Source organism: Gopherus flavomarginatus, chromosome 2 (genome assembly GCF_025201925.1).
Source record: "Gopherus flavomarginatus isolate rGopFla2 chromosome 2, rGopFla2.mat.asm, whole genome shotgun sequence".
Lineage (NCBI taxonomy): Eukaryota > Metazoa > Chordata > Testudines > Testudinidae > Gopherus > Gopherus flavomarginatus.
In genome coordinates, this window is record NC_066618.1 from 43,772,781 (window position 1) to 43,899,937 (window position 127,157).

The 127,157-nt window shown below is 43.1% G+C and overlaps 3 protein-coding genes across 10 annotated transcripts; 2 read left to right on the forward strand and 1 right to left on the reverse strand.

Moving 5' to 3' along the window:
- The first annotated feature begins 9,079 nt into the window (after positions 1–9,079).
- Positions 9,080–26,609, forward strand: ACBD7 (acyl-CoA binding domain containing 7). The gene is made up of 4 exons (XM_050939701.1): positions 9,080–9,226; positions 25,148–25,265; positions 25,420–25,482; positions 25,570–26,609. Exons 1-4 carry the CDS (start codon positions 9,215–9,217, stop codon positions 25,641–25,643), a joined length of 267 nt encoding a protein of 88 aa, XP_050795658.1. The 5' UTR covers positions 9,080–9,214; the 3' UTR covers positions 25,644–26,609.
- Positions 26,357–49,933, reverse strand: OLAH (oleoyl-ACP hydrolase). 2 transcript variants are annotated; one of them, XM_050939673.1, is made up of 7 exons: positions 49,357–49,933; positions 33,171–33,301; positions 31,262–31,400; positions 28,720–28,819; positions 27,444–27,613; positions 26,978–27,060; positions 26,357–26,736 (listed from the first exon to the last, which is right to left on the reverse strand). In XM_050939673.1, exons 2-7 carry the CDS (start codon positions 33,298–33,300, stop codon positions 26,603–26,605), a joined length of 756 nt encoding a protein of 251 aa, XP_050795630.1. In that variant the 5' UTR covers position 33,301; positions 49,357–49,933; the 3' UTR covers positions 26,357–26,602. The 2 variants fall into 2 exon arrangements, with proteins under 2 accessions (XP_050795630.1, XP_050795629.1); XM_050939672.1 differs by lacking the exon at positions 49,357–49,933 and adding an exon at positions 39,796–39,916.
- CROT (carnitine O-octanoyltransferase) lies at positions 48,579–89,952 on the forward strand. Of its 7 annotated transcripts, none has more exons than XM_050939568.1 (18): positions 48,579–48,672; positions 51,070–51,193; positions 57,060–57,146; positions 60,737–60,861; positions 69,521–69,702; positions 69,910–70,034; positions 72,453–72,561; positions 76,096–76,189; positions 76,281–76,406; positions 77,035–77,136; positions 77,807–77,890; positions 77,979–78,086; positions 78,359–78,489; positions 80,043–80,166; positions 85,449–85,527; positions 86,894–86,987; positions 87,155–87,274; positions 87,744–89,952. In XM_050939568.1, exons 2-18 carry the CDS (start codon positions 51,079–51,081, stop codon positions 87,862–87,864), a joined length of 1,926 nt encoding a protein of 641 aa, XP_050795525.1. In that variant the 5' UTR covers positions 48,579–48,672; positions 51,070–51,078; the 3' UTR covers positions 87,865–89,952. The 7 variants fall into 7 exon arrangements, 6 of the variants coding, with proteins under 6 accessions (XP_050795525.1, XP_050795522.1, XP_050795527.1 ...); XM_050939565.1 differs by lacking the exon at positions 48,579–48,672 and adding an exon at positions 48,927–49,116; XM_050939570.1 differs by lacking the exon at positions 48,579–48,672 and adding an exon at positions 48,927–49,116 and having other exon boundaries at positions 87,390–87,836.
- The last annotated feature ends 37,205 nt before the right edge of the window (positions 89,953–127,157 follow it).

Sequence of the window (127,157 nt, forward strand, 5' to 3'; positions counted from 1 at the left end):
TATTTTTACTTGCTCCGACAATTGCCTGGGCTTTCTGTATGTCCAGTAAGCCGGAAGAGCAGTTTGCTCACAGATTTCCAGTTTGCTTTCTGGAGCTGTTAACGCTCTGCTATAGTACACAACAGGTCTTTCCCTAGCACCAGTATCCTGAGTGACCACACTAACAATACAGAAATGTTTAACACCAGGATACAACATGAAGGGGAGCTCATTGTGAGGGACACCCAAAGTAGGTGCTTCCATTAACCCCCTTTTCAACTTTCCCATGCACTAGCTGTTTCTTCTGTCCAAGTCCACTGCGGTCTTTTAAGCGCAAGAGACCCGCTTGCTGCCCTGCTAGAAGAGCTTGGCTTTCCAAAGCCTGAATTACCTCTTTTTCTTCCCTGTTATCCTTGGGGAATGTTTTTGTACCATCCTTAATATCGGGATGTTCTGGTATCACTTGATATCAGGATGTGTTTGTGTGAGCACTCTGTGCTTAGCACATTTTACAAATGTGTATTTCTGCAATATCAGCCCTGTTCTTGCCAGATTCTGGGAGCAGATCCTGCCTCATACCAGACCTCTGATACAAGGGCTTATGTCTTAGACTCTCTTCCTACTATACCCAGTTCCAGCAGGCTGTGCATGACAAAAAGATCTTCAGGGCTCCTTGCCCAGTGTCTGTCTGCGAAGTTCAGCCCTTAGGCACAGTCCCCAATACCACAGAGAAATTATGGTCTTCTGGTTTAAGTAATTGGATGCTAACCTATGGGACTGGATTCTATCCCTGCCTCTGCCACAGAGTTCCAGAGTGATGCTGGACAAGTCACTTAAACCACATTTTTCATAGGTGGCTGCTAAGAGCATGTTCCTTATTTTCTGGGTGCCCAGTTTGAGACTCCTGGGGTCTGATGTGCTGAATATATAAAATGCCGTGTACTCTCTCTCAAAGTGGGCACCCAAAATGAGTTACAACTTTTAACAATCTCTCCTTAATCTCTCTGTGCTTCAGTAAAATTCCCAATGTAAATAGGGTTGCCAGGTATCCGGTTTTCAACCAGAATGCCTGGTCGAAAAGGGACCCTGGCGGTCTGGCCATTAAAAGTCTGGCTGGCACAGGGCTTCTGGAAGCGGCGACATGTCCTTGGCTCCTAGGCAGAGGACGGCCAACCCCTGCCGCAGCCTGGTGAAAATGAGCGAGTGAATGAGGATGGGGAAGAGCGTGCGACAGAGGGAGGGGGGATGGAGTGAGCAGGGCTGGAGCCCCTGCCCTGCCTCTTCCCCCCCTAGGCCTCACCCACCATTTGCTCTTCTTCCCTCCTCCCTTTGTTGCTCACTGCTTTTCCCCTCTCCTCTCCTCCCAGCCCAGAGCTGGAGCTGGGAGCTGCAGCAGCTCAGTGTAGGTCAGAGGTGGCCCTGGCTGCATAGAGGATGGCACAGGTGATGACCCAGTGCCTCCTCCATCACCTGCCTGCAGTAACTGGATTTTGGGTGTCCAGTCAATAGATCTGAGCGAACACTGTCAGGTCCCCTTTTCAACCAGACTTTCTGGTCGAAAGCTGGGCACCTGGCAACCCTATACCTCACACAGATGTAAGGTCTGAGGCCTTTTTCTGCAGCCACATTAGGACAGCAGCAGCTATAAGCCAAGAAGCAGAAAGTCAGATCTTCACATTCCTTCTAAATTATGTCAAAACAATGTACTATCAGGCTGTTAAGGCGATCTTGGCCTAATAGTACCCACCCAAGATATGCTCCACATCTTGCAGGCTTAGTCTCTTAAAAGCATCGTGGAGAATGACTATCTGGAAGTGTTGTAGTTAGCAAAACAGTGAAAATGATCCCTGGCTCTCTCAGTATATTGATTGTTGTATAACTTTTGTATTTATGATTTGTCTATGGTAGCACCCACAATGCCCTAGGTGCTTTCCAGACACTAAAGATGGGATCGTTGTGGCCCTGAGAATCCCACAGTCTGAGGACAGACAGGCAGGTGGACAGAGGTTAGGGGAAAGATGATGCTTCTCAGGAGTATCCAGGTTGTGAGACTCCTCGCCATCACCTACCCTTAGCATGAGGAAGTCCTGTCTGTTCCTGCTGTCAGTCAGCTCGCTGAAACCACCAGCCCCTGGCAGCACAAGCACTACCTTCTAGGTCTCTGCAGGCCTGGCTCTCTGTATAAGCAACAGGCACCACCCTCCACCCCAAGTCCTCTGAGTGTCTCTCTCTTGTGCTCAGACTCTGTTCCTCTGAACACTCACTGAACACTCTCAGATTTGCTAATCCCAAAGGAACAGTGCATGCCAGGATGCAAGATTCAACTCAGGCTCCCCACTGTGCTTAACACTCAGCATTTATATGTATAAGTGAAAAGAAAAATAATTTTTTTATCAAAGAACAGAGATTCAAGTAATAGTGAGAATATTGGTAACAAATGGTTAAATATAAAACAAAACACAGCACACTTTCTTGAGCCTAAACTTAACTAACAAGGAATTCCCTATGTCCTACGAGATAGCTTCCCCCTTTCCCAGCATTTTGAATCAGATTGGTTGAGATCCCTTTGGCTGTCAGCTTGTTCTCACAGACTGAAAAACTAACTGTGGGTTCATCTGCATCCCAGGCCTGGTCTACACTATGCATTTAAACCGATTTTAGTAGCTCTAAACCGATTTAACCCTGCACCCGTCCACACGAGGCGCTTTATATCGATATAAAGGGCTCTTTAAACCAGTTTCTGTACTCCTCCCCGACGAGAGGAGTAGCGCTGAAATTGGTATTGCCATGTCGGATTAGGGTTAGTGTGGCCGCAAATCGATGGTATTGGCCTCCGGGCAGTATCCCACAGTGCACCACTGTGACCGCTCTGGACAGCAATCTGAACTTGGATACTCTGGTCAGGTAGACAGGAAAAGCCCCACGAACTTTTGAATTTCATTTCCTGTATGCCCAACGTGAAGAGCTCACCAGCACAGGTGACCACGCAGAGCTCATCAACACAGGTAACAATGCAGTCTCCTGAGAATCGAAAAAGAGCACAAGCATGGACTGCACGGGAGGTACTGGATCTGATCGCTATATGGGGAGAAGATTCCGTGCTAACAGAACTCTGTTCTAAAAGACAAAATGAAAAAACATTTGAAAAAATTTCCAAGGCCATGATGGGGAAAGGCCACACCAGGGACTCAGTGCAGTGCTGTGTGAAAGTTAAGGAGCTCAGACAAGCCTACCAGAAAACCAAAGAAGCAAACAGAAGGTCCGAGGCAGGGCCGAAAACATACCGCTTCTACGCTGAGCTGCATGCCATTCTAGGGGGGTCCGCCACCAGTTCCCCACTCCTGTCTTTGGATTCTGAGGTGGGGGGGTGGTAATCTCAGCCATTGCTGAGGATTCTGCGGAGGGGGAAGATGAGGAGGAGGAAGAGGAGGATGAGCTTGCAGAGAGCACACAGCTCTCCATTCTCCCCAACAGCCAGAAGCTTTTTCTCACCCAGACGGAATTACCCTCCCAGCCCTCCCAAGCCACTATCCCAGACAATGAAGCCATGGAAGCGACCATTGGTGAGTGTACCTTTGTAAATATAAAACATGGTTTAAAAGCAAGCGTTTTTAATGATTAATTTGCCCTCAGGACTTGGGATGCATTCACGGCCAGTACAGTTATTGGAAAAGTATGTTAACATGTCTGGGGATGGAGCGGAAATCCTCCAGGGACATCTCCATGAAGTTCTCCTGGAGGTACTCCAAAAGCCTTTGCAGAAGGTTTCTGGGCAGGGCAGCCTTATTCCGTCCTCCATGGTAGGACACTTGGCCACGCCACGCATGTAGCAAGTAATCTGGTATCATTGCATGACAAAACCTAGCTGCGTATGGTCCCGGTGGTTGCTGGCATTCAAGCAACATCCTTTCTTTATCTCTCTGTGTTATCCTCAGGAGAATGATATCGTTCATGGTAACCTGGTTGGAAGACGGGAATTTAATTAAGGAGACAGAGATGGCCATTCCTACTGGGCTGTTTGCCTGTTGCTTAAAAGAAATCCTTCCTTGCAGGTAGGAGTGGAGAATGGCGCTGAGCTTTTTTGCGTTTGGCTAGCAGGGATCTTCCCTGCTACCAGCCATGTGGTGGTGGGGAAAGGGGGCTGTTTAGCATTGATCTTCCATGATACCAGTCATGCGGTGCGGGGAGGGGTAAAGCGATCATCCCAGAGAGTTGGATGCAGGGGGTGATTTCTGCTGCTGCATGTTAACAGGAAAGAAGCAGTACTGAATGGGATTTGCTTGGTATTTGGGAAAGGAGGGCACTGTGTATATGAAGGCTGGAGAAGCCGAAAGACAATGGCTTACCATGGCTGTATGCAAACTGAATTCTGCTGCCCAGAACTGCATCTGTGAGATCTCTAACACCAGCCGCAGGCACTCAATATTAAGATGCAAAATGCGACCTTGTAGTGAAATCACATGTGCTATGTAAGGTGAATAGTGTTGTTCACCGTGAAAGAGTATAAGCATTGTTCTGTAAAATATATCTTTTTAAATACTTCTCTCCCTTTTTCCCCTCCCTCATGCAGCTGCAAATTTTTCAAGCCTCCCTATTCCATCCCGAAGGCTATCTCAGATAAGGTGGCGGAAAAAAAAGACCGAGATGAAATGTTCTCGGAAATCATGGAAGTGACCCGCAATGAAAGCTCATCTGAATGAGTGGAAGGACATGGTATCCTTGTATTTACAGGAAATTACAGGAAAGATGCCAGTGAACGTGAGGACAGGAGGGATGAACGTGAGGATAGGAGGGATGAATGTGAGAAGAGGAGAGACGCTCGAGATGAGAGGTGGCAGCAGGAAGATCAGAGGTATAGGCAGAAAGATCAGCGGTGGCGGGATGCAACGCTGGGGCTGCTGCGTGATCAAACTGACATGCTCTGATGTCTGGTGGAGCTTCAGGAACAGCAGCAGGGTCACAGAGTGCTGCTGCAGCCCCTGTGTAACCACCTTCACCCCTCACCATGTTCCATACCCTCCTCACCCAGACGTGTAAGAATGCATGGGGGTAGGCTCCGTGCACCTGCCCACTCACCCCCGTGGACAGCCCAAGCAAAAGGCTGTCATTACTTTGAAATTTTTTTAGTAGCCTTTTCCTTCCCTCCGATCCTCCTCCCAAACCACACCCGGACTACCTCGTCAGTTCTCACCCTCTTTTTATAGTGACTTAATAAAGAATAGTATCAGAGGGGTAGCCGTGTTAGTCTGGATCTGTAAAAGCAGCAAGGAATCCTGTGGCGCCTTATAGACTAACAGACGTTTTGGAGCATGAGCTTTCGTGGGTGAATACCCACTTCGTCAGATGCATGTCATGCATGTCATCTGACGAAGTGGGTATTCACCCACGAAAGCTCATGCTCCAAAACGTCTGTTAGTCTATAAGGTGCCACAGGATTCTTTGCTGCTTTAATAAAGAATAGTGAATAGTTAACGATAGTGAATTTATTTGCATAAGCAAGCTGTAATCGAAGGGGGAGGGTGGGTTGCTTACAGGGAATGAGTCAATCAAGGGGGGGGGTTCATCAAGGGGAAACAAACACAGCAGTCACACCGTACCCTGGCCCATGATGAAACTGGTTTTCAAAGCTTCTCTGATGTGCACCGCTTCCTGGTGTGCTCTTCTAATCGCCCTGGTGTCTGGCGGCGTGTAATCAGTGGCCAGCTCATTTGCCTCAGCCTCCCACTCCGCCATAAAGGTTCCCCTTTACTCTCACAGAGATTGTGGAGCACACAGCAAGCAGCAATAACAATGGGGACATTGGTTTGGCTGAGATCTGAGCGAGTCAGTAGTGTGCACCAGTGTGCCATTAAACGGCCAAATGCACATTCTGCCACCATTCTGCGCTTGCTCAGCCTGTAATTGAACAACTCCTGACCACTGTCCAGGCTGCCTGTGTATGGCTTTATGAGCCATGGCATCAAGGGGTAGGCTGGGTCCCCAAGGATAACTACAGGCATTTGAACATGCCCAACTGTTATTTTCTGGTATGGGAAGTAATTCCCTTGCTGCAGCCGTTTAAACAGAGTAGTGTTCCTGCAGACATGAGCGTCATGAACCCTTCCCGGCCATCCCACGTGGATGTTGGTGAAACATCCCTTGTGATCCACCAGTGCTTGCAGCACCATGGAAAAGTACCCCTTGCGGTTTACATACTGGGTGCCCTGGTGCTCCGGTGCCAAGATAGGGGTATGGGTTCCATCTATCACCTCACTACAGTTAGGGAATCCCATTGCAGCAAAGCCATCCACTATGACCTGCACGTTTCACAGAGTCACAACCTTTTGTGGCAGCAGCTTAATGATTGCTTTGGCTACTTGCAGCACAGCAGCCCCCACAGTAGATTTGCCCACTCCAAATTGATTCCCGACTGACCGTAGCTGTCTGGCGTTGCAAGCTTCCAGCGGGCTATTGCCACTCGCTTCTCAACTATGAGGGCTGCTCTCATCTTGGTATTCTGGCGTTTCAGGGCAGGGGAAAGCAAGTCATAAAGTTCCATGAAAGTGTGCTTACGCATGCGAAAGTTTCGCAGCCACTGCGAATCTTCCCAAACCTGCAAAACTATGCAGTCCCACCAGTCTGTGCTTGTTTCCCGGGCCCAAAATCAGCGTTCAATGGCTAGAACCTGCCCCATTACCAGCAGGATCTCCAAAGCGCAGGGGGCCATGGTTTGAGAGAATTCTGTCTCCATGTTGTCATAATATAATTCCCAATTCTGAACCTTAGCGTTCAAAATATGGGTATTAGCATGAATTCCCCTAAGCTTAATTACCAGCTTAGATTCTGTAGTGCTTCCCCCAATCAGGACTTAGAGTAGAGTGCCTGATAAACTCTGGTCTCTCCCAAAACCTTCCCTGGGGACCCCCAAGACCCAAATTCCTTGAGTCTCACAACAAAGGGGAATAAACCATTTCCCTTCCCCCTCCTCCCCTCCAGGTGTTCCCTCCCTGGGGTCCTGGAGAGATATACAGATTCAAGCTCCGTGAATCTAAACAAAGGGATTTCCCCCTTCTCCTTTCTTCCTCCCAGATCTTTCCCGCCCTGAGTACACTAGGAGATCACTGTGATTCAGACTCCTTAAATCACAACATAGAGAAATCAGGTGGGTTTCCCCCCTTTCTCTCCCTCCCTGTTAAGTACAGACTCAATTCCCTTGAGCCTCAACAAGGGGAAAAATCAAACAGGTCTTAAAAGCAAAACTTTTAATAAAAGAAAAAAAGAATAAAGAAAATCACTGTAAATTCAAGATGGAATATTACAGGGTCTGTCAGCTTATAGAAACTAGAAAGAAGCCTCCCCCCCAGCAAAATACAATTTAAAATACTTCCAGCAAACTACACATTTGCAAATACAGAAACAATCAAAAGACTATAACCGCCTTTCTTACTAAATTACTCACTATTCTGAATATATAAGAGACTGTAGCAGGGAGATTGGCAAGAAACCTGGTTGCACGTCCAGTCCCTTCCAGGACCCAGAGAGAACAAAGCAAAACCCAAAAAACACAAACAAAGGCTTCCCTCCACCGAGATTTGAAAGTATCTTGTCTCCTGATTGGTCCCCTGGTCATGTGTTTAGTTCCCTGTTTGTTAACCCTTTACAGGAAAAAGAGACATTAACCCTTAACTATCTGTTTATGACACATGTCCTCATCACTCTCGTCACCGCGCTGCCGTAGCCGCCTCCTCCTCGCCTGGCTTTGCAGGTCCTGGTTCAGCATAGACTGCACGAGAATGCGCAAGGTGTTTACAATGTCTACGATTGCGGTCTTGATCTGAGCAGGGTCCATGCTTGCTGTGCTATGGCGTTTGCACAGTTCACCCAAGAAAAAAGGTGCAAAATGGTTGTCTGCTGCTTTCACGGAGGGAGGGGTGAGACTGTACCCAGAACCACCCGCGACAACGTTTTTTGCCCCATCAGGCACTGGGATCTTAACCCAGAATTCCAATGGGCGGGGGAGACTGCAGGAACTATGAGATAGCTACTGGATAGCGACCCACAGTGCAATGCTCCAGAAATTGACGCTAGCCTCGATACATGGACGCACACCGCTGAATTAATGTGCTTAGTGTGGCCGCGTGCACTCCACTTTATACAATCTGTTTTACAAAACCGGTTTATGTAAAATCGGAATAATCCCATAGTGTAGACATACCCCCAGATGTAGTTTCAAAAGTTTGTTGTCTTAGGTCTAAACCGAATAACCCTGTTGATTGTTTTTTCCTGCAACCTCTGCAATCTATTGATTAGCATTTTGCTCAGACTGTAACTGGGAGTGGGGGGCATTGTGAATCATATAGTACATAATTTGCATATGACCAGCCAGAGTGAGATAAACATCTCTTTCCCACTGCTTACCAGGACTATGTGGATCACCTTTTGGTAACTTGTCTTAACTCACAAACCTGAGCATCATTTTTAGTATATATGAATAACACTTCACATATTTTCTGTGAATACATCTCACAACGCTTTATGATGACTAGTGTGACATTTGAGACCTTACATTACATTCTTTGGCAGACTAGTATGCAGATATCAGACCCAGGGGATCGCTGTAACCCTTACATACCCCTGTTCTCTTTGCCAGTTGGCAACAAGAAGTCTTTGGGCCACAGCAAGGGTAACAGCAAACATGGAGGTTTTAATACATATCAGATTCACAGCAGACAGCAAGGCAGAAGTTTTGGTTTCACAAAATAACTTGTTAAATGCTGCAGTGTCCTTTTTCCCATTGCCAGTAGCCCATCACGCAGGAGTATAGAAAATGAGCCAGTGTGTATTTGTAGTTATCATTCTGATGAGGAATTTCAGAAAGGATACAGATTTGGGCTTTGTTGCCAATGGCGTCCTTGTTCCAGTGCAACCATTGAGAGGGACACAAAGGATAAACGAGTAGTTAACAGCTGTTCTCTGCATCCAGCTCCTCCTGTGACCAAGCTGCTTTAGCTTTGCTGTTCTGACAGTCTCAGCTCATACACAGAAGCCAGGCGCCTGCTGAGGGAGAAGTCCTTAGAGCTGATGTCATTTCAGTCCTGGTCCAATGAGGAAAGCGAAGTACTGCCTCTTTTGTGTGGCCTGGGACTATAAGTGGAGCTTCAGGGCAGCACTGGAGGGGCTGAGCCTACAAGCACTGCATCTCTGCCCTGGGAGAAGTTAATTCATTGCTGCTTCTGCTGCCACTGCTATCGTCATCATGACTCTCGAGGTAAGATGGGGGGTCTGCTGCAAGGTGAGGCAAAAAGAAGCTCAGTGCAGGATAGGGATGTATTGTAACATCACTGGGCAATGCCCACCCCTTACAACACCAGACAGAGCAAGGATTATTATTGTATAATCTGGGTTGTCTTGCAGCACAGCAAATCATTTTTATTTTTTATTTTTTTTTAGTGTATGATGCTTAATTGGTGCATGAATTTTTGCAGGGAGCAAAGGGTTGCCTCTTTGAAGTCTGTTATTTGGTTCATAAAATTTTCAGGGGATGGGTGGGCATCCGCCTTGAAGTCTGCATGCATTTTGATTGGGTATATGCAATATTTTTCTTATTGTTTGTGGTTGTAGCAGCACTATGATTGGGTATCTGCCTTTGGGAGGATGCATGCATTATTTTGTGAGGGTGGGGTTAATTAATGAATGAATTTAGATTGATACAGAAATAAAAAGGGGCACCTTTCCCAGGATCTAGATTATTGGTACATACATTTTTGGGGCCATGAGGGGTCAGTTAATTGTAGATGCTCTACTGGGGGTGCATGCATTATTTTCTAGTGGGGGCTGTGTTGAAGGCTGCATGCATTTTGCTGGCAAAGTTCAACTGCGTATGGACTGCTAGAGAAACTAGTTGCCTCCTTTCTGAGTTGGATTTGAAGCATTGCCCCTGCTGCTGGTTTTGAGCCCTCAATCGTTGCAGCAAGGGGGAAGCAGTGTGGTAGCGTGAGTGATGCTTCCAGGGGGAGGTGATGGCAGCTCTCTCCTACTTCCTGCGTGACTCAGATGTTGGGAGTATATTGCCAGTAACTGCAGCTTCACTCCAGAGAGATGGTTAATCTCTCAAGTAGCTTGATCTCCAACGAGGCATGAGCTTATGTGTGACTATAGTTTAACAGTGCAGAGATTTTTGTGTGTCACTTCATAGACAAAACTCAGACCCTTCTCAAAGAGGTTGGGAACAGAACAGTCAAATCCCAGCTCTTGCTCCAATTTTAGTTCAAACTAGGTTTTGTTAAATGTCCAATAGGATCTTAAATTTGTTTCTCTACTTTTCAATTCACCCTTGAATGTGCAAAGTTGGAGTTCCTTTTGTTGTAGATTTTTGTCAGCACTGAGATTTTAAAAACAAACACCAAACCTGAGTGAGATTAGCTGAGGTAAAACACTGCACATTTATTACATGACAAACCACCTCCACAAAAAACGCCCCTCATTCTATACAATGATCAAATGCTCTGGCCAGGAACCGTTTCAGTTCAGCATTTAAACAGCAATAATACAATGTGGAAAGAAACTTAATCATGTCCATAAAGAGTCTCAGAATCAACTTGGAGAGGAGTGGCAAGAGATTGAGGGAGCAACGTAGTAGCCAAGAATTCAGTTTTGCAAACCGCAGAAACACGGCATAAATGGAGGAGAGTAACTAAATCCTTTCAGGCATTTTGCTTTACATCAAAGAAGCCATTTAAGCTTATGTTTCTCTCCCATTTATTGACATAGTGGTGATGCAGTAGTAATTTGTTCATTCAAGTATAGCGAATGGGTTTGTGTATGTGTGGTTTTAAATGTGTATAAAGTTTACTTATGGTAGAAAATTCTACTACTTCTAATTTGAGGAGTCAGAAGGAATTTCAGTCAATATATGATTAAAATAAGCTGTATTTTTAAGGGACACTTAATATTTTTAGATTCAAAATTTACCTATTTTACAAGAAACTAGCTCCTATGCAACATTCCATGTACAGTGACTTATGTAGGGGGTGCTGAAGAGCTGAACAATGTGTGTTTATATTAAACTTAACTGTTTTACGCAGTTTAAGTCTTCCCTTCTGTTCAGTTTTTATTGCAGATGGGAATGCATTTTGCATATATCATGATATGCTATTCCTGTAATATCTTTACACTTGCGTATGCAGCCCAGTAAACTAGGATTATATGCAGTATAAAATCATTTAGAGGCATATTAACTTAATTTCACAAATTAATTTTGTTGTTCCCTCTCTGACAAGTCTGATCCCAGGCGCAATCTCACTGCACTGTGAGGCCTGATCCAAAGCCCATTCAAGTTAATGACACTGCTAGGTATGGTCTAAGAACCTAGCTAGAACATTTTCATTTGTTTGTCCTAGTAACTAAATATGACAATTCAGTTGATGTGTTATCATTGGTATGTGTCTTTGTCTGATTTGTAAAGGTCGGGTAAATGCTATTTTTATTTTAAGTGCTTGGATGGTGCTCAGAGATATCTGTGATGGGGTACATATAAATACAGTCTGAGAGTTTTGTTGGTGCTTTGAAGCCCATCCATATTTGTGTCTGTGGGGTCTTTTTTTTTTTGGTGCATATTTTTTTAAAAACAGATTTTTATCCTTAAAAGGAATACTCTTGATGTTTAGGCCCTCAGATTTACTTCCTTAAAGATAGGTAAATTCCCTTGTGAATGTCTTTTTTATATATTTAGGCCGAAATATTCTAACGTAGCTGCTTACAAGCAGGGTCCTTGATTTTTCAGAGGTGCTGAGCATGGACAGTTCCTATTTATTTCTGGCCTTATTTTAGATCCAGTTATTGGTGCAATTTTTTTACACTGGTCACATAATATATAAATGTTAATATTTCAAAAATATATTTAGTATTGGTGTCTATGCTTTGTAGGAATGATGTTTAGTTACATGTGTGCAAAACTCTTTTTATGATACCTGAAAAACTTTCCATTACATCAGTCTAATGCTGCACTGTGCAGAGAACCACCTGAGCACGTCCCACTTACTCTCAAACAGTAGGTGGTTGGCAGTGTGGCCTAACTGATAGCACAATGGAGTGGGATTCCAGCAATGTAGGTTCTGTTCTCAGCTCTGCTGCTGACCTTCTAGGTGACCTTGGGCATGTCAATTCACTCCTCTGTGTCTGCTTCCCCATCTGTGAAATGGGGGTAATTTATATTTACCTCCTTTGTAGAACGCTTTGAGAAGTGGAGATGCAGAGAACTAGATATTAGCTGACTAGATCTGTAATCTGTATTTGTTTGATCATTTAATGTGTGTTCGTGTTGCTCTGAGAGAAGAATGAAGAACAACATTAAAAAAAAAAAAGAAATAAAAGCCCCAAGCCTATCAAGAAAAAGATTAGCTGTCAAATACAGAAGTATTATGCAAAAATACTTTTTGCGGATACAGACTAACACGGCTGCTACTCTGAAAGAAGTATTATGAATTACTTTCTCACAATGACAATGAGTCTTTTCAGAACATTTTGCCAGTAAAGAGACTCTGACGCAATCTCCTCTTGATACTGATCATCTATGGTGGCCTTTAATCTTAGTCTCATCTCAAGCTCTTCACACCTATGGAATGCTCTCTGGTGATTTGCAGCCTTCTCATGACATGCCAGATTTCTAGCCAGATTTTTCCAGTCCTTTGTTCCTGTAGAACCCAATGTGGCTAGAACATTAGACTGGTAGAGTTTGCAACAAAAACAGTATGGAACATTCTGTGTCTTTGAGTACATAAGCAATGGCCTCTCCACTTTGTCACCATTGGGGATTTCATGCCAGTAATGTGTTGGATGGAAACTTCTATTTTCATTGTCTTGGAGGAACATGATGTTTTTCACTTGCTGTGGCCCATGCAGTACAAGGAAGTCCCTCAGGCTACTGCTCAAGTGGGTCCACAGTCCTGGATCATCAAGTCTTAAGGAACTAAACTCAGCAGCAGCTGTTCCTTGTGCCTCCACCACACTCTTCACTGATCTACACTTTTCTTCAGGAATGTGCATCGTTACATCCATTTGAGGTGGAGATATGGATGTGGCAGTAGCTGGCAGGTCACTTGCACTCTGACTAACTGGAAGATCAGGCATCTCCCCATCACTCACTGTGAACATTTGTGTCTATGTATCTCAGGAGAGCTCCTTCCTGCTTAGATAGAAAAGCTTCCTTTGCTTTCTTTCTTTTTCTGAATGCTGCCCCAGAGGGGAATTTTCTTCTTTCACTCATGACTGCTGTTCTGTGCCAGCTATAGTGGCTCTCAACGCTTGACAGAAGCGGACAAATAAGCAGGCTGGTAGCAGGGCCTGAGTGAGGGAAGATATCTGCATCTTAAGGGCCTAACTGGCTGCTACTACTTCAGTTGACTGCCTGTTCTCCTCAAGCGGGTTCAGGGAAGCAGCAGAAAACAGGTAGCTCCCTGAGAAGCTGGTGTTAATCAGTCCGGGATCCTGGAGGTGCTAGAGAGGTACATAAAAGGCTCTTCCTTCTCTCTCTCCTTGCAGCTCCTGCTGCTTTCTGTTACAGGGCCGCCCAGAGGATTCAGGGGGGCTGGGGTCTTCGGTGGCGGGGGGCCCCTGCTTTGGCGGTAATTTGGTGACAGGGGATTCTTCTGCTCCAGGACCCACCACTGAAGTGCCCCAAAGACCCGTGGCGGGGGTCCCCGATGCCGAATTACCGCCGAAGACCCGGCACTTCGGCGGCGGGTCCCGGAGCAGAAGGACCCACCCTGCCACCAAATTACTGCCGAAGCGGAGGCCCCGCTACCGAAGTGCCCCGAAGACCTGCCGTGGGGGCCCCCTCTGCCAAATTACCGCTGAAGACCCGGCACTTGGGCGGTGGGTCCCGCTTCGGTAGTTCGGCAGTGGGGGATCCTTCCACCCTGGGGCAGAAGGACCTCCCGCCACCGAAGACCTGGAGCGGAAGAAGCTCCGGGGGCCCCGGCCCCGCGAGAGTTTTCCAGGGCCCCTGGAGTGAGTGAAGGACCCCGCTCCAGGGGCCCCAAAAAACTCTCATGGGGGCCCGGGACCTGGGGCAAATTGGCCCACTTGCCCCCCCCGGGCGGCCCTGTTCTGTTATTCCCTCTCACCCTTTCTCCTGCCTGCCTGTTATGTCTCTTGTGTCCTCTTTCCTCCAGCACAGCACTCCACCATCTCTGTGCATCTAGAGCAGAGAGAATACATATGCACCAGCAGCAGACACAATTTTCTACACTCTAGGTCCGAGTGCCTCCCTTCACCAATCTGGCACCTGAGGCAGCCACCTCAGTTCACCTCATGGTAAGGCCAGCCCTGCTAATAATTAATACACTCTTTTCTACCATAGATTTTCCCATTGCTAACATTTAGGGAAGATGCAGGATGGGACAGGACCGTCAGTTCCATCAAAAGGGTTTATGTTATACTTGAGGGTTTTTCTCTACCTTTTTTTTAATGAAGGTAAACTATCGAACATGTTATGTCACTTCTGGATAAAGAAAAGATGACTCATTTATCTCATCAGTGTGCCAAAATTGAAATTACATGTTTGTTTTTATGGAACTAGGAACAAGCACTTGGGGTTTTCTGAGTAGCTTGCATATTAACCTAGCAACTGATTCCAAGGACGAGTATGCTCACAATCTGTGCTGCGAGCATTCTGAAGTTCTGCCAGCTAGTCTAAGAAATTGTGCTGCCTAAGCACTTAGAAAGAAAGAGCTAGTTCAATTGTGTTTTGTTGTACCATTTCTTGCCTCTACTTAATCTGCTGATCAGCAGCTTCAGTATTCAAATAAATACTAAATAACACAAAATCTCTGTCCTTTACCCACTGTAAATGCTGTGAAGCAGCTGAGCCATAGTCTTAATTTTTGTTTTTAACCATCTTCATCCCTGGCAAAACTTCAATGACTTCACAAAGGATGAATTTGTTCCATGTGGCCAATTGTTAAAATCTGGTCAGCAAGTAAGAGATTTTTAAAGTCTTAGCACTTGCTGACCAGTAGTAGAATCTACCGATTTCTTTTTCCCTTCTTTGCTTAAATTCACTATAATTATTCTTACCTGATTAAATCTCACTTCAACAATGGTTACTTGTTTCATTTTAACATGGACAAATAAGACAGATCTTGGAAAGGATATAGATTAAATAACTTTTGCATTATGTGGTAAATACAGTGGCCATTTGTCCTGATCTAACACGTTAAACTGCCTTAAAATACATTTAAGACTTGTATCAGTGATTAGTACATGTACCACAATGGCCTCGTGGGATTAAAGTTGGTACAGTGATTTGAATGAACAATGTGCTGTATAACATATTAGTTTAGTTTAAATAAGGCCAGGCATTAAATAACTAGAGGTGCTTCTAGCTGCACTTTAATGCTTGCGTTCTAAAGCATCTTATAAATGTAAATGTAAAAACATGTAAATGTTACTACTGTTAATGTTCCCCCCCCTTCATTTCAGATGACACTGCATAGAATCATAGAATATCAGGGTTGGAAGGGACCTCAGGAGGTCATCTAGTCCAACCCCCTACTCAAAGCAGGACCAATTCCCAACTAAATCATCCCAGCCAGGGCTTTGTCAAGCCTGTCCTTAAAAACCTCTAAGGAAAGAGAGTCCACCACCTCCCTAGGTAACACATTCCATGCTTCACCACTTTCTGAGTGAAAAAGTTTTTCCTAATATCCAACCTAAACCTCCCCCACTGCAGCTTGAGACCATTACTCCTTGTTCTGTCATCAGGTACCACTGAGAAAAGTCTAGATTCATTCTTTTTGGAACCTCCTGTCACGTAGTTGGAAGCAGCTATCAAATACCCCCTCATTCTTCTCTTCTGCAGACTAAACAATTCCAGTTCCCTCAGCTACTCCTCATAAGTCATGTACTCCAGCTCCCTAATCATTTTTGTTGCCCTCTGCTGGACTCTTTCCAATTTTTCCACATTCTTGTAGTGTGGGGCCCAAAACTGAACACAGTGCTCCAGATGAGGCCTCACCGATGTTGAGTAGAGGGGAATGATCACATCCCTCAATCTGCTGGCAATGCCCCTACTTATACAGCCCAAAATGCCATTAGCCTTCTTGGCAACAGGGGCACACTGTTGACTCATATCCAGCTTCTCATCCACTGTAACCCCTAGTCCTTTTCTGCAGAACTGCTTCCTAGCCATTCGATCCCTAGTCTGTAACAGTGAATGGGATTCTTCTGTCCTAAGTGCAGGACTCTGCACTTGTCCTTGTTGAACCTCGTCAGGTTTCTTTTGGCCTAGTCTTCTAATTTATCCAGGTCCCTCTGTATCCTATCCCTACCCTCCAGCGTATCTACCACTCCTCCAAGGTTAATGTCATCTGCAAACTTGCTGAGAGTGCAGTCCACGCCATCTTCCAGATCATTAATGAAGATAGATCCTCCAGATCATTAATGAAGAGTCATTGTTGTAGTACTTGACCCTCCCAGAGAAATTCAGCAAAAATCAGTTTACATACTGGCAGTACTGAATTAAAGAATTTTGGGTCCCTGTGCACTATGGAAATCAGGGGCCTCTTCCCCATCCTCCCTTTCACGACAGAGGGGCAGGCAAGCCAAACCTGAGCAGCACTGCAACTCCACACACCAGGTCGCAACACCAGTCACTCAAATGTGGGCCAGCCACCCTTCCATCATGAAAGAGGGGTGTGAGGGCCAAACCTGAGTGGTGCTGTGACCCCATGTGCCAGGTAGCAATGCCACCAACCCAAATCAATGGCTTAGGAGGCCCCCTTAAAATGCAAGTGCACCAAGTACACATTGGTTAATCTGGATCTGCATACTAGGACTTTCTGCATAATAAAGAATAGTCAAAGTAATAGAATCCCAGTTAAACTGATTTTTTTAAAAGAAAAGTTCCCAAAATCTAGGTGCTATCCAGACATATGGTGAGATGCAGGTCTTGCTCCAAAGAGTTTAGTGCTTTAAAATCTGTATATTTTCAGATTCCAGACAAATCTTCTCTTTCTGTTAGTAAGAATACTGGGCAATGGCTTTAAAACTGCAAACCCACCTGCCACATACAGAGCAGAGATTCTTCCTTACTTCACCCTTCAATCATAGACTGGAAGCCACCATTATGTAGGTAACCTCTACAGTCAAGGGAGATGCACTATGGTGCTACCATCCATTATCCAAATATCTGTGATGGAAACCTCCCTGTAACCTGTTCATCATTCTAATATGGGTCACATTTCCTCCCTCCAATTATAGATCAAATTTGTGTTAATCTACAGTATACATTGTGGCTCCATCCCTTCACAGTGTGCTTCATACACCTTCCTAATACAGCCCCAGTATAGGCGTCCAGGGTAGGTAGTGTTTGCTATATAACAACCCCATTCTTCTCATTTATTTATATATGTGCAACAGGGCAGATGTAGGTCTCTTTTATGAGGCAGCTGGTGGGAGGGGGGGTTTCTCCCCAGTTGGTCAGGAAAGGATGGGCAGATATAAGGTTAGTCATGGAAAGTTAATTGAGAATTTCTTGGTTTTTTTTAAATTTATGAAGTCTGGGTGTATTTTAATTAGGTTGGGCCTGAGATTTTTTTTGTAATTGATACTGAATCATTAAGATGCTAACGTAGCTTCTATTTTTAAACAGGTTTCAGAGTAGCAGCCGTGTTAGTCTGTATCCGCAAAAAGAACAGGAGTACTTGTGGCACCTTAGAGACTAACAAATTTATTTCAGCATGAGCTTTTGTGAGCTACAGCTCACTTCTTCGGATGCATAGAATGGAACACACAGACAGGAGATATTTGTACATACAGAGAGCTTGAAAAAGTGGAAGTATGCATACCAACAGGAAGAGTCTAATCAACTGAGATGAGCTATCATCAGCAGAAGAAAAAAAAACTTTTGAACTGATAATTAAGATGACCCATAGAAGATGTGAGGAGAACTTAACATAGGGAAATAGATTCAATTAGTGTAATGACCCAACTATTCCCAGTCTCTGTTTAAGCCTGAGTTAATTGTATCTAATTTGCATATTAATTAGAGTTCAGCAGTCTCTCTTTGGAGTCTGTTTATGAATTTTTTTTGTTGCAAAATTGCCACCTTCAAGTCTGTCACTGAATGGTTAGAGAGGTTGAAGTGTTCTCCCACTGGTTTTTGAATGTTATGATTCCTGATGTCAGATTTGTATCCATTTATTCTTTTGCGTAGAGACTGTCTGGTTTGGCCAGTGTACATGGCAGAGGGGCATTGCTGGCACATGATGGCATATATCACGTTGGTAGATGTGCAGGTGAACGAGCCCCTGTTAGCGTGGCTGATGTGATTAGGTCCTATGATGGTGTCACTTGAATAGATATGTGGACAGAGCTGGCATCGAGCTTTGTTGCAAGGATAGGTTCCTGGGTTAGTGTTTATGTTGTATGGTGTGCAGTTGCTGGTGAGTATTTGCTTCAGGTTGGGAGGCTGTCTATAAGCGAGGACTGGCCTGTCTCCCAAGATCTGTGAGAGTGAGGGATTATCTTTAAGGATAGGTTGTAGATCTTTGATGATGCACTTTCATGAGACCTCAGAGATGTGGGCCACAAGTTCCACCAGTATGACTGGGTGTAGAGTCCAGCAGAAATTGTACTTTGTCTTCAAAGGCAAGCACCAGGGAAATAAAAGCCTGCAACCCACATGAAAGCTACATTTGAGACCCTAGAGTGGGTACAAGTTCTGATAATGGAGCATGTAGCTAGTGTGATCCCACTTACTCCAAATTGTGCACTTAAATTGTAGGACCAATAGCAATGTAGATTATAACTTTCACCTGGTAGTCCTGGTGAAAATGTTGAGCTCATATTGGCTACAGTTCAGAATTGAGGCTTAAATATGGGGTTTTTTTGTTTGTTTTTTTAAAACAAACACCTGATAAAAACTTGGGAGAAAAATTCTTTATGAAATATTCAGCAACTCCACCCCTGAGAGCTGAGAAAGCTTGCACTTTATTTTTCTAGTCTTTTGGCAAAGCAAGTAATCATACCTGGTGTTTCTAAACACCACCTTCCTCCCCTCCTAACCTTTCCTCGTCACCGTTGCACAACAAAATGTTCATACTTGCGTTATACCTCATGTGATGGTATAGACTGTCACACCTCAGAAATAAATAAAAAAGCCATAAGTACATCTTTTCCTCTTTGCAAGTCACTTTTAACTCTTAATCAAGCCATAGTCAACTTAAAGCAGTTTTCATGGTCAATTTAACTCCCTCAAGAACACTGAATTTACAGTATTCAGTTAACAATCAGGATATACTGAAAGGCAACACATATTTAGCTTTGATAGTGAGAAAAGATCACATGATATAATTATTTTAACACTAGAAATGTGGTTTCCTATGTATTCTGGAGCCTTATGAGGCTGTATTTGGAGACATAATTTTGGCCCAAGTTAAGTATAGCTTTTTCTGCTGACTTATTATTCTTAAGAAAACCATGTGCGTTCCCTTCACCACACCTTATGCCACCAAAATAAAATCTGTTTACTTGGTGCACTTTCACATTAAATAAATCACTGAGTTAAAATATATAAATCATTTCACTCCCTACTGATACAGAATTTAATTCATTAACTCTACAAAAATCACATTCTATGTAACACAGTTTAGGGCAACTGCATCTGCATTCCCCCCATGTGGTCCACCAAGGGCACCCATTCTAGGCACCCAGCTCCCCTGATGTTACCTCTCTTGGGCAAAGTCCCATATCTCTCTCCCTCCTGAGTGGAATTTTTTGAGACTGCACAGTTTCCTATATTGTGAGTTCCTCAGCAAGCCACACTGCCTAAACAAGCCAACATCTGCACTTTACTTTCTCTCCAAAGACTATGAACAGTTGTAATTGCCCTCAGTTATAATTACCACTTAGCTCTTTATAAGCAAGTACATTCATTCTTAAGGTGAAAGCATTACATAGATAACATTTAAAACATTAAAAGAATGTACATGCATGCTAATAAACTTACCAGGGACTACATCCAGCTCCAACAAGAGCTCTGGTAGGAATCAGTACTTGGAATCCCACAAAATGTTGACTTTTTTGTTTGTTTGTTTAGTTGGCTGGTTGGTTGTTTTTTTGTGTTTACAAGTTCATAACAGCCTCAGTTCAGAAGTAGCACCTGCCTGAATAGATTAGTCTTTCCTTTACAGAGCTTGGGCCTTTGATCTTGAGACTCCAGGAACAGGAAACCAGCAAACTGTGGTCCTCTCCTACACCCCATTACACATTATTGTTGTTATATAGTTAAGAACATAAGAATGGCCATAGTGGGACAGCCCAATGGTCCATCTATCCCAATATCTGTCTACCATGGTTGGCCAGTGCCAGATGATTCAGAGGGAATGAACAGGGCAATTATCAAGAGAGCCATTCCTTGTCCTGCAGTCCCAGCTTCTGGCCATTACAAGTGAGGGACATCCAGAGCATGGATTGCATCCCTGGCCATCTTGGCTAATTGCCATAGATGGACCTACCCTCCATGAATTTATCTAATTCTTTTTTTAACCCAGTTATGGTTTTGGCCTTCACAACATTCCGTGATAATGAGTTCCACAGGTTGACTTTGCATTATGTACAGAAATACTTCCTTTTGTTTGTTTTAAACCTCCTGCCCATTAATCAGATCAAGTAACACCCTAGTTCTTGTGTTATGTGAAGGAGTAAATAACACTGCCTTATTTACTTTCTCCATACCATTCATGATTTTATAGACTTCTATCATATACCCTCCCACCCCCCTTCCCTGGCTCTCTTCTAAACTAAACAGTTCCAGTCTTTTTAGTTCTTCATTGTATAGAAGGTATTCAAGGTGTGGGCATATTATGGATGTATATATATCATATATTTATGATATTTTCTGCTTTACTATCTATCTCTTTCCTAATGGTTACTAATGTTAGCTTTTTTTGACTGCCACTGCACATTGAGTGGATGTTTTCAGAGAACTATCCAAGATGACTCTAAGATCTCTGTCTTGAGTGGTAACAGCTAAGTTAGACCCCTATCATTTTGTGTGTGTAGTTGGGATTGTGTTTTCCAATGTGCATTACTTTGCATTTATCAACATTGAATTTCAGCTGCCATTTTGTTCCCCAGTCACCCAGTTTTGTGAGAGCCCTTTCTAACTCTTTGCAGTCAACTTTGGATTTAACTATCTTGAGTAGTTTTATATTATCTGAAAATTTGGCCACCTCACTGTTTTGCCTAAGTGTGACTACTGTCAGATTTTAAAGAGAGCTAGAATAAGGAAGGTTGATGTCAACAGTACATATGGTAGTTCAGCAGAAGCTATCAGTGAGTCTATTGTGTCCACTTTCTTATCCTTTTAGGAGAGTTAGGGTAGAATGTTCAACCAATGCAAAGCACTTGAGGATTAGATGTCAAAAAAAAAATCCTTTTCATGGAGATTTGTGTCCAAGTGTCTAAATTTAGAAGTAAATTAAATGCACCGATCCAGCCTGATCCCTACTAGTTATGAAACCATAACTTCAAATCAGAAATTTGCACAGCTGCACACCACAAGGTTAAAACTGCATCTCTGACCACTCCTGCCCATGTGACCTAGTCAAAAATGAAGATTTTTTTCAGCGTCCTGGCCAGCTTCTTCCAAATTCAGTTGGCATGATCCTTCCCAATCATCTTCTTTTATTACCATTCACAGCTCTGGCTAGCAGAGTTCCTGGGCTTGGCCACTCAAATGCTGTTACTTCTAGTTAAAAAAGAGTAGAACCCCCCCCCCCCTAATAAAAAGTACCATGCTACTCGGTGTAAATTAGTGCTCAGGTGCAGCCCGAACTCTGGGACCCTCCCACCTCACAGTTGCTAGAGCACAGGCTCCAGCCTGTGCCTGAACTTCTACACTGTAATTGAACAGTCCCTTAGCCTGAGCCCCACGAGCCCGGGTCAACTGGCACAGGCCAGCCATGGATTTTTAATTGCAGTGAGGTTATACCCTAAGTTTGTCTCACCCAGTTTCCAGATTCCTCAAAAACAGTCTTCTAGGTACCAGCTAAGATGATCTCTGCCCTCTGGGAGTCCATCCAGAAATCCATTTCCAGAAAAAATCAAAAGTTCTTTCCACCTCAGGAAGCAGCGATTAACTATCTAGGTGGAGAGGGTCCAGGCCTCTGTGGACAAACACTGCAATGCAGCTACCTAACTGTCCTTGCATATTTCTACATGATGTTACTCCCTGAATGTGCTAGCATCAGCTGATGCATTGTTAAGTTGATGAGCGCTCAGTTTTGTGATCGCATGATGGGTCCTTTGAAAGGAAAGAATGGGACAAGAATGCAGCCTCTCATTAATTCTTTTCTATTTCCCTACCCTTCATTTTTAACCACAGTAATCTGTGTTTCTTTTAGTCCTTGTTCATGTGGGAACTGCAGTACAGAACACTCAAGTAGGTGACAGTAAAAGCACAAAACATCAGCTGTTGCTCCTTAGTTCTTTATTTTCTGGGGCCTATTCCAGCCAGTACAGTCACTCGCCCAGGACGGTTTCAGGGTTAAGACACAGATACATGCTAAGGTAGATTCTAAAATATGAGGGTGGAGCTGACTTCTCCCATTGCAAGAGAAGTTCTCACCTGTATAAAAAGAGTTGACAACCAGTATGGAGAGGATGGTTGCATCCTGCTTGGGTAGAATGATAAGGCAACTCTCCAATCCCTGCTAATGAGACCAAGCCACAGAAGTCAAATTGACAGCTTAAGGAATACTGTGACTTTATTGAATACATAGCATATTATAGCACAGACTTGTAGGGAATACATTTTAATTTACAAATACTACACATATGTATAACATATACCCTACAGTGTTTTACAATGTCATTCTTGCAAATATAGCAAACTTTGGATGAAACTTTCAAAAAAATGCATGTAGTAATTTTGCATCGTTATATAGTTATGTATTTGCTTTACAAATCATTGAAACTAACAGATTGTGAATTACATTATCTGCACTTTGGAGCTAACCCAGTGCAAACGACCAGAAGCTCTGTGGTCACAGAAAGATAGGTAGGTGGTTTTGGAAAAGGGTAGAGAACTCTGCACTAAGGACTTAACTGGGACCAGTAACATAGGGACAGAGAGCAGCTAGCTCAGTGTGATTAAGATGAAAAGAGACTTTCAAACCAAATCGCCCCCTTTGTGTTTATGTAATGGGTAGCTACAATGTATCCTTGCACTTCTGGCATATAAGGGTGATGCATCAGTTAGACTCACTGTTGCATTAGCCCCCCATATACAGTTTCGTCACCCCTGCCATGCATGCACACAAAGTTGCACTGGCAGCAGAGAATTGAAAACGAAGTTGGAGTGTACTGAGCATCTTTTCAAAGGGCTTTACAGCTCCAGGAATTGCTTCTTGGATGCAGTTTCCATAAGCTGGCGGTATAATAGGCCAGAGGAGGCTAAGCTTCCCCTAGTGCAGACGCTGCTGCCCTGCCACCGGACACCTGGGCCATGGTGGCCCCACCTGCGCTCCACCTCTCCCTGTCCCTGCTCAGCCCCTTCCCCGAGGACCCCACCGCCCACCACTGCCTGAGTCCCTCCTCTCCTGCACTGCACTCCCCACAAAGCCCCCACTGCTCACCACTTGTGAGCTTATAGGGGAAGAGGGTGGAGAAGGGGAGAAGGCAGCAATCAGTGGCAGAGAGAGTCGAGGAGGGAGGGAGGCCAAATGGAGGTGGAGCCTAGAGCAGAGTGGGAGTGGAGTGTTGGGTGGGGCTGCAGGCGGAAGTAGAAGCTAGCCTCCCCCAGGGGAAGCTTCAACCACAATGGTAGTTCCTCTGCATCCCTGACTTCAACTCAGGGCTTGTCTACATCACAAAGTTGCAGCGCTGGTGAGGGGGTTACAGCGCTGCAACTTAGGAGGTGTACACATCTGCAGGGCATCACCAGCGCTGCAACTCCCTGTTTGCAGCGCTGGCCGTACTCCCGTTTTGTCTCGGGTGTAGAGGATCCAGCGCTGGTAATCAAGTGTAGACACTTACCAGCGCTTTTCTTGACCTCCGTGGAATAAGCAGGTATCCCAGCATACCTGAGGAAGCCTCTCCTTCAAGCAGGTCTCTTTCCCTGCGGTTTGCAGGGGGGTCCGGGGAACGCGAGAGCAAACCGCGGGGAAGCTGGTCTCCTTCCCCGGTTTGCTCTCGCGTTCCCCGAACCCCCCGTGCAAGCAGGTCTCCTTCCCTGCGGTTTGCTCTCGCGTTCCCCGAACCCCCGAGCAAGCAGTTCTCCTTCCCTGCGGTTTGCTCTCGCGTTCCCCGAACCCCCGTGCAAGCAGGTCTCCTTCCCTGCGGTTTGCAGAGGGGTTCGGGGAACGCGAGAGCAAACCGCGGGGAAGCTGGTCTCCTTCCCTGGTTTGCTCTCGCGTTCCCCGAACCCCTGTGCAAGCAGGTCTCCTTCCCTGCGGTTTGCAGGGGGGTTCGGGGAACGCGAGAGCAAACCGCGGGGAAGCTGGTCTCCTTCCCCGGTTTGCTCTCGCATTCCCCGAACCCCCGTGCAAGCAGGTCTCCTTCCCTGCGGTTTGCAGGGGGGTTCGGGGAACGCGAGAGCAAACCACGGGGAAGCTGGTCTCCTTCCCCGGTTTGCTCTCGCGTCCCCGAACCCCCCTTGAAGCCGCCCAACAGCGCTGCAGTGTGGCCACATCTAACACCACTTGCAGCGCTGGTTGCTGTAAGTGTGGCCACTCTGCAGCGCTGGCCCTATACAGCTGTACTAATACAGCTGTAACAACCAGTGCTGCAAAATTGTAGATGTAGACATACCCTCAGACTCTGGATACAAAAGACCTATAGTTCATAGAGTTATAAGCAGCTTGCATGATCATACCTGTGACATTCCATTTCACCAATTATGCTGTATGTGGCTCCAATTATTTAGCTGTAAAAAATATGTATTCTCTTTTGGGAGGAGAGTGTTGGATATTTTTAAGTGTTGATTTATCAGCCAAGCTGGCCAAATTTCCCGCCAAGTATAATTTGATTAGGAAAGTATTGAGAGGCATTTACCTTTATGTATCACTGATGATGGGGAAGCAGTTAGTAAATTTATGAGGATGCTACAAAGCCTAAAACACGCAACATAGGGATTAAAATGTCTAATACTACATTGTTTGATTTCCCCCCCCCCCTCCATCTTCAGGCTGATTTCGACAGTGCTGCAGAAGATGTAAAAAAATTAAAAACGAGGCCAAGTGATGATGAGCTGAAGGAACTATATGGACTCTACAAACAGTCTACTGTTGGAGACATTGATACTGGTACTGTGTGTGTGTGTGTGTGTACGCATAACCCTGCCACCACCATGACACACATATTTAATTCTGTAAATTTACTAAAACTAAACAATCTTTAGGTATGGTATAACAACAATCAACAAATGTTTGTGGGATTTTTTTGTTTTTTTTTCAATAGAGTGTCCAGGAATGCTAGATTTGAAAGCCAAAGCCAAATGGGAAGCATGGAACGTTAAAAAAGGTGTTTTTACCATTAAGTCTACACTAAGTAATCAGTGTTATAGAATACCAGATAAGGAAAGGTAATGAGTACTATTTTCCTTTGCAGGTTTATCAAAGGAGGACGCCATGACTGCCTATATTTCTAAAGCAAGAGAGATGATAGAAAAATATGGGATCTAAAATACTCTACAATAATTGCCATAAATAATTAGTTAACTTTTCAGTAGCTAATGAACTAACTCTTTTGAGGAAAAAAATGCAATACTAACATTTTCGTGTTTAGTTTGACACTAAGATTTACCAACATGAGCTATTCACCTACAAGGTAGTATTTACACATGCACTGTACTTCTTAAGACACTAACTGTACTTATTTTAGAAACATTTTCACCTACAAGATTTATTTAAGGTTTTAAACAGTCTCTTTTTTCCCTTTTTTTTAAGAGGCAGAAAGATCAAATTCCTCCTGAAGACAAAACTACTTACCTGTCTTTTTTTCCAAAAGATGTAATGGGGTACAGGGAGAGGGATTGAAAAAGAAAGAAAAAGAAGAGTCGTTTTTACGATAGTTGAGTCAGGCTGATGAGGTCTCAAAGAGTGCCGATTTAAAGGAAATATTAGTTACTTCCTGGATCCAATAATGAATAAATGTACTTGCACAAATATATCTCCCTTCTGTTACAGTCAGAGAAATGCTGGTGTAGAAAAACTACATTTTAAAGGGAAATAACTTTGGGTCCCTCCCACCCCGACGGAACTTATTCTTGCATAGATGCTTTAAGCTATGGTAAAGGCAGAGGGAAGCCACTGAAGCCCAACATACTAGCTTTGCAATGCTTTTAGCCTACCATCCTCCCACCAGCCCCAAACTCTAACCACCACAGGAAAGCAAATTAATGTACTGGCTGTTTATTTTTAAGAATCAGAATTTTCCTAAGTATCGTCATAAATTATATCCTGGAAAAACCTTTGGCTGTAGGATGCACCTGTATTAATACATCAACTGTTAGCCCTGTTGCTACAGAAAGTTGCTTACTTTGTCACTGTGGTAGTTGTAAATTTGTATAAAAAATGTTTTGTATTATTTACTGTTTTGGACTAATCTTTGACCTCTCCCCCAGCAAAATAAAGACAAATACTCAGAGATCAGCAGTTTCTATACATTTTTTCATATAGTCTATCATGAAAATTTCATTAGCAGGGTCCAGCAGATAAAAGTGTCCTCCAGGAAGCTTGTGAATAGTGGTATCTCCACTTATTACATCTTTCCATGCTGAAAGAGAATTAAATATGTAAAGCATGAGAGAAATATCAGCTCTTGTAATTGTTTTACATAACTTATTTCAAGATTATTGAAATCTTTCTAATTCCTTACGAATCATTCTGGCTCGTATACTGCAAGAATCCTTCATATTTCCATATTGATTAAAATGAGATTATGGACAGAGCTGCTCATTAATCTGATTCAACAGAAGTACAGCTAAATATTAGAGGCAAAGCATGCTGCTATTTACCTTCTAAATCAAATGGCAAATCTTCAGACCCACCAAAGCATGTAAGGTCACAAGAGAGACCATCCATTACCTGTTCCTCAAAGCTGTGAATATAAAGGAGAGCTTAAATCTTTCCACTCTATGTTCCCCCTCCACACACAAAATACCTTTCTTTTCCCCCTCTAAAACATAATAAAACACTTTGCCAATGTACTCTTTAGTACAGAATGCAACCTGCTATTTACTTACTATAAAGGGATGGGGAAGAACTGAAGGAGAAGGAGTTGTTCTACCTTTAAGATTCTAGGCTGGATCTTTAATTATGCTGTTGTTTCTATTACACAAATGCTTTTATCATGGAAACAAAGATTCAGGGACAAAAATGGGAATCCTTGTGTGATAGGTCTCAGTATAGGTGAATGTTCTATTTTAGATTATGAATCAATAGTCTTAGTCTCAGAATATACTATAAAACTGTACTACTTACAGAAAGGACTGAATAACTGCGATATCTGCTCTTAATGCAGGAATGAAGTGTTTCATAATATTTTTGTTCTGCAGAAACTCAGGAGGAATACCTCCAAGAGACTGTATCAATTTGATAATTTCTTCTTCGTTTTGGTCTTTTACCGTGTAGAGAGGATAACAAAATGTTGTCTGAAAGCATCATATAAAATATATTAAGTGTTTCATAAAATACAATGTAAACAATTGTGTCTAAAAGATTTAAGTCTTAGGAAAGAACCTTAAAGAACATCTAACCTGTAGTGTTTTCCCCTGTCCCCAATATAATAGTTGCATTATGATTTAGTGGCTGATGGTTTCAGCAGTCACATAATCTTTATAGAGATGATAATCTTGGAGTGGAAAAGAGGCTGCCCTAACACTTCTGTAGAACACAGTGTACTGGTTATTCGGTGGATTATAACAAAAATCATTGCTAAAGCTTTGTGTCTGTCTCTTGCTGCTAGACAATAGTTTCTGAAAATATAGCTTGTGAGGGAGACAGAAATATAAAAGCTATTCAATTTTTGGTGTGAATTTTTTATTCTAAATGCTGAAACCAAACTACCAAAATAATGTCTTTATCAGAAAGTGAAGCGGAACTGTGGACATAAATTCAGCTGCAGTGGTGCTTGAGGGACTCCCAGGCCCAGAAACCTTGCAGGAAATCTTGTTTTCTTGGAGGGATGAGACGTCATCCAAAAACACTGTTTCTAAATGGCCTGGAGGGAGATGCAGTAGGTGGTGCATGAGAAGCAGCAGCATGGGGAAAATAGCCAAATCCTTGCTGGTCCCCTGAGAAGAGTGGCAGAACCACCAGGAACTCAGGAGTGGTGAGGAAAGAGGTAAAGCCACCAAAGAATGGGGTTGGGAATTAAGGAGAGGGCAAAGGTACCAAGGACTGAGCAGGAGGTCCAGGAGAGGGTGCTATGTGTTAGGAGGGTGATGTACCCTTCCATTTCTGGGAGGAAGGGTGTGCTGGGTTTTGCCTGGATGCCTGTCTGACTAGTAAGTACGTCACCGTAACGGGTAATGTGAGATGCTCTAACAACCTCAATTTAAGCTCCCCACAGATAATGGAATATATGTGCATGAATCCTCATGTGCAGTGGTTGTCTTTTCTCTATAGACTTTACTAAACTCTGCATGCTAGGGTAGAGTCAGCTGCACTTTGGAAGGCCAAAGCAAGTACTTTATACATGATGGTTGTATAGCTAAATACTATTTTATTTCATATTATCAAAGATTATATCACTTACATGTGGGGGACTTGCGCTTGATACAAAAAGATGCACTGGTTGTAATCCATATTTTTCTTTCAAGTGTACTGCAACCGCAAAACTAACATATGATCCAAAACTGCATTTCAAAGAGAATCCAAATTAATCTGACTAAAATCGTATCTTGCAGGACACATTTAAACACAGTTAGAATCCCAACTCTAGTAAGGTGCAGTTGCTGTGGTAAACATTCTTAGAAACCATAAAATGGTTGATGCAGTGTGTTATAGGTCTCTAATTACGAGAAGTAACTTTAATGAGTAATGATGTTAGTCAATTCCCATGTAAAAGAGAAATCAGATTGCAGATCAGACCTAGTACAGCACTTTTGCTTCTTTCACTGTTCCTCTTTGCTTACAATATGAATGAATGTTTTGAATATTCCTTGAAAACTAAGTAACCTTCAAAATCCATTTGGTCTTCCATTATTAGTGTAAGCAGCGACATTACTATTAAAAGTAAACAGTCATAATCTAAGTAATGATTATTACACTAATACACTTATTTAGAAGGTATCTGTACCTGAAAGGTTCTGACCCTGACTGATATACATAAACAACAAGAATTTCAAAAAAGCAACAGTGAAAGGATGGTCCAGTGGTTAGGGCATTAGCTTAGCCTGAGCACAAGTCCCTGCTCTGCCACAGACTTACATTGTGATCTTGACCTAGTCATTTAGTCTCCCCGTGTGTTCATTCCTCCTCTGTAAAATGGGGCAAGTAGCATGTCCGTGACTCACAGGGATATTGTGAGGTTGAGTAGAGTAAAGATTATGAAGTTCTACAATGTTGGGGGCCATATAAATACTAGAGAGAGATCATGGTCATAAGCAAACAGATCTCAGAACTTACCCCCCCCCCACACACACACATTAGTGCCACGGATGTACTTTGGCCTGTGTTGTGGCAGGCATTCTAAAGACAGGTTGTTGACTGAAAGTACTCTGCCACAATGGCACTGTGCCAGTGTACACCAGCAGAGGATCTGGCCTGCAAGGTGAGACAGTGGGCAGTTCCAATTCTGTTTGTTTCACATGTCACTCTCAGAGATAAGGCTGAACACTGTGCAGCCCAGAGAGTGGTCATTTATTAGTTAAGGCTTTATGTTATATGTGCTTTGACAGACATAAATTCTGTAATATATACTTGCTGACAGTTGGCTTTCAAGGATATCCCAAAGCAGTTCCTTGCAGTAAAACACAAAGGTGTGGATTACTAGGGAGAGATCTCCCCATTCAGAACAAGTAAACTTCCAATATTTTGAAAATGGAAAAAGGTACTTTTAATCTTCCCCCTCCAATATGGGCCTCCATATTCCTCTTATGGTCATAACTGACTGCTCAGTCATGAATCCAGTTCTGTAAATCCCATTAAGAGAGAGAGCTACTGAAGAAGAAATATACTCCAGAAGTTTTCCACTATATAGAAGCAATAGCTCAGTCTTATGTGCACTGAGCCTCATCCACTTGTCCCACATCCATCCTTGCAAACTCAGCTAGGCAGGAAAGGCACTACTCTGTTGCAGGGAAACAGTACTGTAGATCTGGGCATACTGCAGATATCTCAGGGTGGGTATCATATCAGTTCACTGAGTGGCTCCACTTGTACACTGAACAACAAAGATAATTGATGACCACTAGAATCCATATAGAAGTGATTTCAGGATAAGTGTGTAATCACCCAAGCTCCACATCTGCAAGTAGATCTGCTCTGGAACAATCCTAGTAGGACAAACAGCTCCTTGTGGTTGATGGTTTCAAAAGTACTGAGCAGATTTTTCTACTGGTAACATCAGACCGTTCACAGAAATGACAGACACTACATACCACTTGGCTATACCACAGCCCCAACTGGATTGGTATATATCAAATAGTCTCCTTCCATGCATATGCTCATGAAGTGCACCCAGTTTAGCCACCATTCCTTATAAAAAAGGGGAGGTCAGAGTCTAGGTAATAAATAAGCACAGTACTTAGTTTCAACAAGAGGATATTGAACAAATACATAATAAAGAATAACTGGCTAGATGGTAGTACTCCAGGAAAGGAGTGGATCACAAATTGAATATCAGTCACAAAGGAAAAAACTCTTTCATAGTTCTAGTGTCTACAAATGTGCTGCTCTAGCACTTGTAAGGGTAGATCTACCCTATGATTCTGTTTCAGCCAGTCCAGCACTCTGCCTTGGGGGAAAGAGCTAAGGAAGTGACTGTCTACACTGTGCACCTTACAAGGGCACAGCTGTGCCGCTGTAGCCACACCGTTGTAAAGTGCATTGTGTACCTGCTCTTTATCAAAATAAAATCACCTCCAACACGGGGCAATAGTTTCATAGCTGGGAGCGTGGCTCCCGCCAACAAAGCGCTTTCTACACTGGTGCTTTTTGTCGGTATAACTTTTGTTGTTTTTTCACACCCCAAATGACAAAAGTTTTAACAACAAAATTGCCAGTGTAGATAAAGCCTAAGTATCTAGTCACAGATTTTAGGCTCCTTTGCCACATATTTAAAAAGATTTTTTTACCTGTGACCAAATAATGCAAAAGGTTTCTCTTCCAAGTCTTGAAGCAAAACACTAGTAATGTCATTAACGATAGTTTTCATGTCTTTTGCAAAAGGTTCATTAACACGAGATCCTCTTCCAGGAAGCTTTATAGAATAAACTAGAGGGGAAAAGAAAATTATAGTCATTTCAGGTCACTCTAAAATTCATGCCTTTAGATTACTAAAACAGAAATTAAACCACACAGTTTTTATTTATTCTGCAGAAAGCAAATATTAACAGTCAGTTACATAAAGGAAGGTTTTTACATTAGTGACGATAAAGATTAGGTGAAATTTTAACCCTGTGGTCGAAATTTTAACCCTGTGGGCTTCACTCAAGAGCTTGGTATTAATTTTTTTATTCCCAACTATTATTTGCCCAGTTTATTTGGATTGTAAGATCTTTGGGGCAGGGACTGTTTCTTACTAGGGCTCTTGGCAGCACCCCAGCACATAAGCCCCTGACCTTAGGTGGGGCTTCTAGGTATTATTGTAATATAAATAATATATAATAATCAGCATTTTAGTTGAAGAATAACTGGAATGAATGTTCTCTATAAAATACCATCTTGTTAGAATCCTAAACTCTATTGGCAATTCTTTTGCACACCCTTTACTGCAATCTTTTTTTCTTTGCAGGCTTTTCATTTATTACTCATAGTAGAATTTGGAATTGTGGTATTTATTGACATGGTTGTATGTTCCTTTCAGAAGCTTGGTCATCAAAGGATCATCCCTGCATTTTTACCCCACTGTTGTATATGGCAACTGAACAATGGGATAGATTGTAAAAATGTTACTGTTTTTTCATTCTTCTGTTCATAGGACGTGTCCTTCAAAGGTCACATGGAAGCAGGGGGGTCACACACACCAAGAACTAAAAGTGTTGTACTTAAAATAAGCCACCACATAATACAATAGGTAGCAGGATAAAAATACAGGGTCAGGCCTTTTATAACTTTTCTGAGCACAGTTAAGACAGTTCTGAAAGTGCATGCTGCTCTCTGAATTTTACTCAACAGTAGCTGCAATTGTTCTGAGGGCCCCCTCTCCAAGTAGCTTTTCTGGAAGTATTTCCGTCTAAACAGAAGACTTTTTTTTACTTCAAGGAAAATTGGATGTGACTGGCACAGCAATTCACTGGAGGTATTCAGAGTTTAGGGGACTGGTTTTATTTTAATGCTAATGCTCTCATGTAATGCCAGATTATTCTCTTTTCTTTGTGAAAGGACTGGAAAATAGCCATGGCTTCTCCCCTTCAAACAGTGCAAGTATGAACCTTTTCCAGAGCTGATATAACATGATAGCCATGGGAATTACTTCACTCCGTAACAAAATGCCATTTTACTGTTACAAAGCCATTGTGTGACATTGGTTTTGGTATAGGGAATGTAGAATCATGCAGAGAAGTGTAGCTAACTGCAATTCATTCTGCACAGGAAAAGGGTCTGCAGCTTCCCAGCATACTGAAATCAATTTTTAAATGTTCCTTTTTGAGCAGTTTTGCTGCATGTACATTTTTTTAAATATAATCAAACATGTTCCTATATTGCTGATCCATTTAACAGATCTGTTTCTAAAACAGTCAAGCCTGTGTTAATTTTGAGAAAGAAATTTAATTGAAGGTAGATATATTCATGTTTTGAACCCAGGAACTTGGAACCTGCTTTGTGGTGGCATAGGAGTTGAGGGAACTCAACATCCCAATGGAGGTATTAAGCACTTTGCAGGAGGGAGCCATGGTAAGAACATTATTGGAAAGATAACTCAGCTCTCTTTACCAGGGCTGAGAATATTCTGTTTAAAATCTTTCTACTCTGCATGTTAGTATCCTATCTAGCTGGCCCATCTTTATTAAACTGTACTTGTCATACACAAAAATTACTGACCTTCTGTTGAGTTGTCAAAGTGTTTCCCCCATTGTGCAAAATGGGTAGCGCCACTTCCAGCCCAGGGGAAGCAAATCAGCCTACAAAGCGCATTAGGCCTTCTGTATGGACAAGCAACAACCTTCTCCATTCTTGAGGAAAACAAAAATAAATGTCATTCATTTGTTCTGTGGTTTTTGGGGTTTTTTTGAGTGTAGTTCTAGACTTCATTTAGTTTGAAACAGACATATTTTCTATTGTCAAAACTGCTAGCACTGTAAAAAAAAGTCCTTTTATTTTAAAAAAAAAATTCCAGCAGGCTGATCCTAAAGCACTTGTCAAGGTGCAAGAGAGAGGAGAAGACCATCTTAATTTCTCGATTGCCTATTTCTACAGGAAGTTGTGTCCTATTAAAATAACCTGTAGCATTGGTGAAAAAGAAAAATCACATCGATACAAATTGGAAATCCAAACTGGAATCTCTAAACGATTATTTGAAAGTCCAAATCAAAACAATACATTTGCAAGCTTTCATTTCTTAGGGATGGATACAGATTAGCCTCTACTAGAAGTGAAATCAACATCACCATATTTTTTCCTCTCAGTCTTCTGTTTTCTATTCCAAGTCTTGATAACAAGATGAAAGTAGAAAAAGTTTTTGTTAAATCATTTCTACTGGTTGGCCCACTGACATCTTTATAAGCTTTGTTCAGTGGTTGATGATTTCTCTAAAATAGTTGTCAATTGCAAGTCTCAGCTAATGAATGAATATGAAGATTAATTTAATAACTACGGCAAGTGACAACAATTGTTTGTTTACTTCCCTACCTTGCTGAAGGGGAAAACAAGCACATCCATCACCTTTCACAGTCCAAAGTCTACTGATCAGGCCTATGGTATATATGCTTAGCAAATACCAAAGGGTAGTAAAGATTAACTTACACTCAGACACATTGATCAACCTGGTTCCAAAAGTATTTATACTGGTCTGTTAGAGTGTTCATAGCTTAGGTAAGTAATGAGATGTTAAGCTGAAAAATCACCAAATGAAAAATAATTGGGGTCATGCTTTTTTATGTTGCTTTATGGTGAAAAAAAATTTTTTTTGTTTGATTTGTTTTCTGTGGTTTTGGTTGACTGAGATTTTGGGGGAAAGGATTTTAAAAATTTTATTTTCTGCTTGCCTTGTCTGCTCTGAATTTTTATGGAAGAATGAAGAACTGGTGCAATTATGACATTACAAGAGACAATTAACTGAAAGCCGAAAAATTGAGCTGGGAAGTGATTTTAGTCAGATTATTTAAAACTTTGCCTTTTGTTCCCTTTCTTAACACTTATTCATCTTCTGTGTCAAATAAGCACTTGGAAGAAAGTTAAAAATTCAGCACTGCCTGGCCTAATGATTTAAGAGGTGAAAGAGCTCCCAGTCCAGATTTGAAAACTCTTAATGAGCCTTCCACCAAAAATCAGGAAAGATCAGACTTAATTCTGATATTTCTAAGGTAAAAATTAAGCAGGGAATATACTGACAAAATGTTTTAGCCTTCTTTCTACACCCTTGAGAAATTTAAAAGGGCACAAGAGCAATTAAAAAACATTTTCAGGTCAACTTGAATCTCTGATTCTAATGATTTGGAAGGCATATCAGTTGCTATAATGTTAGAACTGAAGTGTGAGAGGGACACAGACAGCAATCAGATGACAAGATGTTAAAGGTCCCATATTCTGCAGCCTGCTGAAGCTGCTTTGGAAAGCAGAGAATTCATCAAACTCTGATATTTGGAACAGCCTCACTCCTCTACGCACACTTGAAAAACCTCACTCTCCACCTCCAACCCACACTTCTTTGTAATTCCACCACTAATCTCTGTTTGGGTGGCCTCTATTGTCACTCCTACACTTTTTAACTTTCACACTACAGTAGCTCCTAAAAGCCTCCACCAGGTTGGGTCCCATTGTGCTGGCCCTTGTCCACACAAATAATAAATTACAATCCATGCCCCCCCCCACAATTCCTGAATGGATTTAAAACAAAACAAAGCTATAACAAACAAGCATAAAAATCAATTTAAACACATTTTCCCCTCTTCCTGTTTTGTCATCTCACTGCCGACATAGTGGTTTAGAAAGTCTTTGCTTCTCTGTTTTGCTAGACTGTAAGATCCATGGGACTGGGACCTTTTTTTAGGTTTGTGAAGCATTATGGAAGCATATGGCTTCTAATCAGAAAACAACTAACACACCCACCCCTATCTACAGAGATTCCAATTTGGATGGGCAAACTCATTCAGTCGCAAGGGGAACTAGCCTGAACTGCTGTCATCTTTTAAACCAAACTATTATGCACAGCATTCCTTATTCTGGCATAAATGTTGTTTCAAAGACTCAGACTCTTCCAGTGATTAAAGGCTTCATATATGCTCAGGGTGCAGCAAGCAGGAATTCCTGAGAGCCCATCTCAGCGCTGCCACTGACTTGCTGTGTGGTTTTGGGGCAAGTCACTAGTCCTATCTGTACCTATTCCTCCAGCAGTGAAATAGGGCTATTACTAGTCTCCTCCTCACACTGGGTTTCTGAGGTTTTAAATAATAATCCAATAATAATCTTTCATCCAAAGATCTGTACGTTCTTTACAAAGGTGGGAACAAAGAGTGATGAGTAAGACCAAAGCCTCATGATCATGCCAAACTCATCTATCTCTTTATTGCTATTATTCTAAACTATGGGAGCTATTATATTCAATAACAGTACTTTCTGACTGTTTTCTTAAGCTCTCAGCATTTTGTCTTGAGCCATTCTGTTGTGCAGTAAACCCACCCCAACATGATTTGCTTCCATTCTGCACCGTATTGCCAGCATTTATGAACTAATGATCGGTGTCAGTTAAGTAAACAAAGGCATTCTAAGTTCCTTCTAGCCTTCTCCCATAAAGCAATTGGATCACAGTTTGAGATCTGCAATTTGGCAGGTCATTAGTGTAATTTTGACTCTGGAGTGACTGGCTGCATACTGTGATGGAATCCTAGTTGGCTGGTTTGTGCTGCTCTGCTGCTAGTTCTACTAAAGTTAGGGTGACCAGAAAAATCAGGACTGGGGTGGGGGATAATAGGAGTCTATATATGAAAAAGCCCCAAATATTGGGACTGTCCCTATAAAATCGGGACATCTGGTCACCCTAATTAAAGTACATAAGGCTTCACTTAGAGTAACCAGACACATAGGACACCGGGGAAATGCAAGGGTATTAGACTGTCTATCAAAATCATTTCCATACATTTCACCCTTGGGCTGTACTAACTGTAAATGTTCTTAATATATTTTAAACACCTTTTCTACTTGCTGTAGCAATCTTAACAATATGTTAACTCTGTATGTGAGTGTGTGTGAGAAAGAGAGTGCACGTCTCTCTTTCTAAGGAATATAAAAGAAATGTGCCTTACTGAATACACTCAGCAAGTGGCTGACGCTAACCCACACAGGGAATGTAGTGCACAACATATTCAAGTATAAAGCCCAGTAAATGAAGATAGCCCATGCACACTATCCATTAGGAAAGGAAAGAGATTTAATTTTTATAAGACAACCGAGAAAAGGGAGATTGAAGATCAATTTTTGAAATCAAATATATTTGATTTATATTCAAATATCAGTAAAAGGATGCTTAAAACATAAAAAGCCAATGTATTTGTTCTGAGCTGAGAGAACAAAATGCAAAAAAAACTTAATGCAAGCAATTATGTTACTACAATATCAAGGGCTAGATTCTGCTGACCTTAATAGTGGTGAGTAGTGCCTTACGCCACAACTAATCACAAGAATTTTTAGTTTTCTGATCTTCAGCATTGTACTCTGTAACTACACCTCTACCCCAATATAACACGACCCGATATAACACAAATTCGGATACAACACAGTAAAGCAGCGCTCCGGGGGATGGGAGGGGGAGGTAGGGCTGCACACTCCGGCGGATCAAAGCAAGTTCGATATATTGTGGTTTCACCTATAACACGGTAAGATTTTTTGGCTCCCATGGACAGCGTTATATTGGGGTAGAGGTGTATCACTGCTGAACATCAGTTCACACAGGATGAAAATTTAGCCCCTGCATAATAGGGCTTGCACAACTCTTAAATTCCATTTAAACTGTAAAATTAGAGCTTGAATGGGACCTAAGTGCTTCATAGGCCTTGTTTGCCCCCCTGAAATTCACCAACAAGAGACTGCAAGTGACTGGAGAGGGAGAAGGGGGTCCTCCTAAAAAGGCATGTTTTGCACCCTCCAGGGATACTGGTAGAGAGCAGTTCTTGTGAAGTCACAAGCATCAGAGCTTCATTTTCACAACCTGGCATGCAGGCCACAGCTGGCTGCTATAAAGAACTACCAGTTGATTTTGCACTAGTGCCTGGGACAAGCAGACAGTCTAGCACCTTTGTCATTTAAAATAAATACAAGGGATGTGACAGACTTTTGTCCATATAATGATAGTGTTCTTCAGCATCCACAGTTGATTACCTGACATGCACCCTGTATGTAGAAGGAGGCAGCCATTTGGGTTTGTGTGTAAAGATTTTATCATCCTTTGTCATCCTGTCACTGCCTTTTATGCAAAGCCCAGCTATCAGTCAACTATGTTTCTATAACACACTGTAGAAAAACACACACTGGCAGTGGGGAAAAATTACGGTGGTGGCCACGCTGCCTTAAAAAGGAAAATACAAGAAGACATTTTTGGGGGTGGAACATCCTCATAATCATCTCTTTTGAAGTTCCACTCAACAGGGGTCTGAAAGGAAGATTAGATGTCATAAATGATTTATAGACGAGCAACCTAACAAAAACACAGTGTGTTTCCTGCACACTTGGCTAGCATGCTCCGACTCCAAGGAGGAAGAGGCAGAAGAGGACGATTGTGACCTGGATCACCTCAGGGAAAGGAGGCTTCCAGGTGTGAGGCAACAGCATTCCCCACTAGGCAGGAAGGTATGTTGATGGAGGAGGAGGACTGTTTTCACCCTTGATGGCTGTCTCATCAAAGTAAAAAGGCTGTCTCCCACCGAAGGCGTTTCTTCCTCCAGGGTCCTCTACTCTTAGCAGCCCCAATTGAACTCTGAAAGAACAGCAGCCAGCTTTCCTCTGACAACACAGGATAAAGCGGGGCCTTGCCTGCAGTATGTTCTCCCTCCTCTGAGGATCTACACTGCTTCCCTCAGACCAGGTGCCATGCCTGCCGTTGCTGTTGAGGGGCAGCATCCTTCATCAGGGCCTGGAGCTAGACAAGTGCAATGGAGTGCACAGTGCCAAATACCCTTTTCCCTGAGGATATCAACTGCCTCTCACAGAAGTGGTTACCTGTGAGATCTTCTCCCTGGGGACTGAGTCTTCCCATTCTTGTTTCCATCATTCTCTTCCTTCTTTGTCTTTCCTTCATCTCCTCCCTGTTTCTTCCAGTTCCCATATTCCCCTTTCTCCATCTCTCCATGTCAGTCTTTCTTCTTTTATTCTCCCCTCAGTTCTGTCCTTCTTTCTTACCATGTTTCCTCTTCCACCCACAAACCATTCAGACAAAAAAACCTGTAAGATGGCTGCTACCTTACTTCCTCATTACCAGAGACAATAATTGTATAGCTATTAAAGGCCCAAAATTATTTCCCACAAACATTTGGACTTAAGCTTTGCTCATATTAATGTTTATGACAACTGAATAGTAAAGAGGTTATAACATGGCAAACCAAAATTCAATTTCTAATTTGTTGAAACTGTTAATACAATCTGATATACACAGATCTTGCTTGTCCATGGCATTGCACCATGTGCAACTCATGCAGACATTTACATTTTCACCAAGTGCACCCAAATCAAAATGGTGGCATTTTATATCCACCTTGAACACATGGCAATGGAAAAATCTGCCCAGAGTGTGACAGAAGGCCTCAGTTATCTTGACTTTCATGTATGTTTAAATTGACAAGAGTATTAATTCTTTTCCATTACTATTTCTGAGGATGGGCTACCTCAACAGGAACCAGAAAAAGGCAAAGCCAAGAGAAAGTTAACAGAAATAAAATATTAGCTGGGTGTCAGGGAGATACAAACTGCTGCTGTAGGCTACAGAATAGCTACTGCACAGCTAACTACTGGAAGATACATGCCGGGAAAGTCCCCTGGGATCTTTCTGCATTAAATGCACATACCTGCATATTTGGTATTATTTATTCTACTTTCATATAAAGAAACCAGAGTAGTTGCTACCTCCTTCAGCCTCCCAACTGATTGCCTCTCCCAATCATCACCTCCTGAAGGGGACACTACTTCAACCTCCCCCCAGACTGATCACATACCCCCACAACTGTGTCTCCTCCTTCAGGGAAACTCCTCACTCCAGCCCCAACGATCAGCCACTATCCTCTCCTGCAGACAAACGGGAACATGCCTCTTCTTCCAACTGATTGAAGTTGTGCTGCCCCTGGCACTCAGTTCACATGTGATTAAGACACCACATTAGTCAGAGTCCTTCCGCTGTCTTACCATTGCAATACTAGACACTTCAGATAAATCTTCCAGTCATGGGCTTTCACCCTGCTCTCTGCCTTCTGCTCAGTCATTTCACAGATTTGTCACCCTCTGGTTTCCCTTAACCCGATCCTACCTCAATTAGCAAGATGACTTGAATGCCTGTACACTGCAGCCTGGGGATTTCCTTTATTTTCAGTGTGCAGTATGAAGCAGCAACAAGCCCAGAGGTGCGCGGACAAGCAGTTGGAGCAAGATTAGCCTACCCAGGAAGAGAGGGAAATGGTGTTCAGGTGACACTGCACTTCTCTTTAAATATTGTCTAGGTAGTGCAGGGGAGGAGCAGAATGCTCACAGACGGCACCACAAATGGGAATGCAACAAGGGATGGAAAAGCAGAGCATCCTCAAATAGCAAACAAATGTGGAGTGACCCACATAACATGAAGCACATGACAGAGATATACGGGGGTCAGAATCATAATTTGGTCTTAATCCAAGGTATTTTAAAAGTACACATTACATACACAGAGATAATAATATAGAAGACTGTCACATGATTTAAGTAAAATAATATCTTTAGTTAACAAGTATCAGAGGGGTAGCCGTGTTAGTCTGGATCTGTAAAAGCAGCAAAGAATCCTGTGGCACCTTATAGACTAACAGACGTTTTGGAGCATGAGCTTTTGTGGGTGAATACCCACTTTGTCAGATGCGTGTATTCACCCACGAAAGCTCATGCTCCAAAACATCTGTTAGTCTATAAGGTGCCACAGGATTCTTTGCTGCTTTTAGTTAACAAGGAAATTACAACATATATCATCCAGGTGCTGAAACAGTGCAATAAAGAGAACTAGCAGTAATGCCCTAAATTTATATGTAATAATCTCATATTTTCCAGTATGTGATGTGGCTAATGGCCAAAAGCCAATAATCATCTCAGAAATACAAGTTGCTGTTAGAACTTCATTTCTGTTACTGATTTTATATTTTTTTCTTTTCACTGTAACTATGTAAGAAATAAATGAAGACAACAAAGAAGAAGAATTTTAGTGTAAGAACATTTAAAATTAATGGTCAAAATGGTCAAGCGGCTGTGGATTTTGATGCTTGACTTAAGGCAGCCAAGTTTAATTATTTTAACCAATATCTGTTTTGTTTGTTTTAAAATGTGTAAGAGTTTTTCCATTATTCTCCCTACATTTCTCTCCAGCACTTCTAGGAAATTCAATACTCTATGGAGTTTAGGAACTTGCACATTATGGAAAACCCCAGCCAACAAGCACAGCTGATATCCACAAGAGAGCCCCAGCCTTCTCCTGACCGCCACCTGCTATTCCTGTATCAGACTGACAGAAGCAAAATCAAGAAGGTTATTATATTAAAGCCTCTACCCCATTTCTACCAGCTATTTCAGTTTCCATGGAGACAGGAGCAGGAATGGATAAACTTTGGCAGTGGCTGCTAATACTGAGCAAATGTTGGTTTCAAACAGCTAATACACAGGAGGTAGGGAGTGAACCATTTCTATAGGGTATTATTTAGAGTGCTTTTATTCTGGGAACAGTAGGGAATTTATTAAACTACACCTACCTTTTGTAGGTGTCTGATCCAAGGGAGTATGAATTGACTGACTAGTCTCAACTGATAGTTTTGCCTGCAGTCTGCCCTGAGGTTGGTACTCATGTTCTACACAGCTTAACATGAGGCAAACACACACTCCTTTGCTTAGGATAGACCTGTTTACCAACTCTTGCCCAGGCAGGGCTGTGTGGTTTTCATCACGTACTAACATCATCATATAGGGGGATTTCATAACTTTACACATACTATTGCTACATACATTTCACCATGATATTATTGACCAATGAGATATTAGTTTTCAAATGATAGCTCACCTGGCATATTTTGTACAAAGATTATTACAAGAGTGTACAGGCTGTGAATATAGGAGTGCTTTTGGTCACACCCACATAACCTTAAACATGACAAATGCCAGCGATCACAATTAAGGCTGCAATTTAGTCACGCAAGTCACAGAATCTGTGACTTCCAAAGACCTCCGTGACTTCAGCCAGCGCCGGCTGGAAGCTACAGGGGCCCCTGCCTCTGCAGGCAGACTCCCACAGTTCCCATCTGCCATGGGCGGCAGGAGGACACCTGGAGTTCTCTGCCTCTGTGGGTGGCAGAGGGGACCCCCAGAAATCCTGGCTGCTATGAGCGGCAGGGGCAATACCTGCCACTCCCAGGCACTGCAGGCAGCAAGAAGGACCCCCACTGCTCCTGGCTGCTGCAGGAGGCAGGGGGACCCCCGGAGCTCCCGACTTTTACCAGATTTTCCCGTTACTTTGGGATGGGCTCATTTATTAGGATTACTCTTCTTGGGGAGGCGGTGTTCTTTAATTCAATCAATGTACTGCTTGTGTCACTTGCGTTTCCATACAGAGCTCTTCTTCTCCCTTCTGCAGGTTCCCTCCCAGTAGAGTTATCCTGCAGAACCTAGGGCTTCATTGTGTGGACAGGTGCAGGGTTAATTCGGTTTAAGGGTGCTAAATGCGGTATAAAGTCGTAGTGCAGACAAGGCCTAAGGGTCTCCTTGGGTTGGAGCTGCCCAGGGTTTTGGGAGGTAGGGGGATTATAATTGAGAGGGCTACTGGCAGGGTGAGGACCATTAGTTGCGAATGTGACAGCCTGTACTGGCTCTGAGGTAGTCTTTTTGCTGATTTATCCATTTAAGACACCAGTCTCTCTCAGCAAATCTCCCTGCCTGTTTGATTTTTGCCACTAGTTCATTACAGGTTAGGTGTTCTATATCCACAGCCCCCATGGTCATTTTTGTCTGAGAATTTAGTCCTGCATAAGTGTTCTGTACTAATTCAGGTCCCTGATAACGGGAAGTGATAATCCCATTCTCTTCTGTCTGGAGTAATGAATCAGAGAGAGCTGCCAGCATCTTTTTTCGAATTCGGTAAGCTTCAGAGGCCACTCCTGGTTTCTGCTTTTCCATTATATATAGTTTCTTGAGGAAAGAAGCAGGCAGTAATATTTTGAGAGCACTTATCATCCACTTCTGGGGTCCAGCAGCAGTCCGCTCCCAAGAACCTTTGCCTATGTCCAGACCATCTGCATCATAAGGAGAGGCAGATAACTGAGCCAACTGGGTTAAGACCATGCCATCAGCAGAGGAGTACATTTGCCAAATGCAAGTCAGCCATGCCATGGCAGTGACACGGTTCAGTGGCCCCAGTCTCTCGAAAATAACCTTGGCCTGACTAGGAGACCATCTTACTATGTCCGTGACCAGCTCCATCATGGGAAGATTGGCTCCTGCCACTATGGTTTAACCTCCCTTGTGGAAACAGGAGCGACGTTATGCATGTGTGGCCAATTGGGATTGAACAGGGTTTGGGGGTCAGCATCAGGGGGTCTCTTTATTTTCCCAGGGGATGCCAAATCACAATCTTCTCTCAACCTTACAGCCGCTACCACCCCCTTATGGGTGCTAAATTGGGCACGCAATTTACTAATCTCTGCCTCACATTTCTGATGGTTTGCTGCTGCCTTATTCTCATCTACTGGGAAGCGAGTTGCTGCTCTTGCTTCTTCTAACAAAATTTTTGTGTATGTTGATTCTTTCCTATATTGTTCTGCATCCCTGCTGGCCATGTCTCTCTCCTCTTGCATATTTCTAAGTACAGTCACCATTTTAAGTTTTTCTGCTGTAAATTCACACCCAAATATTTCATACTTGTTCAAACGCTGTTGTAACTGCTTTTTTCTCCAGCTCCGGTTCCTGCCTTCCCTTTACCATTTCAGCCATGTCCAAACATGCATACAGTAATGCCCATGAAGCAGCCGCATCCTTTGCGCTACCTCATGGCTTAAAGGTTGTGCAATATTGTTCAAAACTCAGACTTGCTTCAATCAGGGGATTCTCACCCCTAAAGCACCCCCTTTCCCAGGGGCATTTCCCCTTCTTCATTACCTATGTCTCTAACCTGTTGGTTTTCTCCTGTCTCAAGTGAGCAGCCAAGGGTTTTTTTTCCAGCCATCTCTACTTCCCTTATCTCACTAATGATCCCTGCCAAAAGCCCTTTCACACAATCACAGTGCTGCGCTCAAATCTTTACTTTTAAGGCACAACTCAAGTCCTTATTGCACGGTCCTACAGTTATTCTAAGCACGATTCTTAACTTAAAAGTTACAAGACATTACCAAATATTCTATGAGAGAGGGACTGTTAGAGAGAATATTCCTTCACCCTACCACTTCCCTGGTCCTTCTCGCGTGAACAGAGAGCAACAATACCCCAAGTCCAAAGGCACAAACAATTACATGTTTATTGGGGTGAACTTCCAGCAAGTTAAATCCAAGTTCCTTTTTCCTTATTTTTGAATCCCAACTTACTTCCTGTTTGCCCCTAATTTATATAGCAATATTCTCAGCTATACCTTAACCAATCATTTTACTGAAATTTACCTAACCAATCCTAACATATTGTAACATGATTAGCTAATCAATTATATCCCACCACCTTAATTAGTTTACACCCAGCAAAATCAATTATACAGCAGACAGAAACAATCACAGAACCAGACAGAGACCAGGCAAATAAACAATAGCAAAGTGGGAACTATAATGACAAAACAATACAGAAGTGAGGATTTCACAACTACATCTATACAGACATAAGGGTTTTCCAGCTGTGTCTATTGATCAGTGAGTTCTTATCAAACACAAAACTATCAAACTAAATTTTCTTTTACATCTTCTAGCTCGTCCCTTTAGCTGGCGATGACAGATCGGATCACCTTCCTAACAGCCCTAGATTGCCTTATTTCAATATGACTGGTTTGAAATATGTGATGATGTGACTATATGCTTTCCAGCTTATGGCTGCTCCCACTGCTTAGCCAAAGGCCTTAGCTTAAGAATGGGGCCTCAGATTGTCACCGCAAGAGAAGGCCCTCACACAGGTAGACAGTGATTTTGATTCTTTCTTTTATACCTCTATAACTAGCTAAATGATAAACACAGACCTTGCTAAAGGAGCTTAGTCTGAAAAAGGAAGAGAGAGTTTGCTCAGGTCTGTGCCTCAGTTTCCCCACTCCACAGCAACTACTCAACAAGTACCATGTGATTAGGGTCATGTGTTGTTCACATTCTCCACCAGTTTCTTACCAGATTTGCCTGTTACTTTGAGGTACACATTTATTAGGGTTACTCTTTGGGGGGGGGCGTGTGGCGGTTCTGTAATTCTATCAATGTACTATCAATGCTTGTGTCACTTAGATGTTCTCATGTGGAGCTCTACTTCTCCCTTCTGCAAGTTCCCTCCCAATGGAGCTATCCTGCAGGACCTATGTGCCCCAGGGCTGCGTTCTTCCAGCCCCAGAATCAGATGAACACACACCCTACGCCCAGGTTCCCCAAGAATATATAGCTGATAGCTAACAACAGAGACCCACCCACCCACACACATGCCCTGGCCTCGCTCACCCCATGGGGACCGCCCTCGCACACATGCCCTGGCCTCACTCACCCTATGGGGAACCCCTCGAACACACACTCCAGCCTCGCTCACCTCACAGGGACCCCGCCCCCCCCGGGCAAACGTCCTGGCTCCACTGACCCCACGGGAATCCCCCCTGCACACATGCCATGGTCTTGCTCACCCCATGGGGACCCCCAATACAGACACACTTCCAGGCCTCACTCACACCATGAGGACCTCACACACACACATGCGCGCCCAGGCCTTGCTCCCCCATGGGGACCCCCAGATACATGCCCAGGCCTCGCTCATCCCACAGGGACACCCCCCACACACATGCCCTGACCCTGCTCACCCCAAGGGGACCCCCCCCCCATACATGTCCAGGCCTCACTCATCCCACAGGGACCCGCCCCCCCCCGCATGTCCTGACCTCACTCACCCCACAGGGACCCCCTCGCATACATGCCCAGCCCTCGCTCACCCCACAGGGACCCCCCCTCACGCATGCCTTGACCCCATTCACCCCACGGGGACCCCCCCGCACACATGTCCAGGCCTCGTTCACCCCACAGGGACCCCACACACACACCCAGGCCTTGCTCACACCACAGGGACCACCCCCGCACAGACTCCTCAGCCCCGTTCACCATACGGGGACCCATCTTGTACACACACCCGGCCCCGCACACATGCCCTGGATCCCCTCACCCCACGGGGACCCGCCTGCACACACACCTGGCCACACCCACCCCATTCAGACACCCCCACTAGCCCCATGGGAACCCCTCTCCCCCACAGCCCTGCTCACCCCACAGGAACCACTCCCTCCCATACACCCCAAACCCCACTCAGCTCATGAGGACCCTTCACACACACCTAGCCCCATTCACCCAATTGGGCACCCCTGCTCACACATTCTGGCTCACTCACTCTGCTCATGGTGTGAGGATCTCGGCCTCCAGAAGGAGGCTGCAGTGGTTCCTTATACCCAGTTCCTTATTCAAAGGCCAAACTTATTTAAAAATACCTCAACGTAAGATTAGAGTTTTCATCAGATTAATGCAGTTGAACCTGATAAAAATTAATATGACTAATTAATTATTTGTATGCAGAGTACTTGAAGCCATGTCTGACCTGAAGAAGAGCTCTGTGTGGTTCAAAAGTTCTTCTCTTCAGCAACAGAAGTTGGGCCAATAAAAGATATTACCTCACCCACCTTGTCTCTCTAATTAATTACATTGCTCTACAGCCAAAATGCTTCTGAAATAAATGTAGTCCAGCTTTACTAATTCTGGGTCACTGAGAATGAAAATGATGCTTAGAATTGTTGATTGGCTCTAGTTTTCAAGATGTGCTATTGGGTCAGTATATACAACCCTTGACTTGGGAATGGCGGAGGATAAGCGAGTTATAAAGGGAAGGGATCTCAATTTAAACCAGAAATGACTAAAATACATCTTTGACTGGATCTATGAATAAATCTATGACTGGGTTTGGACAGTACTTGCTTTTTAGGCAAAACAATGAATGATGCAATCTGAAGCTGGTATTGCGTCATACATGATATGAATTGCATCATTGTTATTCCTAGAAGTCATGGATGATGCAATCATAACGAACTTTACATCACTCTGCTGAACAAATTGCCCTATATCAGCTCTAGAAATCATACAGTGTCGTGCTCTCTTATTTGTCAGTGTTTGATTTTGCAAAGGGACACATTTCTGTTTAGCCAAAGTGAGCAGAGATGCCTCGTACTTGTGTGAACAGTGCAGATAACTTCTGCTATGTTTGTGGCGAAGTGACTTTTGCATCACAAAAGCGCAGTATAACCACTATGGTTAAGAAAGCCTATCACCTTTATTTTGGCTGCAAAATTGGAGATCAGGACAAGAGGTGGGCCCCACACATTTGCTGCATCACTTGTGCAACAAATCTTCGCCAGTGGTTGAACAGGAAAGGGAAATCTATGCCTTTTGCAGTGCCAATGATTTGGAGAGATCCAACAGATCATACCAGCAACTGTTACTTCTGCATGGTGCCTCCAGTTGGGAAAGGTGTGTCAAAGAAGAAAAAGTGGACTGTGCATTATCCAAACATTCCATCAGCTATACCCCCAGTACCCCACTGAGAAGGACTGCCAGTTCCTGATGCACCAGAAACATTCTCACTTGAGTCAGACGAGGAAGAGGATGAAACTTCTGGTCCTGAACCATCAATGTCACAGGACCCACATTTTCTCCCATCCTCCTCCTCTGAACCACACTTCATAACACAAGGTGAACTGAATGACCTTGTCAGGGATTTGGAACTACCCAAGAGTAAGGCAGAGCTGTTGGGCTCCAGACTACAGCAGTGGAATCTCCTGGCAGGCTATCAGGGCAAATGGAGCCCATCAATGCTTGCAGACTATTGCTGGACAGTGACAAGAGATGCTCCATTTAATGAATACAAGAGACAAGCCAAGAAGCGCTGAGTAGACACTGAATAGGACTAAACTATGTACATAATAGTTTTTTGCCTTTTGTTTCATAATACATTTTATTTATATAACCCTTTTGCTGATTTTTAAAGTGTTACATAAACAGGACAGGTGAAATATTATCATGTAAAGCAACCATAAACACATGAAAAGACCTAGGTTTACAATTTATGATTAAAACTCTACTACACAATATACATAGACATAAAATGTAAAAACTTAAATATCTTAGAAACAGTAGCCAATCAATTGTTTTAATTGTCATATTTGAATTCAGCACATCAAAATACATAATAAATATCACATTTTATCTCTGAAGCAGACGACTTCTCAAAAATTGTAGACCAGTGTTATTTGTTAAATAATAGGAATTATACAATATTAGGGCTGGAAGAGACCTCAGGAGGTCTTGCTGGCAAGAATACTGTGGGAGGCCATATCAAAAGCTTTGCTAAAGTCAAGATATATCACATCAGTTGCTTGCCCCATATCCACAGAGCCAGTTATCTCATCATATAAGGCAATCAGATTGGTGATGCATGACCTGCCCTTGGTGAATCCATGTTGACTGTTCCTTATCACTTTCCTCTCCTCCATGTGCTTATATATATCTCAAGAGCTGGGTTTCACCTGACTCCGCAACAAAGTAAGTCTGGGATTTCCCTAAATAAGAACAGCCATATGGGGTCAGACCAAAGATCCATCCAGCCCAGTATCCTGTCTACCAACAGTGGCCGGTGCCAGGTGTCTCAGAGGGAGTGAACCTAACAGGTGATGATCAAGTGATCACTCTCCTGCAATCCATCTCCACCCTCTGAGGAATAGAGGCTAGGGACCTGCAATCATCCGCCTGTTTTTAAGGTGCTGGGACTCACTGACCTGACGCTGTGTTCTTAAGCAATATGCTGTCACATGTTCCAGCCCCACCCCACTTCCACATTGTACACAGGGCTTGAATAAAAAGCTGGGTTTTGACAGGCTATGTGACAGAACAGATACTGAGCAGAGGTGAAAGTAAACCAGTACAACATTCTGGTAAGAAAGTGGCTGCCGGTGAGGGCCAGTACACAGCCAACGTTAAAGCTCTCCCTCCCCAGTGCTTTAAACAGCCTAGCGTGGGGTGGGGGGGGGAGTTCCCGTGGGGTGAGTGGAGTCGGTGTGTGTGCGGGGGGTCCATGGGGTGGGTGCGGGGAGGGGTTCCCGTGGGGTGGGCGGGGTCGGTGTGTGTGCGGGGGGGACTGAGCGGGGCCAGGAGCCGACTGGGGCTGTGACACGTTCCCGCCGGTAGCCGAGGGCGGCGCTGTAGGGACGCGTGTCTCACTCACGTCCCTGCCCAGGCCGCGGGGCCCGGCCTCCCGCCCGCTTCGCCTGGTCTGAACAGGGCGAGGCCTCGGCGGTGCTTGCGGCTACTGCGCTCCGCGTTACTGCTGCTGCGGGCGGGCGGGCCGAGGCTGGCGGCGGTGGGCGTGCAGGGGCGAGGTGAGCTCCGTGGTGGGCCCGCTGGGGGGGACGGGGTGTCAGCCCCTTGCCCGGGGCGCTGCAGCCCCGTTCGCTGTTCCCGCCGGTAGGGCTGCCCGAGCTGGCGGCTGCTGCAGGGGGGCGAGGCCGGACGTCCCTCGGGCACGGCTGCCACTTGCAGCGCGGGATGGGCCCCGGGGAGGGGGCCTGGGTGCCCGAAAGGCCAGGCCGGGGCATAGCGAGCTGACTGCACGTACTCACCCGTCAGCACCGTGTGCCTAGGCCGGGGGCCGTGCCCCAAACAACGCCTGGGGCAGAGCTCGTAGAAACTCCCCCAACCTGCCCGGATCTCCCAGCACCTCGCCCACAGCTGCCCCCGCTAAACTACCCCAGGGCCGGGGGAGCTCGTCTGGCTGGCCTGAGCCCCAGGAGCACTCGGCCTAAACTGAGGGAGGCAGAAGTCACCTCCCCGCTGCCTGTCTGCACGCCCCTGTCCTGCACCCAGCCCAGGCTGAGGCCCCGTTGAGCATGAATCCTTGTTTGTTCCGTGCTTAAGTTTGCCTGGTGTTTACAGACTGATACAAGGAGCGGGCCACAGTCACAGTCTAAGCGTTTGTCTGCAGTGAAAAAGCTGCAACTATGCGGCTGTAGCTCTTCAGTGAAGTATCGGGGATAGCCTGATGCTAATGCCTGCATTTGTAATTTTCACACCATGCAGCTGAAGTGCTGGGTTTTTTACCCAGGAAAGCTTATGCCCAAATACATCTGTTAGTGTTTAAGGTGCCACAGGACTCCTCGTTGTTTTCATTTTCGTGAAGACACTACTTATGCCCATGGGAGGGTGTGTCCCATCCACATAGGTAATCCATCCGGTGTGGAAAATCCTGATAGTGTCAACCAAGCCTAAGTGTGATGTAACACTATAATAAAGGAATTATAGTAGTACAAAGGTTATAGAAAAGAGGTATTTGTTATGTGCACATTTTAAAAACAATACCTTGTTTTTAAAAATCAAACATAAAATGTTATGGATGGTGTTTAGTCTGTAAAATTGCAGAAATCAGTAATGAACAATTAATATCTGACTGTAAATGGACTAATATGAATTATGAACGCAAAGGGTAAGTACTAGATGCTTTCCATTTTTCCCAGAATATATTTCTAGCTCTAAAATTTTACTGCTTACATAATTCATTACAAAAGCACCCACTGGACTGGGGTGGCCATCCTGTGGCTCCGGAGATGCATGCGGCTTTTCATAGATTAATATGTGGCTTCTTGCATAGACACTGACTCCGGGGCTGGAGCTATAGATGCTAACTTTCCAATGTGCCAGGGAGTGTTCAATGCTCAACCCCCTGCTCTGCCCCAGGCCCTGCCCTCACTCCACCCCTTCCCCTGAGCGTGCCATGCCTTCACTTTTCTCTCTGCCCCTGCAGAACCTCCTGTGGACCGCGGAACAGCTGATCGCGGCAGGCAGGAGGCACTGATTGGTGGGGCTGCCGGTGGGTAAGGGGAGCTGCAGGTTGGAGTCGGGGGAGCTGATGGAGAGCTGCTGACATATTACTGTGACTCTGGCAATGTACATTGGTAAATTCTGGCTCCTTCCCAGGCTCAGGTTGGCCACCCCTGCGCTGGACAATTCAGAACCCCTGAGATGTTACCAGAGGAACTGTAAACAGCCTCCAAGTAATAGATTCCACATCTTGTTTTGGGCATCCATCACCCATTCTGAGTGTTGTGCCACCAAGAGACTTTTCTGGCCCTGGTACCATGGTGTTGTTTGATTTCTCTATTAGGTATGTCCTTAGTGCAGGTGGTTGGGCTTGATTACCTCTTCTAGCTCCCTACATTTCTGTAATTCTGTGTGTTACAATGTAAGAGGCAGAAATCCAAGCAAAGTAGATAGAAGTGGAGTGGGGATATGTAAGCATGCTATCTAATTCAGGCTTCATAATTACTATTTTGCTTCAGATCCACATCATGGAAAACCAAGTGTTTGAATCCTCTGAAGAGAGAACCTTCCAGTACCAGAATTCTCTTCCTTCACTGCCAGTGCCTACTCTTGATGAATCTTTAAAGAGATACCTTGATGCAGGTATAGCTGTTATAATCCCTTAATAAACTTTTGTCTTTTAGAGAGGTCTAAAAATTGTTGGAAATAGGTGTGTGTTTGCTCGTGGTTGCCTTTGTTTGTCCAGCATCCCCATATAAACAAAGATTTCAAAGCACTTCTCACATTTGTAAACACAATTTTTTGTTGTTGTTATTTATACACCTCCAAAAGTCTGCTTGAGTCTTTTGAGCAATCTCACTTGGCAAGGCTCCTGCCCTAAAGAATTTTACCATCTAGTAAACAAAATATCACAAAGGAAAAGGTGACAGGGAGAACACAAATATGAATGCGTTCTTCTGTTTTATGCCAGATGGAATTTGCTGTTTCGTAAATCATAGACCTCTATTATGTCAGACTCTTATACAGTAACTCCTCGCTTAATGTTGTTGTTATGTTCCTGAAAAATGCTACTTTAAGCGAAACGATGTTAAGCAAATCCAATTTCCCCACAAGAATTAATGTAAACAGATGGGTTAGGTTCCTCGGAAATTTTTTTCGCCAGACAAAAGTCTGTGTGCGTGTGTGTATATATATACACACACGGAGTATAAGTTTTAAACAATTTAATACTATACACAGCAATGATGATTGTGAAGCTTGGTTCAGGAGGTGAAGTTAGAGTATGAAAGAGGATGGGATATTTCCCAGGGAATGTCGTACTGCTAAATGTTGGATTAGCACTCAGCTGAGCCCTCAGAGTTAACACGTTGTGAATGTAGCCTCACACTCTACCAGGTAGCTTGAATGGAGGGAGGAGAGACAGCATGGCAGAGAGAGACAGAGACGTGTGTGTGTGTGTGTGTGTGTGTGTGTGTGAGAGAGAGAGAGAGAGAGAGAGAGGCAGAGAGAGAGAGAGGCAGACAGACACACACACACGTGTGTGAGAGAGAGATGTGCATTGCCTCTTTAAGTGCTGTGACCCCACTCTAAGTGCACTGCCTTTTTAAGTAGACCAGCAAGTTGAGACAGCAGCTGCTACCAGCAAGCTCCCTCTGTCCTGAGCCCTGTCATGTCTCTCCCTGCTCTCTGGAGATGAGGTACAGGAGAAGGGGATGAGGGACACTTTGACATTAGCACCCCTTTTTTCTCTCTGCACAGCAATCAGGGGGTTCCCAGGAGCAGCTCCAAGGCACTGGGCAGGAACAGCACACAGTAGTTGGGGGAGAGACACCTGAACTGCCTGGCAGTTGATAGCCTGCCAAGCAGCTGCCACACAGGGAACTTAGGGGAGCAGGGAGCTGATAGGGGGCTGCTGATCCATCCTGATTTGAAGCCCCCAGCAGCTACCTTCAACGGGCTGCTCTTTCTGCAAGTGGTGGACAAAGCAGGTGGCTGCCAAACAACCTTATAAGGGAGCATTGTGCAACTTTAAATGAGCACATTCTCTAAACAGCGACGAAACAACGTCACCTAGGTTGATGTTAAGTCAGGAGTTACTATATAGTAAACAAGTCACAGATATAGGAATGAGCTGTCTATATTTCTTCCTAAATAATTCTATCCTTCCTTACTCGCTTCCAGAATTCTGAGACTTCTTAATCTTTCTTTGCAGCTACTGCAATTTCTCCTGATAACCCACCTTTTAATGGAAAAACTTTACTTGAGCAACAGCCTTGGAGGTGGGGCTCTGACAGCCCTACCCAGCTAGAAACAAAAATTATGCCATAATTCCTAGATCCACAGAGGGATCAAGTGCTGTGGCACTGAGCATTGCAAAGCCTAACTTTTAGACACCTAAGTAAAATCACAGGAGCTACAGTGCAATCACAGAGCCTGAGTTAGGTGGCTAGGTTCCCTATAAAATGAATTGAGAGAGAGAGACACCTTGGAATGGGATCCACCAAAACTAGCTAAGAGGAGATGCCCCTCCCCTCTCAGGAAATAGGTGACTCTCTGCAGCTTGGACTTAGGCAACTATCTCTGCTTGCGATCCATGGCTGGGAACACTTCTCTTCAAGTCAGGTGACTTAAGAGTCTAAGCCATTTCTTGTGAGAATGAGTAGGATGTAGGAGAAACAGGTGATTCAGCTTCCCCTCTGCTTGATGGAGTGAGAGGATTTGAACAGGGATTTCCCACACTTAGCTATGATATATACGGGTATGGGTCTCCTTCAGGGTATGGCTACATTTGGAATTTCAAAGCGCTGCCGCGGCAGCGCTTTGAAGTGTGAGTATAGTCAGAGCGGCAGTGCTGGGAGAGAGCTCTCCCAGCGCTGCATGTAAACCACATCCCTTACGGGTGTAGCGTGCAGCGCTGGGAGCCACGCTCCCAGCGCTGCTGCCCTGATTACACTGACACTTTACAGCGCTGTATCTTGCAGCGCTCAGGGGGTGTTTTTTCACACCCTAGTTGCAGCGCTGTAAAGTGTGAGTGTAGCCAAGCCCTCAGTGTCTCCTGTATCCACTTCGGATAAATAATTAGAGTCATTGTGTGAGAGAAAGAGAATGACATTCTAGCCTGGAGGGTGGAGGGGGGGACAATCCAGAGTCCAATTCCCCTGCGCCATTCACTCTTTCATTATTTATATACAGTAGAACAGCTGCAAACTAATGAGAGAAGTTGGAGTGGACCTTGGGTCTCTCACCACCCAAGCAGCTGCCCTAACCACTAGGCTATAGAGTCATTCATTCTCTCTCTCTCCCCCCCTCATCTCCCTAACTCTAAGTATGTACCTGAAATGAAACAGCTTCAGCAGGAGACATTGAGAGAAACCTATATTAGAATATCCCATAGCCCAGTGGTTAGAAACTCTCCTGAGACGTTTGGGAGGTCTTTGTTCAAATCCTCTTTCTCTCTCCCTGTCTGAGATGGCTGTTGAACCTGAGACTCCCTCATTCCAGGTGAACACTGTATCCAGTGGGCTAAAAGTTGTGGTTGGTGATGGCACCACCTCCTCTGGTGGCTGGATTTGGAGTGGGACCTGATCTGGTAGGCATCTTCTGAGAACACCTACTGGATTGGGGCCTTTGGATGAGATAGGCTGAAGCCCCTCTGACCCCCAGTTCATAGATTGCACTGAGGCTTTGGGAGGCGATAAGCATCTACATGCCTAGAGTGAGGCAGCAGTGTATGTGCTCCCAGGCAGAAACTTAGGCACCTAGGGAACTTTTACTGCAAAAATATAGGCACCATGCAAGGTCAGATAGTAGCTAAACAAGAGTTTTGTGGATTGCAGTGGTGCCTACAACTCAGACTTAAGCCTCTATGTATCTTTGTGGATCTGTGCCCAAATCCCCAGACTCACTTTGCATCCAGTTCTGCTCCTACTGAAATCATTGGAAAAGTCCCAGTTGGCTTTGTGGTTGCAGGATCTTGCCCCTTATGAGTGAGTCTTTCCTGCATTGTTAGCTCAAGCTATGAATTTTGTCCCTAACCTGACGCCCATCCATATAAACACACAAGTTTCTAGCTCAACTTAAAGCATTGCTTTAAGCCTGCGCTTGCTAGCCTGTTGGGGTATGTTTACATTGCATTGGAAACCCAAGACTGTGGGACCCAGGCTTGTGGGCTTATTGTTTCCAAGCTTGTGCTTGAGTGTTCATGCTGCATTGTAACCCTGGTTTTACAATTGCTGGACCTGTGTCTTTTAGCCATGCTAATACATCCAGATTGCACTACATAGACTTTCTGACTCTGGTCTGCGGCTTAAGCTATAGCCACACTACAAAATGACAGGGCTTGGACCTGAGTCACAGCAGGACTCAGACTCTGATGTAGTTTTCTAGGAAGGGTCCTAGGACCCGAGCCAGATTGATTTGTATGTGGATAGAGGTGGGGCTTGGGATCAAACTTGAGTTAGTATGCAATGTAGAGGCACTCACAGGATATGTATACGCTGCAGTAGAACACCTGTGGCTAGCCTGTTAGCTGATTCAAGCTTACCCTCCCCCTTTGGAGTCCCAGAGCCTGGACTTCGAGCCTAAACCTCTACACTGCAATTTTATAGCCCTGCTAGCCTGAGTCAGCTGACTTGGGGCAGCCAGAAATGTTTTATTGCAATATAAAAATACTCTCAGAAGGTGGGCTGAAGTTCTAGTGCTACTGATGCTCTAGCTTGTAAAGCACTGGGAGTGCCGCTGCTCAAGTTACAACTCGTCAGCTGCTATTGCAATCATTCTACTAATCGGATCACTCTGTGTAGCTCAAATGTTGTTTTGCTGTGTGGTGACCTTCACTTGAACTAGGGTAGCTTGAGTGGAGTAACTTGAGAATACTAACTCAAGCTGATTGTTGCAAGGAAGACAAGCCCTCTGTTGTTATGGTTAATTGAGGGCATATCTGTACTACAAATGCTCCAGCTGCACCACTGTATTGGATGTAGACGCTACTGCAAAGCAAGGGTTTTGCCTGTCACTGTAGTAAATCTACCCTATCGAGAGGTGACATTATGTCGACAGAAGATGTCTTCCATCAACATAGCTTAGTCTACAGAGGGGGTTAGATCAGCTTATCTACGTCATGTAGGGCGTGACATTTTTCACAACACTGAGTGATGTAGCTGGGCCTGCGTAAGGTTTAAGTCTAAAGCTATTATGTAACTCTTTTTGATGCAGAGCGCTAAATTCATGGGTATATTGTTTTTTTGTTTTTAAAAGGGGGAAGTATCTCAAACGTTGGTGTCTCAAAAATAACCCCACTTCAATTCTAGTGAACTGCACTACAGGGAGAAAATAGAGATGTGCTGTGATTGTGGACAGATTGTAACATAGCGGAATTGCATATTAAAACTGAATTTTGGAAATCAAATCTGCCTCTCCAAATTAATAAATAAACCATACCTGTATGAATTAAAGCTCTCTCAGAGGGTTTGCACACTTTTGCTCTTGAACTGTATATGCAGCCCTGCATTTAACTTGACAGGTCTCAACATTATCAATAAGGTTAGTTCAACTGTTTACCCTCACATCCACTCACCCACATAAATCCCAAAAGGTCAAACAACGCAGGTATATTTATCAATCTAGTATGATAAGACTTTAAGAGAAAGATGCAGCTTAAGGTCCTGATCCTGCAAGGAACTCCATGCAGATATAGACTTTGGTTCCAGTCAATATGTGTAGCGTCTCTTCTATGCTTGAGCCGCACAAGATGTGTGTCTGTTACAGCTCTCAGCTTGCAATCCTGTCTCTTTAGCTCAACTGGAGAGCCTTGTCTTTCAGGTCTGGAGGCAGGATGGATTAAAAAAAAATTAAAAAAATACTTACATTTTATTGTTTTATTTAATTTTTTCTTTTTAACAATAAACCTATTTAAAATGAAATCTAAATTTAATACAAAATGTTAACGCCTGCGATACTTATCTCTTAATATTTTAAATAAAAAATATATGCTGAATCCATAATCCTCTATCAAAAACTTTTGTGTTAAAGGCTCAAGGTTAAAGGCTGTTTTTCTATATAAAGAAAGAATCGAGGAAAAATATCTAACTTTTGAGTTCAAGCTTTATGAATATGACACAACAGGTCATGTGCTGCATTATGAGCTTGTTTAATAAAAATAAATTTTATGCTGTGTTGCGTGTGTAATTAAATTCCAGTTGCCATCTTAATGCAGCTTGACACACATCATAAGCAAGAAGTTATCTAGTAAATAAGTAATGTTTTATTTTCCATTTTCTAACGTACTAAAAACGTACAATTTATCAGAATCTGAAAATATTAAGCTATAGCTTTACTTCAGTAAATGTATATAGTTATAGTGTACCCTCCTGGGTAGCAAAAGGATGTACCAAATCTAGTGTAAAGGCTCTATTTATGTGTAAAGCAACATGTTTAATGGTTAGATTAACCAATGAGAATGCATCTTTCTTTAAAAAGTAACTGACACCACACTGATGTTTTTATTAAGCAAAATTATGTTGGTGTAAAAAATGTGGTGTTGGACTATACAAGGAATCAAACTCAAATATGTTCATACATCGTCATAAAATAAAAAGTAAAAGTGATTTTTTATTTATTTATTTTTTATTTTATTTTTTTGCAAAAGTTCCATGTTTCTGGGTATGTTATGTATATATACTTATCACAAAACCAGAGAGGAAAATCTCAGGCTATGTCTGCACTAGCACTTTTGTTAGTAAAACTTTTGTTGGTCACGGATGTAAAAAAAATACCCCCCGCTGGACATATATTTCACCGACAGAGTGCTGGTGTGGACAGAGCTATGTGGGTAGGAGACCCTCTTCCGCTGACATAGCCACTGCCGCTCATTGGAGATGGTTTCTCCTGTTGGCATAGAGTGGCTACATGAGGTCTGTAGTGTAGACATAGCCTTTGTAAACAAGAAGTTACTTTGGCAACACCATAAGAAGTATATACATAACACACAATGGCACAGGCTCATGGTTAGCCAAATGAGATACCCAAGGCTTGTGTAGTGTAGAACATCTAGTTTCTCTGAAAGACTTTGTTCATGCTGCATTAATGAAAAATCACCTTCTTAGACGTAGAGATAATTACTAAGGAGAGATCAGTTGTTACATTGGAAATTGGTCAGATGCCATGCTACCCAGTGCAAATTCCAAGATACCCAAAATATGACGATTGAGAAATATAATTCAGCAACCCATATGGATAGATGTTTGGAGAAAGACTCCATTAGACCAAAATCCTGGCTTCTACTCTCACACAAGGATTGACCTTTTTTCCCTGCTACTAGGAACACAGTAGAAAATTCAGTCTAATCACACACATAGATAAGTGTCAGCAGACCATACACCACTGTTCTGTGCTCTAGAATAACTTGTTCATGAGACTATGAAGCATGAGCACTATGTTTGTCAAATGACAAACCAGATAAAGGAATATATTATATAAAATATAAGTGAGGGTGTTACACCTCTGGGGTGGAAAGCCTACAAAACAGAAATATAAAAAGTTTTATATGAAGACATAATAATCTTTCACCCCACACACTGAAATTTTGAAAGCACCAGAAAAATAAAATAAAATAATGAAGACTAAATTGCACAAAACTTAAAAAGAATGCCAGAAAAATGTATTGGATCCATGGAAACATTACATCTGGACTTAATATTTTTAAGACCATTATAGCTATATTTTCATTAAACATGTCTTGTGACCATACAATTAAACTTGGAAGAGTATTAGTCAATATAAATGATCATGAAATCTCAAGGGTAATATAGGGATCTTACTTACAAAAGCAGCAACCGTGCCCAAAGTATTTTGGAAGTATTGAGCTACTAAATCAGGATAGCAGAGTTGGACATCCACTTTGCACTCACTTCCCTCAGGTGTAAATTACTACAAACTGTGCAAAACATTGGAGAATCGGGCCCTTAGATTTTAACCAAGGAGGTTTTGTGATGAGCAGGAGACTATCAGGAACCTAAAGAGGTTGTCTAATTTGATTAATTATAAAGCCTACCTATGGCTGCAAGGAGAGAATGAACAAAAAAGATAGTCCTTTCCCCAGATTGCTTTCCAGTCTGAGTATAATATCCAACAGATGATACAATACAGATGGAGGAGTACAGGAAAACAATGAGATGGTACTGGTCAGCATGATAGGCAGTGGTCTCAGCACACCTGTTATCAAGTTTTTGTAGGCATCATGGCAAAGGAGAGTTTGAAGGAGGAATTTGAAGCAGGATAATGCAGATGTTTACAGGAGCTTCTCCCAAGCATGAGAGGCAGCAGAGAAAGCACCTGTCATGGTATAATTCCCCACTCTGAACCTTAGTGTCCAAAAGATGGGGTACCAGCATGAATTCCTCTAAGCTCAATTACCAGCTTAGTACTTGTAGCGCTGCCACCAACCAGGAATTCCAGTGCCTGGTACACTCTGGTCCCCCCAAAACCTTGCCCGGGGACCCCCAAGACCCAGACCCTCTGGATCTTAATACAAGGAAAGTAAACCCTTTCCCTCACCGTTGCCTCTCCCAGGCTTCCCCTCCCTGGGTTACCCTGGAAAATTACTGTGATTCAAACTCCTTGAATCTAAAAACAGAGGAAAATTCACCTTTCCCCCTCCTCTTTCCCCTCCCAGACTTTCCGTGAGAGAGAAAGTAATCCTAACACAGGGAGAAAATTAACCTCTCTCTCCCCCTTCCCTCCTTTCTCCCCACCAATTCCCTGGTGGATCCAGACCCAGTCCCCTGCGGTCTCACACTGGAATAGAAAAACAATCAGGTTCTTAAACAAGAAAAACTTTTAATTAAAGAGAGAAAAACAGTAAAAAATTATCTTTGTAAATTTAAAATGGAATAGGTACAGGGTCTTTCAGCTATAGACACTGGGAATACCCTCCCAGCCTAAGTATACAAGTACATATTAAAATCTTTTTAGCAAAATACCAATTTGAACTCCTTTCAGCCAAATACATATTTGCAAATAAAGAAAACAAACATAAGCTTAGCTCGCCTTATCTATCCAGTATTCACTATTTTAAACTTATAAGAGCCTGTATTGGAGAGATTGGAGAGAAACCTGGTTGCATGTCTGGTTCCTCTGAGCCCTCAGAGTGAACAACAACCAAAAACTAACAGCACACACAAAAACTTCCCTCCCTCAAGATTTGAAAGTATCCTGTCCCCTGATTGGTCCTCTGGTCAGGTGACAGCCGGGCTCACTGAACTTGTTAATCCTTTACAGGCAAAAGAGATATAAAGTACTCCTGTTCTATTAACCCTTAACTGTTTATGACAGCACCAAGGTGCTTGTTTAAAAATTTAACAAGGAGGCAATGGAGGTTGGCATCATTGCCCAATTGGAGGTAAGTATCTATCTAGAAAGTGAATTGAGAGATGACAGATTGGCTGGGGCTAGACCAATGGTGCGCAACCTGCAGCCCACAGGCTACACCCAGCCCGTCAGGGTGATCTGCTGGCGGGCCATGAGACAGTTTGTTTACATTGACCATCTGCAGGCATGGCTGCCCGCAGCTCCCAGTGGCCGCAGTTTGCCGTTCCCGACCTATGGGAGCTGGGGGAAGTGGTGGCCAGCGGATTACTCTGATGGGCTGCACGCGGGCCACAGATTTCCCACCACTGGGCTAGACCATGAAGGGCCTTGAAGGTGAAGACTAGTAGCTTATGTTTGATGCGATAATGTGATATCTGTGTGTTTCTCAGCTGTGTGGACTCACCCAGTGTATTAGACAGGTACTGTGCCCACAAACAAAGTAGAGACAAGTTTAATTAGTGAACGAGTTTCATGGGAGCTGCAGAGTCACAGAACTCCATAGTATCTACCAGCTTAGGTCCTAAATATTTGTTTTCAGTCTCTTATTTGATTTAATCTCTTATTTGATATAGCGGGCCTTTTGTATCCACTCTTATTTGAGAAGAGTGATAGTCTTATTTAACTTACATTTTTTTAATGTATTTTTACATTAAGATTTCGTAGAACGTTCTCTGGCCTTTTTAAAATATATTTTTCTTTCAACAAAGACCTCTGTATTTATTTATATTAAATATTTCTCTTGGGGTCTGTCATCTTCAGGGTCTGCATGGTGGGGAGTTCATACAGACCTGTATTTATATACATTTTCCTTTTTTATAGTAAAACCATTCCTAAATCAAGAAGAATATCAAAGAACAGAGGACATAGTTAAAAAGTTTGAACATGGGATTGGAGAAGTGTTGCAGCATAAGTTACTGGAAAGGGCTAAAGAGAAGAAGAATTGGGTATGTTTTGAATTATGATTTATTTAAGGTTTCCTATGTGTTTCTCATAGATCTTGATACATCTAGTTTTTGGAGTATAAGACATCAGTATTTTTGCAGAGAACAGTCAGAAAGTGAGCTAGTTAGGGCCTGATCTTGTGAAGCGCTGAGCTTTAGGCTCAACCTTTCCTTATTCTTGTTACATAACTTTATTATGTGAATAGAGTTATTTACAAGAATAATGTTTTCAAGGTCAGGCCAAATCTTTGCATATGAGACCCAATACTAGTGTTTATTGATGGAGCAAAGACTACATATTTTAATAGCTAAACAAACTGGAAAAGGAGAAGGAATCTATGAAAATAGGGTGTTTTGTTCAACATTTTTATATTTATGAATTGTTAGAGACCAGTTTTATTACTCATTTTGTTATGGCTGGCTCAGTAAACAATCACATAAATAAGATTACAGCAAATAAGAACTTAGATTTAACTCAGTTACCTTGAGGTATCATATTCTGCAATATTGCACAGGCTGAAGATGACTCAGTATTTGGATTGTGATAGTGCTCAAAAGCCCAAATGTGCTAGATGCTGAAGATCAGACAACACAGAGTAAAATTTTCAAAAGCAACCAGGTGATTGAGGATCCTAAGTCCCATTGACTTGTAATGATTCTTAAGGCTTCTTTACACGGCCAGTTACTGCGTGACAAGTCATGATGTGAATCTACAATGCACCACCTTTCCACACAGAAATAGCCTGTGTGGGCACTTTCCAATGAACGTCCTGGAGCATGTGACAAGCAGGAGCACTGTAGATTCACACCCTGGGTAGCCACATAGTAACTTGCTGTGTAGATGAGCCCTTAGGCCCCTAATTGTCTAAGTCACGTTAGAAAGAGGAATTTAGGCTCCTAAGTCATTTAGGAACTTTTGAAAATTTTACCCATGGTCTGTGCCCCAGAGGCCATACATTCTGGTCTCTTTCGTTTTGTGAAGAGCAGTAATACATGTGATGGCAATCTGACAGTCAGGTGGCCTTGCAAAAAAGAAAGAGAAAAAAGAACTACTAATAAATTTCAGACACTCTTTGGAATTCATGAGACCGTCATCAATCCCAACATGTCTATACTTACATTATCTCAGAACAGGTATTCTGAAGAATTTTCATAGTGTGGAACACTCTGAAAAGAGAAATTATATTTTAGATGATTTCCCCCATCACTAATAATCAGATAGACCGCCTCTTCTCCCATTCATGATTCATAGATTAGAAAACCAGAAGGTACCTAGTCTGACCTCCTGTTGTAGAACTGATAAATGAAATTGTTTTTATTCACTTTATTAATGTAACTTCATAAGTAAAGTTTTATGAATGAAACAACATTCATTCATAAACCAGTTACCCTAATAACTGGCTAATTGACAATGAAGATGCTGATTAAGAGCCATAGCTGTTTAGCCAGCTGCCTTTGTAAGTTTCACTATCAATCCAATTCCTGCTTAAATCACTGAGGGCTTGTCTACATCAGAAAGTTGCAGCGCTGGTGAGGGAGTTACAGCGCTGCAACTTAGGAGGTGTACACATCTGCAGGGCACCACCAGCGCTGCAACTCCCTGTTTGCAGCGCTGGCCGTACTCCCGTTTTGTCTCGGGTGTAGAGGATCCAGCGCTGGTGATCCAGCGCTGGTAATCAAGTATAGTCACTTACCAGCGCTTTTCTTGACCTCCGTGGAATAAGCAGGTATCCCAGCATACCTGAGGAAGCCTCTGGTAATCAAGCTGGTCTCCTTCCCCGGCTTGCTCTCGCGTTCCCCGAACCCCGAGCAAGCAGGTCTCCTTCCCTGAGGTTTGCTGGGTGGTTCCGGGAAGGCGAGAGCAAACCGGGAAAGGAGACCAGCTTCGCCGCGGTTTGCTCTCGCGTTCCGCGAACCACCCTGCAAACCGCAGGGAAGGAGACCTGCTTGTTCGGGGAACGCGAGAGCAAACCGCGGCGAAGCTGGTCTCCTTCCCCGGTTTGCTCTCGCGTTCGCCGAACCCCCGAGCAAGCAGGTCTCCTTCCCTGCGGTTTGCAGGGTGGTTCGCGGAACGCGAGAGCAAACCGCGGCGAAGCTGGTCTCCTTCCCCGGCTTGCTCTCGCCTTCCCCAAAACCCCTTGAAGCCGCCCAACAGCGCTGCAGTGTGGCCACATCTAACACCACTTGCAGCGCTGGTTGCTGTAAGTGTGGCCACTCTGCAGCGCTGGCCCTATACAGCTGTACTAATACAGCTGTAACAACCAGCGCTGCAAAATTTTAGATGTAGACATGGCCTCAGACTTGCACTGTTTCAGTATCTCAATAGTGTAACTTCTGTTCACCATTCATTACATTTGCCTGCATTGTAACTTCTGTTCACTGTTTGCCATCCACTAAACTTGTCTATATTGTAACTTCTGTTCACTGTTTGCCATATTGTAATCCAAACCTCATTTTAAAATGCTTACTCCATTTTATAAAAGCTTGCTCCAACCTTCATTTTTGCAAACCCTGCTGTAATCTTATTAGTTTAGTTTAGATGTGTGAATGAGGTATGTATGGATGATGGAATCAACCTCCAGCCCCAGCCTGTCCTGATGAAATAGAGTTTAAATACCAATGGCTGAAGATGCAGACAGGAGCCCTAACAAAGTAAGAAAAGTCCATCCTAAAAAGAAAAGGTACAATAGAAGGAAGATCAAAGCCAAATCCTAGGCTAAAAGTCACGCCTGCAATTGATAGGTGATCAATCACCAAACCCAGAGGCAGCGTGATACAGCAAGACCTATAGACTCTGGATTCAAACTAAAGTCTACAAAAAGATTGGGTGAGATGGAAGACTTTTGAGGGTAACATTCTGCTCCCAACATGGAAGGACATCGGTGCATGCCCAACAGAGACCCAGCTCGCCCTTGTGCCTGGCTTTCCTGACCAATTAGCCACCACAAGATACGAACTCAAGCTATGTTCAGGACTGGTAACTATGCAGCGGCTACAGAACATCTGATGGATGTGTGGATGTGTGTGTGTGTGTATAGGTATTAGGTATAAGGTGTGAGAATAAGAGTTAAGATATTAGTTATTGGTTATAAATCAAATTGTTATCATAATAAATGTGGCATCTTTGTCTTGCCCCCTGAAAAGATTCTGTGCAGTTTTGTCTGTGTAACACTGTGTAACACAGGTCATAGAACTTCCCTGAATTAAATCCTGTTTAAACTAGGTCATATCTTTTAGAAAAATATCAAGTCTTGATTTAAAAATGCCAGTGATGGAGAATCCATCCATACTTTCGGTAAGTTGTCCCAATTGTTAGTTACCCCCACTGCTAAAAATCTGTCTTGTATTTCCAGTCTAAATTGATCTAGCTCAGTGGTTTTCAAACTTATATGATCACGCCTCCACCCTTCTTTGTGTCCGTAGTAATTTACACCCTCCTCCCACCGCCACACAAGTACATACAGTAGAACCTCAGAATTACGAATGCCTCAGGAATTGAGGTCGTTTGTAACTCTAATGTTCATAACTCTGAACAAAACGTTATAGTTTTTTCAAAAGTTTACAACTGAACTTGACTTAATATAGCTTTGAAACTTTACTATGCAGAAGAAAAATGCTGCTTTTAACCATTTTAATTTAAATGAAACAAGCACAGAAACAGTTTCCTTACCTTGTCAAATCTTTTTTTAAACTTCCCCTTTATTTTTTTTACATTTAACACAATACTGTACAGTATTTTTTTTTTGTCTCTGCTGCCTGATTGTGTGCTTCCAGTTCCAAATGAGGTGTGTTGTTAACCAGTCAGTTTGTAAATCTGATGTTCGTAACTCTGAGGTTCTACTGTATACCGATATATGTGGCTGCAGTGCTTCACTTGAATCAGTTTCAGCTTCTTTTTCACTTTTTTTTTCTGCTGCATGAATGAGCCAGCGATACATTTGTAATAAAAGCAAAAGCAAATCTGCAGTTGTGTTTCATGCATACAATTAAGTGTGCACACCACGCCGTAGCAAATGGATTAACGTGCAGATGGCAACAACTTTGTATAATGCTATGCAAGTTTAACAGAAATCTGTCAGAATGCACTGTGCTATCTGAGGACCTCAGAGGTTTGCAGGAATCAGCTTTGTTAGTTATTCATTGCTGTGGGTAAAATGTGCGCAGTAAATTTATTCCCCCCCTCCCCAAGCTTCTCACGCCCCAGCAGAATACATTCTGCACTGCCCAGGGGGGCCCATCACCTAGTTTGAGAATCTCTGGTCTAGCTTCACCTTTTGGCCACTTGATTAAACTTTCTCTGCTAGGTTGAAGAGCCCATTATCAAATTTTTGTTCCCCATGTAGCTACTTATAGAGTCCCCTTAACCTTCTCTTTGTTGAGCTAAAGAGATTGTGCTCCTTGAATCTTTGACTATAGGGCATGCTTTCCAGTCCTTTAATCGATCTCGTGGCTCTTCTTGGAGCCCTCTTCAATTTATCAGCATCCTTCTTAAAGTGTGAATGCTAGAACTGGACACTGTATTCTAGTAGCTATGTTCTCCATACTCCTACTCAGGGTTCCCCTGTTTATTCATCCATTGCATTAGCCCTTTAGTATCACACTAGAAGCTCATGTTCAGCTGATTATCCGATGTGACCCACAGAGTTCATGAAGGAACTTGCACAAATACAGACAGATATCATCTTCCTTTCCAAATGCAAATGGATGGACATCATACCAAATGGACTAAAGGTAAAAAATCCACTGCTGTCTACATACTACACAGACCACAGTGAGAGATTATGCCATACTCTATCAAAGAAACGGAGGAACCACCTGATCAGCATCCTATACAGCAAACAGGAAAACATCAAAAAAGAGCTCTCCCACCTGGAGACTCTCATTAATAACCAAACTTCCATACAAACGGGCTTCACTAAAATAAGACAGGAGATCTACATTACTCACTTCACCTCTCTACAAAGGAAAAAGGACTGTAAGCTGTCTAAACTCCTACCTGCCTCATGGGACCACAACCGTGGTACCCCCAACCAACCCAGCAATATTGTCAATCTATCCAACTACACACTCAGCCCAGAAGAAAAGTCTATCCTATCTCGGGGACTCTCTTTCTGCCCTGCCACCCCCACCAACATGATACAGTTCTGCGACAATCTGGAAGCTACTTTTGCCGTCTCCAACTCAAAGAATACTTTCAGGACAACACTGAACAACGCGCTAATACGCAGGTACCCTCTCACCAACAGCACAAGAAGAAGAACTCCACATGGACTCCTCCTGAGGGTCGAAATGACAGTCTGGACCTCTACGTTGAATGCTTCCACAGACGTGCACAGGCAGAAATTGTGGAAAAACAACATCGCTTGCCACATAACCTAAGTCGTGCAGAACGCAATGCCATCCACAGCCTCAGAAACCACCCAGACATTATCATCAAAGAGGCTGATAAAGGAGGTGCTGTTGTCATCATGAACAGGTCTGACTACCAAAAGGAGGCCGCCAGACAACTCTCCAACACCAAATTCTACAGGCCACTTCCCTCAGATCCCACTGAGGAATACACTAAGAAACTGCAACATCTTCTCAGGACACTCCCTACACTAACACTGGAACAAATCAACATACCCTTAGAGCCCCGACCAGGGTTATTCTATCTACTACCCAAGATCCACAAACCCGGAAATCCTCGACGCCCCCATCATCTCTGGCATTGGCACTCTCACTGAAGGACTGTCTGGATATGTGGACTCTCTACTCAGGCCCTATGCCACCAGCACTCCCAGCTATCTCCGTGACACCACTGATATCCTGAGGAAACTACAATGCATTGGTGGTCTTCCAGAAAACACCATCCTAGCCACCATGGATGTAGAGGCTCTCTACACAAACATCCCACACACAGGTGGAATACAAGCTGTCAGGAACAGTATCCCTGATGATGCCACAGCATAACTGGCTGCTGAGCTCTGTGCCTTTATCCTCACACACAACTATTTCAAATTTGATGACAATATATATCTCCAGATCAGTGGCACCGCTATGGGCGCCCGCATGGCCCCACAATATGCCAATATTTTTATGGCCGACCTGGAACAATGCTTCCTCAGCTCTTGTCCACTCATGCCCCTTCTCTACCTACGCTACATTGATGACATCTTCATCATCTGGACCCATGAGAAGGAGACTCTGGAAAAATTCCACCACGATTTCAACAGCTTCCACCTCACCATCAACCTCAGCCTGGACCAATCTACACGAGAGGTCCACTTCCTAGACACCACGGTGCAAATAAGTGATGGTCACATTACCACCACCCTATACCGAAAACCTACCGACCGCTATGCCTACCTTCATGCCTCCAGCTTCCATCCCAAGCACATCACATGATCCATTGTCTACAGCCAAGCACTGAGGTACAACGGCATCTGCTCTAACCCCTCAGACAGAGACCAACACCTACAAAATCTCCACCAGGCATTCTCAAAACTACAATACCCACATGAGGAAATAAGGAAACAGATCAACAGAGCCAGACGTGTACCCAGAAGCCTCCTACTGCAAGACAAACCCAAGAAAGAAACCAACAGGACTCCACTGGCCATCACATACAGTCCCCAGCTAAAACCTCTCCAGTGCATCATCAGGGATCTACAACCCATCCTGGACAGTGATCCCACACTTTCATAGGCCTTGGGTGGCAGGCCAGTCCTCGCCCACAGACAACCTGCCAACCTGAAGCATATTCTCACCAGTAACTGCACACCGCACCATAGTAACTCTAGCTCAGGAACCAATCCATGCAACAAACCTTGATGCCAGCTCTGCCCACATGTCTACACCAGCGACACCATCACAGGACCTAACCAGATCAGCCACACCATCACCGGTTCATTCACCTGCACGTCCACCAATGTAATATATGCCAGCAATGCCCCTCTGCTATGTACATCGGCCAAACTGGACAGTCTCTACGGAAAAGGATAAACGGACACAAATCAGATATTAGGAATGGCAATATACAAAAACCTGTAGGAGAACACTTCAACCTCCCTGGCCACACTATAGCAGACCTTAAGGTGGCCATCCTGCAGCAAAAAAACTTCAGGGCCAGACTTCAAAGAGAAACTGCTGAGCTTCAGTTCTTCTGCAAATTTGACACCATCAGCTCAGGATTAAACAAAGACTATGAATGGCTTGCCAACTACAAAACCAGTTTCTCCTCCCTTGGTTTTCACACCTCAACTGCTAGAACAGGGCCTCATCCTCCCTGATTGAACTACCTCATTATCTCTAGCTTGCCTGCATATATATACCTGCCCCTGGACATTTCCACTACATGCATCTGATGAAGTGGGTATTCACCCACGAAAGCTCATGCTCCAAAACGTCTGTTAGTCTATAAGGGGTGCCACAGGATTCTTTGCTGCTTTTACAGAGTTACTGTTTCCCAGGATATAGTCCCTCATCCTGTAACTAAAGCTTATATTCTTTGTTCCTAGAGGTATAAATTTACATTTGACCTTAATAAAATGCATATTGTTTACTCATGCCCAGCTTCCAGGCGATCTAGATTGCTCTGTATTAGTGACCTGCCTTCTGCATTATTTACCATACCCCATGCAAACTGTTTTCTTCTTGATCATTGATAAAAAAATTAAATAGTGTAGAGCAGTGGTCCCCAAACTTTTTAAGTCATACCTCCCTTGCCGCTAATATGATTTGCCTGTAACCCCCAAGAGCTACGGTCAGAGACTGAAGCTGCGGTCAGGGGCTGGAAGCCCAGGCCTTGGCCATTGATGGTGCTGCGGCTGGGGCAGGGCCAGAGGCCAAGGTCACGGCTGGGCCGGGGCTGAGGCCAGGGCCAGGGTCAGAGCCGCGATTGGGGCCAGGGCTGGAGCAGAGCTGGGAGCAGAGCAGGGCTGGGTGGCTCTTCCCCCCCCTGCACTCTGTAGGGACTGGCCTAGGTCCCACCGTGCCTCCGTTGAACATTCCTCCATGCTCCTATAGGGGGTGGGGACCACTGGTGCAGAGCCAAGAACTGATCCCTGAGGGACCCCACTAGAAACACACTTGCTCAATGATTATTGCCCATTCACAATCATATGTTGAAAGCTAGATCGAAAAGGTGGGTTAGGTAATATATCTTTTATTGGACCAATGTCTGTTGTGAGAGAGACAAGCTTTCAAGCTTACACAAGCTCGTCTTTAGGTTTCCTTGAAACCTCTCAGTTAGCCAGGTTTTAATCCATATAGTTTGTGCCAGGTTAATTTTGTATTATAGTTTTTTTAATCAAAATATAGTGCAGTGCCACATCAGATATTTTACAGAAGTCTATTAGATTAACACTTAGCTTTGTCAGCTAAATTTGTAATCTCATCAGAAAATAATCTCTGGCACGTGTAGTCAACAGCTACAACAACTGATTACAAAGAAAATTAATATTAAGAAAGTAATTAACATAGCACCTGGAAACGTAATGTAGCTGTCTCAGTACCGTCAGTAAGTGCTTCGTGGATCACTGGTCTGCCTTTCACAGTTCAGGAACTATTTCAAAGTATTAAAAAGTAACAAAAAATTAGATAGGTACAGTAGAACAATCAAGTGATTATTATAGAGCTATTCCTAAAATGTATTGTGATGCTAATCTCTGTTCCTTTTCAGCTGGAAGAGTGGTGGCTGAATGTGGCTTATCTTGATGCTCGCATACCAACACAAATATATTATAACTTTGGAGGTCCAGGCCCTTATCTTGAACACTACTGGCCACCAAAAGAAGGAACTCAAATAGAAAGAGGATGCATAGTTATATGGCATATCTTGAAATACTGGGAATTAATAAGAACGTAAGACATTTAAAAATATAATTGCTTCTAAATATCAGTTTAGTGTGCATGCTTACAGTCATGAATAATATGGGACAAGTTCTTCCTTGACGTAACTCAACTGTACTCAAGGATGAATTTTGCCATATTTTATTTGTTGATGTATTTTTCACTTCATGCTTGACAGTTAATCAGAACCTATACTTTTGTATATTCTGTTTACTGCAGGGAAAAATTGGTTGTACATAGAGATGGAAATATGCCTCTGGACATGAACCAATTCCGAATGCTGTTCTGCACTTGCAAGATTCCAGGAATTACTAGAGATTCTTTAGACAACTATTTTAGAACTGGTAAACATTAGCAACTTTCCTAGGGTAACAGACAACGAATTTTATGTTACAGGACTAAAGTGTGGCCATATTAACCACGAAAAAAACACTATATTTTTGTCTTTTTAAAAACCTGCTGTAGCTGAAGAGCATTTTAATTAGCTATTGGTGTTATAGGGTAGCTGGTCTATGCAGTCTGTACATTCCACAGCTGAGGTGATGCCTCTCTTGCACCTTCCAAACTGGTATTTATCTTTATAATTGGGTTGGATACAGACAAAGATAAAGGAATCAGGCCAGATACAAGTAAGGGATTAGAGCTTCAGGAATGGACTAACTTACTTTAGCCCTCATGCCCCTTTTGGTACAGTATTTGGTGCTTCCTTCTTGCTGTTGAATGAAAGGAGTTATTTCAAATTATGTGTTTGCATCTTAATCACACTTACATATGACAGTAGTAAATATGCGTGCCGTGTATTGAAAAATTACAATATAGAATTGTAATTCCCTCCCTATCCCTGTCTCCATAGTCCCCTTTTCAGGGGCATACTCCCCCTATGTTCTGATATGTTTCCCCCTCCTCCCAATTCTCAGCTTCCTATCCAGCGCTCACTTCTGTCTTGTCAGAAGTCCACCTGCCCCAGTGGCCCCTATAATCCATCCTGCTGAACTCCTACTGCTTTTGTGAAACCTACAAGCATAAGAGCCATGGGAAGTCTGGGGTGGGAGGTGGCACCTAACGAGCCTTGGGAAGATTGGGAATTCCCTGACAAATCTCATAAGGCTCAGCAAGATGTTGATGCACTTACCTCAGTGCATTCCTATATATCTCCTAAGGTTCTCAGAGGTGGAGCCACCCCCTTCTCCCACCTATAGTCTTTAGGAGGTGTGGATTAGTGAGGTGCCTCTCCATCACAGCTCAGGAAGTTGGGAGGAAGTGGGAAGCCTTCCCTGTTCTCCTTCCCTCCCCGATCCCTTGTTAGGACTGTAGTAAACTTTTGTGTATGGGAATTGTTTTAATTTTTAAAGAAAAGTTAAGGTTGCAGGCACATAACAATGGTTTGAGGGTGCATGACCTTTCAAGAACATTGGTTTAAAATTAAAACATAGAAGAAAATCCAAACAATAGAAACTCAGGGAATGCAGAATTATGGTTTCATTTCTTAAAGCACTCGAACCTCACCTGTGTCCCTGTGAAGATGAAAGCCTATTATCTCCTTTCTTGGCATGTAGTGTATTTCAGATGTTCATGACAGCACCTTGTTTTTGTAAGTTTTCATACATGTGCTGATTTGTTACCCCACTAGTTATTGCTCTTCATGTAAGTGCTGTAATTTCATGATCTCTGCAGATGATATTTATATGTGGAGACATTCTAAAGGGGGAATGATTTCCTTAATTTTGCTATTTATCTAAATCAGGAACTTATAATTTTTGTTGTGAACGTTACAATATGATCATGAAGAAAGACGGAAAGCAACAAAATTACTATATGAATAGGATAAAGGCATTTTTATGGGCATTTGTTAAATGGAGCTCTACGGATATAGTATACATTTCTCACTTTTTCAAGGCAGAGCTCTGGGGCAGAGGTAAGGTTGTGTAGAAGCCTAGTTTGAGAAGTGCAATGTTAGTGCTGTGTTCCTTGCATTCCTAACTTCTTTTTGGTCTTAACATTCTTGAACTTGGTCAAACCTTAACTTTATGGCAATACATTTTTGTGTGTGGCATAACTAATAAGATTGCATAGGCAATTATGGGCAAGACTTCCAGTGGTGAGTGCAACAACTGCATCTCTCCATAATGTTAAACATTCGTGTATCAGTGCAAAAATGCTCAGATTTGCATATGCAAATTGGGTACTAGCTGATCCATTTGTGCATTAACTCCTGATTTGCATAGACAAAAAATTGTAGAATATGTTGTCAAGTGTTTTTGCTTATCTTTGAAGCCACTTTCTGTGCCAACCTTCTGAAATTTCACCCAGTGTCATCTTTTCTTTTCTTTCATGGGTGATTTTCCATGTAGCATTTCTGCTTCCTGATGTAAGAATAGCCTCCCCATTTCCAAATTTGTTCAAGTTATGAACATGGCAGTAAACATTGGTGGGAGTTAATAATAACCAAGGTTACATGCATCTATGGATTCTGTAAGTTAATCTTGCAAATGCAACCTTTGAGACTTATTTCCAAACTGCAGGAAAAAAACCCATAGAATTGCTCTGAAAGTAGATGCCTAGTTTGGTCTTGGTTGCTGTTTTTAAATGTACAAAGTCTTAAATGTTAAAGGCCAAAATAATGTGCTGTATTTGTACACGTGCATTTTTTTTACCTGGTCACTTAAGTGTGTCTGTAACGTATCTCTACTCCTTCCCCTATTCACATTATAACTTTATCCAAAAAGTGTTGTGTTCTCATGTTTATTTTATCTTCCTTTCAGAGAGTGAAGGTGAATGCCCATCCCACTTAATAGTCCTGTGTCGAGGTCGAGTGTTTACTTTTGATGCAGTACATGAAGGTCATATACTGAGCCCTCCAGAGATTTTCAGGTTTTTAAATTATTTCATATTAATTGAGTTGCACAGTGAAGTATATTGGGCCTTGTTTGCAAAAGAACAATACTCCCTGAAAGTCCAGACTGTTCAAAACTGGAATGCTTAACATGGCAGGATGCTGGTCTCCCATTGTGTTACTTGTAAACTGTAGTAGGTGCCTGTTTTTCAGATGAAAATGTGATCTTTCAGGCCGAGCAAATCTCTTTGAACATTTTCTGTTGAAGTTTGGAGGGATTGGAATTTTCCCTCCATTATAGTATTTTGATAGTCTGTGCGACTAGGTAACTTTAGCTGAACAGCTTATGGATTTAAACTGAAGGAAAGCTTGTAATAGGCATGAACACGAGCTTGCACTTAGCACTGCAAAATATGGCAAGGGCCTTGAACAACAAGCAAGTGTAGGATTCTAAAAGTATACCATGAAGGTGTTTAGGCAGCAAATATCAATTACGTGTTGGGGTTCATGGCTTGAAACTGTATCAAGATTATCTGATATATCTTTTTTTGAGAACCAATCCATGTAGCAATGAGATATTCATCATAATCATTAACAAAAAGCCAATCAAACAAAACCACCACCACCCTTTCCCTTTGCTCCCTCTTGACCACATTTTAAACATAATCAAAGCTGTGCACGTAAAGTCATGTTTTAGCAGTGATATATTGGCCATATTTCCTGCTGCTGAGCTCCACAGAGGCAGGATTGAGCTATAATGTGTGTTGTCTGGTGACATGTTTAAGGGTGTTTTCTGCCAGCTAGGGATTACTGGAACACAGTGGGACTCCAGCCACATATCTCACCCCTACACCAGGGCCTGGAAGTCTGACCTGCTATTTGGATTTTTGTGCCACTAAGGGAGTGCAAAGGAGCTATATTAATGGGAAGAGGAGTGGAGAGAGACAGAGAGAATATAGCCGTCTATATTGTAGACTTTGGTGTTAGAGCACACTGCTAGGTGTTTATTGTCACAACAGATGCTCTCTCTCCAAGGAGCTGCCATATGTATACTTAGCACATGAAATTTCTGAATTTCCCCAATAATTATTAAATTACCACTAATATAATCATTACACACTTTCCAGAAGTGGTTTGAGTAATCCGAAAAATAGGTAAATATGCTAACTTTCCAGACTGGTAATATTATTCCACTGTGCACAGGCTGGTTTACTCTACAGGCCAAATTCTGCTGGTGTACATCTAGAGTAACACCTCTAAAGTCAGTCCAAGCCATTCCTGGTCCTAGAAAATTCTGTTTCTAGGAACAAAGTAAAGAGACTATATTTACAGGATGAGGGACTCTGTGACTATGAAAAAAGGACAGGAGTACTTTTGGCAGCTTAGAGACTAACAAATTTATTTGAGCATAAGCTTTCGCGGGCTACAGCCCACTTCATCGGATGCATGCAGTGGAAAATACAGTAGGAAGATATCTATCTATCTATCTATCTATCTATCTATATATATATCTTCCTACTGTATTTTCCACTGTCAATATATATACACGCACACACAGAGAACATGAAAAGGTGGAAGTACCCATACCAACTGTAAGAGGCTAATTAATTAAGAGAAGCTATTATCAGCGAAGGAGAAAAACTTTTGAAGTGATAATCAAGATAGCCCATTTTGGACAGTTGACACGAAGGTGTGAGGATACTTTAACATGGGGAAATTAATGTGCAAACTAGATACCACTAACTTAGATTTGAACAGAGACTGGGAATGGCTCAGTCATTACACTAATTGAATCTATTTCCCCATATTAAAGTATCCTCACGCCTTCGTGTCAGTTGTCCAAAATGGGCCATCTTGATTATCACTTCAGAAGTTTTTCTCCCCTGCTGATAATAGCTTCTCTTAATTAATTAGCCTCTTACAGTTGGTATGGGTACTTCCACCTTTTCATGTTCTCTGTATGTATAAATATCCTCTTACTGTATGTTCCATTCTATGCATCCGATGAAGAGGGTTTTAGCCCATGAAAGCTTTTGCTTAAATAATTTTTTAGTCTCTTAAGGTGCCACAAATACTCCTGTTCTTTTTGCTGATACAGACTAACAAGGCTGCTACTCTGAAACCTGTGACTATGAAAAAGCTTGGGGGTCACAGTGGATAATCAGTTGGATATGAGCTGCCAGTGTGATGCTGTTGCCAAAAGGGTTAATATGCTCTTTGGATGTACAAACGGAAATGCTGAATAGGGAGATTAAATTACCTCTGTATTTGGCATTGGTCCAACTGCTGCTGGAATAGCGTGTCCGGTTCTGGAGTCCACAATTCAAAAAGGATGTCAATGATAAATTGGAGAGGGTTCAGTAAAGAGATACAAGAATGATTAAAAGATTAGAAAACCTTACATGGGTAGATTCCAAGAGCTCAATCTATTTAGTTTAACAAAGAGAAGGTTGAAGTGGGACTTTGATCACAGACTATAAGTACCTACATGTAGAACAAACAATTGATAATGGCCTCTTCAGTCTAGAGACAAATGGCTGCAAACTAAAGCTAGGCAAAGTCAGATCTGAAATAAGGCACAAATTTTTAGTAGTGAGGGTAATTAGCTATTGGAACAACTTACTGAGAGTTGTGGTGGATCAGGCAAACACCAAAGAAACGAACAAACAGAAATCAAACAATTTTCTAACAAGAAATGCCAGACACAAATTAATTCATGATGCACAGAAACCTGCTGCTATCTGCGGGTATTGCATTTCTGCTTCACAGGTAACCTGATTTTGAGGATGGTCTATCTGATTCGCCTCACTTGCTATATATGAATACATCTGTATGAATGTTGTTTAAATTCTGATTAGTACTAATGTTTAATCAGTGGAAGTGCCAAATAACTGCATATGAATTCTTAAAAATTCAGAAAGAGGTTTTTTTAAAAGGGTAACAAGGTAGACAGAGAACACCAAGTATAGCATGTACAGAGTCACGTTTACAGGTAAAACTGTCAGAATACAAAGCTTTGAATGAAGTTTTTGGAAGTGCTGGTGCAAGCAAAGATTGAGAAGAGAAACGTTCTTACATTGTTTAAGATTTGGTGCATAATACAATCTCAGCTGGGTGGAATGGAGTATGATTCCCTCCTATGATTCTAAGGCCTTGTGTGGATTGGAGATTTGCCCTTATTTCAGCCATTGTTGGTAGTCACCGATATAACTGTACCTGTGCAAATTCCCAGTGTGGATATGCAAAGTGTGACTTTCACTATTAGAGGTGTCCCATGTTTGAAACTGAGTTAAGTGTCACTGGTGCAAGTTGTGGTTTTCTTTGTCTAAACTATGGGTTTGCACTGGTGCAGCGGCACCCAGAGGCTGAAATCATGGCAAATCCCCAGTGCAGACACGGATTAAAAAGATCATGTGTCCTGAGCAGAGTTGATACACTTCTTGAAAGTTCACTTAATCTGATTAGGTATGGAATAAGAAATATTAACCAGACTTCTGGCCTACTAAGATGAACAATTTTAATCCTGTCTCTGTCTTCATTCTATTTTACTAATTTTAAAAATCTTCTTAAAGGCAACTTGCTTACATCCAAAAGAGGTGCCATAATGAACCTGATGGACCAGGGCTGGCAGCTTTAACAAGTGGGGAGAGAACCCAATGGGCAGAGGTTGGAAAATTTCAGTGGTCTTTCAGAAAAATGTTGATTGACTGTATTTGCAACATTTCAATTATTTAACCACTTTTTCATTGCCTTGTAGACACGTGAATATTTAACTAATCTCGATCCAAAGAACTTAGGTCTACTGGAAAAAATTCAGAGCAGTTTGTTTGTGATCTCCCTGGATGATTCCAGTCCCTATGGAACCCCTGAGGATTATACTTCGGTAGTTACAGATTTCAAAATAATTTTGCTTGTCTTTTTAACCAACTTTTGTGTCTGATTGTATATTGATTTGTTTGTATAAAATATTCTGGAAAGGCAGCTTAACCATCTGCCTGTCCCTTAGCAATCTAACAGGTCTTATATCATTGTGTCCTGGCCCCTCTAGCATAGGAAAATGGGCATGGCCATGATTCATTGCCTCCTGTTGATGACCAGGACTGGACCAATGCCTACCACATCTAGAATCTTGGAGGTGTAAATGTGGTGTAAATTTACCCTCACCCCTCTGCATCCCCCTGAATTTCACAGGCCATGGAAGCTCTGACCACCAGAATCTGTCCTTTTATTTTTAAACACCAGGCTTGTATAGATGGTTTTTCTTCAGATGGATATATTTGTTGCATTTTGGGCATGTCTGCTGTCATGCAGACAGCCTTCTTAGTCATGGCTCATCTAAAAGCTCCTTAGGGCAGGGACTTTGTCTTGCCCAGTGCAGTAAGTCATAGCTGCTTTCGAGTGCGGAGGTTGGTACTCATTAAAAAGTATCCAGATATTTCCAGTGTAATGTGACAGGACTCTGGCGCACATTCAGATATTTCTAAACCCCATGATATTAATTCTTGATTTAGATCACCAAGTTGACTCTAATAGGAGATCCAACCATACGCTGGGGAGACAAATCCTACAACTGCATACTATTTTCCAATGGGACATTTGGTTCAAACTGTGATGTAAGTAAAATATGATTCCCTTTTTCCTAGCATATTTACAGTGGGCTCCTTTGTCAGTTTTTCCCCTTCCACAATGAAATTTTTTTTTTTTAACAGGTTTCAACTTGTTTTTCTTTTCGTGCATTTTCACATATAGGGCACCTTATCTGGCAAACATCCCAGGACAGGTGCTGTACATTTCTCAAGGGGAGATTATGCAGTGCATTTGTTGACTAAAAAGATTTAGAAGTCTACATTTTACTTTCAGAAATATTTTAATGAGGGAGTTTCTTGCATTTGATCAATAGGGAGTTCAAAGAGAAGGGGAATATCATGCAAAAAAAAATGTAAGTTAGTAGGTTTATTATTTGCTTGTATCACAGTAGTGCCCAAAACATGCTAAGCACTGCGCTCTCACATCGGAAGACATTGTTTCTGCCCAGATCTGTGCCTCATCCTGGTGCCATATTTTGCCTGTCTACCTGGCTGCAGAGCTAACAAGAGAGTAGATAAATGCTGTATGGAGCTCTATCTGTACAGGTAGAAGGGCTAGAAGTGTAATCTCTTAATGAATTCTGCACAACACAGGAAAACCTTCAGCATAATTAAGAAAGAATGGGAGTGGAAATAAGGAGACTTGATCAACTTTTAGCTTTGCAACCATCATGGTATATTGTCTTGTGTGTTCTAGCATTCTCCTTATGATGCCATGGTTTTGGTAGTCCTGTGCTCTTATATTGATCAGAAGATTATTGAAAGCGAGGGAAAGTGGAAGGTATGTATCCATTAAGTTTCCATCCTTATTAATTAGCATTTCCTCTCTTACGGATATTGATTCCTCTTTTATTTAAAAAACAAAACAGGGATCAGATAAAGTGCGGGACATCCTTTGGCCAGAAGAACTTGTTTTCACGTTGAACCAGAACATGCTAAATGACATTGAACGTGCTAAAGAACGGTATTCTCAGCAGGTGAAGTTTCTCTATCTCTTTCTTAGTGATCACTGAGGCTTTCATTTTTTCTAAACGTTAGTAGCTGGCCTCACTCCAGGCCAGAGAACAAAGACCACTAGAACAGATTCAATCCTGAGGTAGCTCTGCTGAAGCCAGGGGTGTTACACCAGGGTAAACCTGATACATTGTTTTGTGAGGTGAATGCACAGTTCATTATATTTGAACTGAAGCAGGTTGTGATTAGAGCAGTTGCTGAATTCGCCTATGATAACAAATTCTTTATTTGTCAGGTATCTGACTTGCAGCTAGTGAATTATGCCTTTACATCCTTTGGCAAAGCACTGACCAAGAAGAAGGGACTTCATCCTGATACATTTGTTCAGCTTGGCCTCCAGCTGGCCTATTATAAACTTCATGGACAGTAAGAAAAGTTTATTACCCAGGCTAGCAATTAAATGTGTAGTTGAACAAACTGACAAATCTGGGCAAATACAAGGGGCTTTGCGTTCCATTTTATATTTTGCTGCAGTCATAGAAGAATGACGAAATATGTCATAGTGTTTTATTCAGTTATACAGGACCTTATCCTCTGCCACTGAAGTCAGCAGGACTTCTGCCATTGACTTCAAAAGGTGCAGGAGCAAGTCCTTTATGTCACAGTGTGGTAGGTGCTATACTACAGGTACTGTAAGATGAAGGGCAGCCAGCTAGAACTTTATTAACAGTCCATAAAACGTGGGCTGTACTGATTAAATGATAAGGCAAGGACTTGGCCCACAAGGATCTATATTACCTCATTAACTGAGAGACAGTGTGGGTGAAGTAACATCTTTTATTGGACCAACTTCTACTGGTGAGAGAGACAAATTTTTTAACCCACATAGTTTTTTAACTCACATAATTCTTCTTCAGGTCTGTGTAAGCTCAAAAGCTTGTCTCTCTCACCAAGAGAGAAGTTAGTCCAGGAAAAGATATTACCTCACCCACCTTGTCTCTCTAATATCCTGCGACCAACGCAGCATACCTCACTAATTGGTTATTCCTATAAGGGAATTTGGCCCAGGTGCAGATGAGAGTTTCATCTGTAGTCTATAATTAAACATTATTTGGTGGTGATAAATCTCTCTCTTCCAATATCCCAACCTTGTAAAAAGCCTTAGCAGACTCATTGTTGTCATCCTGTCCTCATCACCAACAAAGGCTGCCTGTAGAAGTTATAACAGCATAACAAAAAGATAGTGTACAACCAAGTTCCTGTCCTTGCACACTGGGCAGGTGAGTGAGGAAGGTTTTATTTTGTACTCCCAGCCAAAAGTTCTTGAAGACTCTCTCTTTGTTGGTGATTATGTCCCTCCTTTTCCCCTGCCTTTACTACCATCTGTTAGTATTTAAAATAGTTTAAATATGAGTCATCACAGAGCTGGCAAATAGTTGCCTGAGGATGTCATCTGCAAAAAGGCCACATTCCTTGCACAGGTCATTGAACACTGGTTTATATTAATTGCCCAACAAAAACAATCTGGGTAAGGGCTCGTCTTAAACTTGTTTGTAGATGCCCCCTGTTGCTAGTGGATTCCCCCAGTCTGTAGGTCTTATGTGGGGCAGATGCCTTCTCTCCTTTGTCCTTGATGGAAGAATACATAGGAAATTGAAGCTTGCTTACTTTCCTGTCACCTACATAAGGGGGTATAGAAGCCTTAGCATTTGCAAAAAGCAGCTCATGAAAGAGTCCAGATTTTTTTATGACTTTATAATGGCATCTGAATTTTCTTAGTCCTAACTTGCCTCTTGAAAACTTTCTTATCGTTGAGTAATCTGTATTACATTTCAGATACTTAAAAGAAAATGAGTGGCTTACTCTTGCTTGTAATTGAGTGTAATGGGACAGAATATTTTTATATGACATTTTTTCTTTAGAGAGGAAAAAAGATTTATCTTTGTAGTGAGACACTTTGTCCTAATTTTCCTTCTTAGCCTAGGCTGTTGTTATGAAACTGCTACAACCAGACGTTTCTACCACGGACGCACTGAGACTATGAGACCATGTACAGTGGAAGCAGTGGAGTGGTGCAAATCCATGCTGGATCCATCTTGCAGTGTAAGTATTGAAAATCTGCTTTAGCTGTAATGTATTTAAAAGACCTGCCATCTGATCTACTTTAGATAAGAGAATATGCCATTAATTGTGTCAGTAACTGGAGAAGAATTCATCTTCAGCTGGTTAATTCAAGTGGGTATGTCACCACCAGGGCTGGCTCTCAGAATTTTGCTATCTTAGGTGAAGTGCAGTATATGACCCCACTCTTTTTTTATTTAAATTTTGTTTTTGTTTTTAACTCTGCTCTATGTCGTACACTCCCCACACATGCACCTCACCCCTCCCGATTAAGTGTGGTCAGTGCTGTGCCAATGGCAGACATCGCTATGAGGCATGGAGTCTGGGAGCTGCACATGCTCGTCTGTGTGTGAAATCTGCATGGGGAAGTTGCTGGCAGCAAGACTGATTCCAAAGTCTAAGAGTCTTTCATCTCCTGAATACTTGAGCTGGGGGACTGACCTCTCTTCTGGTTCCCCCACCTCTCCTACCCAAGCTTCTCTCTCTTCCCAGGCACTGGCTGCTACTGAAATTTTCTTCCTCTGCTTCTCCCTCTGTGCCTGTCTGGAAGCCTGAGGAGATGACAGGAAAGGCAAAGGATCTTGCAAGATATGTTTACATATCTTCTTAGAGAAAATCCAAAGCTGCTTCATGTTCTTCATCTTGGATACTGGGCTTACACCAAACCACTCTGTTTGATGCTTTGCTTTACTATTCTTATTTCTTCTCTCCTCTTCACTTCATTGGTTTCTTATTCATTTGTGCTTCTGCTTTAAAACTCTGACATTTAATACCATCACTCAAATCTGACTTCCCTTTGTTTTCTTATCTCCCCCCCTGCTTTTCCGTTTGCTGTCTTCATTTATCTTCTTACAGTCAGACTCATACAGCCAGTTAATATTGAACTTTGCTGTTTCTAGCACTGATCCCTTGGGATCTCTCTTCCTCTCCATTTTTCTGATTCCCTTCATCATTTTAAATTTCATCCCAACTGCTCTCCTGTTTCTGAATGCTGTTGCTTCTGATGAACTTCAAGCACATGCTTATCTGCTTTGCTGAATAGGATGCACTTGAATAGGTGCTTAAAAGTTAAGCATGTGCTTAAGAGCTTTGCAAGAACCCAGAGCCTTAATACCTCATCACTTCTTTCTCTTTGCTTAGAATCATAGACTCATAGAATATCAGGGTTGGAAGGGACCTCAGGAGGTCATCAGTCCAACCCCCTACTCAAAGCAGGACCAATCCCCAACTAAATCTTCCCAGCCAGGGCTTTGTCTAGCCTGACCTTAAAAACCTCTAAGGAAAGAGATTCCACCACCTCCCTAGGTAACACATTCCAGTGCTTCATCACGCTCCTAGTGAAAAAGTTTTTCCTAATATCCAACCTAAACTTCCCCCACTGCAACTTGAAGCCATTACTCCTTTTTCTGTCATCTGCTACCACTGAGAACAGTCTTGATCCATCCTCTTTGGAACCCCCTTTCAGGTAGTTGAAAGCAGCTATCAAATCCCCCATCATTCTTCTTATAAGCTTAATAGTTTGTTGTTGCTAAGAACCCATCAATTATTGACCATTTCAGTTTGTGTCCTGTTACCATTATCCACCATTTTTGGTCAAAGGGGCTTAATAAATAAAAAAATGGAATGTAGTGTCAGAGCAGAGACAGATCTTGGGCTCAGTGTTTGGAGCCGTTTGCTGACAACCATGCCATCTGTAACCTATATTTGTGCTTACATTGCCAGGAGAATAGACTAACTAGTAGGACTTATCTGTCTCTAAAATCTGTGGTTAAACATAATCACAAAACTCTTATACTTTTAAAACCATGATTGTGGGTTAACAACACTAATTGGCAAATAAACCCTATAGCTAGCTAGAGGAAGAAGAGAGCATGATCAATGAAAAAGTCCTTCCTGACCCTGACAGAGACTGGCTGGCTTAAATCTACCCTTACACTTATTATCCAACCTCTGAGAGAGTGCAATAGGAAAGAAAAATTGGGGATAAAAAATAACACGTACTTACCAACTGAATAACAGAAAACTGCAGCAGCCATTTTCAGTCTAACCCTGTCAGGACTACAGCTGTTTGCCTCTGCCAGATTTAAAGAGCCAGCTTCAGAAAATGCATGCTGGGGGAAAGTTCTTACAAATGGGCAGTTCTGCACTGGGGAGAGCAAGTAAAGACCAAAGAATTGAAGTTGGGGTACTTATCACTACAGTCAAACAGCATTTACGGTGTTTTTGCAATTGCTTACCCCATCGCATTGTCAAAAGCTTTCACAAAGTCCTGATATACTGACCCTCATTTTTCTCATCTGTCTAAACAAACAGTTGTTAGAGAAGTAATTAGATTATTCTGAAGTTATTCTCCTCTCACAAGTCCGTGCTGTCTCACTTCTGAACTGTACTTTTCCAAATGCATTTTTAAAGTGTAATTTCTAGCTTTTCTTTATATAGTTAAGTGTACAGGTCTGTCATTTTCAGCCTCTTTCCTAGAACCCAGTCTTACATTTGAGCTATACATAAAATGTTTTCCAGTCACAGGGTACCTGTCTTGTATGAAAAGTCTTTCTAAAAGTAACTGAACAGTTCCAGCTCCTTGACTTACCCCTAATTTAATATCATCCACAAAAGTAGCCCCCTCATTTTACATGATGGCTAAATATCTGTTTCCATTGTTTAAATACACTCAGTTTTTTCCAGTCTTTCATCATTAATACTCACAAGTACAACAGTCAGCAGGTTTAAAATAAACAAAAGGAAGTACTTCTTCACACAGTGCACAGTCAACTTGTGATAAGTTCCTGGAGGATAGGTCCATCAATGGCTATTAGCCAAGATGGGCAGGGATGCAACCCCATGCTCTGAATGTTTCTAGCCTCTGTTTGCAAGTAGCTGGAAGTGGATGACAGAAGATGAATCACTTGATTGCATGTTCTTTTCATTCCATCTGAAGCACCTGGCATTGGCCACTGTCAGAAGACAGGATACTGGGCTAGATGGACCATTGGTCTGACCCAGTATGGCCATTCTTATGGATGCATTGCTAGTATTCTGCTGATGCAAATAAGTCATTATTTTTCAATAACCAAGTTATCCTTGCTTTGCTATCATGTTAATAGACCCATTGTTCTCTTATTTCTGTCTTCTGATATAATTTGATAGTACAGTTTTTAAAATCTCTAGCTATTTGTTCTTACTCCTCTCTGTTCTTTCAGTACATTCTTTCTACTAATGCTGTTGTCTTTTGCACCCTGTATTTTATTATATTTCTGTATTTACTCATAGTTAATTACAACAGTTTAGGCCTGGATCCTGCAATCTGATCCTCCACTGAAGTTAATAGAGCATTGCCCAGGCAGATTGAGTTGGGACCTAGCAGTGAGCCAGTCTATCTGAGAATCTTTAATAATGTAATAAAGCTAAGAGCTTCCCTAGTGTTCATCCATTTAAAAGATCAATCTGCTTCACTTTCAGTCTGTTGCACTCAGTTTTATGGCAGCTCTTTTCAGTGTCTCACTGACCTGGACAGCAGCACCCCTGGGCTAGATTCACAAGGGGGACTAGAGCACTGCAATGCTCCAAACTCCAGATTAGGCGCCCAGGCTCCCTCTACAGTGTGTGGGGAGAGAAAGTGATTCACAGATGCTAGCATGCTGAGCTGAGCCCTGCATAAGCAGGTCAGTAGGAAATGCTGAGGAGAGGGCTGGGGCCTATACATCGCTCTTCAAAGAGAGTTGGGTATCAGTCTGTGCTTGGGATTCACAGACATGAATCCTCTCCTGGAGTTAGGCACATAGGCTAGGTCAGCCCTTTCTGAAGAACAGAGGTGGTGCCCCTCTTCCCTCATGGCCAGTGGTTAAAGCATTCACCAGGATGTGGATTTGGATTGTGGCTTTGGATCTCTGCTGTGCCTGACTTGAACTCAGTTTTCCCAACTCGTAGGTGAGTGCCCCTAGCACAGGGCTATGGCTCTCTCCTGTTGAAGCTATTCCACTTTGTATGAAAAACCTAAATATTCAGTGGAGGAGGGACTGAAACGTGAAGCTACCAGCCTGTAGAATCATTCTGTCTCTCAGGCCCAATGAGGGTGGAACAGCTTCAACAGCAGACATTGGGAGAGACCACCCCAGAGTACCCCATTTCTCAGTGGTTAGGGCACTCATGGGAGAACTGGGTTTAAGTCCCTGCTCTGAATCAGGCAGAGTTGGAATTTGAACCCAGGTTTCCCATGTGCTGGATGAGTACTCTAACTATTGGGGGTGGGGGAGGGGCACCATCATTGTCATTTTGTGCGGGGACAGCTACAGTAGTTGTGCTATAAGGTGGTCTCCGAGCCCAGACAATATAAGCAAGGGAATGCACAGTCAGGGCCATCCAGAGGTTCTGGGGGCTCGAGGCAAAATCTGAAACTGAGACCTCCCCACCCTTTCAAAAAAAGTTACCACTGCAAGTGGTGTTTGTGAGGGGTTTGGAGACCAAGCACTCCCCTGCAGCGGCAACTTGGCTCCTGTCCCATGGGGTTGGGCCCAGCACCTCTCTATGCACTGCAGCCTGGCACATGGGGTCACAGCACTGTTCAGGTGTGGCCAGGCTGCCCCTCTGTCTAAGGACTTTACTGATGGAAACTTAGGTGCTTATAGGATTAGGCTGCAGCTGAACAGTGGTTTTGTGAATGCCAGTGGTAGCCAAATATTGGACTTAGCTACCTAACTGACACTTTGATGCTTAAGCCCTCCTCGTGCATCTAGTTGCTATGTGTGTTTAATTTAAGAGCAATGAAGTGAGACGCTTCACTATTTCCGTATGGCTTTCTCTTTTCACTTTTGTGATTTCCACATGCAGTTCCATGTCTGTGAAATGCAGTCATGTGCGCTACTGTCTGATATATTTCTAAAAGTTGGTGCTAGTGTAGGAAAGCCATTGTATTTAATCTCTTTAGTTTAAAGTGACCATTTTCAATTCCTTCAGTTTCTGTCAGTGGGGGCGGGGGGAAGAGAAGGAAGGGGCTTAAGGTTTAGAAAACTGTTCTGCACAGAAGATGACTGGCTAAGACCTAGGAAACAAATTATCAAGAGCTCCTGTGCAAAAAACAGGGTTCAGGAAAAAAAAATAAATCACAGGAATTAAAAAATGAGACATAAGGCACAAATGTAACTTTTCCATGCTCCTAAATTTTCCTCTCTTCTTAAGCTCTAAAGCTTGTGGATGGAAGGAACTTGCTTATCTGTGTCTGTTGTAATATTCAACTGGGTTGGTTTTGTTTTTGTTATTTAACGCAGTCTCATAAACGGCAGCAACAGATGCTAAAGGCATGTGCAAAGCACAACAAGATGATGAAAGAGTGCGAGAATGGAAAAGGTATTTTCTTTCTAACGACTAATTTTCTCTTGTGCCTGAAAAAGGAGTTTTACTTCGTGCTAATATGATTTCTCCGGCTCCTTACTAGGTCAGTCTGAGTAATCCAAGACCACCCAGGGGAACCGAAATATTATAAATTTTTGCTGGGAGCCCCTGCCTTTTTATACCCCTTGGCATTTCCTTCTAGCTTATGTGTTGCCTCTCTTCTTCCTGCAGGGGGGAGGGTGCACGGGGGGGTAGGGGAGTGTGAGGGTAGAGGAGAGTGGGAGCGAGGGTCCTAACCATGGACATTTAATTCTAGTCCCCTGGGGCTAGATCCACAAAGGGACTTAAGAATCTAACTGCCACATAGGTGCCTAAGTCCAAGATTTAGCTCCTCAAAACCCAGCTCAGCTGCTGCCTAACCCTGTAAGTGCCTAAGTTCTGCAGTAAACTCTTCTGGGTGTCTAAAAATCCACTACTGGGTATGCACACACTGCCTAAATCCTGACGCCATCAGCCTGGTCAGCACCTAAGCCCCGGCAGAATGCTGAGACTAGCTGTGCCTCCGGCCTAGCTCATGGCCTCATCTGGTTGGCAGGCTCAGAGGCCACCTTAGAGCATGCCTACCATCTCAAGCCCCACACAAAATATAGAAGAGGAGGAGCTGATGGTGCTGGCCTGAGGCTAGGCACCTAACTTACTTTAAAGGGCTTGGGAAATACCCCTCTCCTCAGCATTTCCTACTGGTTAGCTGAAGTGGCTACATGCTCAGCAGCAATAATTTTTAGTTTTCTCAGCCACACACCCGGGCTGAAAAGCCACCCAGACCTAGCAGGAGCCCAGAGTAGATTTCTGGGGTGTGTGCAGCACAATCGTTTTTGCCTAGTCTGAAATCTCATCCTTTCTAGATACAGCCTTTCAGTAGCCAAGCTTGGGGGATCATGATAGTCTTTTCCAACTGTATGATGAACTCAGCTAGAGTGCTCTGGTCTTCAAAGCATCCATTGCTAGATGGATGAAGGGAGTTTCAGAATTTTCTTCAGAATGAAGAAAAGCATGTCTGTGCCCTTGATCATTTGGGCCCTTTCCCAGACAGTGCTGGTTGCCTCCTAGCGTGAAAGGAGAGATGTTTCTCACTGGAGCTGGAGGGGGCTAGTAATGAGGTAAACTCTTTGTATTTTTATCTCCATTGTAGGCTGAATGCAACAGCCTCTTTGGACACCACATTTCGGAGATGACTTCAGGGTGCTTCAGTCTGGATCCCTCTTTCTTTTTAGGGCTCTCCCATGATCTGTTCTGGGTCCAGCATTTGAAATTCCCATTGTCCAGACCAGGAAGAACTAGATATTTCTCTCAGTTATGAGGTTTCTTGTTTGTTTGACAGGATTTGACCGTCATCTTCTGGGTCTCCTACTCATAGCAAAAGAGGAAGGACTCCCTGTGCCAGAACTCTTCACAGACCCTGCATTCACTAGAAGGTAATTATTAGTCTTGTCCGATATGCAAGTCAAACCTCTGGGTGTTGATGGGTTTATCACATTTGCCTTCAGCTTGCCAATCTCTTGATCCCAATAATTTTGTATATTTTAGCTCCACTTTTTAATACTAATTTAAATCAAACAATTTGCTTTTTTTTACTTCATAGTGGGGGAGGTGGAAATTTTGTGCTTTCCACTAGCCTGGTTGGCTACACTAGAATTGGTGGAGCTGCAGTCCCCATGATACATCATGGCTATGGCGTTTTCTATAGAATCAGAGATGACAGGTAAGGGTATATTCTCACCTTCTTGGGCCTGGCATCACTCAGAAGAAAACTGTAAAGCTGTTATCTGAACTTCTTCCCCGTTTTTACTTTGCCCGATTGTATCAATGTCATGAAGGTAAAGGAAGTTCACAGGGAAAGAGAGAAAATATCCAGAATCTTAAAGCTAGTTGCAGTAAAGGAAGATATGGACAACACTTTCAAATGTAAGTGACTAAAGTTAGGTACCTAAATCCATCTTGGCATCTAAACTACAGTGGCCTGATTTTCAGAATTGCTGAGCACCTACATGTCCTACTGAAGTCAATGGGAGCTCTGGATGTTTAGCTTCTTTGAAAATCAAGACAACGTTATTTAAGTGCCCAAGTTAGACACCCATGTTTCAAAATTTCAGCGAATAATTTTACAGTTTGTGTGAGGACGTGCTTAAAGTTCATGATCTAAAATAACTAGTTAACCTTTATACTGATAGAATTGTTGTGACCTGCACTGCCTGGAAATCATGCCCAGAGACCGATGCAGAAATGCTGTGTAAGAACTTGTTCCAGTCTCTTCAGGACATGATACAACTAATGGCCACAGCCCATCTGTAGAGTTGATAGTGACGTTACTGTGCCTTCACATATTGTGCGTTATTGTGTCTGGCACTTGCTAAATGAAATGCTTGTCACAAAGAACGTTAAACTCTATGTAAAACACTTAATGATACTTCAGCATAGACGTTAAGCAGAACTAATGCAAAACCTGTCCGTTTTAAGAAATTTACTGCAGCAGCAATGCAAGTTTCTTAAAAGAATAATATATCCATTTGCACCAACAATGCAAACTATGGCAAATGATCAGTGTAGAACTATACAATCTTAAACTATGCCTCAACAATGCAAATATATCAGACTATTGTGATTTTTGGAAACTGGAGAATTTGTGATGGCCTGTTTTTATAACTTTCCTAATGGTAGCTGATAGAGTACGTGATAATCCGGTGACGTTTATTTCTATGGTTTACTTATTCTGTAGTTCAGCGTAACCATTCCAGTGCTAATACCTTCTGGTGCTATCGCAATTGACATTGGTGACAGTTTTTATGATTTTTCATTTGTGAAAGAATCAAGGAGAAATATTAGAATAACAGACTCTTCAAGTTATATATGATTTTTATTATTAGCTGCCTTCCATTTTCACCATTGGGATGATTTCAAACCAAGAGCTTATTCGTGAGTAGAGACTAGTTTCTCAGGTGAAGGCTGAGGTCACTATAGTTTGAAAAATACTTTTAAATTCCTTTTCAAAATAAAGAGATAAAACTAGGATGGCTACTTGCAAGTTTCCAAAGGATGACATACTTGTGATGAAATAACTACAAATATCACTGCTGCTCCACAGAAATTAAGTGCAAATTTAAAGCTGGCACTAAGTATAGTCTGATAAAACTCTCAGGATTTTAAGCTTTCTTTGGATTTTAAATAAGACTTTTGTTTGATAAACTTTGTAATTTCTTCTTAGAAATAAAACAATCAAAAAAGTTTGTTTCATGTTGGTTGATTGGTTTATATCTATACTGCTTGATGCATAGCAACCAAACTTTCCAAAAGGGAAGTTTCTTTTGTACAGATGATGAAACTAACTTAACACAGATTCTAAAATCCCCACTGTTTGCCCTTCTGGAGGTATTGGGGCCCCTGGAGAAGTCAGGAATTATTATTGTTTCTGTTACGTTAGAACAACTAGAATTCTCACTGAGATCAAAACCTCATTGTGGTAGTTACCATGTTACAATGGTGCAGTTCGCATCACTTTAGTTAACCTGACACTCACTTACTCTTTAATAGCCAACTTTTCTAAGTGCTCTAAAATAAACATAAGAAGGGACTATCCCTGCTCTGAGGACAAAATGTTTGAGTAGAAAGAGAGATGTAGGACTTGCCAAAGTTTATACAGCAGATCAACAATCAGGCAGGAGCAGAACCCAAGTCCTTCTTACTTGCAGTTCAATGCCCTGTTTGGTAGACCACTGTGATATGTTCATACCCATGTGTTGTGTGCAAGCAGACACTACAATTACTAGAATACTGGATGTAACAGACTGAGTGTTTATCCTGGCCAAATTGTAAACTTCATGTTTTGTGAATCTATTTTGTGATTGTAACCTTTACTGCAACTGTTAGTGTATTGTAACCTCCATATTGGGTTAAGAAATCCAGGTGGTATTGAAAACCAATCTAATCTTGACAAGATAAGGCTGTTGTCGACATTCTGTGGTCATGCTAGGTTATGGGACACCTCAAAAGGGAAAACAGTGCGAGCCATCAATGTTGAATGACTTTTTTCTGGAAAAATGGGTTTTTACCAGCAAGGCCATTGACTGTCTATGCAAGTTGGGGGAGGAGTGGGGAATGAAGCTGAGAACTTCATCAGCCAAAACACATGGATAGAAATGGGATAGAGACTATTTTGAAAAGGTGGCTGCTTTGCTAACAGCGGACCATACCATTAGCACCTGTAAGCAGAACTTGCTGGAGAGAGTGACAGCAGGAGACTATCTGCTTGAGGACACTCACCAGAACCAGGACTCCCAGACAGGGTGAGGTTGGACCAGGAGGATTGCATTCAGGACTGTTTGTTGATTTCCATAGATCTGTAATTTGCTTGTGCTTTAAGAATAAAGTGGTTGTGGTTAAGAATTCTTTTGCTAAGTCTGTGTTCATTGCTTTGCTACCAGGTTGTCCCTGAAGGGCATAACTAGAAAACCAGAGCACTCAGAGAAGGCAACAGGGGGCTTGGGAGAGCTGGGGCATTGGTTCTGGGGTTTAGGTGGCCAGATCACAATCCCCATGCCCAGGAAGAGTGACCTGTACAAGGTCTGTACCAGGCAGTGTACCTGAGCGATACAGAGCTGGAAACAGTGATCAGTCACCCCAGTGGGGCTTAGAAGTACGTGGGATTTAGGAGTGGGATCCATTCACAACAAACTTGTGTCCATCCAGAGGAAAATGGGGCCAGTTTGTGACAATAGGTTAAGACAGTGACAGAGCTAGTAACAGAACTCTTAGTGGCTGGAGCTGCAGGCCTAAATGTTTAGATTATGAAGTAATTGAGGACTTTGGTACATGCTTGGCTAGTGTTTCTTGGCTTTCCAAGGTTTAACAGGACCTCTTTTGTTTACAGACCTTTCCTGAAAGCAAAGGTAAGATTGATGGGTAATACTGTCGTTTGTAAAGTACTGAAACAAATGAACCATCACACTTCAGAAATGTGGCACTGCCTTTAATTCATGTTTCATGGTCCAGCTTGAGAATTAACTAGAGCAGTGTTTTTCAAAGTTCGGGTTGTGACTCAGTACTGAATTGTGGTATGTAAGGCACTGGGTCGCCTTGCTCAGCGACCCAGTGGCTGTGGTCAGCATTGCCAACTGGGATGTTAAAAGTCCTGTCGGCAGTGCTGCCCAGCTGAGGCAGGCTAGTGCCCACCTGCTCCGACACCACGCTGTGCCGCGGAAGCGGCCAGCAGGTGGGCCATGGGGATCTGCGTGCTTCCCCCACCCTGAGCACCAGCCAATGGGAGCTGGAGGTGGGGGCGGTGCCTGCCGGCAAAAGCCGTGCGGAGCTGCTTGCGCACTTCTGCCTAGGAGCCAGACCCGCTGCTGGCCACTTCTGGGGCGTAGCGTGGCTCTCAGTGCCAGGACGTAGGGGAAGCCTGCCTCTCACCCTGGTTGTGCTGCTGGGGGTAAGCCCATGCCCCAATCCCCTGCCCCAGCCCTGAGCCCACTCAAACCCAGAACCCCTTCCTGCACCCCAAACCCCTCCTTCCCACCCCAGAGCCTGCAACCCCAGCCCAGACCCTCTCCTGTAGCCCTTCTTCCTGGCCTCACCCCACACCCTGCACCCCAACACTTTTCCGCAGCTTGGAGCCCTTCCCACACCTCAAACCCCTCATCCCCAGCTCTGTTGGGTTGCAGGCATCAATAATTTTCTTCAGCTGCGTCCCCAGAAAAAAAGTTTGAAAACCACTGAACTAGAAAATAATAGACACCTCTTTCAGCCAAGAGTTGCTGATGTGTTCCTTCTTCTGTAATCCTTCTGTTCTGGATTACTGCTATCTTGTCAGCATTCTTGACAGGTCATGAGCTATTACAATACAGGTGCGACCTTGTCTTGCTTTATCCAGTGCTTCTTGGACAACCTGTTAATTTACCAAAGCAGAAGATACTTGCCAAATGAGTTAAAAGTGCAGTGCAGAGAAATCCCTTACAGCTGTCGGTAAGTGAGGTATCTAATCTGATATTTTATAATTTAACTAAAATATACCAGTGAAAAATGTGGGCCTGGGTGGCTCAATGGGATGGAAGTGTAGCTTCCTATTTTAAATCTAGACTGTGTTGACAATGAGTGAAAGTTGTTAATATTGATGAATGTTTGGTTGCATATTTGAACGAACCTGGTTGTCTCAGGCCAATTGCTAGTGCATAGGCGTCCGTGTCACCAATGTCATCATCATAACTTGCACCCTTGTTGGCAGTCTTGGCAGAGTGACCAAGTATTGTAGGGGCACAATGACTGACGAAACCTCAGTGATTCCTCCAGATCAGTTTTAAGAAGTGATGGAAAGCTTGCATTGCCATTGTTCTAAGGAAGGCAGGCTGATATCTTTCACAAGCACTATGTTCACTTTAAAACAACAAAGAAACCTGCATTGACAGCAGTGGGCCACATCTCAGTATTGCCAACTCCAAGCAGCCAGAAATCTTGAGATCATGACATTATAACTCATGAGATTTTTCAATAATATTGTGAGTTATTTTTTGTCATCTGGTTTCTGAGCTTTTGGGTGCATTTGGTCATATTTTCAAGCTATTCTCCCCAACCATTGAAGCTAGAAGATTTTTTTTTTAAATGACAGCTGAATTTTCACATAATTGCATGATTGCAGAAGCTGGGCTTTAAAGATCAAGAAGAAGATTTGTAATACAATTGAGTGAGTTGAAAACACTGAGTCTTTCCTGGCAAACAAATATTACTTGTTGGGTGTATTATGCAAAGAGCATTTTGGGAGTGGCAAAAGTTTCCACACCTCTCCTACTGTACTAGACGCTTGACCTATTTTAGTCCCAGGAATTGCACGGTGTAACCAGTTGTGTTGTCTTCACCACAAGGGGGAAAATGACTCAAATAGGGGTTACAAGTGAAAATGTAGGGTTTGTCTACATGGGGAAATTTATACTGGTATAATTATATCAGAGTTATATTGGTACAACTCACCGTGAGGATACAATTATTCTGGAATAAGAATGCTTTATTCTGTTTTAGCTTATACAGTTCCCAAAGTGAAATTTGTAGTCTTCTTTTAGGGTAGGCTCTTTTATTTTTTTTCCATAAAGAAGTTTAAAAAAAATCTTTTCTCAGTTAGAACACTGAAGTTGTGTACCCATTGAGCATAGAGTAGAAAAGTTTGCATTATGCTTATGGTCACTGTGGCTTAACACAAGGTAAACATCTCCAAGGATCTTAGTGCCTCATCCTTCATTAAGAAATTTCCTGTTGTTTTACATGAGTAACTCAGTAACTTATGGCAAGTCTTGTGATGATTGTTTTTCTTGCTGCCCAAGCTTCTGGAGAAAAGTGAATATGAGAATCTCATCTTAAAGTTTTTTGGTTTCATAGAGTCACAGAATATCAGGGTTGGAAGGGACCTCAGGAGGACATCTAGTCCAACCCGTTGCTCAAAGCAGGACCAATCCCCAACTAAATCATCCCAGCCAGGGCTTTGTCAAGCCTGACCTTAAAAACCTCTGAGGAAGGAGATTCCACCACCTCCCTAGGTAACCCATTTCAGTGCTTCACCGCTCTCTGAATGAAAAAGGTTTTGCTAATATCCAACCTAAACCTCCCCCACTGCAACTTGGGACCACTACTCCTTTTTCTGTCATCTGGTACCACTGAGAACAGTCTAGATCCATCCTCTTTGGAACCCCCTTTCAGGTAGTTGAAAGGAGCTGTCAAATCCCCCCTCATTCTTCTCTTTTGCAGACTAAATAATCCCACTTCTCTCAGCCTCTCCTCATACGTCATGTGCTCCAGCCCCCAATCATCCCTCCGCTGGACTCTTTCCAAATTTTCCACATCCTTCTTGTAGTGTGGGGCCCAAATCTGGACACAGTACTCTAGATGAGATCTCAGCAATGCCGAATAGAGTAGAATGACTCGTCCCTCAATCTGCTTCTTCTTATCTAGCCCAAAATGCCATTAGCCTTCTTGGCAACAAGGGCACACTGACTCATATCCAGATTCTCATCCACTGTAACCCGCTAAGTCATTTTCTGCAGAACTGCTGCCTAGTCACTTGGTACCTAGTCTGTAGCGGTGGATGGGATTCTTCCATCCTAAGTGCAGGACTCTGCACTTGTCCTTGTTGAACCTCATCAGATTTCTTTTGGCCCAATCCTCTAATTTCTCTAGGTCCCTCTGTATCTTATCCCTACCTTCATGCATATCTACCACTCCTCCCAGTTTAGTGTCATCTGCAAACTTGCTGAGGGTACAATCCACGCCATCCTCCAGATCATTAATGAAGATATTGAACAAAACCAGCCCCAGGACCGACCGCTTGATACAGCCTGCCAACTAGGCATGGAGCTATTGATCACTACCTGTTGAGCCCAAAGATCTAGCCTGGTTTCTATCCACCTTGTAGTCTGTTCATGCAGTCCATACTTCTTTAGCTTGCCGGCAAGAATACTGTGGGAGACCATATGAAAAGCTTTGCTAAAGTCAAGGAATCACGTGTCCACTGCTTTCCCCTTATCCACAGAGCCAGTTATCTCTTCATAGAAAGCAATTAGGTTAGTCAGGCATGACTTGCCCTTGGTGAATACATGCTGACTGTTCCTGATCACTTTCCTCTCCTCTAAGTGCTTCAAAATTGATTCCTTGAGGACCTGCTCCATGATTTTTCCAGGGACTGAGGTGAGGCCAACTGGCCTGTAGTTCCCCAGATCCTCCTCCTCCCCTTTTTTTAAAGATGAGCACTACATTAGCCTTTTCCCAATCATCTGGGACCTCCCCCAGTCGCCATGAGTTTTCATAGATAATGGCCAGTGGCACTGCAATCACATCCACCAGTTCCTTTAGCACCCTTGGATGCAGCGCATCCGGCCTCATGGACTTGTGTTTGTCCAACTTTTCTACATAGTCCTGAACCACTTCTTTCTCCACAGAGGGCTGGTCACCTCCTCCCCATACTATGTTGCCCAATGCAGTAGTCTCAGGGCTGACCTTGTTCAAGAAAACAGGGAAAAAAAGCATTGAGTATATTAGCTTTTTCTGCATCCTCTGTTTCTAGGTTGCCTCCCCCATTCAGTAAGGGACCCATACTTTCTTTGACCACCTTCTTGTTGCTAACATACCTGTAGAAACCCTTTTTGTTACTCTTAACGTCCCTAGTTGGCTGCAACTCCAAGTGTGATTTGGCCTTCCTGATTTCAGTCCTGCATGCCTGAGCAATATTTTTATACTCCTCCCTGGTCATTTGTCCAATCTTCTAATTCTTGTAAGCTTTGGTCTCCTTTCCCCAGTGAACCTAGTTTAAAGCCCTCCTCACTAGGTTAGCCGGCCTGCTTGTGGAGATGCTCTTCCTTCTCTTCCTGAGATGGAGCCCATCTCTGCCTAGCAATCTGTCTTCTTGGAACACCAAATTACTTCTCAGTTAGGGCTGCATGACCTGATGACCAAAGTCAATATAACTGCCCTCTCTGCCAGGGCGGTGTGGCCTAATGGCTAAAGTCAATATAACTATCCTGTCTGTCAGCACGGCGTAGCCGAATGGCCAGAGTCCATAAAGCAGCCCTCTCAGTTGGGGCTGATGTGTTCCAATGGCTAGAGTCAATATAACTATCATGGGCGGCGGGTATAATAGGCCAGGGGAACCACAGCCGCTGGGCCCCCGGTTGCAGGGTTTTGGGGGGGAGGTTTTTGATTTATTATGCCTGATGCAGGTTCCAGAACGGCTGTGGACTCCAGGGAGATTAGTAATGAACCCAAGAAGTTGAGTAGAAAATACCATCTCCTCAGCTGCCCCAGAATCTGCCTGGGGCATATCAAATGCTTCTTCCAGAGGAGTGTCTGAGAGACTCTTCTCCATGTGGCTTGGAGTCTGGGGAGGGAAAGTGCAGAGTGACTACAGCTGGTCCGGGGCTCCTCCGGGCAGCGGAGGCTTGAGGCTTTGGCCGGCCTGGGGCTCCTCTGGTTGTGGGGGGCTTGGAGCTTTGGCCGTCCTGGGGCTCCTCTGGTTGTGGGGGGCTTGGAGCTTCGGCCAGCTCGGGTCTCCTCTGGTCGGCATACTCAGAGCTTCAGTGTAGTGTTAGAAACTACTATCGGTAGGAATTTGCTACCTATAGCAGTTACTCATATGTAAAGGATTGTAGCGTAGGGGGGAAGGGACAGGCAGAAGGGAGGGAGCCAAGGTGTTGTGGCCTAATGGACAGAGTACATAAATCTGCCCTCTCAGTTACGTCTGCATGACCTACTGAAATACACCAGGCAAAGCCCCAGTTCTATGACCGATTCCCCATTAAGTTCCTCTGGGTACTTCCTACCTGTTCCTCCATGGCTTTTTGTCTCGGGATTCCCATGGCCTCTCCTCCCTTTGCGGTGTTGGGTGTCAGGGGAGAGGGTCATAGGTCATCACCATCTAGCTGGCCTCCGCATCCTGAAGTGCTGGCAGTCCTTCTACAGGAACCTGCAGAGCATCTCTATTCCCTTTAGCAGTTAGCGCTGAGTGAGCCTAACTGCTCCCTTTTATAGTGGCTTCCTCGGCCCACAAAGTAAGATTAAGTCCTGCTGAACCACTGTGCGGCTAGTACACCCCGTCACACTGTCTTGCCCGTGAACAACCCTCATCCTCCTCACAAACACACATACTGCTCCTCAGCTCAAAATGGTGCAACATCTGCCCCCCATCCTTCATGTGGCAGATTTGAAAAATAAAAACAACCATTTTGTGCAAAACACAAAACAAGGTTATTGAGAAAGATGTTACAGGAAAAGAAGGATTGAGCTGGGATTACTACCCAACTCGCCCCCGATGCCCTTTGCTAACTCTTTCAGCACCATTTAAACACTTTCAAGGCAAAGCCAGACTAGGAACATAAATTCACAACCCCAGTCTCCAAAGTAAAACAGCAAAGTCAAACATTATATACTGTATAGACAAAAATCCCAGTGCATCTCCCCTCATGCACACACCACTTACCATCTCTGAGGTTTTTCCAAGACTGGAAAGGATCTTAGGAAGACAAAGTCAGAAATGCTGGAATATGAACAATAATCTCTTTGGGGTTTTTTTTCCCCTACTCTTACAGCCACAACACTTGACCGGCCAGACCCTCAAGGACAGGGCCTTTATCAGTGATTGAACAGCTGGCTAACTTGAGGGACAGAAGAGAGAAAATTCAGGATGAAATGTTCGTGAACATCACTGCAGAGTCCCCAAACTCCTCAAATATAGTGGACAGGTGGAGGTTGTCTTAGAGGACAGAGACAGGGAGCTCTCCAGAGCAATTGTGGGATTGGCCAAGGACAGCATGGCAGTTGCCAGGAACAGCATGGCACCTACTAATCTAATCTAACCTTCACATCATGTTATCCCATAGGCATCTTATCGAGTGTAGTCTGCAAATTTTGCCACTGCAGTTTTACCCCTTCTTCATTTATGAATATGTTGAACACCACTGTCCCAGTACAGATCCCCACTATTTCCCTCCCTCAACTGTAAAAACTGACCATTTATTCTTACCCTTTGTTTTCTATCTTTTAACCAGTTACTGATCCGTGTGAGGACTTTCCCTCTTATCCCATGACTACTTATTTTGCTTAAGAGACTTTGGCATCGGAGAGACCCATCTTAACAAAGCCCTGGCTGGGATGATGTAGTTGGGGTTGGTCTTGCTTTGAGGGGGGTTGTCATAAACAGATGGTTAAGGGTTAATGTTTCATTTTACCTGTAAAGGGTTAAACCTGGAACACCTGACCAGAGGACCAATCAGGAGACAAGATAACTTTCAAATCTCGGTGGAGGGAAGCCTTTGTCTATGCTTTTTGGGTTTTTTCTTTGTTCTCTCTGGGTTCTGAGAGGGACCAGACATGTATACAGACTCTCCAATTTTCTGAAACAGCCTCTTCTGTTCAATTTAGAACTATTCAGTTAGAAAGGCGGTTTAGTCTTTTGATTGTTTTCTTTATTTGCAAATGTGTATTTTGCTGGAAGGATTGTATCTCTGTTTGCTGCAACCTGTATTTGTGCTGGGGGGAGGTTTCTCTATAGTGTCTATAAGCTGAAAGACCCTGTAACATTTTGCGTCTTGATTTTACAGAGATAATTTTTACTTTTTTTCTTTCTTTAATTAAAAGCTTTTAAGAACCTGACTGATTTTTTTTTTATTCTTGTATAAGACCCAAGCTGAGGGGGTCTGCACTCACCAGGGAATTGGTGGGAGAAAGGAGAGAAGGGGGGAGGAAAAGCCTGATTTCTCTCTGTGTTAGGATCACTGTCTCTCTCTCAGGGAGAATCTGGGATGGGGAGAGAAGAGGGGGAAGGTGAATTTCCTCTCTGTTTTAAGATTCAAGGAGTTGAATCACAGGGATCTCCCAGTGTTACCCAGGGAGGGGAGAATCTGGGAGGAAGAAAGGAGGGGGGAATGGTTTATTTCCCTTTGTTGTGAGACCCAAGGGGTTTTGGGTCTTGGGGTTCCCAGGGAAGGGTTTGGGGGCCAGAAAGTGTCCCAAAACACTATATTTTTGGGTGGTGGCAGCTCTATCATTTCTAAGCTAGTAATTAAGCTTAGAGGGGTTCATGCAGGTACCCCATCTTTTCGACGCTAAGGTTCAGAGTGGGGAATCATACCTTGACAGGTGGATTAGATGACCTCCTGAGGTCTCTTCCAGCCCGAATCTTCTATGATTCTGTGATCTTGTCGAGGACTTTCTGAAAGTCCAAGTATAGTATATCCATTGGCTCACCCTTGTCCACACACTCGTTGACACCCTAAAGAATTCTAATATATTGGTGAGGCATGATTTCCCTTTACAAAAGTTGTTGACTCTTCTCCAAAATTTTGTGTTCATCTCTGTGTCTGTAATTCAGTTCTCTATTATAATTTCAACCAATTTGCCTGGTACTGAAGTTAAGCTTGCCAGGATCAACGCTGGAGCCTGTTTTAAAAAAAATCTACATTACATTATCAGTTTTCCAGTCATCTGGTATAGAGACTGATTTAAGCCATAGGTTATGTACCACGGTTAGTAATTCTACACTATCATGTCTAAGTTCCTTCAGAACACTTGGGGGATTACCATCTGGTCCTGGTGACTTATTACTGATAAATTTATCCATTTGCACCAACACCTCCTCTATCAACACCTCAGTCTGGGACAGTTCCTCAGATTTGTCACCGAAAAAACATGGCTCAAATCTGAGAACCTCCCACACATCTGCTGTAGTAAAGATCAATACAAAGAATTCGTTTAGCTTCTTCACAATGGCATTGTCTTCCTCGAGTGCTTCTGAGTGTCCAACAGCCTGACTGAGCGTTCGGTAGGCTTCCTGCTTCTAATATAGTTAAAAAAAATTGCTGTTAGTGTTTGTCTTCTGCAGTTGCTCTTCAAATTATTTTTTTGCCTGTCTAATTACAGTTTTATACTTTACATGCCAGAATTTATGCTCCTTTCAATTTTCCTCAATAGGATTTGACTTCTAATTTTTAAACGATTTTTTTTGTCTCTAATTTGCCTCTTTCATTGTTTATGCACAGGGCCATTTTTTTGGTCCTTTTTTTTTTTAATTTGGCATATACACGGAAAAACTAAATTATATCTTCTGTTGTAAGATGCTACATCCTTGAATGAAGACAAGACATGAATTAAACGTCCTCAAGAGTTTAAAATCCATCTTGGTTCTTCCTTCAAATGTTGTGAACATACACAGAACTAATAGTGATTTCACTGTGTAATGTGAATATTTAACAAGTAGATTTTGCCAAAAAACAAACCTAGTTTCATGCTATCAGTCTGAACTAGTCCCAATATTTTGTTTAATAGTGTTACCCTTATAGTCAGGTGAATACATACACTGCCTTGTAAAAGTGAAGAAGAATAAATCCAGCAAGCAATTTAGGCCAGGTCCTTGGGTAGCTGCTAAACAGCCATTTTTAAAGGCACTGAAGGGGAGACTCCCATCCTTCATTTTTAATTAATCCTACTGAAGCCCCAAAGCCAGGCACCCCCACATACACCACGCTGCCAGGGGCCACCAAAGCCCTGGGTCAGGCTATGTGCAAATGGCTCTGGCTCTAAGCCCTGTGGACATCCTGCCCAGGGCGACGGGGACAAGCCTCAGCCAAGAACCAGCTGCGCAGCGAGGGGCTGGGATCCAGAGGGCAGAGCTGGGCATTCACCTGCACGAAGTGGGGCGCGGGAAGCGATTGCAGCCATACAGACAGAGGTCACTCTAGCTGGTGCGGAGCCTTTGTTCCCGGCCTCCTGCTTTCCGGGCTGCCGCTGCCCCCGCGTCTCCCTTGCCTGGTGCTGTGTCTGAGCAACAGGTGCTGCTGTGCATCCGGCCGGCACAGGCAGGGAGCTGGGGTTCCCCGCTCTTGGCAGCCGGAGCAACCGTGGCACTTTAGAGTCGCAGCTGCCAGGACTGCAGAGCACCAGCTCCACCAGCCAATCAAAAGGCAGGAGGGGGCGGGGCACAGGGCGGCAGATGCTTCAAAGAGGCGCGTGCTGTCAAGTGCGCGAAGATGTGGCGTGGGGCACGTGGGGAATTTGGTGAGGAGGCGGAGCCAGGACACCGCGGGGGTGGAGTGTCAGTAGGAGGGAGGTGCGGGCTATGAGGGACACCTGCCTGCAGAAAGCAGGGAAGAGAGGCTGGGGGTAGGCAATGGGGGGAGGGAGCTGTAGGGCAAAGACCCCCCCACACACATCCCAGGGGTGAAATATGAAATTCCTCACTGGCCCTCAGCTAGGGTGACCAGACAGCAAATGTGAAAAATCAGGATGGGGGTGGGGGGTAATAGGAGCCTATGTAAGAAAAAGACCCCAAAATCGAGACTGTCATAAAATCGGGACATCTGGTCACCTGGCCCTCAGCAGCCTTGAGGCCATAGGAGCTGCCCTTACTGGTGGTGGTTTTAATTGCCAGCTGCTGAGGGTCAGGCGATTGGGACAGTGTGTCCCCCAGTGTGTGGGGGGCACACTGTCCCAATCTGGACCTCCCCCACCTCCAGTCCCTCCCTGGGAAGGCCAACAGGGCCACCCAGAGGATTCAAGGGGCCTGGGGCAAAGCAATTTTAGGGGCCCCTTCCATTAAAAAAAGTTGCAATACTAAGAATACTATATTCTCGTGGGGGCCCCCACAGGGCCTAGGGCAAATTGCCCCACTTGCTCCCACCTCCACCCCCCACTTCCCGGGCCACCCTGGGAAAAATAAACATTTAGAAACCTTCCGCATCTTGGCACAAACCCAGTTTTGAGAGAACTTCTTTTCAAGTCACTTTTACAAGGTATCAGTGGTTCTCAGCATCAGCTAGTGCTAAGTGCTAAAAGGCACTAAAGCTCCTTAGAATGGTTGGACAAATTTTCCATCAAAACTTTTTTTGGATCAAAAAATGCTGACTTCCTTGACTCATATCTGTCTCTATAACTTTGGGTTTATTTAGGTTAGAACATAAGAATGGCCACACTGGGCCAGACCAATGGTTCATCTCGCCCAGTATCCTGTCCACCAACAGTGGCCAATGCCAGGTGCCCCAGAGGGAGTGAACCTAACAGGTAATGATCAAGTGCTCTCTCTCCTGCCATCCATCTCCACCCTCTGACAAACAGAGGCTAGGGACACCATTCCTTACCTATCCTGGCTAATAGCCGTTAATGGCTATCTGTTGATGAATTTATCTGTTTCCTAGAGACTGGCTCCATGGGGTCCCTCACAAACTGGAGACGGTTACTGTGGTTTTGTCTTTAGTATAGCTTATGTACATGCTCCACGAACTGAACATTTGAGGTTGTTCCAGAATCTGGGATGAGCCTATGTTGTGAAAACTGAAATGCTCAAAATAGCAGATGTATGTGAATGGACACAGGGTGCTAAAATTAAATTAACCCAGGGGTTCTCAAACTGGGGGATCGGGACCTCTCAGGGTGTCACGAGGTTATCACTGGGGGCCGCAAGCTGTCAGCCTCCACCTCAAACCCCACTTTGCCTCCAGCATTTATAATGTGTTAAATATATATAAAAATGTTTTTCATTTATAAGTGGAGGTCGCACTCAGAGGTTTGCTCTAGGCAGGCCTGAAGGCCAAACTCGTCCTGGAAATATTTGCCCTCCTGCCTCAAGTGAACTGCAGGCAGGTTCTCTCTGTTCTGTGAATCTGCAGATTTCTCTCCCTATTGTTATTCACTGCACAGCCTCACACATCTCTGTGCTTCCCACAGTGAGAACCCTGCACAGGTACAAAATTTGAATCCGCATCCAATCTGCATACATAGTGAAAAATACATCCGAGGATAAGGATATCCATGTATATAATGCGGATATCCTCAGATTTGCAGGTATTTAGATACAAAATTTGGATCCGTGTCCATCCACAATCTGCAAACAAGGTGAATGATACAGCTGCATCTGCAGCTATAAAGCGGATATCCATGGATTTTCAGGGCTGTACCCATGTGTGGTCCACCTGCTGTCAGGTAGAGCCATGGCCTCGAGGCAGGCCTCAGGGACAGAGCCCCTGAGGCGCTCTGTCATGGTGTGCCAAGGACCCTGGTGGTTGGTCCTGGGGAATTACCTGCCCAGACAAAGCTTCATGGCCCAATGTCCCTTGGAGTCCAATCATATGGTTGCTACTTTGGATGCAGTTGTTAGTGACCAGTCCAGACTTTAGTTCATAGATGATGATTACTCAGAGAAAGCTGTAGTCCGATGATACCAGCAGATTCACACACTCTTCTGTACACCCACTGCATCACTTTAATCAATTCTGCTTTATTGGAAAATGTTATCCAAGTTTGTTGAGCTGCAGGTTTACTTTACTTTATCGTGGAGTAGCCGAACATCATATACCATCTTTTTAGCTGATAGTTGAATGCTCATATTTGAACCCTCTCATCTCCATCATCTTAAAACAAATCTATGTGATCTAACTAATTGAAGGAAAATCTGTGAGCTCAGCTTTTTCCATGTGAGAGTTCAGTTGATCAGTACCTGGATTGTACTTCGCTGAATAGCGTTGGATCTACTGATTAATCTACCTTGTATCTGGTAACTGATGCTGAAAATTATATCAAGATTACTTTTGCAATTCTTTATCAATGAGGTTGTCCTTAGAACTTCTCTAGAATTCCATACAAAAATTAAAGGGAAAATGGGATTCAATCAGGAAATTTCTCTTCTAGCATTCTCTCCTAAACTATCCTGCCCAGTAGAGGTTATTCTCCATTCTCTTCATGTCACCAAACCATCAAGATTTATTTAAGTGAACAGTATCTTTTGAAAATAGGATACCTTTTTATTATTTATAGAGAAGATAAGAATAGGTGATAAGGGCTTTTGAAGCTAGTATTTTATCATCCATTTAAGCATCTTACAGGGAATCATTTCAAATCTGAAGATTTCCTTTTCAGGTATCTGGGCAGCTAACGACTTATATCCACAAAGAAATGAGGCTTTGCTCTCCAACTGTTACAAAGTAAATGTGGACACAACAGTCCAATGGTTGGTAGCCCAGGAACACCAGATATTCAGTATGATGGGGTGTGCCAACTTCATACAGGGCCTGAAAGAGTTAATGAGGACCTGTCCATGCAATCATCCTCAAGTAGTTTGGATCCCCTTTGTTTTGAGTCCTGCAGAAAAGTCAGCTGGGGAAGAAACTGTGAGAGAGGCCTAGCTGCAGTTCATGGTAGGAAGCAGCCCAAGGAACAGACCTCATTTGCTTCATGCAAGGTCCCTAGGCTTGAACCCAGAGTAAAAGGTGGGCCTGGGCTCCCCTACCAGCTCACATAGGGTAGGGGCATAAAGACCCCAGAGCCAAGGACTGATGTTGGGACAAACCTCTCGCATGATACTGCCAGAGCAGTGGTGTGCTGAACTCAGGTTTCCTCAGAAGGGGCAGCATAAACCTAGCTTGACAGGAGTGATTAGACATGGATGAGTTCTCATTTATTGGGAGACAGGATTAGGAAGGTAAATAGATCAGCATCTGTAAACAGAATTTCTGTGCTAAGTGAGATGGATAAATGGGGCAGTAAGCTAAGAATCACAATGTCTGTACTAGCTAAGATAAGGGTAAGGACCATCCAGGGAACTATTTACAAAGAACAAGATAACTATGGACCAGAGAGGTTAGGAACATAAAGATGAGGTAAAGAGTAGATCATACATGGACAGTGCGTGGACAGAGGATGCTGTACAGGGATTGAGTTCTACAAAGTAACCAAACCAATCCCAAGACATGTGATGCAATATATAGTAAATGCAACGTGACATGTAAAGGTATATAAAGAAAGAAGGTTTCTGTGTAACTTTGGATCTGTGATGTACCCTGAAACCACCACCAGCATTTGAGTCTGATCACCTCAGCGGAGCCTTGCTCCATGCCAAATATATCTGAGTGACGAAATCTGAAGTCGAACTGAATGTTTGGAAAGCTTAGTGGGAAGAAGTCTCAAAGGGAATCCAAACAGGTAGGACAAAAGATCTTCTGGCTGTAGGCCTGAGTTGTAGGACAACTACAACAGGGCTACTCTTGGTACCTTATTCAGGGCTACCAATTCTTGGTATTTCTCTTTGTAAATCTTGGTATTACATTTTGGAATTGCTCTGTGAAGCCAGATTTAGGCATCAACACAGAAATGTTTTTAGGTGGACTGCTAATGAGACAGGAGTTGGGTTGATAGGTCAATACCTAGAGTCCTAGAATTGGCAGACGTTCACTCTCAAGAAAACCAATATACAGCTAAGAAAAAAATATCCTTTTTCCAGTGGGGATGCTTTCTTACCAGGTAGCTAATTAAAGCACATGAAGAAGAAATATTACAAAGGAACAAAGGCAAGCAGAGAGCGCAGAATCAAGGAAGAACAGAACAGAAAATGAAATATGAAAAATGGGAAGGCAAGAGAGTAAGAACATGAAAGAGTAACAGACAGAAAAAGAATGAGTGACTGAAATATGCTAAATTAGAGATGAGAACTTTTACAGAAATATGGTAGAAGTACATTCAGTTGTGTTTTTTTTTCAAACCAAAGAGAAAGGGGAAAGAGTTTGGACAATGACTGTTGTCATTTCACCTTTCTTTTCCTATCTTTTTTTAACTTTTCCTGTGTTTGTTTTTAAGCATCCCCTTTTTCTTTGGAAGTGAATAGGATGTGGCCTCTCTGTGCCTAGCCTATAAGACATCTGGACTTTGCATCAGAGACTTTAGATCATCTTATCATATATCAGAGTTTCTTAAACCTTTCCTCTTCTCCTGTTCTTGTTACGTCCGTCTTGCTGTACATATCTGACAGCACTCAGTCCTCGCCTAGGCATCTCCAGATCAAATGACAGAAGATACATAACCTGAATTTTGAGAATCAAGCCATTTTGAAGTTGAAACTAGTTGTTACATATGAACCATATAAAACCACTCAAGTGAAGCGGGGATAAAAAAGTTCAACCACAGAGTTCTAAACGTTTTCAATTTCAAATTGCAGTTTGAAGTTGTTTGTTTAAAAAGAATGGAAAAGGAATATTTGTGCATTTTCATGTGCCATGACAAACTGGCTGAAGTATTTTATTGCAGACAGCTCTTGAATGCCATGCTTACATGCCATGGGAGTGATTCAAATCCACACACTAATGGACAAGTAAAAATATGTTAGTTTTACGGAGATGTCTTGCTGCTGCAATAAATATATATCTGTGACTTTCTAGAACAGATATAGGAAAGAAGAAAAGAATCTAATCAACTTGGTTAGTTGCCACGAGAATCTACATGCAGGACACCAATTTTGTGTTATGTTCCTATTCTGTTTTCCTTTAAAATGCTATATCTTTCTAAAAGCTATTTTAGTAATTCATCTTCAGTCATTATTCCTTAACTTGATTAAAATCACACTAATAGAAAGTGTAAACTTAATATTTTTTAGTGCAAAACCATGGTTTTGATTTTCTTAGTTCAATTAATTAAACTGTCCAGCACGGGGGTCGGCAACCTTTCAGAAGCGCTGCGCTGAGTCTTCATTCATTCATTCATTCATTCTAATTTAAGGTTTCGCGTGCCAGTAATACATTTTAACGTTTTTAGAAGGTCTTTTTCTATAAATCTATAATATATAACTAAACTATTGTTGTATGTAAACTAAATAAGGTTTTTAAAATGTATAAGAAGCTTCATTTATAATTAAATAAAATGCAGAGCCCCCCGACCGGTGGCCAGGACCTGGTCAGTGAGAGTGCCACTGAAAATCAGCTCACATGCCGTCTTCCGCACCTGTGCCATAGATTGCCTACTCCTGATCTAACATATTCTGTTGTAATTAGTTAACTTATGAAAAGCCACCCATACATTTTCCTCTTGTGGCATATGTCTTTAAATTGCCTCATGGTGGCCTCATTTGACAGGCAATGCCTGAGCTGATCTCTATTTTCTTTTAGTAACCTCTCTTTTTTTCCTTTTCCTAACAGATGTCAAGTTTAAAACTTAAAATACACAGTTCTCAACTTCCTACCAGCCAGGAACAGCATATCCATGTAACCTTTCAGTTATTTACTCAGATCATCTCTTTTTTCTGCCAAACAGAATATTATCAATTTGTAGTCCTAATGGGCAGAGGTGCCATGCACATGAAAGGCAATACTCACTGTCACTAACTGCTCTCATAAATTTTGTACTATGTTAAGCAAACCTATTTTAAAATCTCCTGTAACTAATGTTTATGATAGAAATTAGGATAAAGGCAGAGGTGAAAGTAAGCCGGTTCGGTCCGGTGTACTGGTAAGAGCAGATACACTGCCAACCATACCAGCAGGGCTGCTGAGGGGGTCCAAAAGGGGCAGCTTCTCTGGGCCCAGCAATTTAAAAGGGCCCGAGGCTCCCGGCAGCAGCCAGAGCCCCTGGCCCTTTAAATTGCGGCCAGAGGCCTGGGGCTCCTGGCCGCTGCTGCCGCAGCTAGAGCCCTGGGCCCTTTAAACTGCTGCTGGAGCCCTGGGGTAGCGGCAGCAGCTGGGAGCCCAGGGCCGTTTAAATCGCTGGAGTAGCACTCGTGAGGGCCAGGAGCTCCTGGCCCTTTAAATAGCTGCCAGACTGTGCTGAAGGCCTGGCGGTGGGGAGTCTGGCCCTAGTCCCGCCCCTTCTGCCCAAGGCCCCTCCCCTCCTAGTTGAACCACCTCCCCCGGTCAGGACCCCGACCGCCTTGCATATCGGTAGGTCCCTTAAGTTACTTTCACCCCTGGTTAAAGGCCATTCTTCTTATAATTTCTCTACCTTACTTATCATAAGCAAGTAAAAAGTTAAAGAAGATAAAAGTAAAAAAATTGGAGCTTCAGCCAAGACTCTCAAATTATTATTGCTTGTGCACATTATTTACCGTAGGCAAGATTTTTGGCAAGATGGTCAGGGTCACGGTGCTAACCTGGGACTTGAATGACCCTGGTTCAATTCGCTGTTCCACCACGGACTTTCTGTGTGACACTGAGCAAATCATATAGGCCCAAATCCTCAAAAGTTTTTAAGTATCTAATTGCCATTGTAATCAGTGGGAGCTAGGTGCCTAAATATCTTTGAGGATCTGGGCCTTAGGGCTTGTCTTCACTACGAGGGTAAATCGACCTAAGTTACACTACTGCAGCTACGTGAATAACATAGCTTGAGTCAACGTAGCTTAGGTTGACTTCCCTGGGGTCTTCACTGTGCCGCATCAATGGGAGACGCTCTCTGGTCGACTTCCCTTACTCTTCTCGGAGAGCTGGAGTTCCAGGGTCGACCGGAGAGCATTCTCCCATCAATTTAGCGGGTCTTCACTAGACTCGCTAACTTGAATCCCGCTGCATTGATTGCAGCAGTGTTGATCTCCCCATAGTGAAGACCAGCCCTCAGTTCTCCATCTGTAAAATGGAGATAATAGCATTCCCCTACTTCACAGAGGAGTTAGGAGGATACATATATTAAAGAATGTGAGGTGCTAAGATACTACCATAATGGAGGCAATAAAAGTATCCAAGATTGATTTTAAAAAATGGGTGCCTAACGTTAGAATTCTAAATCCATATTTGGGCACCCAAATAAAAAAAAAATAGCTTCAAGGGTAGTTGTTGGACACTCAGTACATGTGTGGGGATGAAAAGGTCACTTATTCTGTTACCTAAATAATATAGATTTAAGAGCCTAATATTAATCACTAGGGCTGTCAAACGATTAAAAAAATTAGTTGTGATTGTGAGATAAAAAAATAATCACAATTAATCGTAGTTTTAATCACACTGTTAATAATAGACTCTAAATATTGCTATGCCCCTTAGTGTTTTGACCACCATACCAGAGGACATGCTTCCATTCTGACAATGGTTTCTGCTCAGTAACGATCCAAAGCAGTGCAGACTGATGCAGGTTTTTTCATTGTCTGAGTCAGATGCCATCAACTGAAGGTTAATTTTCTTTTTTGGTGATTTGGTTTCTGTAGTTTCTGCATCAGAGTATTGCTCTTTTAAGACTTCTGACAGCATGTACCATACCTCGTCCCTCTCAGATTTTGGAAGGCACTTCAGATTCTTAAAACTTGGGTCGAGTGCTGTAGCTATCTTTAGATATCTCACATTGGTACCTTCTTTGTGTTTTGTTAAATCTGCAGTGAGTGTGTCTTAAATCAAACAACATGTGGTAGGTCATCATCTGAGACTGCTATAACACAAAATATAAGGCAGAATGTGGGTAAAACCACAGAGTAGGAGACATACAATTCTCCCCCAAGGAGTTCAGTCACAAATTTAATTAACACATTTTTTTTTTAATGAGCATCATCAGCATGGAAGCATGTCCTCTGGAAAGGTGGCCAAAGCATGAAGGGGCATATGAATGTTTAGCATCTAATATCTAAACTGTATTGTTAAATCAATTACCTACATTTGAGTTATTGCTGATTACATACTCTATTTATCATATGACTTAAAAACTAACTTTATATTTATGGATAATCTAAGCACTATACCCAGATGTACCGACACTCTTTCCCCAACCTATGTATTATATACTTTTTTTAACATTAGCTTTAATAAAATTTTTATATCTGGCACATAAATACCTTGCAATGCTGGCTACAAAAGTGTCATGTGAATGCCTGTTCTCACTTTCAGGTGACATTATAAATAAGAAGTGGGCAGTCTTATCTCCCATAAATGTAAAGAGATTTGTTTGTCTTAGTGATTGACTGAACAAGAAGTAGGACTGAGTCGACTTTTAGGCTCTAAGGTTTTACTTTTTTTTGTTTTTGAGTGCAGTTATGTAACAAAAAAAATCTACATTTCTAAGCTGCACTTTCACAATAAAGAAATTGCAGTACAGTGCTTGTATGAGGTGAATTGAAAAATACTATTTCTTTTGTTTATCTTTTTCACAGTGCATATCTCTGTAAAAAATATAAAGTGAGCACTGTACACTTTGTATTTTGTGTTGTAATTGAAATCACTACTTTGAAAATGTAGAAAAACATCCAAAAATATTAATAAAAAATTTCAGTTGGTATTCTATTATTGATTAACAGTGCAATAAAAATTGTGCTTAATTGTGATTAATTATTTTAATTGAGTTAATTTTTGTTTTGAGTTAATCGCTTGAGTTTACTGCGATTAATTGACAGTCCTGGTAATTATCAATGGTTTTCTGTCAAAATGTGTGGCTGTATCTAGTGGGATCCCACAGGGGTTCGTCCTGGGTCCAGTACTAATCGTCAGTTTGATTAATGACTTGGATGGAGTGAAGAGTATACTTATAAAATTTTGCACATGACACTAGCCTGGGAGGGGTTACAAGCACTTCAAAATAACCTTGATAAATTGGAGATTCAGGCCTGGCCTACACTGGGGGGGGGTGGGGGATTGATCTAAGTTACGCAACTTCAGCTACATGAATAACATAGCTGAAGTCAACCCATTTAGATCTACTTCACTGTGGTAAGTCGACTGCTGATGCTCCCCCATCGACCCTACCTGCATCTCTTGCTCTAGTGGTGTACCGGAGTCGATGGGAGAGCGCTTGGCAATCAATTTAGCGCATCTTCACTAGACGCGATAAATTGATCCCTGCTGAATCAATTGCTCTGGAGGTAAGTGTAGACATGCCCTTAGTCTGAAATCAACAAGATAAAATTCAATAAAAATGAATGCAAAGAACTACACTTAGGAAGGAAAAATATGCACAACGGGGACTAAATGGCGAGGCCCTAGTACTACTGAAAAGGTTCTGGGGGTTATAGTTAATCGCAAATTGAATTTGAGCCAAAAAATCTAATGCGATTTCAGAAAAGTCTCAAATCACTGCTCTAGCTCAGGCAGATGGGGGATTTGAAGCTGGGTCTCCCACATTCTGGGTTAGGGCTCTAACCAGTGGGCTAAAGTTTATAAGGGGGCCAGGGGCACCACCACTACTTCCTTATGTGTGTGTGGTTTATTTGGGTTTTTTTTTTGGGGGAGGGGGGTGAAAAAGGGATTAAGCACCAAATTTTGAGAGGATTCACAGCTGTAAATCCCAAATGGAGATAAGGCAACTCCCTCCAACTCAGACTTATGCACCTAAGGTCCCTTTGAGGGGTGTAGCTAAAGCCACACCACTATCCTTGTTATTTCCTATTGGCTAGTTTGGGCAGCTCCCCACTCAGTTTGCTGGCTTTTGTGGATACCATTCTTAGGCACCTAACTCTCTCCATGCATTGTATAGAGAGCCTGGATTTATAACTTAGGGCTTGGAAAACCCACTCATACTTTGTAGCAAGAATACAAGGTAGATTTCTTAGGAGTGCACAGCACAGTAATTCCTTCCTATTCTGAAAACTCATTCTTTCAGTAGCCAAGCTGAAGGATCTAGATATCCTTTTCATCCTATGTGGCATATTCAAGTAGAAGGCTGTGGTATTCAAAGCATCCATTCCTAGATGGATTAAGGAGTGTTTTAGGAAAGTCATGTGGACAAAAGCACTGCTGTGTCCTTGGTTATTTGGGCCCATTCCAGGAGGGTGCAGGTTACCTTCTAGCCCAGGGGTAGGCAACCTATGGCACGGGTGCCGAAGGTTGCACGCAAGCTGATTTTCAGTGGCACTCACAGTGCCTGGGTCCTGGCCACGGGTCCGGGGGGCAATTTTATTTAATTTTAAATGAAGTTTCTTAAACATTTTAAAAACCTTATTTACTTTATGTACAACAATAGTTTAGTTATATATTATAGATGTAAGCAGAGTCAGGATAAGCTCTACCCTGACATCTGGTGGAAAGAATGTCAGAGAGTGTATTTGCATAGGCACGCCTACCCTATCCCAGACTGCTGAGCGGTGGGACTGCTTGGTGACAAATGACTCACCCTCAGTTGGGTGGTACTTGCTAGACAAGGGACATGGGTTCCAAAACCCAGTGAAGTAGAGAGGCTGGGGACAGGTGTCTGTGCCTGGTGGTGCAGTCTCCTTGTGGAGCCAGAAGCACCAGTTGCACCCCCTCCTCTCTCCACTGTGCAATGTCAGAGTTGATTTTTTGTTCCCTCAAGAATCTAAATACAGGTTACTGAGCTGAATGCACTTTGGGCTAATGGTGCACTAGTGCTGGGTCTCCCCCACTAAGAGCTGAGATCACTAAGAGTTGAAATCACAAAAAAAGCTGAAATGACTGAGCTGAGAGCACTGAGTACTGTGCTAACTAGTGGGGGAGCCTGAAGATATGCTGTGGAACAGAGCAGCTGGTGGAGTGGAGCAGTTGCGGGGACGGCTGGAGCGGATCACGGGACAGCTGGTGGCAGCAGAGCGGCTGGCAGAGTGGAGTAGCTGTGGGACGGGTGGAGCGGCCCATAGAGTGAGCGGAGCCGAGCAGTTTTGCAGAGCAGCTCATGGAGCAGAGCAGCTGGTGGAGCGGAGCAGTTCCTGAGGACGGCTGGAGGAGCAGAGTGGAGCAGCTGGTAAAGCGGAGCAGTTCGTGGAGAAGGCGGAAGCAGAACCCACGGAGAGGAAGGGCAGTTGGCCAGACGTCCGCAGGCACCTGATGTTGCTGTGATACCCACGGATGGCATGAGAGCTATTTGCAGTGTGAGTCGCCGAGAGCCGGAGGCCCCTGAGAGCCTTCATGGATGTGTTGCTGAAGCTTTGGGCCTACCCCCTGAAGGCGTGCCTTCTGCTTCAGTGAACTATATTGCTTTGGACCAATCTCCCTTGCCCATGCTCAATACGGCTGACTGGCAAGAGGCCCAACTACAAGATGCTGACATTCGTGATACACTACTTGCCAAAAGAGAAGGGCGAGGCCCAGCTGAGGTTGTCCCACCTACCCCAGAGGGCAAACTACTATTGAGAGAATGGACCAAACTAAAACTGATTCAGGGAGTGCTACACCGCACGACCACAGACCCTCTACAAAAGCAACGGAATCAACTAGTGCTGCCAAAAGATTACAGAGCCCTGGCCATGAGGGCCCTGCATGATGACTTTGGACATTTAGGGATGGAGAGGACCCTGGAACTTATCCGCAGTAGATTCTATTGGCCACGGATGGCTGAAGATGTTCGCCGGAAATGTGAGACCTGCGCACGATGTGTGCAAAGGAAAACTCTGCCCATGAGGGCTGCATATCTGAAGAACATCACCAGCAACAAACCTCTGGAGCTGGTTTGCATTGATTTCTTGTCTTTAGAAGTGGACAAGAGGAATATTGGGAACATCCTAGTAGTGACCGACCATTACACGCGATATGCACAGGCATATCCCACACGTGATCAGAAGGCCACTACTGTCGCTTGAGTACTGTGGGAAAAATATTTCTCAGTTTATGGATTCCCAGCCCGGATACACTCGGATCAGGGACGAGACTTTGAGAGTCACCTTCTGAAGGAGGTGCTGAGGATAGCAGGAATTAAAAAGTCAAGGACAACGCCTTATCACCCACAGGGTGACCCTCAGCCAGAGAGGTTCAACCGAACCCTGTTAGATATGTTAGGGACTTTGCGGCCAGAGCAGAAGGCAACCTGGAGCCAACATGTCGCATTTCTAGTGCACGCCTACAACGCCACAAAGAACGACGCTACGGGAGTCACCCCATATCTCTTAATGTTTGGGCGAGAACCAAGATTACCCATAGACCTGTGCTTTGGTGTATCCGAGGATGGAGATAGCTATGAAACTCACCAGCAATATCTATCCCGTCTACGAGAAAAGCTGCGGGATGCTTATCACTTAGCTACATCTGCAGCTCAGAAGAATGCAGGCCGCAACAAACATCGATATGATGCTAGGGTACGTCTGCAAGAGCTCCAGCCAGGGGACAGAGTCCTGCTGCGAAATTTGGGTATTGCTGGCAAACACAAGATAGCTGACAGATGGAAGGCAATACCTTACTTAGTGATGGAAAAGCTAGGAGACCTGCCGGTTTACAAGATAAAACCTGAAGAGGGTCCAGGGCAGACCAAAACCGTGCATAGAAACCTTTTGCTCCCTGTGGGAGAATTGGTAGGCAGCCCTTATGAGATGGGCCACAACAGGGCAACTGGGCAGAACGAAGGTGCTGTACCAAAGCCGCCTTCCAATGTGGACAGCCGGCCTCCTGCAGCTAACCTACCCCTACTCGGCACATCTGACAGTGAGTCTGAGGAGGAAGACACAACCATGGTGTATCCTGGGATGAAGACAAGATTTCAGTCTCTATCCGCTGAATCAGAAGAGAGCACATCCTCTTCCGCCCTAAACCCTATGGCAGAAGTATTTAGGCCCATTCCTGACATCCCTGAGCCACTGGTGGGACCCCCGTGTAATGACTTACACAGGCTATTGGACAATGGTGACATACAGATGGAGGATGTCCAGAGCACCTGCGACCCTCCACTGTTAGAACTAGAAATGCAGGAGCGTATGCCAGTATCTGAGGGGAACTCACAGGAAACCTCCCCATCCGGCACTCAAGAGGATGTCCCCCCTACCATAGCAACAGAGATTCTTAATAGGCGAGACAGGGTAATAAGACCAGTGAAACGGTTAACTTACGATGCACCTGGGGTGATTAGTGAGGAGCCTATACATTTAGCACACAGGTTTGTGAAAGCTAAAGTGGGCTATCTAATGCCTTTTGGAGGGGACCAATAAGTTGGTATAGTAGGGAATGTGATTTGTCGGGACGACAAATTCTTGGCTGGGGGGAGGATGTAAGCAGAGTCAGGATAAGCTCTACCCTGACATCTGGTGGAAAGAATGTCAGAGAGTGTATTTGCATAGGCACGCCTACCCTATCCCAGACTGCTGAGCGGTGGGACTGCTTGGTGACAAATGACTCACCCTCAGTTGGGTGGTACTTGCTAGACAAGGGACATGGGTTCCAAAACCCAGTGAAGTAGAGAGGCTGGGGACAGGTGTCTGTGCCTGGTGGTGCAGTCTCCTTGTGGAGCCAGAAGCACCAGTTGCACCCCCTCCTCTCTCCACTGTGCAACGTCAGAGTTGATTTTTTGTTCCCTCAAGAATCTAAATACAGGTTACTGAGCTAAACGCACTTTGGGCTAATGGTGCACTAGTGCTGGGTCTCCCCCACTAAGAGCTGAGATCACTAAGAGTTGAAATCACAAAAAAAGCTGAAATGACTGAGCTGAGAGCACTGAGTACTGTGCTAACTAGTGGGGGAGCCTGAAGATATGCTGTGGAACAGAGCAGCTGGCGGAGTGGAGCAGTTGCGGGGACGGCTGGAGCGGATCACGGGACAGCTGGTGGCAGCAGAGCGGCTGGCAGAGTGGAGTAGCTGTGGGACGGGTGGAGCGGCCCGTAGAGTGAGCGGAGCCGAGCAGTTTTGCAGAGCAGCTCATGGAGCAGAGCAGCTGGTGGAGCGGAGCAGTTCCTGAGGACGGCTGGAGGAGCAGAGTGGAGCAGCTGGTAAAGCGGAGCAGTTCATGGAGAAGGCGGAAGCAGAACCCACGGAGAGGCAGGGCAGTTGGCCCTGGACCACGTAAGGTGCCCCTTTCTACCCAGGCTGGGGGGAGGGACCTCTACAGATAGACTCTCGAACTCTGGGGTGGCATTGACCAGAGACTTTTGGGTTGTTGGACTTTGGGGTGATTGGACTTAAAACCCTAAGCGGAAAAAGGACAGTGCCAAACGTACTTGGAGGTGGGTTTTTGTTTATGGTTTGTGTTATAACACTGTTTGTGGTGTTTCTCCAATGGGATGCCGCATTGATTCCTTCCTTTATTAAAAAAGATTTTGCTACACTCAGACTCCGTGCTTGCGAGAGGGGAAGTATTGCCTCCTAGAGGCGCCCAGGGGGGTGTGGTATGTGAGTGTCCCAGGTCACTGGGTGGGGGCTCGAGCCGGTTATGCATTGTGTTACTGAAACGGAACCCCTGGATACTGAACCCGGCCCTTGTTGCTGCCAACTAGAGGGGCAGAAGGGTTACATAGACTTAAAGAAAGAACGTCAAAATGTATTACTGGTACGCAAAACCTTAAATTAGAGTGAATGAATGAAGACTCGGCACAGCACATCTGAAAGGTTGCCGACTCCTGTTCTAGCCTGAAGCAGGAGATGTTTCTCACTGAAGCTAACTCTTTGCAGCTTCAGTGAGAAACATCTCCCCCTTCAGACCAGAAGGCAACCAGCACCTTACTGGAATGGGCTCAAATAATCAAGGACACAGCCGTGCTTTATTTTATCTCCATTGTAGGCTGAATGCAAGGCCTCTTTGGACGCCATGTTTAGAAGATGGGTTCAGTGTACTTCAGTCTGGATCCCTCTCTTTCTTTTACTGTTCACCCATATATCTGTTCTGGAGCCAGCATTTGAAATTCCCACTGTCCAGACCAGGTAGAGCTGGAAATTTCAAAGATGAGGTTTCTTGCTTCTTTGGTAGGATTTGACCATCATCTTTTCCTACTCATGGCAAAAAAACAAAGAATTTCTGTGCTCAAACTCTTCATAGCCCAGGCAGTCACTGGAGGGTAACTAGTCTTGGTTATGGGTTTTTCTGTAGAATCAGAAATGACAGATAAGGATATATTTTCATTTTCTTGGGCCTGGCATCGCTCAGAACTAAATTGTAAAATTATCTGAACTTCTTCCCTATTTTTGTTTATTTGGTTCCTGATTGTATCAATATCACAAAGGTAAAGGCAGATGTCAAGGCTGAATCCCTACTCTGTCACTCCAAGTGCAGGAAGTAGGGGCCCGCAAGGATTTTAAAAATTAATACTTTCCATTCCAGGCTTGTATTAAAATCCCAAGGTTACAGCTTTTCTCTGACCTTGGCTTGGTAAACGCTGCTACTACCCAAATGCCAAAACAAGTAAACAAACAAACAAACAAACAAAACCTTTGAACCCAGGAAGGAGCCTTTGGGAATTCCTCCCTGTGGGGTACCCTCAAGACCTTTCACGCCCCCTGCGGGGAAGAACTGAGAAAGAAAACAAAGGAATTAGCTGTGGCTATCAGCTAATCAATCAACATGCACAAACCTTTTAGGACACCAAAAATCCAATCCTGTTCTTAAAAAAAGTAAATTTTATAAAACCAAAAAGAAAGAAAATACATCTGGAATTTAGGCATTTGCTAGATTTTAAAAGAGCAATTCCAAAAATTAAGAACCTAAAATAGCTTTCTTGGGGGGTTAGTTTAAAGATTATAAGCAACCAAAGGGATCTGGGGTCAGCACAGAGGAGATCCACAAGCCAATAAGAAATAAAATAAATAACCCTAATCATGTCTTTTTAGACATCCCTAATTTTACTTACATATCTGAGACTCCAGATAAGTAGGTTCAAGCTTTGAATTGATAATCTGTACTCATACCTGACTTAAAGCTACTTACAGCATTACTCCCGGGCAGCCCAGAGAGAACAACAGACAACAGGAAAGTATCAGAGGGGTAACTGTGTTTGTCACTTTTTACAGATCCAGACTAAGAGTAATGTGGCACCTTATAGACTAACACACGTATTAGTCTATAAGGTGCCACAGGACTCTCTGTCTCTCTTTAGATAAAGGGAAAGTTTCTTTTTCCATTTTAAAAAGTTCTAGCCTTCCCACTGGCTCTTTTGGTCAGGTGTCCACCTTTTTTTTTTTTCTTTACCTGAGGGACTTTTTAACCATTTACAGGTAAAGCAAGTAAAGAACAGCTACAAAGAGGAATTTTACAGCTAACTGGCTGACTGGGTGTCCATCAAAGGGCGCTATCCTCCCACTGTATTTATCACAGCAGGTCACAGCAGGGAGAAGGCAAAAAGAGGTTGAAAGGAATGGTTTGGGGAAAATGCATAAAAAGTGGGACAGATGAAATAGAAAGAAAGACAGAAAGCTTGTATGTTAGGGCGGGGGTAACAAAAGGAGAGAGTGAAAGAAGCACCAGAATACACAGTCAACTGACGGAAAAGAGAGCGAAGGAGAAGGAAGGCCAGCTAAAGGCGACAAGTTTTTTAAAATAAATGTTACATAATAGGAAACTTAAAGATAAAATATTCAATTAAATCAATCTATCTAAAAAAGTAAAATGGGTTATGAGAGACTAAATGGGGCTATCTATGTATACTATGATTGCCTTAGGAAAGCAGCATACTGGATCTGGCCTAGCTTAGTAATAAAGCTAAAAGATTTGTCTTCGTTGCAATAAAAAATTAGACCCTGAAAAAGTCAGGCTTATTTTCATTACTAGTAATGACATAAATACTTCCTAGCCAAATGTATTAATTAAACAAATGCAATCACTGAAGTGTTCTCATTAAGGTTATAATGCAGTGATATTTCACCATCTGATAATTTGGGTTGTAGTCATTTAACACAGCTAACCCATTTATGAAAAAATTGATAATTGTGAATATGGATTTTTGTACAGTTTCCATTCCATTTTGAAAGTACAAACTGTATTTTTTCCTTAGATCATTGTATCTGTTTGCTTCTTTTATGGCTCCAGTCCACAAGAGAGAATATCCAAAATCTTAAAGCTAGTTCCAGTGAAGAAGGACTCTGGACTAGACTTTCACCTGTAAATGATTGAAGTTAGGTACGTAAACCCACAGTACATAGGTGCTGGAGCATGTACATGGCCTACTGAAGTCAATGAGCCCTCTTTTTGCTTGATCAGGACAATTTTCTTTAGGTGCCTAACTTCAACACCACATTTCAAAATCTGGCCAAACAACAACGTATTTCATGACAATTTTGTGTGTGTGTGTGTTAGTTAATCATGAGATACAATAATTAATTAACCTTTTATACTGATAGGCTAGCTGTGGCCAGCATTGTCTGGAACTCATGCCCAGTGACGGATGCAAAAATGCTGTGTGAGAACTTGTTAGAGGTTCTTCAGGACATCATGCAATTAATGACCATATCCCAGTTTTAGAGGTGATGGTGACACTTCAATATAGTTCATTATTGTATATTGCATTTGCTGAATTAAATGCTAGTCACAAGGAGGGGTTAAATTCAACGTATAACCCTTAATGCTAGTTCAGCATGGACATTTAACAGAACTAATGCAAAACCTGGCCATTTTTAATGGGCTTTACTGCAGTAACAATGCAAATTTCTTTTAAGACTAATACATCCCTTTGCTCTAACACTGCAAACTATGTCAAATTATCAGCGTAGAACTATGTAATATTAAACTGTGCCTCAAAAAACAAACATGTCAGACTACCAAGATTTTGGAATATGAAGAATTTGTAATGGATCTTTTTTATTAACTTCCTAGTGGTAGCTGATAGCATATGTTGTAATTGGATGTGTTTGTTTAGTTCAGTGGAGCTCTTATTCTGCACCTGAGAATAACTGTTCCAGTGCTAGTAGGCTATGGTGTTTTTAAAATGGACATTGGTAACAGTTTTTATTAATTTTCATTTGTGGAAGACCCAAGGTGAAATTAGAATAACAGGCTGTCTTCAACTTATAAATAATTGTTATTAATAGCTATCTTCCATGTTTATCATTGGGATTATTTCAAATCAACAGTTTATGCATGAATAGGGAGTTTCTCAGGTGAAGGGTGAGGAAGCTACAATTTTAATATATAGTTATAAATTCACGGTGTTCCTTTTCTCAAAATAATGAGGAAGCTAGAATGTTACTTGTAAGTTTCCAAGGGATGACATACTTGTGATGAATTAACTACAAACATCAGTGCTGCTCCACAGAAATAAAGTGCACATTTAAAGCTGGCACTCAGTATAAATTTTGATGAGATTCTCAGGATTTGAAGCTGTCTTTGTATTTTAAAGATGACATTTGTTTGATGAACTCGGTCATTTCTTCTTACAAATAAAGCCTATATCATGTTGGTTGATTGGTTTAAAGATATACTGCTTTATGCATAGCAACCAGACTTTCTAAAAGGGGAGATCTTGCTACAGATGATGAAACTAACTTAGCAAATATTCTAAAATCACCACTGTTTACCCTTCTTAGAAGTGTGGGAGCTCCTGGAGTCATCAGGGATTGTTTATTAGTAGTAGTAGTAGTAATATAAAAGCACCTAGAGCCCGCAACTGTGATAAAAAAACCCACTGCGCTAGGTGCCATACAATAGTGGGGCAGTAGCACAATTATAGTTAAAGTGGAAACTAGCTTACTGTTTAAATGGCCAGTTTTCCTAAGTGCTCTACAGTAAACGCTTAGGGAATATCTATATTTCAAGTGCTACGGGGGCACAGCTGCAGTGCCGCTCTAATGTAGATGCTTCTACACTGTCAGAAGGGGTTTTTCCATTGCTGTACTAAATCCACCACCTTAAGAGGCAGTAGCAAGGTCGATGGAATAATTCTTCTGTCAGAAAAGTGGAGTCTACATCAGGGCTTATGTCAGCTTAACAGTGGAGGAGTGAGGAACAAAGCTGGGAACTTCACAAGCCAAAACACATGGATAGAAATGGGATAGAGGCCATTTTGAAATGGTGGCTGCTTTGCTAACAAAGGGCCATACCATTGGCACCTGTAAGCAGAACTTGCTGGAGAGAATGCCGGCAGGAGGGTATCTGCGTGAGGATGCTGACCAGAACCAGGACTCCCATACAGGGTGAGATTGGACCAGAGGGATTGCATTGAGGACCATTTGTTGATTTCCATAGATCTGTAACTTCCTGGTGCTTTAATAATAAAGTGATCGTGGTTAAGAATTCCTTTGCTAAGCCTGTGTTCATTGCTTTGCTGCCAGCTTGTCCCTGAAGGGTATAACTAGAAAATCAAAGCTGTGACAGCTAAGTGGACTCTGGGGGAACCTGTCTAAACCACTGGCCTTGGGATAGCTGGGGCACTGGTTCTGGGGTCTAGATGGCCAGATTCTGGGGCCTCCCTTCCCAAGAAGGGTGGCACATGCACCTGGCAGTGTGCCTGAGAGATCACTGTTACTAGCTCCAGATCAGCTCACGACCCAAACTCAGGGCAGCTTAAAAGCACATGGGATTTAGGAATTGGATCCATTCATAACAAACTTGTATCCATCCAGACTAGAGGGAAATGGCGCCAAGTTGTGACAACAGGTTAAGACAGTGACAGAACCAGTAACAGAACTCTTAGTGGCTGGAGCTGCCGGCCTAAATGTTTAAATTATGAAATAATTGAGGACATTGATATATGTTTGGTTCAGTGTTACTTGGCTTTCCAGGGTTTAACAGGACCTCTTCTCTTTACAGGGCTTCCTAAAAACATAGGTACTAAGACTGATTAGTAATACTGTCTTTTGCAAAATATTAAAACAATTGCACAATAACACTTCAGAAATATGGCACTGCTTTTAATTCATGTTTCATGGTCCAGCTTGAACATTAACTAGAGAATAGTAGATGCCTTTTTCAGCCAAGAGTTGTTGATGTGTTCCTTGTTCTACAACCCTTCCATTCTGGATTACCGCTATCTTGTCAGCATTCTGCACAGTGGACAGGCGATGAGCTATTACAATACAGGTGCGACCTTGTCTTGCTTTATCCAGTGCTTCTTGGACAACCTATTCAATTACCAAAGCAGAAGATACATTTTTAACTTATTTGGCAAGTAATGCAGAGAAACCTCTTCCAGCTGTTAGTAAGTGAGGTATCTGATCTGATATCTTTTAATTTAAATTATAAATTACCAGTGAGAGAGATGAGGCTGAATGGCTCCAGAGAACAGTAATGCGATGAATGTCTAGCTTCCTGTTTTAAAACTAGCTTGTGTTCACAATGAGCGAGAGCTCTCAGTATTGATAAATGGTTGGATACCTATTTGAACTAAGGTGATAAACATCTCAGGAGAATTGCTAAAGGACCTGTGTCCACATCAACAAAATCATCACAGCTGGCAGCCTTGCTGGCAATCTCAGCAGAAAGACCAAGTATTGTCAGAGCCGTCTCTAACTTTTTTGCCGCCCAAAGCAAAAAAAAAAAGTGTCTCCCCGCTGTAATACTCCCCCCCCGCGAGCACTGTGCCGCGCAACCCCTCGCCCCCCTGAGCGCCATGCCACTGGAAGCCCCGCCCCCCGAGTACCACACCACCCAACCCCCTGCCCCCCGCCCTCCCCAAGCGCCGCGCCTGTTTGAACTTGCTGTCTCACTTCTGAGAGCTACTACTCTATGGTTAGAATCCTGGAGAATTCCAACCATAAAGATGTTTTTTACAGTACTGCCTCTAACTAGCCTACTTCCATAGAGATACACCTTGTGCAATGTATCACTCTAGCTGTTCTTCTGTGTGGGAGAAGAGTTGGGGATGAAGCTGTTTGATTGGAGGAGAGTTGTGTGCTAATCAAAGTGTTGCTGTAGATGGGGTCTCTGTTCCAGAAGTCCTGCTCTAATTGGAGTGAGGGCCTAGACATGCCAGAGTCCCTGGGGAGAGGGAGATTTAGCCAAGTGTGTTTATTCATAGATTCATAGACTCTAGGACTGGAAGGGACCTCGAAAGGTCATCGAGTCCAGTTCCCTGCCCTCATGGCAGGACCAAATACTGTCTAGACCATCCCTCACAGACATTTATCTAACCTACTCTTAAATATCTCCAGAGATGGAGATTCCACAACCTCCCTAGGCAATTTATTCCAGTGTTTAACTACCCTGACAGTTAGGAACTCTTTCCTAATGTCCAACCTAAATCTCCCTTGCTGCAGTTTGAGCCCATTACTTCTTGTTCTATCATTAGAGGCTAAGATGAACAAGTTTTCTCCCTCTTCCTGATTACACCCTTTTAGATACCTGAAAACTGCTATCATGTCCCCTCTCAGTCTTCTCTTTTCCAAACTAAATAAACCCAATTCTTTCAGCCTTCCTTCATAGGTCATGTTCTCAAGATCTTTAATCATTCTTGTTGCTCTTCTCTGGACCCTCTCCAATTTCTCCACATCTTTCTTGAAATGCGGTGCCCAGAACTGGACACAATACTCCAGTTGAGGCCTAACCAGCACAGAGTAGAGCGGAAGAATGACTTCTTGTGTCTTGTTTACAACACACCTGTTAATGCATCCCAGAATCACGTTTGCTTTTTTGCAACAGTATCACACTGTTGACTCATATTTAGCTTGTGGTCCACTATAACCCCTAGATCTCTTTCTGCCATACTCCTTCCTAGACATAGGGGGAGAAAGATGAAGAAGAGGGATCTAGCCTTACATTCTTCTGACATCAGTAGGCAATAGAAAAGTAATTGAAGACAGTTTTGTAGTAAGATATTTGGATCTGAATAATCTAGATTTAGACAGTTGCTGTCATTTATACAAAAGAGATAATGCCTCAGTATATATGCATCTCATTAGTAGAAAAGTTCTAGATTTCCAGACTTTGGACTTTTACAGGCATTTATGGAAATCAAAGTGGTAATTGCAATTGCTGTATTAACAGCCATGGTTTTAGATTCCCTCTATGTACACAAACAAGATACCTTTTCACTTTCTGTATCTAGAGCAGATGTGGCTTCGTCCAGTAGCAGAACTTGAGGATGACGTACAAGAGCTCGAGCAATAGCAATACGCTGCTTCTGACCACCTGAGAGCTGAGTTCCTTTGTCTCCCACACGGGTATTATATTTCTAAATACAATAAATACAAGTTTAGAAGGCACATCCAACCAGCAATTTAGCCTGGATTTGGACTTAAATCACAGAGTCCAATAGAGCAGTGCTTGTGCAGGGAAAGCCCTTGGTGGTCCAGGCCAGTTTGTTTACCAGCTGCGTCTGCAGGTTTGGCCGCTCGCAACTCCCACTGGCCGCAGTTCACCATCCCAGGCCAATGGGGGCTGTGGGAAAAGCGACCAGCACATCCCTTGGTCTGCACCGCTTCCCGCAGCCCCTATTGGCCTGGGACGGTGAACCGCAGCCAGTGGGAGCCATGATCGGCTGAACCTGCAAAACAAAGCAGCCCAGACCACCAGGGGCTTTTCCTGAACAAGCGGCGGACCAGCTTTGAGAAGTAGTGCAATAGAGCATGTGCTTTCTACTCTTGGCTATTTTATTTCAGCAGTTCTTTGAAAGCAGATGACCACAATTATTGAAGGCCACAAACATCTGTCCATCCTAGGTACTTATATGACCTCCATTACCATACTACCTGAACATCCCAATCTTTAAGTATTTATCCTCACAAAACTCCTGGGAGGTAGGAAAGTGTATTATTCCCATTTTACAGATGGGAACTGAAAGGCTCACACAGGAGTCTGTGGCAAGTCAAGGAATTGAACTACCCCTTTATTGTCTCCCAAGTCCTAGGCTAGCATCCTAACCACTGAATCATCTTTCCCCTCATGAGTTCACTTTGAAGGAAAAATCCCAATTTAACAAAGAGAATGTTATGATTTTAATCTAAATTATGTACATATCTAATTGACAGTCACATCTGACTTGGGGCATCCAAAAATGTTAGGTTTTAAAATATTCATACAGTTTACTAATGAACTGGTTGGTGCTCCCTCAAAGCCTGCACTAGCTTTTGTTTGTTACACTGCAAGGGTTACATACGATTTGTTGGATGATTCAGTCTGGCAATGTTCTCAGCTCCTAACTGAACCTTTAACAAAGATCATTTCTACCAAGTGTTTTAGATAACGAGGGGCTAACAAAACAAACAAAATACTTTAAACAATTTTTAATTAAAAGCACTTATCTCTCTCAATTAATCAAGTTTCACATGCTTGTTTTCATAAACCTAGTTCTCCACTGGCCTATGGAGCCTTCCGAAAAAAATGTTGCAGAGAAGACTTGAATTTCTAATGTAATAAACAGGCATGGAAAAAACAAACCCTTTTAGGTTCCCTTATATCCCAGAGACGCATAAAAGGGCATAACTCCTTTTTATTTTTCTTGGTCAGTCACCTTTCGTTTTGAGTAAGAAACAAAGGTTTAACTTACATTTGGCAGAGAGTCAATGAAGGAATGTATGTTGGCTGCTCTTGCTGCATTTACAATCTCTTCAGATGACACCTCTCTACTGTTATCTCCATATGCAATATTCTCAGCAATACTACAGTCAAACAGGATCGGCTCTTGTGAGACAATACCAATCTGAGCTCTAAGCCATTGGATATTTAATGCCTTTGCATTTAGGCCATCCAGCAGCTAAAAAGCAAGAATCCTTCAATGTCAGAGATAGGAAAGCTTTGGCTTACACGAAAAATGTTACATTAACTTTTCCATTCTGTATAGCTAATAGCAACTGTTATTTGCAAAATACTTTATACAATGATTTTGGTGGCTTCAGTTTATTCATAAGGAGATCTCAAAGGAGATAATTCAAGCCTCCAATCCCAGTTCCTTAGACCAGCTTTCTAACCTTGAGCCTTCTTCCTTCTAAAATTGTACATATTTATAAATAAATAAACTGATACACAAAGCAAACGCTGCAGAATTGAGTAAAACCACACTCTTAGGTCTAGTCTACAAGGCAATGTTTTACAGGTATAAGTTAAGTTCTGAATTTAAACTGCTACAATTATACTGGTATAACTAGCAAGACTTTCCCATGTAGTCAAGCCCTTAGATTGTGAGTGCTTTGGGGCTGGATGCTGTATAAAAAATAGCCAGTCTGAAGAAATTTCCCTTCAAACACAGGATTATAATCATCCTCGTAAGATGTAGACTTTGATATCTGGAAAGATACTGGAACAAATTATTTAACTATCAATTTGTAAGCACCTAAAGCAGTGGTGGGCAACCATGCAGCCCATCAAGATAATCTGCTGGCAGGCTGCCAGACAGTTTGTTTACATTTGCACAGCCGCCCGCAGTTCCCAGTGGCTGCAGTTTGCAGCAGAGGCAGAGCCAAAGGGGGCTCTGCTACATGGTTACAGTGCAAAATTCATTCAGATGCATGTTTTAATGGATCTGATATTACTGCAATATTATCCTGATAAGAGACTGAGACAAGCTATTCAATGTGAGGGATCTTCTGAATCAATATGCCTACCACCTAAGACTCCAATTGGCTGGCCACTTTCCATTTTTCAGATCCCTGCATCAGCTATCTCACTGATTGCTTTGGCGTCAGATTCAGAAATGGTGGTTGAGCCAGATACAAGTCTCATAACAGAGACCCAAGTATTTCCTATGCAAAGCCTTCCTCCGCAAAGTAATACTTGTAGATATCCTATGTATCAAGCTGGTGATATGATACCAGGTTGGGGAAACTGACAAGACTGGCCTATGCCTCCTTGGATGCCTTGGCCATATTAGCCAACTCCTATTTATGAAAATCATAACAAATAATCTGTCTTTCTGGTTGGATCATCTTCAGTCAGAACACTCAGATCCTAGAGATAGGGAACATTCTCTTCTTTGGCACTGGATAGCTTCTTAGGAGAGGACTTTCAGGAGGAATCTCCACAGGATGAATTCCAAAACTTCATGGAACCAGAAAGTGATTCATCTCCTGATCTCAATGTCGGAGTAACAACAGCATCATCTCCTTCAGGCGATGCAATTCACTTTCACAAATTAGTGGACAGAATGGAATCCACTTTAAAATTACCTTAGGTGGCTTTGAAGGAGGCCGCACATATGGTTTTTGACATTCTAGGTCATTACATTTGACATTACAGTTTTATTGCCCATGTAGAAGGGCTCTGGCATCAGCAAAAATTCCTTTTGTCTCTAATCCAGCATCATGCAAATTCCAAAAAAGGCTGACAAGTTCTACCAAATTCCACCTGAGAGATTCTCTTGTTCTAGCAGCAATACTTCAAAAACCTAGGTCAGGTCTTGAACACTCTCTACTCCTTATGATAAAGAAGGAAAAAGTTGGACTCACTCAGGAGAAAATTGTTGTCTTCAGCTTCCTTCAACGTGGCAAGTGGCAAACTGTCAAGCAGTGATGGCCAGGTATTAGTTTCAACTGTGGGAGAACATGTCAATCTTCACCAAACATCTCTGAGAGATTCAGAAAAAGTTATCAACTTGCATCAAAGAGAGTCAAAATGTGACCAAGAATGCCTTTAGGGTATCATTTGATGTGTCTGACACCACTCTGAGATCTGTGGCATTGACAATAGCTCTATGTAGGCATTCATGGGTATGATCTTCTTCTCTTACTATGGAAATGAGATCTACAGTATAGGACTTACCCTTTGAAGGGGATGGACTAGATAGTACAAAAACTGATGAGATATTGGAGAAGATAGAGCCTTGCTCCACAGCTAGATCTCTGGGACTACTGAGGGAAAACACCTAAACCTGTGTTCAGATATCATAGGCAATATGTTTCACCTTCTTCACCTTCATCTGACTTTAATCAAAGGAGACATCCATACTATCACAACAGCAGCAACTACAACAAGCATCCTCTCAATCACAGGAAAGGAAGAAATCCGACAAATCCCAGATAAGGACAAATAATTCCTCAGCCACATCCTTCCTGCAAAATGTCAAGCCACAGATTTGACATGATAATCAAGAACTTTGAACCAATTTCAGAAAATCCTATCTGTATTTTGGGAGACCATCTATCCCGATTTTATGATGTATGGACAACTATCACATCAGACAGGTGAGTTTTCGACACAGTAAAGGAAGGTTATACTGTCCAGTTCAAAGCCCTTCCTCCATGCAAACTCCTGCCCCTTCCTTCTCAGGGATTCTTCCCATGAGAAATTATTAAGAATGGAAATATAAACTCTACTGTATATAGGGGCTGAAGAAGTACCACCATTAATTCTCAGATACAAAGGGTTTTAGTCCCATTCTTTGTAATCCCAAAATAGAATGGAGGTCTCCGACCAATTTTAGATCTCAGAGGCCTAAAAAGATACATCAGATAGTTTCAATTCATAATGTTATCTCTTGGGCCAATCATTCCCTCCCTGTCTACTCTGGATTGGTTCATAGTTCCTGAACTCAAGGTTACATATTTCCATATCCTCATAAAACAATCTCACTGCTAATATCTACTTTTATGTTCTGGGTTCAGTTCAGACCATTTCTAATACAAAGTCTTACCCTAGTCTCTCCAGGGTTTTTAGCAAATGCTTGGCTCCAGTAGCAGCACATTTGAGAAGACAAGGGATTTTCTTCCCAAGTTAAATGATAGGTGGCTAGAGGCTCATCAGAAAAGGAAATAGTAACAGTCTTTCAGATAACCTGTTCTTTGTCTGAAACTTATAAACAAAGAGAAATCTCTTCTGATTCCGTATTGAAGTATTCTCTTCATTGGGACAATCCTTGACTCTATAAATGAAAGGATGTTCTTTTTGGAATAGAGGTTTTTGAAACT

Bases quoted from the DNA above. Each gene is read 5' to 3' on its own strand.
- ACBD7 (XM_050939701.1), top strand. The intron at 25,266-25,419 runs GTACTGTGTGTG...TTTTTTCAATAG, and splicing joins TGTTGGAGACATTGATACTG to AGTGTCCAGGAATGCTAGAT. The intron at 25,483-25,569 runs GTGTTTTTACCA...TTTCCTTTGCAG, and splicing joins AGCATGGAACGTTAAAAAAG to GTTTATCAAAGGAGGACGCC.
- CROT (XM_050939568.1), top strand. From the start codon at position 51,079: ATGGAAAACCAAGTGTTTGAATCCTCTGAAGAGAGAACCTTCCAGTAC. The intron at 78,490-80,042 runs GTAAGAAAAGTT...TTTCCTTCTTAG, and splicing joins TATTATAAACTTCATGGACA to CCTAGGCTGTTGTTATGAAA. The intron at 85,528-86,893 runs GTATTTTCTTTC...TTTGTTTGACAG, and splicing joins AGAGTGCGAGAATGGAAAAG to GATTTGACCGTCATCTTCTG.
- OLAH (XM_050939673.1), bottom strand. From the start codon at position 33,300: ATGGAGAAGGTTGTTGCTTGTCCATACAGAAGGCCTAATGCGCTTTGT. The intron at 31,401-33,170 runs GTCAGTAATTTT...TTTCCCCTCTAG, and splicing joins CTTTGACAACTCAACAGAAG to TTTATTCTATAAAGCTTCCT. The intron at 27,614-28,719 runs GTAAGTGATATA...TGATGCTTTCAG, and splicing joins CAAGCGCAAGTCCCCCACAT to ACAACATTTTGTTATCCTCT.